This window comes from Anolis sagrei, chromosome 3, assembly GCF_037176765.1.
Source record: "Anolis sagrei isolate rAnoSag1 chromosome 3, rAnoSag1.mat, whole genome shotgun sequence".
Taxonomy (NCBI): domain Eukaryota; kingdom Metazoa; phylum Chordata; class Lepidosauria; order Squamata; family Dactyloidae; genus Anolis; species Anolis sagrei.
The window spans coordinates 21,063,235-21,193,660 of record NC_090023.1 but is presented as its reverse complement, the minus strand read 5'-3'; the positions used below and the strand labels follow the sequence as shown (position 1 = coordinate 21,193,660).

At 38.9% G+C, this 130,426-nt stretch overlaps 1 pseudogene; it reads left to right on the top strand.

Annotated features, from left to right (window-relative positions):
• Window positions 1-17,691: 17,691 nt before the first annotated feature.
• LOC137096550 (protein NDRG1-like) lies at window positions 17,692-112,278 on the top strand (annotated as a pseudogene).
• Window positions 112,279-130,426: the final 18,148 nt, after the last annotated feature.

Below are 130,426 nucleotides of genomic sequence, written 5' to 3'. Positions count from 1 at the left end.
AAATCTTCCCAGTGTCCCATCATACATTTTCCCAGTTAGGTAACCTCTGTTACTTAGGACTTCATCAGATGGACAGGAGGGGATCAGGGGAAAAATGGGGAAAGTATCTGGAAGAATTGGGAAAACATCTTACTCTCCTTTCTCCTTGCAGGGTCTGTTTTTAGGGATGGCCAGCCAAACCACAACCTTTCCCGCCAGCTTTTCACATTCCCTTCCCTGCCCCCATTGCGACTCATAGACAAAGTTCAGTCTAATGAATCAATCTTGTAAGTAGAAAAGAGCTGGGAACAGCAATATTTAAATCTAAACTTGCAATCTTTCCAGATATAGGATCTGAGCTACTGCAGTTAAAACTGAAAGAAAATAGAATGTGTTGTTTTCATTATCCAAAAGTTTCTATATATGACAGGACTTGCCAATTCATTGGTGCCATGTTGACTGCTTCTTGTGCAGGTCTACCTCTTTAAACTAAGAGATTGAGTGTCCTTTGCCACTTGTCAGCTAAACCGTTTCTTGTTAGAATTCCTTTATCATTTTCTGGATGCCTAATGACAGTGAAATACAGACTGGCAGAATTAACGTCAGCACTCCACATAGGCATTAATTATTGGAATCTCAGAATATTTATATGAGAATGTGAGAAAGCTCTCTGATAATCTTTAATGCTGTGTATTACAAAGTATTATGATTTCACATACAAACATATACACTCCACTTAGAGAAAGGCACAGGTGTGTTAGCATCTTGACACTTTGCCTTCATCACATTGCATCACATGTAAAACATTACATGTAAAGCAACATGGATTAATTACATTCCAGTATATGGCAGGTCCCACAGAGGCACTGCCTGAACTCTTTCTAAAAGCCAAAATGACTAAACTAAAACCATTGTAGTTTGAACAGATCATGAGAAGACATGACACATTAGAAAAGATAATACCACTTGGAAAGGTAGAAGGCAATAAGAAAAGAGGAAGACCACATTACAATTAAGGGAGCCAGGATTCTGGGTTTGCAAGATGTGAGCCGGGATAGGATGTCTTGGAGAACTGTCATTCATTACATCATCTCAATGGTGATTTAATGTGGCGGAGGCTCCTTCTTTGGAGGCATTTAAGCAGAGGCTGGATGGCCATCTGTCAGATGTGCTCTAAATACAATTTTCCTGCTTCTTGGCAGGGGGTTGGACTGGATGGCCTACGAGGTCTTGTCCAACTCTATGATTCTATGAGTCAAATTGATAACAGTTAAAAAACCAAACCATACAATGCAATTCCATTAGAACCCTTCTCCCTGTATTCTTTGATTGACTGATTGATTTATGGTATTTGTAGCCTGCCTTTCTCAGCCCTAAGGAGACTCAAGGCGCCTTACAGAATTGGCAGCAATTTGATGCCATACATGCATGAAAATACAATTAAAACATTCAGCATAATATTACAAAACCATATAAAAACCATTAAAAACGTATAATCACCAGTGTCGTACTGTTAAACTCATTGTCCAGTAGCATCGTCTAGCCATTTCATGTTCATTCTCCATAGTTTCATGTTTATCTCTTACACTGCATTTCCAAAAGCTTGTTCAAAGAGCCAAGTTTTTACTCTTTTCCAGAAAGTCAGGAGGGAGGGAGCTGATCTAATATCCCTAGGGAGGGCGTTCCACAGCCAAGGGGTCACCACTGAGAATGCCCTGTCTCTCGTCCCCACGAGATGCGCCAGCGAAGAAAGGATTGAGAGCAGGGCCTCCCCAGATGATCTTAAGTTCCTAGATAGTTCATAAGGAGAGATACATTCAGACAGATAAGCTGGGTCAGAACCGTTTAGGGTTTAGAAGGTTCTCTATCTATATAAATAAAAATGTAATGTTCGTTTGTGGGATTAACATAACTCAAAAACTATTGGACGAATTGACACCAAATTTGGACACAAGACACCTAACAACCCAATGTATGTCCTACAGTCAAAAATTGATTTTGTCATTTGAGAGTTGTAGTTGCTGGGATTTATAGTTCACCTACAATCAAAGAGCATTCTGAACCCCACCAACGATGGAATTGAACCAAACTTGGCACACAGTTCTCCCATGACCAACAGAAAATACTGGAAGGGTTTGGTGGGCAGTGTCCTTTGGTTTTGGAGTTGTAGTTCACATACATCCAGAGATCACTGTGGACTCAAACAATGATGGATCTGGACCACACTCTACACGAATACTCAATATGCCCAAATGTGAACACTGGTGGAGTTTGGGAAAAATAGAATCTTGACATTTGGGAGATGTAGTTCCTGGGACTTATAGTTCACCTACAATCACAGAGCATTCTGAACCCCACCAATGATAGAATTGGGCCAAACTTCCCATGCAGAACCCCCATCTGGGCCACAGCAACAAGTGACAGGGGATGGCTAGTAGTTAATATATAGGGGAACATTACCATCTTTAGTAATATATAACTCAGCCATTTATCTACTAATAAATGGCATCATTTATATTGAGGAAGTATACATTTCTAAACAGGCATATATAAATACACAAGCATACAAGTGGCTAATACACTTTGGCATTGCTAGATCCAGTAGCATCCATTACAATTACATTAAGAAATATATCAATTTAGCATAATCATTTGTTTCTATTATCTATCAGAGTGTCTGGTCAGTTTATCAGCTTGGAACAGTGCAGCTATGATCAAACAACCTTCTTCATACATTGAATGCTGCCAAAGCAGACTGACTTCTGTCTCCTTTTTGCTTATTTTATAGTCTTCTCAGCCTACAAATGACCTAAGCTGCTACAATGAGATAACAAACGCGTCAGTATGTTTTTTCCCCCCTTAACTTTCCCTGGAAATCTCTGATCCAAGTTCTAATCCAGTCTGAATCTGCTTCCAGTATCAGATATGACTGGATGTGTTTAGGTGGTATGGTGCTTTACATAAATTTAACAACCCTGATCATAATCTGATACCCTGCTTAAAGCAATTTGTGTTAACAATTATGGTATGGATGAATCACCTACATGTTTGTTAGGGTTTTTAAACAAACAAAAATAGGCCTCCTTCTTCCTTCCTTTTTTGTCTTTAATCATCTCCTTCCTTTTTTTCAACCTTCCAGCAAAATAAGAAAATACTTTTAAGCCCAAAGCAAACAAACTGTGAACCAAACAAAGAATACTAAGAAAAATAAAGCTGAGCTATTTAAAGTAGGCTTAATTGCAAATGTAAACTTCAACACTTGATGTTTCCACTCGCTGAAAGATTCCAATACATGTGTTAACAAAGATTTGCCAGGCGAATTGCTTGAAATGCACCAATAAGCTCATTAAGGTGAATCAAACACTTTTGACTCTGCCATCAGTCTTTATTAGTCACAGTTGCTGAGCTCTAATGCAAAATCATGGCAGATAAATTCAGCTCACGTTACACATATTTACATGCCTGAGCACTTAGTCATGTAGATAGATTAATCTGTTTGCAAGACTTTTTTTTAACCAAAAAGCATCTTGAAGAAATCCATGAGCAAGCCCTTGACATGAATTGCCTATCCAAATCAGTTTCTTTCTCAGCTTAGAAATTGCTGAAGACATAAAATATAACAGCATTCTAATTCTGTTTTCTGAGTAGAGTCATAGAGCTTTTTTAGAGTCATAGACCCACTTCTGCACCACATAGAATGTAAAAGATGAGTAGTACTCAGGGAAAAGATATATGGTGATTACAACTGAGGGAGAAATTATGACAAGTAGAAGAGCTGTTCATGACATTATGTAATAGCCTGCTATGGCTTAAGAGGGTTTTACTCACTAATAGAAGTAATATAATATCTGAGAGTTGAACTGAACCCTTCACCCCATATCTACACATATTCTAGAAATATCATGAAACCAGTTCCTAGGAAGTCAGGATGTTCTAGAGATTAGTTTTATGGTGTTGTGTTATTGTGATTGAGAAATTACACTGCTTAGCCAGTATTGCACCACCTGACATCCGCCGGTGGCAGCCAATAGTGAAAGGACCAAGGCAGAGACATCTCCAGCTCATCCCCTGTTTGGGTATCAGCCAGCACGTCAACGACTTAAATCTAGAAATAGTTTTCTAAGATCTACAGAGACACTCGCTGGAACACCTCAGCAAGCGAGAGTGCAAAAGTGGCAGGCTCAAACCCAGAACTTCAATCAATGGCTGATACCCAATGATAGACTCCCCCCTGGGCACACAGAAGACTGGGCGACTTGGAAGGCGCTGAACAGACTGCGCTTTGGCACCACGAGGTGCAGAGCCAATCTTAAGAAATGGGGCTACAAAGTGGAATCCACAACATGCGAGTGTGGAGAAGAGCAAACCACTGACCACCTGCTGCAATGCACCCTGAGCCCCTACTACATGGACAATGGAGGACCTCCTTGCGGCAACACCAGAAGCACTCCAACTGGCCAGATACTGGTCAAACGACATTTAATCAACTACCAAACTTGCAAATTTTGCATTCTATCTTTTTGTTTGTTTTGTTCTGTTAGAAATGTAATGCAATTAACTGGTTACCCTGACATGACAAATAAAAATCGTAATGTGTTTTGTTTTTTTTTCTGATATTTTGACTTTGTTTTTTATTTTACTTACTGCACTAAGTTTTAATCTGTGTTTTGGGCTTATCCCTTTGTAAACTGTCCCAACTCCCTTTGGGGAGATGGAGGTGAGGTATAAAAATAAAGTTGTTGTTGTTGTTTTTAATATTTCCTCTTTATCCCATTTCCAAGAAAAAAAGGAAGTGTTTGCCAGTGGTCATCGTGCTTAAAAACACATTTTTTCTATGTCACAATGGCTGTGTTATCCAGGGAGAACAATTGGAGGACCCTTCTACACAGGTCCAAAACATGTGATAGGTAACAGGTTTACCTGAGTAAATAAAGCAAACATTTATGAATGTATCACAGCTTTACTGTATTATAAAAACTGCTTTGTGAATACAATATGCAATTTTAGTTAATTTTATTCCAGTTGCTTGAGAGTTTTGGTTACTTGAGTTCTGATTAACTGTGATCCTACTGTATTTAAAAGACTGAAGATGGACAAGATGATTTACAGTTTTGAGCAGAAAAAAAGTGAATTTGAGGTACAATATATACTGATGAAGAACATTTGATTGTTAAAATATTTATCTTTTGTTAAAATGTGAAAAGCAAGTGGCATTGGTCAAGGGTTGCATGATAAAACGGGTACAGAATTTTAATATCCAGATGGAACAGTAGAAAAGGATGCCGTCAAGGTTGGAATTTTCTATGTCATGATCTTAAAATATTATAAAATGGTGTATTGACAATATATGATTCCTGAAAATTGTTGGATAGAATGCATGATGTTTAAATGTCTGTTAGAAATGTGGGGACATTTTATTACATGTGGGGGACATGCGATATAGCTAAGAAATTTTGGTTTTGCTATACATGTTAATACAGAGGATTTTAAAATTTAATGTCCTCTTTAAAGCAGATTTTTTTTCTTCTTCTGGGACTGATAGATGAGCAGTTGGGAAGGTACTATGGAAGAATATTGCAATATATATCAGCTGCAGTTTCATTGATCTATGCATAAAGATGAAAAACTGCAACAATACCCACAAAAAGTCCAGTTGCATAAAGTGATTTTTTTAAAAAAAAGTATTCTTTTTAAAAAGGATCCCAGTCAAAGTTTTGCCAGTAAATTTGAACAAAGGACAGGAAAGACGCTAGTATTCTAATATTATAATTGCAACGGAGTAATATTATTTCAGCCCAGGTCTCTAGTGGGCAAAGGTGACTATCAAGATCCAATGGCCTTCTTTTTAGGTGCTGAGGAATGTTTCTAGTGCGGTTTGTGTTGAATGAAAATCACAGTGAAATGCTTTTGCATCAGAACATATCACACTGGAGGGACTGGGGTTGCGGAGAATTGATTCTTATGAATTAAATATTAAAGTTGACTTTGATTGAATTGATTCCTGCAAAATTAGTTTTTAATGCATTATTCATTCTGCACAAAAGTGCAGATGACAATATATTATTTCCAGGTTTAGGCAGTCAATGTAGGTCACATGGAAGAGGCTTGCTGCTCTAAATGAGTTTTGCTGGGGTACAAATACTATAATTAAAGAAGTGCCAGGTTACAAAATTGGAAGACATTAGCTTGTGACATTTCATTTTAATCACAAAGAGTCTGTAGCTACAAAAACCCTCAAAAAAACCCAAGCCCAAGCTTTTAGCAGAGTTGATTAGCAACAAAAAGGTCCTCTGATTAAATCACATTTCTCTGATACAAGCTGGAAACTCAATATTCTTTCCTATGCTGGTAGTGATATCATAACAATGTATGGGAGGAGACGAGAAAGCAATCATCAGTTAGGGAAGCAATATCTTAACAAGGCAGGATATATTTTGGAAATGTCCAAATGAGTGGATGAGCAAAGGTGGACATCCAGACAGGGCCGTAGCCAGGATTTCGTTTCGGGGGGGGGGGGGGGGGTAAAAAATTTTCAGGGAGGGTTTCGGGGGGGGGGGCTGAGTTTGGGGGGGGGCTGAGTCTGAGTGAAAGAGGGTCTAGCCTAGCAAACCTTTTGTATCATTACCCCAATACCCCCATACATATGGGATATATTGAGAATGGTGATCAAATCATGATATTAATAAACATAACAGTTTAAATAATGCACCAGTAAGGCCTTTTCGCGAACCACCATGAGAATTTCGGGGGGGGGGGGCTGAAGCCCCCCGAGCCCCCCCCCCCCCCCCCCCCCCGGCTACATGCCTGCATCCAGATATTCCTGGGTGACACCTTTCACATGCCTCTCCATCCTATTCAATGGATAGGCATTATAGGAGTTGAAGACCAAGATCAGGAGGGTCCCAATTTTTCATTCCTGGTCTAGTTATAAAGGATGGGCAAATTGATTAATTTCAGCTCCCCCCCCCCCCCCCCATTTCTCTATGTAGTAATCTTAATCTTGGGTCCACAACTCTTTGTGACCGTAAAAAAATCAGTGTGGAAATTTTAATACATAGTTTGTGTATAAAATAAGTATTTCTTCACATTCAGTTTCACAAAATGCATTCATGTTTTGCATGCAATTGCCCTAATAATGGGGATGGGAAGGAATATGCTTATTTTACATTGTACAATTCCACATTATAGGAAATAAAGGGGGGAAAAGGTTAAGAAGCCGCACATTTTTGTGAGAAAATAAATGTCCCAGAAATCTGTTTGACAAAGAATGAAGGAGTGTTAAAATCTGGAGGTGGTACCAATTGTTGTCTTCAAAAGGAGCTACAAACAGGTTTCAATTCTTGTGATTTATATCGTCTATCCCAAAGCATTAGCAAAAGCACATCAACATGAAATTTGTCAATTTCTTTTTTTCTCAAAGGAAACATCTTAAAAATGTTTCTTTCTACTCAGAACAACAAGGGGCAAATCTTGCATTAAATATCCCTGAGTGTGAATGGCAGTTTTTGAAGACCATTCACACTCAGGGATATTTAATGCAAGATTTGCCCCTTGTTGTTCTGAGTAGAAAGAAACATTTTTAAACAGGAAATAGTATTTATGTGCTGGCAAGAAACAGCCTATTCTGTGCAGTATTCATACAGAGAAAGATTTTCTGCACAAAAAAGGGGGTTTTTTTGCAGTAAATTATGTTTTCTGCTGGAAAGAAAATACTTTAGGAGATTTTGCACAGTAGAAATTTCAAAGTGAAAATATTTATTATTTTATTTATTTCAGACATTTATATCTCATCCTTCTCACGGGGGGATTCAGGGTGGCTCACAACTGGCAACCATTAGATGCCAAACAAACAATAGTAATGAAATCACAATTAAAACATTAGGGACTGTGGCATAGCTGTCTGGGAGTCAGCTGCATTAAGATCACTACTGACCCAAAGGTCATGAGTTCAAAGCCAGCCCAAGTCAGAGTTAGTGTCCAACCAATTTGTGTAGTTTGCTGTCGACCTTTGCAGCCCGAAAGACAGTTGCATCTGTCAAGTAGGAAATTTAGGTACCGCCTATGCAGGGAAGCTAATTTAACTTATTTACAATGTCATAAAAATCTCCAGCAAGCCTGCAAAGGATGAGGAAGTACTTCATAAGTGTCACAAATGGACGGTGAAGCAAACGCTTCCCTGGTGGTCAGAATACCCTCATGAAAAGTTGGAATGTTAATTTGCCTCTGTGTCTGTCTATATATGTTGTGTGTCTATGGCACTGAATGTTTGCCATGTATATGCACATTGTAATCTGCCCTGAGTCCCCTGCGGGGTGAGAAGGGCGGAATATAAATACTGCAAATAAATAAATAAATAAACATCAAATTATAAACATCCATTTAAAAGTTTAACAAATCCAAAGTCATAATCCGAGGTCTGTCCATTGCCAGTCACATAAATCATTTGCATTATCAATACTGGATCCTCCTTAGCAAATCGTCTTTTCAACCCTGTATGAAATGAAGATAGATCACAGATATATATGGACCCCCCCCCGACACACACACACACACACACACACACACACACACACATATATATATATATATATATATATATATATATATATATATATATATATATATGTGTGTGTGTGTGTGTGTGTGTGTGTGTGAGGATTCAGGGTACCTGGTGCTCTGTGTAGTTTTTAATTTATTGATATTAATTTAATTTAATTTGTTCTCAAAAATTGTGGTAATCTGCCTGAAGTCACGTAGACCAACTGAGAATGAAGAGTCTCAGTCTGTGCTAAGTTATATATGAACTCTGTAAAACCCACTCTTATTGGAGAAAGTTGACCTATATGAAAGTCCAGCAAGAATGGTCCAAAACATTGATCCCTTATGAACACTTTGTTTTGTATTGCTTGAAATGGAGATCAGCTGCCCCAACTCATTTCTGTGCCTGCTGGGTGAAATGATTAATTTAGACAACATTTTCTTTTTCAGATGAGCACCTTCTAAAAAAAGATTAATGGTCACTGGGTCAAGGAAGAGAATCATTTCTCAACATTGCGAAGAGAAAGCACACCGCTATTTAATAGCATGCCAAACAGTGTGTGGCACTTTATAAGAGAACAGGAAGAAAGATCTCCTGTCTATTTGAAACCTCAGCAATACAAATTACATTGATTAAATACACGGAAAATAGGTTGCAATTACCCTGAATTAAATCGAATTGGGAGCCACATTATTTGACTCTAATCAGCAAAACAAACACAAGTTTTCTCAAACGCTTTTGGCCATGGAATGAAATCACTCTAGAATGAATTCATTGTTAGACTCTTTCATGCTGCACAGTTGTTTTCCTATTGAGGACTTCTTTTATCTCTCATATACAATACATTACGTTATTTTAGGTTTTACGACCATATTTGATCTGTTCTTCTATTCATGTATTTATTTATTGTCCTCTTTAAATGAAAATGATGCTTCCCACCTTCATTCTCTACCTTGGATACTGAACCAAACTAACATAGAGTCCACTTACACTTACACTACTTTAACTGCCAATGCTGTGAAATCTGGGGATTTGTAGTTTGGCGAGGCACCACCACTCTATAGAAGAGAAGGATAAAGAACTCCTATGATTACATAACACTGAGTTATAGTTCTTAAAGTGGTATTGAACTGCATTTATGTTGTTGTGTAGATGCATCCACAGTCATGTCTTTGAAAATACTAAGAACATGTATTTAATTGGTGAGTCAATGTGGTATATTTATTTATTATTTATTTATTTATTGCATTTATTGACCGCCCCTCTCAGCCCGGAGGCGACTCGGGGCGGTGAACAATAACAAAGAAGACAGTGTACAGCGAGTCTAGACATACAAACCAGACAGATACAACACAACATATACTTATACTAAAATCCGCTTCGTCAAGTCCTGGGGTCATAGCCAAAATTCGTAGTCCTAATTCATTCCGGTGTCAATTAACTATACTCAATTGAAGGCCTGCTCGAAGAGCCATGTTTTTAGGCCCCTACGGAAGGCCATCAAGGAGGGCGCCTGTCTAACTTCAGCAGGGAGAGTGTTCCACAGCCGGGGGGCCACCACCGAGAAGGCCCGCTCCCTCGTCCCCGCCAGACGTGCCTGTGAGGCGGGCGGGACCGAGAGAAGGGCCTCCCCGGATGATCTCAAGGCCCTCGTGGGCTCGTAGGCCGAGATGCGGTTTGCAAGGTATTTTGGGCCGGAACCGTTTAGGGCTTTGTAGGATAAAACCAGCACCTTAAATATAGTATAGTGAAGAGATTGTTGGATGGCAGACAAGCATTCAAATTACTGCTGAGCTATGGAAATTTACCGGGAGACTATGGGCAAGTGCCACTTTTTCAGTATCAGAAAAATACACATTTTGTCAAGAAAACCCCATAAGGGTCGCCATTAATTGAAAATGCTAAGGCACACAATAACAACATAAGTTTTTTACTTCTGAATGTTGAAATTTTTCAGTATTCAGGATTTTAAAAATCAAAAGTGCAAAAGATGCATTTTTAAAAAAATTGGGACAAATCCATCTATCCACATAATCTAATACCAATAGCACTGTATGCAGCACAGTGAACAGATTACATTTTATAAGGATATAGCAAAATGTGCACATTTCTTCATAATCAGGATGGCAATTAACCTTGGGTTTTTTTTAAAAAAAACATATAGGAGGAACTGAAACTGACAGGTCCATATTTCCAGGAGGAGGGCCTTGAGTGCTTAGTTCTTAAAATTTGGAGTTTCAGTATATAGTCTTCATAATGTTAAATTAGGTTCCTTATCTTGAAGCACTATATGGTATGAAGTGCAAGATAGCCCTTTTTGCCTTTTGAATTTTGCTTATGGAGACGGGCCCGTAGCCAGGATTTCGTTTCGGGGGGGGGGGGGGCTAAAAAAATTTCAGGGGGGGGGGTTCGGGGGGGCTGAGTTTCGGGGGGGCTGAGTCTGAATGAAAGAGGGTTTACCCTAGCAAACCTTTTGTATCATTACCCCAATACCCCCGTGTATATGGGATATATTGAGTATGGTGATCAGATCATGATATGAATAAACATAACAGTTTAAATAATGCACCAGTAAGGCCTTTTCAGGAACCACCATGAAAATTTCGGGGGGGGGGGGGGGTGAAGCCCCCCCCAAGCGCCCCCCCCCCCCCCCGCGTACATGGCCTGTATGGAGATAAGAGGAAATTTGGCCTTTGTTAAAAAGTTTAGAGAAAAATGGAACTGATAGGAATTTCTCATCTATACTTAGAAGATCCAGAACAGTGTCTTTAACAAATTATCTCTCTCGCTCATTAATTCTGTTCACCTATTTGTCTCCTTTTCTCTATTTCTCTTATTACAGTACAATCATTGTGATTAATACAACTGAACTATATATGTCTCATAGAAACTATAAAAAAACAAACAAAGCAGAAGTGTTAAAGTGGCCTAACAAACTTCTTAAACTGCTGAAGGCACAAAATGAAATAATGCTATATGAAAATGAAGATACTTTCTCTTCTTTGTCACTCTAAAAAATAAATATGGTGTGTAGAGTTATCTGAATCATTCTGTAGTCTAAAGAAAACACAAATGCATTTGATGTTTCAAAAAAACATATCTGTCCCGTGGCTCTTTCCTTCTATAGAAAAAGGTATAGATATGGATATATTTCAGGGGAAAATTGAGATTGCACTGGGATAAGGAAAATGTCACATAAAATAACAATTATTATTGTTATTATTAATTCTATATTGTTACAGATTCATTATCTAGAGCTATGGATCCATAACTGCTTCTTATTCAGTAAGTCTATATAATCTTAATGTTAGACAATGTAAATGCCCCACCAAAAAAACCAGAAAGTCATTTTGGTTAACAATTTGAGATCAAAGAGGATGACTTTTCAGTTCTTCTACCAGTGCATGAAGCCTCAACAATCAGAAGTAGGATCCATTGCAATCAATTATTGAATTCTTTATGCCAGCGGAAGAGGGCTGTAAACAGCACCTTCATTGTATGATTAGATGAACAGCCCTCTTTCACTCAATGGAGCTGCTGCTGTTAAGGTGGGACTGGGTGTTCAGTCTGGAAACATTACTTAGTTATAGACGTAGAGACATATGTCTAAGTTATAGACACATAACGAATTAGAAGTTCTAGGCATATTGACGGGACATTTCCTTTTACACTTACATCTGACATTTTCCTCCCAAGGCAGTTTAAGAAAGGTTAAAATAGAAACAGCTAAAAAAAATCCCATCATATTAAGTGTGTGTGTGAAACACACTCTCACACACATACATACTAGGAGAATGTGTTTAGCAACATTAGAGGCTTTAATATGAGAAATCGATAGATACTTTCTCCAAAGCTTTAACTATAACAATAGGTTTGTTTTAACATACTTTTCTGTGTGCCTTAAATAGTAAGTAGCATTCAACTTGGGGCTATAGACAGGCTCTGACTCTGAGATTTTTTGTTTGCTTCTTTCCTTAAGTGCTGCTCTTAGCTGAACTCTTTTGCTAGTTTCTTTCCAAGTTACAGACCCTTGGGATGCTCAAATGTGAAATAGGATGTGTAATAAAGAGAAATTGTACTGTGTCATAACAGGATGATTGAGGATAGCAAAAAAGGCATTTGTTCTCCTGCTGTAGGCTATTTCTATGAAAGGGTGGTATTTTCCACAGCTCCTGATTATGGGAGGGCATTCTCCACGATTGCCTTGACAGAGAAATCGTGACACGCTCTGGTATTTTACGTTTTAAGGATTATCTCAAATTACTCACCTCACAGACTTGCGTCATGTCATCTGTCCAAGTGAAAACTGAACATTTGTGAATTTTGCTTCTATCATGGAGCGTCAAGTAGAAAAGAGAAAAAACAAAACATTTTGCACCTAATGGTCAATATTTTGGATTAGATCAGCTATCTCCAGTTGCAAGTGTGAGATCATTTCCTGCTCTTGAATCGGAGGCTCTCAAATTCTATCAACTGTCTCTACCCACTAATATTCATTGGCGATACGAAATAGCTGAGTTTAATGTACCCTTTTTCCACTCTGCAAAGTCTTCCTCCTCTCTGGGAGATGAGGATCCTATATATGCGCACATATTCTTAGAAAAGGTATACATGGATGAGAATGGAGAAAAAGAGTTTTTTTTTAGAGAAAGTGATTTTATTCTAATCAAACTATCTTACATTAGCAAAATGACAAATTGTTCATTTGTGTGGATGTCATGTAGAAGTAAGTACAAGGGAAGTTACAAAAAGTCCCAAGTCATAATTAGTCAAAGTTAGATAAAACATAAGCTCTAATACAACTAACTAAATATCCTTACATCCTTATTATACTGCTAGCATTCTAGGTCCTTGGGATGTCCCTTGGAAGTTGAAAGCTTGGAGCTCTCATCCAGCCTACAACCAGTCTCCCTTAGGGATGGTGATACTGTCAACAACCCCTACCTTTTCATCAGTTTCAAAGTCATGGAATAATAGAAACATAGAGTTGGAAGGGCATTGGGTCTAAATCCCTGCTCAAGGTAGTATCTCCAACTAGAATATTCCAAGAAGCTAGTTGTCTAGCCTCTTTGAATTCCCACCCCAAAATAAAGAGACCAGACACAAAATATGCAGGTAATCAGTGGTAAACTGGCTTGGATTTCTGGGAGTTGTAGGCCAAAACACCTAGGGACCCACACACAGGTTGAGGACTACTGAGTTAAAGGGCAATTTTATTTTGACATATTTATTTACTATAACTTCTAGGGTACCTAGCAAAATGAGTTACCCTGCCAGGGAAAATAACTTGCTATCAATAAATACTGTGCTAGAAATCTGGTGGGGAAATGTCCTTCGACCAGGGATCACTTCTATTGACCACCCCCAGGTCCATCCTTGTACTAGCTCACCAAGATCCCAAGGGCTACCCAACCTCTTTGGCTGTGTCTCGGCCAATCTAAAGTGGAAGGCCATTTGAAGGTGTTCTCCCACCATATTTAAGATTTTTTTTTAAGAGTGAGGTTTTTAAGAGAAAGAAACCCACAATTTACGTTTCCCCCCCCACCCACCCCCTGAGCTACAGAATTTAGAAAGACTACTATGGGAGGCCACCTTTCGTCCCAAAAGGTGGCTGACATTATGCATACCAAGATATCAGAAACCATTTATCTGCCACCAAAAAGAGACAGGCATCTGTCTAATCCCTTTTCCCCACCCTGACTGGACATCATGTCCTTGGTTCCTTCCTTAAAAATGCTCCAAGAACAACAGCCCCCCCCCCCCCCCGACAGATATACCCTATGAGCCCTAAACAGTTCCGACTATCTGCAAATGATATTGAGATGTGAGATAACACCATCGCCTACCTGCAACATAGCTTTTGTCATTTCCTTATTAATCTTGTGCAAAGCCAAGTTCATCTTCTTTGGGTAACAATCCACAACCCACCTCAAATGTGGCAGCATGACTAGATCACAATTTTTGGTGAGTTCCCATGGTAGATCATATTTTGCCATTAATTCCCCATGGGTTCAAACTACAGGAAAGGAGATTCCACCTGAACATTAGGAAGAATTTCCTGACCATAAGACCTGTTCAACAGTGGAACTCTCTGCCTCAGAGTGTAGTGAAAACTCCTTCTTTGGGGGCTTTTATAAATGGCAATCTATTGAGGGTACTTTGTGGTTATGGTGCATGGCAGGTGGTTGGACTGGATGGCCCATCTGGTCTCTTCCAACTCTATGATTCTATGATCCCCCACGTTCTTATTTGCATGCTACCCTGGTGATAGAAATAATGGAATTAAATCTTTTTTTCTTTTCAGCAGCCTAATAAAATTGTGTGGGTCAGGTGGGGTAATTTTTGTTGTTGTTTGCCTTGAAGTCATTTCTGATTTATGGTGACTCTGTGGTGATCATGGCGTTGCTTGGCTTTTCTTGTTCAGAGGAAGTTTTCCTGAGGTGTAGAGAGTTTCCCAAAATCACCCAGTGGTATCCTTTACTGGAGACCAGGTATTCAAACTCTGGTCTTCAGAGTTGTAGACCAGTGTTCAAACTCTTATACCATGTTGGCTCTTGGATGGTACAATAGTTTTATTTATTTATTAACTTCATTGCTATGCCAGAATTACTACTCTATAAACTAGAAGTTAAAAATCTTAGCCACATTTCTAGTTCTGACAATGAGAATTAAACTTATTTGGATCACCTATATTCTATCTTCATGCTTTCAGATTTCTCTTTGTCTTCCACATGCTTTTTCTTTGGCATTTTCTTTACTGATAATATCTAGTTACAATATAACTGTCATTTAGCACCACACATTCAAGGTGTTTCGCTACAATAAAATAACATTTGGACATCAAAATTGACAAATGGAGTAAGTATAGAATCACAGTGTGATTTTCTAAAGCTAAATGCTTGTTCTGAAAATCCCAGAACAACAGATTTAGCTTGGGGAAAAACAAGTACCACCTGCTTGCAGTCACTAAATGGATTAATCTTTGCCCTACTATTTCGTGGCTGAAACAATTTTAAGTGCTGGAGTAAAACTTTGCACAGAAACAATATATGTTACATCAAGAATTACTTTTAATATGTCAGTTCTCTGGTCTAAAAATAATGTGTCAAACTTTTTTTCCTCTTTGTAGAATTTCAAAAGCAAAAGAAAGAAGATTATAATTTTATATAAAAGACAATGCCTTTCAACTGAAGAACTGCTTGCATTGTTTCCAAGAAACAACGTAGTCAGTTAATTTGATTATCTGCACTTCTAATTTTGGTCTTGATTAGTATAAATCATTCCCCCAAGTCATAAAAAATGACATGTAATAGTAATTATAGTAAGGAGCATAGAAGCAGTGTGTATTGTGGGGAAGGGCAGGGTGTGAAAGAGAGTTAATTTAATTTAGAAAGAAAGAAAGCTGCTGGGCTCCAAGTACCCACTTTCTACAATGCTGGGATTCTGGATGGGCCGTTGATACTAAAGGCACTCTGGAAAAGCTGACTTGGAGAGTTGTTTGGCTGGGGAAGGTGATTTTGTAACACAGTGTTTTCAGAGAATCTTTACCTGGGGTGTGAGGGCGATCTGGCCATGACATCTATCACCCCATTCCATGCTTGGTGGAAGAGGACAACCTCCCAGGTATAGAAGGAGTGTACCAGGGTCTCTAATCTTTGGTCTCAGGTGTCAGTGGTCTTTACCTTGAAGGACCTATTGTGAAAAGAGGCTTATTGAACCTGACAACTTTCTACTTGGCAATGGCTTTCTTTGCCTTCCCCTTAATGTCAGTATTACTGTACTGTATATATATATATGTGTGTGTGTGTGTGTGTGTGTGTGTGTATAGAGGGTGGGGGGGGGGGGGGAGAAAGTTTACCAGCATAGTACATTGGTCAAGAAAGAATTTCAGCTTGATTTTTATAATAATCCTGGAAAGCCTTTTTTAGAGCTTTTCCCTATGCTGGTGCAAGGGGGTGGAGTGGGGGTTGATGCAAACAGGAGGATTGAGGTGGTATTTTAGACCTTAAATGAACCATCCCATTTACTGAACCTTGAGTCCCCTTGAGGAGATATAGTGGAATATATATTATTATTATTTCCAAAATAGGTTCCACACCCTGGACCATACTTTAAAAACAAATTAACCTAAAATGGATTTACCAACCCAATGACATCAGTGTTACCAACCACCATTGAGATCCCTTTCACACAGCCATATAACCCAGAATATCAAGGAAGAAAATCCCATAATTTCTGCTTTGAACTGGGTTCTCTGAGCCCACACTGCCATATATTCCAGCTCAAAGCAGATAATGTGAGATTTTATTCAGCTGTGTGGAAGGGGCCTGAGTGGCAGACAGTAAAAGGAAAATAGACTTCTCCTCCATCTGGGGAATTCCAATCCAAAAGAGAAACCACTTGATTTTTTAAAATTTAGATAGTAGCTAGCAGGCTGTAGCCAGGATTTCGTTTCGGGGGGGGGGGGGGGGGGGCTGAGTTTCGGGGGGGGGGCTGAGTCTGAGTGAAAGAGGGTCTAGCCTAGCAAACCTTTTGTATCATTACCCCAATACCCCCATGCATTGAGTATGGTGATCAGATCATGATATGAATAAACATAACAGTTTAAATAATGCACCAGTAAGGCCTTATCGCGGACCACCATGAGAATTTTTTGGGGGGGGGGGGGGCTGAAGCCCCCCGAGCCCCCCCCCCTCCCCCCCGGCTACATGCCTGGTAGCTAGGACTTTTATTTGCAGTGATTCAGTCCTTAACTTGTTGGTTTTACTGCTTTTGTTCCTTTTTTTTAAAACAACTTTTGGGGCTTGTTTATACTACCAAAAAATGCACTCCCCTTGCAGGGAGTTTGCAGACATTGTGCAAACTTGATGTACAGTGTTCTTTCCAGTTTGTTTACAGTTTTGTTCTTTGGGCTTTAATGTTTTAATCTTGCCTTTTACTCAATAGTTTTGCAGAAAATTAGATATTTTGGCATATGGCCAGCCATCTGGGTGACATCATTTCAGACAGAGTTTAGGGAAGAAGTTAGTAGTGGGCAGAATGGTTGTTGGCAGTGATCATTCTGGGTTGAGATTACATTTTTTTTAATGAAGGTGCATGTGCATAGATATTTACATATCAGTACATCAATATTAGTGCATCTCTATTAGCAGAAAGTACATATATGATGCTCGATGGGGAAAAGAAAAGAGAGTGGCCATATCTATGTGGCTGAAAATAATGCAAAGATTGGAAAAGTAGTCCATCCCCCTAACAGTGAGTTGTATTCACAAGGGGAAAATGTGTAGCCAGTTATGGCAATCTCACCACAATGTAGGTTCTGTGTGTGGCATTAATGGGGCCACTGAAGGTTCAATGCAGACTGGGAAAATGCAGTGCCAAACAGATTCCTTTTTCCCATAAATGTAGACAAGCCCTTAATCTTTTAGCATTTTGATCCAATTCATGTTTAAGAAATGTCATAATTATAAACTGCTCTGAGGGAATTTTCCAGTTAAGTACTTGAGTGTATATATATGTATGTATATGTGTGTGTGTGTGTAATATTAATTTTAAAAAACTGTGTTGAGGTCCTTGTTGAAAGGACAGAACACACAAATGAAAAATAAATGTAATCACATTCTATTTTTATCCTGTCAACTTTCATACATTGTCACTAAGGAAAGGCAAACATTTGCTCAAGCATATCTGCCTATAAAAGTCATATAATGTCACCTCAGTGCTTTTATAATATTCATGTTCCATAGCAATGATTTCCAAACTGAGTTCTAAGGAACCCTGGAGTTGTTAATGATAAGGTGAGTCATGAAAGACAATCTCCTGTGAAGCATTCTGCCAAAACTGGCTGTGTCCTGCAGGACAGGACTTTCCTGAAGGAAGAATCAGTGTTTGTTCTCGGCTATTCTAGGGATCCACCATAGGACACAAATGCTTGAGAAGGGTCATTAACACATACACTGAAGACATATCTCATTAGGAAGAGCCATTGCATAGTCCAAGCTATTTGGCAGATTGCATCTCCCTATACGAGCCTACCCAAGCTCTGAGATCATCAGAAGAGGCCTTTCTTGGTTCCCCCAACAGTGTGAGCACAGTTGGTGGGGACACTAGAGAGGACCTTCTAGGTGGCTGCCCATTGACTCTGGAACTCCCTTCCCAGAAAGGCCAGAATGACTCCCTCCCAGATGTTCTTTCAGAAGCAGGATAAAAACATTTTATTCAAGTAGGAAGTTTTTAAAGAATGGGCCAGGGAGTGTTGTGCATTTTCAAGGATTTTTTAAAACATTTATTTATTTGAATGATATTTTAACTGAATAGTTTTAATAATTGTAGCATGTTTAATTCTATTCTAGTATTTACCTTTTCATATGACTCCAGTTGGAACTGACAAAATAATTTATGCCTTATATCACTACTTCTTAAATTGTGAGTTCTGACACCAAAAGAGGTCCCCTTAGCCCAGTGTTGGGGTCCCAAACATTTTTTGAACATCACCTACCTAGTGGTTGTTTCGACATTTCCAAGAATATTTTACAGTGGACTCTATAAAAATGCATAAAAAGGAAATTCAAGCAATTTAGCAAGCCTTGCAAATTGATTTGGTATCAGCGAATGTTTAGTTTTTATACCCGTTTTACATATCTATATACCAGGAGTCACATAAACATTTCTTGGGCTAAAAGAAGACACTAATGGAAAAGTTTAAGATGTCCTGCTCTATATCACTGATTCCTAATTATTATCCTCATGTTAACCATGTTGTTGCAGCAGCAGCAGTAGTTGTTGTTGTTGTATGCTTCAAATCATTTCCACCCTATGGCGACTCTACAATTGATAGACTGTGACTTGCCCAACATGGACTTCCATGGCTGAGCAGGGATTTAATCTCAAGAGTCGTACTCCAACTCTTAAACCACAACACCATGCTAGCTCTCTATGCAATCCTGTTCTGTATATGTAGGAAGGTGAAGCTAAACACAGTAAAAGAACAGGGAGAAAATGGGCTCACAAAATAGTTCACACTAATGCAAGGAGTTTTCCCTCTATGAACCACCAAGGATGTTAAAATCATCTGGGGAGGCCCTGTTCTTAGTCCCACCTCCTTCGCAAATGCGACTGGTGGGGACGAGAGACAGGGCCTTCTCTGTGGTGGCCCCTCGGTTGTGAAACTCTCCCCAATGATATTAGATCTGCCCCTCCCTCCTGACCTTTTGGAAAAAACTCAAATCAAGTGTTTGTGCAATAAATGGTTCAACTGGGAAGAGAATGTTTTAGTGGACCACAATTGACTGATTCAGATTATGTTTTGAACCAGCAAACTGTTTTAATTGAATGCTTATAATTGTTTTAATTGGGTTAATTGTAACTGTGTGTTTTAATGTATTGTTTTTTGGCATCTAATGGCTGCCTGCTTTAAGCCGTTCTGAGTCCCTGAGAAGGATGGGATAGAAATGCCAGGAAAATAAATAAATAAATAAATAATTTTCTTGGCAAGATTTCTTCTGAAGAGGTTTTCCATTGGCTTCCTCTGAGGCTGAGAGAGTGAGCCATGGCTGTTATGTATATGCACTGGGGCATCGTTCATAGGAAAAACATCTATATTTCCTGCCTAGTGGAGAGAATTAATGATTACTGCAATTGAAGGTAAGTGAGGGGAGGACAATCACTTATTGTCAAACACAGACTACATTGTTTGACTAAAATGAGTGCAATTTATCTTCCCCTTCTTAACAAGCCTTTTTCCTTTTAATACAAGGCAGTCATCACTCAGCATTCTTAAGTGGAATTGGTTTCTTCCCAAAGAGCCACTTCATTGTACAAGCCATTTCAGTTGTTCCATAAATGAAGATCTTTCCTTGCACTGCCACTGACACATTCATTATCCGCTCTCTGTTATCATTCTTCTCTGATGCTTTCCTGATATCTCACCAGCAGAAGAATCACAGAGAAAATCACTTTTGTGCCAGTCCTGCAACTAATCTAAAAGGCAATACTTTGCCATTCTTCAAGTCATTCTGCACCATTTACAAACAATCTCTTCCAAACTTGCCCTCTCCTGACTGCAGTTTTCTCTAATTTCATTTATAACATGGAATTGACTATATCCGCATACAGAAACGCACACATGTATGAACTTAGGTGCAGAAAACAAATTAACTGCCAATTCTGATTTAGCCATGTTTTCCACACTGACTTCTTGCTCCTCATTACAAGATATTGATGTTTCTTCTTTGATGTGTCTTGTTTCATTGTAAAAACTAAAACACTGCTTCGAGTTGGCATAGCTCAGGGAAATACCACCCAGTGCCTTCCAAATATTTCTGGATGGCAACACCCAGAATCCCTGATCATTGTTAGCTAGAGCTCACAGGAAATGTAGGCCAAAAATCTGGAGCAGACCAGCTTGCTTATCTCTATTGTGGCATCTAATTGTTCAAAAACAAAATTCTCTAATATAATTTTTTTACAGAAATAAGATGTGTCCCTTTTGCTAACTGGGATTTTTAAGGATATTCCTTCCCTTATAAAAATGAGGACATTGCATTTGCCAATAATAATTCTGCATGCTCACACATGTACACACACTTTCATGTGCTTTGGAAACTCTTCAGAAGCCAAGTATGTTGCTATGGGGAGAAGGTGATGGAATGAAGGCATTATGTCCCCAACTAAAAATTCTGCTCATCATGAAATATTCCTTATGTGCTCACATTTCCAGCCTTGCAGAAAGCACTGAAAAATAAGCCATGTTCACATTTCCTTTTGCTTATCTATTTTCTTTGTATATCTAAACTATACACTATACACTAAACTATCCACTAGGGTTTAGTTCCAGGATCCCTTGTGGAAACCACGGACATAGATGCTCAAGTGCCATTATATACAATTGTATAGTAAAATGATTTCCCATATAAAATGACAAAATTAAGGTTTTTCTCTTTGGAATTTGTTTTTTTTTTAATATTAGGAAGAACTTCTTGATGGAAAGAGCTGTTGAATGTTTATATTAGTTTATACTCGTTAATGTTTATACTAATGTTTATACTAGGTTGATTTTATGCTTTGTCTGAATGCTTAAATTTTATGTTTTAATTTATTTTAAGTTCATAGTTATATGTAGTAATTAGTTATTATGATTTTTATGTACTGTATGTTGGCATTGAATAGTTGCCATCAGGGGTGAGAATAGCAGCAGCAGCAACAACAACAACAACAACAACAACTTCATTTTTATACCCCACCTCCATCTCCCTGAAGGGACTCAGGCAACTTACATGGGGCAAAGCCCAGTCGATAGTTAAAACATAACATGTACAAAATGCAATAATCAATACAAAACAATTTAAGCAACATTATAAAAGCAGTATATCAATAAATAAATTGAACAGTGGAATACACTATTTCAGAGAGTGGTAGAGTCTCCTTCTCTGTAGGTTTTAAACAGTTGGTGAATGGCTATTTGTTGGGAGTATGGCAGAGAGCTGGATTGGGTGGCCCTTGTGATCACTTCCAACTATAAGATTATAAGAGAAAGAAAGTATGATAGCAGGAAAAATGTATGATCTTCAAAGTTTACATTTTTGTCAGTATTGAAAAGGAATTGCCATACTGAAGATATGTACATAGTTGTGTACACCTGCATGTTGCTAAAATTATTTTTTAAAAATGTGACAACATAAATTTTACTTTTTGCTCAAACTAACTCAACAGAAAGTAGGTGTACATTCTTCACAACTAGAAATGTATTTTCTATTAGGCAGGGGAAGGATATTACAAACTATTTGAAAAAAAATGTTTGAAAAAGGGGCCTTTCAAATGTCATGAAGCCCCAATAAAAAGAATCTGGAACAGACAAGAGCCATCTCATTTTGGGATATATTCCATGAAAAATTCACATGTGGTTGTTTTGCACAGAAAACATTTTCCATACAGAAAAAAAAGCTTTTTCTGCTATAATGAGCTTATTTGTCACAATATTTACATGTAGCATGTTTGCACAAAAAACAGTAATGTCTGCTGCAGAAAGTTCAGGTATTCTGCACCAATATTTATACATGCAAATTTTGTACAGAAAAAGTCCTAAACTGTGAACAATCTTTTGAAACTGTGCAGCTTTCAAAGTTTTCCTTTCAGCCAGAAGACAATGACTAAAATTAGTTGTTGCTTTCTTCTAGAAAAAAAAATATCAAAGTGAAAAGAAAAAATCAAAAATTACATCTATACATCATAAAGAACCTTTTAGAATTGGGTTGGGAGAGGCATATCTTCTGAATTTGTGACATATAATGAAAGCCTCCATTTAAATAATATCTTGTTTGAGGAACAAGAGCAATAAGGATATTAGAAAAATTGGTGAACAAAACATCAGGAAAACATGCATATATACCAGTCTGCTTGTTCAGAATTGTCCCTGACTGACAATAGATTTTTCCTAGCCATATGCATTCTCATGGTTTTATGGATAAAAGAAATAGTGTCTGTAATGGCATGGTACTCTCAGAGCTTTGTATTCTGAGAGCCAGCATGGCATAATGGTTCGAGTGTTGGAGTAACAACCCTGGAGAAAAGGATTCAAATCTGCACTTGGTCAGGAGAAAGCATTGGGGGACCTAGGGTAAGTTACACTCTCTCAACCTCAGACAAAACCAATCCCTCTCTTGAAAAAATCTTGTTAAGAAAACCTGAGATAAAGTCACCTTAAAGTCATCCTAAACACAACAACAGTTCAGAGCTAGAGGTTTATTCTTTCCTTTGCTTTTCTTTTCAGATTCAGTTTTATGTGTGTTCTCTACCCAGCTAGCAATAAAGTAGCATGTTTATTTGCCTGGAGCAAGAAATGTGAGTCTGTTTGTTCTGTAGTTATTATGATAAGTGGAGGTGGTTTGGGTGCTTATTTCTAAAGGCTGAAATAAAGAGTAACTCAGAGTGTTTTGTTTTTGTAGTGATGCAAAGAATACACATGCATTTTGTTTGTCCTCAGCATGAAAAAGTTCATTGACATTTTAAGGTGTGCAATTGAGAAAATGGTCAACTTCTGCAAGGTATTTTGTAATTAAGACTGCTTTTTTGCAGAGGGGGGAAACGTGTGCAAAAAATTTTTGGGGTAAAATTCCATTTAGTATAAGGTTCCACCTACACTACCATATAATCCAGTCTCTGAATCTAGATTATCGGTTTTGAATTGGATTATACAGCAGTGTAGTTCCATCCTAAGTCCCCACAAGTAGAGCTGCAGATTAACTGGGCCATTGTAACCCCTTATTCAGTTTCAAGAATGCACTACTGAATTAAGACAGCATGTGTATATAAATGTACAATGGGCATCCATGTGCAATAGCACCTCAGTTGCAACACTACTTCTGCATTTTTCTATTCAATGTGGACATTTTGTATGAGACAATAATGTGAAACCTTTTTACTAAGCCTTAAGCATTTGTAAGACAATAGCTGGATTGCAGACCGAGGTTTTGAGTGTGTTTTCCTTTACCTTTCTTCTGGTCTGGTCCTCACATACTCTCCACATGAGGAACAGAGGAAAGGGAATTCTTCCTATGACTTCCCTTCTGCCTCCTCATCACATCACCCCAGAGATGGCCCAAGAGGTCTCTTCCAACTCTATGATTCTATGATTCCTGGTTATTGAATGGTATCTTGATCTATCTCTATAGCTAATCAGCTATAGAGATAGCTGTACACAGAACCTGACTGGCTCCCATTGCAGGGCTGGAAAAAATAAAACAGACTTTAGCTTCTGGATCATCAGCAGTGGAACTCTCTGCCCCAGAGTGTGGTGGAGGCTCCTTCTTTGGAAGCTTTTAAACAGGGGCTGGATGGCCATTTGTCAGGGGTGATTTGAATGCAACATTCCTGCTTCTTGGCAGGGGGTTGGACTGGATGGCCCATGAGGTCTCTTCCAACTCTTTGATTCTATGATTCAATGCTGTTGGAGCGTTATGATCATCCAGCAGCTTAGTAGGAGCTTGGACCATGTGTGCAGAGGCCTTTCAGTAGAAATTGGCAATTGTGAGAGGTTAGGGGGCTGCAATACCCTCCTTTGAGTCCTCGAGGGGTCCACCCATTCTGCCAGGAAACAGGAAAATGGCATTCAAAGCATCCCCGACAGATGGCTATCGAGCCTCTGTTTAAAAGCTTCCAAGAAGGAGCCTCCACCACACTCCGGGGCAGAGAGTTCTATTTTTGAACAGCTTTCACAGTTAGGAAGTTCTTCCTAATGTTCAGGTGGAATCTTCTTTCCTGTAGTTTGAAGCTTTTATTCTGCATCCTAGTCTCCAGGGCAGCAGAAAACAAGCTTGCTCCCTCCTCCCTATGACTTCCCCTCACATATTTATACATTACTATCATGTCTCTTCTCGGTCTTCTCTTCTGCAGGCTAAACATGCCCAACTCTTTACAGTGCTTCTCATAGGGCTTGTTCTCCAGACCCTTGATCATTTCAATTGCCCTCTTCTGGACACATTCCAACTTGTCAACATCTTCCTTCAATTGTGGTGCCCAGAATTGGACACAGTATTCCAGGTGTGGTCTGACCAAGGCAGAATAGAGGGGTAGCATGACTTCACTGGAGTGGAAGGAGAACCAAGCTTTGCTCTCCAGACAGAACTGAGGGTCATTTCTCCTCCATCTGGGTGATGTCAGATGGACAGTGTCTAAACGCACCTCTACAGTCATAAAGTGATTCTGGGAAAGAATTGCACCTGTAAACCAGAGCAAAGACATTGTGCAAGGAGGAAAGAGATACCCCCATATGCAATTCACCCAAAGTACTTACACTAGCAAAAAGAGGAGTTACACCATTTTGTCCAAAGTCCTAACTTAATAGTTTAAGTTGTATCTCAATTTCTGAATCAGAAGGTTCATGCGGCAGAGGTTACTCAGCACTGCAGCTGAGACACATTGCTAAATGCAACTATACCTGTATGATGTCTCTTTCCATGGAAAAGTCAGAATATGTAACTATCCTTTCTAGTATAATATAACTTCCATTTCATTCCCTGCTTCTCTGCTGTGCCTCTTGGGTCATAAAACCATGTCATTACATGCAATCTCCAAATAGGATTGGAAAAGCACAAGAGACTTCCAGATAAAAGCATATAGTTTGAAAAGTGACTGAATAAAGTGATCTTATCTCCAGTGAGAAGGAAGCCCCAAGTGACCTGCTGAGACCCCCATTGATAACTAGTGAAGAGGTAAAACATTGGAGAGGGAGATGATGGAAAGGTAGCCATTATCTTGCACATTTTGCATCGAGTCATTTCATTATAATGTGTTCTTCCTCCTGATACTCTTAACTCAACAGGGAAATGCTTTGTGGTTTATTAGAATTGGGTCTCTCCTGTGAGACAGGAGATATTACAGGTCTTGCCTGTTTAATGCAGTTTCAATCTTTGCTCTCGGGAGTAGATACCATTTGCACACTCTCAAGTGAACAGAATTTGAAATTTGTTCTGATCAGTGCCCTCCTTTTCTCCTCCTGCTTCAATTAGCAGAAGATATTGAAGCTGTGAATAACCTGCCAGGCCATCCTTCCTGGGATGTTTGCAGAAGCAAGTGGACTATTTTATCAACATATTGCACATGGAAATGGATCATTTCTCAATAATTTTCTCAACAGTTCAGCAGGCATGCTAGCTAAGCAACAAGCAATTTCAGCTGCAGCTTTTTTCCTGTTTTTATTACCACAACCACTTCTTGAAATGAAAGACTCTTGCAACATGGAAGACATTTTTGATCTGAAGGCTAATTTGTTCTTCTCCATGGGAAATTAATATGTTCTTAATGCCCTCTAGATCAGGGCTTTTTTTATCTTTTTCTGTTCATGAGCTTTACCCGAGATTTTTTTTTTTATAACCCCTTTCCACTCAAGAAACGTTGATATGCCCCCAAGTATATAGTTAAATTCTCACCATTCCACCCAAGACATTTTTTCATGAACCTTTTCCACTCAATTTTTTATATGACCCTAAGTATATGCATATATAGTAAGTGTAAAAGTCAAACAGTTTTTGCAAGTCTTGCTAAACAGGCTGATTTTTCTTTTTATAGAGTACAGCTGAAGCTTTTTTTTTTTGCTGAGTTCACTGTAAACACTGCACTTGTTGCACCCACAGTTTTACTACCTCATCACAGAGTGTGATTTGCCAGTTATACACCGCTTGCTCTCTACTTTTAGCATGGAGCCCGTTACACAACACATAGGGACTTTCTGCAATGATGAAAGAAGAGGGGAAGTGGCACATGCCACCACTGTGGAGACAACACAGAAATCTTCCTGTGTTGCCTTACCAGCAATGGAGGGAAGCCAGATGGTGACACTTCCCCGCTTGGGATGAGGGGTATGGCAAGTCATGCAATGCTGATTGTGGAGCAATTGATTCCCCATGACCCCCACTGGAAGGCTATGAATTCACCACGATGCATGGAGATCAGGTTGTTAGCCATGATCTAGACCAACACAGTGAACTCTTACTAAAAGGAAAGGGTCAGCTGACTAAGCAGAATCACTACGGATTATGCTCTTGTGATTTAGTCCATGCCATACCTGCATGACAGATCCCCCAACCCCCACCACCCTCTTAGACCATTAGCATGCAGTGATGAGATGGGGTCCCAGTAGTATTAAATGTTCATTATAAGAGCCTAGTTCTAACACTGGAAATACGGGAGGATATCAAAACTAACAAAACACCAACTAGGAAATATCAGGAAAGCACTATTGTGTAGGACAAAACTGATTCCCACCACATTTCAGAATTTCATGTTGTAACTAGCACATACTGAGTGAAGATGTGAAAGAAGCCTTTGTTTTCCTTCCTCCAAAGTAGATTAATGTTTGTTTGGTTTATAAATATGTAGATTGAAAGTTAAGTAACTAGCCAGAGGAGTGATAGAATATTTAAGACATTTATTGCTATTATAGTTGTGATTTATTTCAGTAATAATGCATACATCCAGATGAAGAATGTAGGAAACCTTATTGTCTTCAAGGGAAAGCTGTTGCTCATCACCACTGATGGGTTATAATTTCCACCAACTGGAGAACAGCATATATTCTGTGAGATGATGATGAATATAAATATGATGATGGTTTGCAAGTCTATCATCTGTACCTAACTCAATCTCTCAATTAATAATCTTCACGGCCTGTATCCTATTGATAGTGCTTGCTGGAGCAGTTTAATTGAATCAGTGGCATTTGCCTACATGTTGAATCATTCTTCAACTAACCAATAGCATTCAGTGCAAAATCTGGCAGAAAGAATGAGCAAGAAACTATTTTAAAGTCTACAAGGAGCATTTTTAAAACCTAGAAAGAACTATTTTAATCCATTTGCTTTAAAGTAACAAGATCTGGAATATTTCTTTTCCCATTCGGAACCGAGTAAGTTAAGGTATAGTCATATTTTAACTCTTTATATACCTTGAAACCTTGACTTTCAAGTGAACCAACTTATGAGTTTTTTCAGATATGAACCATCATTTGTTCCAGTTTTTTTGCTTTGACATGTAAGCAGAGATTTGAGTAACAAGCTAGAACAAGAGCTAGCACTAGAGTCCGCCACCTGCCATCTTAAACAGGGCTTTAGGGAGCAGCCCTGAAGCTCCTTGCTCTTGTGAATTATTGCTCTTGTGAAGATTAAATGAAGTGTTATCTTGAAGAAGAAATACATACTCTACAGTTTATTTCTTTACATTCTCTTTTATTATGTATTATTATTTTATACATTATTTATAATGTATATTTTTCCTATTTAAAAACACATTAAAACATTGGTGTGGTTTTTGGAGGGACTGGAATGGATTAACTGCATTTTAATTCACTTCAATGGGAAAATTTGATTTAACATATGAGCAATTTCAGTTAAGAGCTCAGTCACAGATCAAATTGAACTTGTAAGTCAAGGTATCACTGTAATACATTTGACTCTGTACAAATCCATATTGCACTTTCATCAGCACTACTAAATTGTCTTCCCAATAATTACTGAATTGGCATATTTCATCATGAATGATTTAGACAGTGTCAGTTAGCAGAGTGGAATGGACAAAATGACAGACCACTGCACCAAGGAGCCAACAAATCATAACAATTAAAAGGCAACAGAGGAAAGATATGATGGAGATACAAAGACACCAAGAGATACATTTGATGAAGTGATTAAACGCTTTAGTGGGTTACACATTTAAACTGGGTGTTGAGGAAAGTGTAGTGACACCATACAAGTTGTAGTGTATTAGCTCTCTTGGCTTCACATGTATTACCCTGAATGGAATCCTGCCAGCTAAAATAGTTCCAATAGCAAGTTAGCACATAGGTAAATCCAGTACATTCAATGGGTCTACTAATAATATCATTTAGGCTTTTGTGTTGCATAGAATATTTTTATCTTCATTGTCCCCGGTGGCGCAGTGTCCCTTGTGCCGGCAGGACTGAAGATCGACAGGTCACAGGTTCAAATCCAGGGAGAGTGCAGATGAGCTCCCTCTGTCAGCTCCAGCTCCTCATGCAGGGACATGAGAGAAGCTTCCTACAAGGATGATAAAACATCAAAACATTCGGGCATCCCCTGGGCAATGTCCTTGCAGACGGCCAATTCTCTCATGACAGAAGTGACTTGCAGTCTCTCAAGTCGCTCCTGACATGACCAAAAATCTTCATTGTCAATAGGATGTGGCGTGGCGGGAAGGCCTTATAGCAGCTTTTCACAAAAAGAAGCCAAGAAGGACAGTAAATCTGGAACTCAGGGACAAAAGTTAGAAAATGTATATTTGGTACTAGGCATGTGCAAAAATTTGGAAGAATCAGAATTCGAAAGAAAATTGAAAGTTTTCTAAGTCTGAAGCCATATCCAAAGCATTTGTGTGGCCTACACCAAACATTTTAGAATTGAAACTTACTCCATACCTTTTCATTTCAGTTTTGTAAATCTCAGACAGTTTCAGTGCAAGGAAGGAAAGCCATTAAGTCAAAAAGGCTCCCTGCCTGCCTTAGTTCCTTGCCTTGCCATTCCTCCCCCTGGAATGAATGGAGTCTTGGCATTAGGAGTAATGAGCAGTGCAGTTTGGAAAAGGAAGGAGCCAAATGCCAAAGAATTCAAAAGGCTCTGCTTGGATGCTCACTGGAGGGAAGGATATTATAGGCAAAGATGAAGTACTTTGGCCACATCATGAGCAGACAGGAAAGCTTGGAGAAGAGAATGCTGCTGGGGAAAATGGAAGGAAAAAGGAAGAGAGGCTGACCAAGGGCAAGATGGATGGATGGTATCCTTGAAGTGACTGGCTTGACTTTGAAGGAGCTGGGGGCAGCTATGGCTGACAGGGAGCTCTGGCATGGGCTGGTCCATGAGGTCACAAAGAGTTAGAAGTGACTGAATGAATAAACATCAACAACAATCTTTTCCCTTATACTGTTATAATTTTATACTGTTTTAATTGTTTTTAAACTGTATTTTTAAAATGAGCTGCCTTGGGTTCCACTTAGTGAGAAAAGCAGCATATTAAACAAACAATGAAATAAATAACAGCAAAGTGAACACACAGGTAAACACAATTCTAATTAGGGCTAACAATGAGATTTGGGCTCAGGTGGAACAGTTGCACTTGTGGAACTTCACTAATACAAACACAATCTGATTACAGCTACTGCACATTAACCAAAAAAAGTACAGCCATATCTGTTAGGGAATTTACACAGGCATATGACCCCAAGAGATATGCTGGAACTTCTATCACAGATCTCATTTCTGCATTTTCTGGTAAAAAACAACAACATAAGTAACAGCTTTTAAAAATACATTTCAATCTGATCTGCAAACTAAAATCTAGTACATAGTGAGTTTGTTAAAAGGGCAGAGCAGAGTGCCTGACTTTTATATATTTGAGTTACAAACCCAGTAAAGGATGAAAAGAGTCAATGCAAAGCAACATCATATTATGATCCCCCGTTGTAGGCCACTGAAGAGAGGGAGGAACTGAGACCTTGGAAGATGCCTGTCTCCTGAAGCGAAGGTGTTATGACGATAATTGGTATCTTGGGTTTTTAAACTACAAATTATTTCCCCATTAACATCTCCCTTCCAGCTGACCTTTTATTGATTTTGACTGTAATTTTTACCTTCCTGGCAAACTGTGCTCTGTTTTTCTGTGAAACTTAGTTCCCTGACAAGGCAGAAACATTATTAGCATTTCTTATATTATGCATTTAATCAGCTCTTCCAATCTGCCTCCAAGGGTTGTGTTGGCAGATTTAAAAAGCAAAGCTCTTAAAAAAAGAATAATGTACTTTTGATACTCTTGTTGCACAGGCTTGGAAATTTCCAGAACTTCAAACTTTATTTTTAGTGGGAGCAACTTCTAGAATCCCCCATCACAATGCCATTGCAATGACATCAGCCGTACTGGTTGGTAGGACTCTTCTCAGCATTATATCCCCTTCATTTTTTTAAAAAAAACTTCAAAATACTCCAGTAGAGCATTTCACAGATGGGACAGTCAAAACTGGATTAAGGCATGTTGAGGGCTATCTAGGAGAAATGTTGATCATGAAAGGTTTATTCTTATGATGTCAAGCCATGGCACTCCCCCTCCACAATGATATATAGACCATAAAGAGATTCCTAGCAAGATATAGGATTTTTTCCTTTATTTTGTTTAACATTTCCTACAACTCCAAAGTTGTGAGATTTTGAAGGCACTAGAGGCTAGAGGATGGACAAAGCAGCAGCTGCACCCAAAAATCTAACCCTTCAATAAATGTATCAACTTGAGATTTTATGTGTAACTTGTATCATTCATAAAAGTATAAACTGTATCAACTGAATGAATCAAAATGTATCTAGTAGGCAGCTACCTCTCCATGTCCTCAGTTTGCATAATCCCTTGGGAAACGAGATCATGGCCAGCTATTTCCCAAGCCAGATAAATATCAAAACCTTAGTGTGTATATACAGTGAGATGATCCTCTTAGTCACCAAGATAAGCTCAAGATGTTTGTTCATTCAACTTGAGGCTGATAGTATGCCACTCCCGCAAAAGAGGGGGCTCTGCAAACATGAATTCATTAACTTTCTGAATGGGCAGCCAAGCCCCTGATTATCTGAAATGACCACCTTTGTCTTTTGGGTCTTGCACCCTCTTTTTCACATAGAACTGGACACTTGAGTTAATCAAAGATTAATCTGCATATCCATATCACCACTTCCTCCAAGTTGATGCCCTCATTGGAGGCATCTCTGCAATGGATTGATCTTTTAAACTGACCAACTACCACTTCTCTTTCTTCCCACCACAGGAATCTCCTTTTGTGAGCTGTGACATCAGAGGAACTTCCAGCCAATCCTGGCATGCATCCTAGCCTGTCTCTCTTTTCAGCCCGTCAGGGGAGGGAAAGGGAAGTCTGAATAGCTTTTAGAAATGTTTAAAATGTCATGTATTTTTCCTATGCTTGTACTATTCAAAGTGAATTGCTTGTACTTGCATCCCATTTGGCCAAATCATAAGAAAGGTCTGTAGCTTTGACTTTAACCTGGAGTGCTTGTTCTCAATCTGGGCTGATCTGGTTTAGCAGAAGCTTGCCAGGCACGAACCTCCTTATCTGAGATCCTAGTTGAAATCACAACACTTGCATGATAACAAGAGACTGCAAGTCAACCATTGTCATCATCATTGCCATCTTCATCTTCCTCTCCTAATTATCTCCATAGCCCAAGGAAGGGTATGTTAAGGTTACATCAGAGAGATCTGACATTTCCAAGACATTTGTGTATATTTCTATGTGATGCTACATCTAACATGTTGATACATTTTGCCTTGTTAAGTATGACTTGTTGCATCTTTCTTACCAGTCAGCTGTTCCTTTTGTACCTTCTCTATGAATGTGCTTAACCACAGAAAATTTTAAAAAAACTGAAATAAAGTTAATTTTAAAAAGCAGAAAATGGGCCATTAGTTCTATGCCTTTACATCCCCCCTCCTAAATTGAAGCAAATATTGCTGCCCCAAAAGTATATGCTTTGGGTTTTGTTTTTTTCCATAATGTGCCTTGGGAAATTCTCAACATGTCAGGGCTGTTGTTGCCAAAAGTGGGGAGCAGGCAGTGGAAGGAAGGCATTATTCCCTGAACTAAGAATTATATCCCCAATAAGCTTTTTCTTTTGTTTGAAATTTCTTGCCTTGCAAAGAGTGAGTCATTTGAAATTGTTCACACTCATATATGCTGCATTATTATTCCCATAGTCACTTTGCCTGTCCAATTTCTTTGGATACCTAAACTATTTCCAAACATTCAGATGCAAAACAGAATTCTTATTAAGGAGGCAATGCCTCCCACACCATAGCTACACTCTTTCAGCAGGCTGTGTCACCATGCAGAAGCATCCTGTCTAGACTAAAATCTCACTAACTATATGTGATTTTTTTTCTCCCAGGTCCCTATTTTGCCTGATTTCAATGGAATGCATGTTGTATTGTTTTGTTTTGGGGTTTTTTTTGGGGGGGAGGGGGGTGTTGTCTTTGTCATTGTTCAACATTGGCAAGGGATGACCAAGGGAAACATGATGTATTTGGAGCTGCTTTAAATACAGATCTATCTTTGGAGAGAAATGTGTGTCAGAGTGAGGTGGGAGAGACACAAATTAAGTTCAGCCTGACTTTATTAATACAGTCTATATCAGACATGGGCAAACTTCAGCCCTCCAGGTATTTTAGACTTCAACTCCCACAACTCCCATGGTAGATTGTTAGGAATTGTGAGAATTGAAATCCAAAACCCCTGCAGTTTGCCCATGCCTGATTTGTATACTATCAGCTAAGTCTGTGCTATAGAGGGGATAGCCTTACCATAGTTATACTGGAGGACCTACTGATTGCTAGAGGAGTATTCTCACATATTACGCACATACAAATACACACACACACACACAATGTTTTTACACTTTCAGAGACATTTGTCCCCCTAACCATATTCAGTGTGGGGGGTCCACTGTACTCTCTCTTGCAATAAAGCCTCTCCTTGTATAATACTTCACAATAACAAAAACTGGCTATTTACTGGAGGAGATTAATTCCGTTTCCTAGGGTTTTTCTATGGTAGAGACCATTCTCATGTGGGCTCAGCTAGTATTGAGAAACTGAGTAAGAAGATATCAAATGGTGATGAAAATATATCTCTGATCTAGTCCAGAATAGCTCTTAGGCATTCATACACAGTGATTCTCATCCTGACCATTCGGATTAGTAAAATACCCTTATGATTTATCTCTGTAACTGATTGGATATTTTCATAGATGATAGAATCTTTAGGAAAGGGACCATTTTTAGATAGGGAAATCCTATTTCTTAGATGAAATTATATGAAAGATATTCTTCCTTCAGGCTTTATACGAAGCACAAGGAAGTGATAGTGCTTTATTCTGCATGATGAACAAAGGCTACATCCCACAAAGGGAGAAGGAATATGAAGGAAGTTGGGAGTTTTCTAGAGCTCATAAACTTTTAAAGCATGGGTTACATTGAGAACATGAAATCAATCTCTGAATATAATAAAATGCTTTCTCAGCACATATTCCTGATGAGGGAAAGAAATCCTTGGTGATTTAATTTCTGATACAAGCAGTCCCCAAGTTACGAAAAATATAGGTCCTGTAGGTTTTTTCTTAAGTTGAATGTGTATGTAAGTTGGAACAAGTACTTTTAAAAATGTAACTCCAACTATACACACACACAAAACTCTCTATTTATATATATGTGTGTGTGTGTGTGTAGTGTATGTATGTGTGTATATATATATATATATATCAGTGGTTCCCAACCTGCAGACCACAAGACCTAAAATAAGGTCTGTGAGAGAGAGAGCAGGAAGAAAGGAAGGAGACACCAGCATGTAGCCCTCACCCTCACCAGTGTTTTCTCTGCTGGCCTAGAAGACTCACCTGGCAGCACTCATGAGGAGGCAAGAGAGAAGGAAAAGGAGAGAACTGCCCCATGATCACAGTGGAGACAAACATCAATAAAGAGCACGGGAGCCAGCGGGTTGGTCTGCACATGCGGAATAGGGCAGGCCACCCTCGGTTGCTAAGGTGACACCTCAGCTTGAGGTTTGGGCACAGGGCTGCTTGTGAGAATGAAGGGGCACCAATGCAGGAACATGGGCTCACCAGCACTCCAAATGTACAAGCTTAGGAGTCCCTTCAACAGCTCAATGTAGCTATGCAAGGAGGAAGCCATAAGTTGGATTCTTACTACAAAGGCTTTATTGCAGGGCCACAGCAATTTCAACAAACATGCATACAGGAATGGAATCAAAGAGTTTGTTGCAACCCCCAATGGGGCTGCAGAGCTTTCATCACTTTGGCAGTAAAATGAATATACATTTTCATTGATTTCCAAAGACAAATCTTTTCATTGAGAAAAAGGCTGAGAGGAAACATGATGCCATGTATAAATATGTGAAAGGGTATCATAAGGAAGAGGGAGCAAGCTTTTTTTTTTTTTTTTTTTTTTTTTTTTTTGCTGCCCTGGAGACTAGGACACGGAACAATGGCTTCAAACTACAAGAAAGGAGATTCCATCTGAACATTAGGAATAACTTCCTGTCTGTGAGAGCTGTTCAGCAGTGGAACTCTCTGCTCCGGAGTGTGGTGGAAGCTCCTTCTTTGGAAGCTTTTAAACAGAGGCTGGATGGCCATCTGTTGAGCATGCTTTAAATGCAATTTTCCTGCTTCTTGGCAGGGGGTTGAACTGGATAGCCCATGAAGTCTCTTCCAACTCTATGATTCTATTATTCATTGGTCTGAGCTAGCTATACAGATGCTTATTGGTTCTTTATGATTTTGACAGACATGATAGCACACGTGAGACTCTAACAATGGCACAACTATAGCACAACTATAATCTATTGTTCTCTGACCATGACTGTCTTAATGAATAAATCTTATCTGTTATTCTGTTGCAAGCATAACTCCGACTGGGAAACTTGGCAGTTCTAACTAGCCACTAGCTAGCTGGTTTTGACCTGATGTACTTTTATCCTTGAAAAGTAACTTCCTCTCTGCAGCAATGTTTTCTCAAACCATCAGTATTTTCTGTAACCAAAGGCCCTCGGCAGAAGCAGGCCAATATGGCAGTAAATCAGGACATACTGGCATTGGGAACACGATTGAAACTACATCTCACTCAAGGTGCCTCTTCCTTTTGCCATGGCTCCAAATCAGTCCAAGAGAGGAGGGGACAGGGGACCCCTGCGACTGATCTCAAAAACTGGGAAGCCAGGCTGGTAGCTGCCAGCTTGGAAGAGTTGCATCGGAGTCTGTTTTCTATAGGAACAGCTGCTAGATCCATTGGAAATGCAGGCCTTCCAATGAACTGCAGTCCTTGCTCAAGTGATGGTACAATGAGGCTTCCTGTGGCTCAGTCCACCTTTAAACCTCCTCCCTTTTCATTTTTGGCTGGAAGAAGGGCTTCCTCAGATGCTGTTTCCTGTTGTCTTTTCCTCTCCCCGTCACAGCAAGACCTTCAGGACATTTCCACACAGCCATATAACCCAAAATATCAAGGTAGATAATAAATGAATGAATGAATGAATTTAGTCCAAACTGCCATATAACCCAGTATTAACCAGATAATGTGGGATTTTATACAGCTATGTGGAAGGGGCCTCATTAGATCAGTGGTCCTCCAGGTGTTTTGGACTTCAGCTCCCAGCATTCCTGGCCATGGGCAAGCTGGCAAAGTCTTCTGGGAATTGGAGGCCCAAATTTATGGAGGTCCACAGGTTGTGCAAGCCTGATCTACAGTATAGTAATAATAATTATGATTATTAAAGACTCACTCGGCGGCATGAGTGAGGAAATTAGAGAGTTGTTAGCACCCATTGCACACATCAGTTGTAATGGAAAAGCAGCCCTTTGTAAGACTCTGTTTAGTTGCCCAAAGTAATTATTATTATTAATAATAATATTTGTTTTTATTTATTTATTGGCTTCATTTATTCCTCGTCTTTCTCACCCCCGCAGGGGAACTCAAGGCATTTTACAACTCCAGCAAGATTCAATGCTGTTTAAAACATATCCCATCAATTAAACAATTAAAAGACTAAAGCACAAGCTCCAGTAGATCTTCTGCACAAGTTCCAGTGGATTTCACCTCACTTTCTATCCCTGTGAAAATTAGATTTTGAAAAAAAATGGCTCCTTGTTGAAACAAGGATTGGTGATAAAGCCTCAGTCGAGACACCTTTTCTCTGTGATAATTCTTCCAGGAGTGGATTTCTCTTCCAAGGGGTAGATAGATTTCTCTCACTTGCTGTTGTCTCAATCTTGTTCTTAACTATGAGTCATTTGTAAGTTGGATGTTTGTAACTCAGAGGCTGTCTGTATTATTATTAGTTTTAAGGCGATAGGCTCAGCATATGATTAGACAGTTCAATTTGCTGGGGATTTTTTTATTTGTATGTGATATCAAAGTAGAGAATCCTCAGAGAAGAGTATTTGACTCAGTCGACTCCTCTATGTGGAAAAAACAAATAAAAGTAACATAAGGTTTTTCTTCTTCTATCATATATGAAAAAGGTCCAGTCTTCAATCAATGGCATCTCCAAGGACTATGGAAAAGGTTGCCTAAAACTACAACAGAATCAGTATTTTTAGATGATATAGTTCTAAGACTTATTCTTCCCGGTGAAGTAGGTCATCTGGATGATTTTCTCTATATATATAGGTCCCTTTATTTACTTAGTGGGAGAACATGCTTTATCACCAATTTTTCTTAAAAAATATTATTGTAGTGATAGAGGTGGAGGGAGGCTTGTATAACTCTCATGCACAGTCCCATGGAGGCTACATTGCCGTACATTCATTGGGCCATGTGTACCAGTGAGAGAAGAAACGAGAGAGATCAAGCAAAGGTGAAAAAACCCTAGTCACCCTCAAGGGAAAAAGTGACACATGAGGAAAAAAATGACAATCATCCAAATCTTATAGTAGATGACAATTGGTGATGATGTGAGCTTTCAAATAATTTGTGACTTGGAGTGAACATAAGCCAAACCTACCATAGTTTGGGGGCAGGGGCAAGGTATGTTTAAAGGGGATTGTCTTTTTGTCTTTCTCTGCAGCTGAGAGAGTATGACATGGCTAAGATCTCTCAGTGGGCCTTTATGGCCAAACAGGAATGTGAAATCTAGTTTCCAGAGTCTTGGTCCAATGCTCAAACCAGTGTACCACACTGGCTCTTTGAAATAGCATATGAAAATATATTTTAAAAGGGCAGTTAAATAAGGCAGTTTAAAAAATGCATTCTTCAGTAATCAGAATCAGAAAAAAGTATTTGACTTCTGGTGGAGGACAGCAAACAGGGACCACTCTTAGCCTTCTGATAATGCCCTATGACAGCCACCAAGAAAGCCTTATCCCATGTTCCCACCATCTGCAACCAGAAAGGCAATGGAAAGAGAGACACATAAAATTATCTTGCAGTTCAAGTTTGGCCCATGGCCTTGAGTTTGACACATGTGCCATAGAGTTACACTGAAGGATCCAGAAATTTCTAGAGGGAACATTTCGGTCAAATCCACAAATAATAAAATCCACAAAAGTGAGAAGAGCTGACTGTATTTTGAAAATAAAACATCAAATAAAACCTGAGGTTTCCTTGTTGGCACACGTAGAAGAAGCAGTAAGCTCAGAAATGGAAAGAAATTATTGTTCCATTGCAAGAAGACTGACTGATAAAACTCTATGACCTTGTAGAGATGGACAAGTTGACGAACTTGATTGAAGATAAATCATCGTCATTTTTATAAAGTCCAGGATGTAGCAATTGCTGATTTGGAACAATGCTAGAGGAGATTGGAAGCATTATTTTTGGAAGAATAGCATAATTTTCTATTACTGTAGACATTAATTAAGATAGGTACTTAGAGGAAATAGATATACCTGACAACCAAAATCACTAATTTGGAAGTTGGAAGTCATATGTTTATCTCCTGTATTGCTAACCTTAACTTTTGGGTTATAAAATCCTTCAAATTCTTTGAATGAAAAACAAAGTTTCAGCATATAATTAATTAAAGAGAAACGATCCAGGAGCTGAACTGTATATTTTACTACTCTCCTAATGCGCAAGTTTGCAGATAAGGGCTTTGCTGATATCAGGATGGATGATCCCTTTGCCATGCACATTCTGTACAACTGCAATGTCAATGGAGGCAGTAATTTGGGAGTTAGAAATTACGTGCCTACCTGGAAGGGTTGTTATGATAGCTGATGAAGCCAACCCACTCTGACAAGTACTTACTTATTTATTTACAGGATTTCTACCTCACCTTTCTCACCCCAGAGGAGACTAATGGCGGCTTTATATACAGAAAAAAATAGATGCCCTAAAACACAATGTACACTTAAATAAATATTAAAATAGAATGTAAGAGTACATTAAAACAATTAAAACATTTAAAAACAATATATTAAGAGTTAAACACATAATCCACATGCATACTCTGGGCCATTCCAATGGTCATTGCACATTATTCCAAGTTCTTTAAAGGCTTGGTCACAAAGCCATGTGACTCTCTTGTGGAAGGTCAGAAGGGAGGAGGATGATCCAGCATCACTGGGGAGGGAGTTCCACCATCGAGGGACCACCACTGAGAAGGACCTGTCTCTCGTCTCTGCCAATCGCACCTGCGAGGGAGGCAGGACCAAGAGCAGGGCCTCCCCAGATGATCTTAAACTCCACAGCGGTTCATAGAGGGAGATATGTTTGGACAAATAAGCTGGGCCAGAACCATTTAGAACTTTATAGGCTAAAGCCGGCACTTTGAATTGTGCTTGGTAGCAGATTGGCAGCCAGTGGAGCTGACATAACAGTGGGGTTGTACATTGCTCTGGTGAGCAATCTGGCTGCCACCCATTGGACCATTTGTAGCTTCCAAACAATCTTCAAAAGCAGCCCCACATAGAGCGTGTTGCAGTAGTCTATTTGGGATGTTACCAGAGCGTGGACTACTGTTGCCAAGTCAGACTTCCCAAGATATGGGCGCAACTGGTGCATAAATAATACACAGACACTAGGGCTGTGCGATCAATAAAAAAAATCTTTCAAAAGTCATTACAAAGTTAGGGAGCGCTGCCATTTCATTTTTAAAATGTTTCTAAACTATTTTTATTTTTAAAAAGTATTAAAAACTGCAAGAGCTATCTCCTTGAATTTTCTAGACAATGACACAAAATATGGGACCATTCCTTTCAACTTTCAGAAATATTCATACATCTACTAATTTTAAATATATATTTTTAACATTTTGACAAAAAATAAAGCCACAATAGCTAGCTCATTTAATGTCTCTCATATTAACCAAAAGAACTTCCATTTAAGGATTTCTTCCCAGCCCTTTACAGATTCAACAATTTATTTGAACTCTGACTGGCTTCTATGGAGGGACAAATCCCACCACTATTCTGATTGGGGCTTTCTGATGCTGAGGAGAATGCTGGAAAATGTAGTTTAGGCCAGGGCCTTTTGAATTCTCTAGCACAGAGTTCCTCACCTTCCCAAACTACATTTCCCAGAATTCTGTGCTTTCTCAGTTTCTTTCCCTGCAAAATCTGCTTTCTCCCTGCTGCTTCCCTCTACTAATGGTGAGAGGCCATTAATTTAAAGTGGAAAGGCAGCCTTTTTGGCTTTGCTTTGCTTGCTTGTGCTGAAAATGAAATTGATTTTGAGAGGCTTCTGAGGTTTACAAAATTTAAGCAAAAACAAATGGGTAAGTTTTGATTATTAATTTTTTGGTGCATGCCATGCCCATGCATTGGATATTGCATTGTAAGTCCAAATTTAACACATTTGATATGACTTATGATGACTAACAAAAAATAGCAGAACCCTAACAAACACATCTATGGAGAAATAATATTTAGGAGATGACCACAAAAACCAGACAGGCTCGTAACATGCTTTTTTACCTTTACTGAAATTTTTACAGACCATGTACATCAGAATGAAGTGAAGATGAGGATGAACGTGCACGCTAAGAGGATGGTGCAGCAGTTTGCTTGTGTCTATATCCAGAAGGAAAAGCAAGAATTTTCCATTTCTGCCCCCTCCCTCACTGAAATCAGTGCAAACTGTGACCAGCTGAAGTAAGCCAAGTATAAAGGGGGTGTTAGAGGAAAATAAAGGAATTACCGTATTTTCCAGCGTATTAGATTCTTACTGGAAAATCCTCACTGAACTTGGGGGTCATCTAGTACGCCGGATATAAAAATACCACTTCCTTTTTTGGGTCAAGGCGAGAGAGACGGGCAGCTGCCCTGTGCTGGAGCAGGGTGACTGAAGAAGCAGCAGCTGCTGTGCTTCTCCAGCACCATTCGGCTCCCAGTGCTGGGCTTCAGCCTCACTGGGGGGCTCTTCCATTCTATGCTCGCCTTGGCTGTCAGTGCAGTGGAGGAGGAGGAGGCGATATACTTGTCAGATGGCCACATCGCCTCCTCCTCCACCACCACCACACTGACAGCTGAGGCGGGCCTGGAATGGAGGAGCCCCTCAGGGAGGTTGAAGCTTAGCAGCGGGACTCATGTGGCACCTGCTACCGGGCTTCAGCCTCACCGAGGGGCTTTTCCACTCCAGGCTAACCTCAGCTATCATTACGGTCGCAGAGGAGGAGGAGGTGATATACTCGCCAGATGGCCATGTCGCCTCCTTCTCCTCTGTCGCCGCACTGACAGCTGAGATGGGCATGGAGTGGAAGAGCCCCTCGGGGAGGCTGAAGCTTGGCAGAGGGAGCCAAGCAGCACCGGAGGGTAGCCCTCAGGTGCCATTTGGCTCCTGCTGCCGAGCTTCAGCCTTACTGAGAGGCTCTTCCACTCCAGGACAACCTCAGCTGTTAGTGCAGCGGAGGAGGAGGAGGCGATACAGCTGTCCGGCAAATATATCGCCTCCTCCTCTGCCGCTGCATTGACAGCCAAGGTGGGCCTGGAGTGGAAAAGCCCCTTTGTGAGGCCCCCTGATCAGCCGGTAGAAGCCTCCTAAGGCCACCGGGCTCATCTAGGCCCCAGGAAGCCAATCAGGTGGCCTTGTTTCTTTCCTTTCTCTCCCAGCTGCCTGGAAATGGAAATGTTGGAAGAGTTGGCGAAGGGCTTTGAAAGTAGAGTGGGGAGAATGGGGGAGGCAGGCCAACGAGCCTGGCACTCCTTCCCATGCCCTCTCCCTGCCCTCCTCCTTCTTCTCCTCAGGCTGCACTGCTAAGGGACTTGTCTCCACCGCCACAGCCACTCTCCCTGTTCTACTTTCAAGGCCCTCCAAATCCTCCCACATCGCTATTTGCAGGCAGTCGGGAGAGAGAAAGGAAGCAAGGCCACCCGATCGACTGGCAGAAGCCTCCAAAGGCCATCGGGCTCACCTAGGCCCAAGGAAGCACCTCCAGATTATGACTCCCAGCAACCCCGGGTGACAGCATGCCTTGGATGTGCCTGCTGAGGCATTCTGGGAGTAGAATTACTGAATCAATAGAATTGTGTTGGAAGAGGGGACTTATATGGTGAGTATATCCCTAACTCTATATTTTAACATTAAAAGTTGGGGGTCGTCTTGTACGCCCAGTCATCTAGTACACCAGAAAATACGGTAAGTCATTTTTATAGTATCTGAAATATTTGGACAATTTAGGATTAATCAGAATTATTTATTTATTTATTTAGAACATTTATATCCCACCCTTCTCGACCTCCGAGAAGCGACTCAGAATGGCTCCCAACAGGCAATAATTCAATGCCAATGTAATGTAAACGCATAATAAAAACAACCATATACATAATAAAATTGTAATAAATATACATTCAAAGCCAGCTTGCCAAGTTAAAAAAATGTCATCCAACTCAGTCCAAATTGCAGTCAAATAAAATCTTGTCTTCACCAGTACAATGTCAGATAGGACAGTTGGAGAATATGTTATAGGGAAACAGATTGTCTAGACTTGAGTCTGGAAATAGACCTGGACCCTATGGAATTGTCATAGCAAGAGATCTGTATGGTGCTTCTTATGCAGGCTACCACTCCAAACTTTCATTTTTTAAAGACTTAATTAAAGACTTAATTATTCCAATAGTTCCTCTTGCCTATTTTGTATGTACAATCATTTGCAAGAACAAAGTATTTGACCCTTTGCATCTGGCAACAAGCTAAATAGATTGACTTGTGTGTAAAGAACATTGAGATGTAGTACACCTATGCCAGCAGCAATTACTCTTGTTCTCACTGTTAAAAGGAGCTGCCTTTGAACCTTTCATTCTATCTCTGTTCCAGAATCACCCATGATTAGAAACGAAATTGATGGGGAGCTGTGTTTCATCAAATGGAACAGAAGTGCATTTGAGAGAGCTGACCCAAATGAATGAAAACTAATTTTTGTCATGTGCGTAATCTTGCACTCTTTGCCACAATGCTGTTATGCTGTTAGGAGGCATGAGACCTCTTTCATTATGAAGTTGCCTAGTTACTGGTTTCAAGAGCTGCTGGAAATGCAGCAAGGAAAACACCTGCCATGGTCAATCTAATTGCTCTCAATAAACTTTCAGGGCAGTACATCAAGTTTGTGTTTCATTATCTCAGTCTTGTCCGACCGACTGGCTTGGATCTTATAGTATGACAGCAACATGGTGTGAAGCCTATGTAATGCTTAAGATAGTTAGATTTGCCTCTAGTTATTAAAGGGTGGAAGACTCATGGGAACTCCATGTATGCTACTTTGACATCTCTGGAAGACAGAACACAATTGCTATCACTGAGCCAAAAGTGCTTAAGACACAATTTTTATCCCCTAGGAAAATTACAATAAAATTCTATTGTCAATCTCATAGAAAAAAGAATGCTGTTTTTCAGAGGTGACTCTGAATTCATCATTATTTTTATGGTAGCCACAGAGCAGCCGGTAGATTCAGACTCAGTGGGAAAGTGAATCCATTCCAGATTTAATGCAAGACTTTAAAGGTGATCAGCTTGAGTATTTTTGTTAGGTTTAAAGTCTGGGTTACATCGACACTGGATAATTCATGCATTTTGACAACACTTTAACAGGCATTGTAAAACAAAAAATCCTGGGATTTTATAGCATTGAGTTAAAGGGGTGCCAAACTATACAAATTATACACTATAAGCTGGACCATAGAACCAGAGGAAATTCCTCACCACACTGGTATGAAAGCCCCCAACCTTTTCTGATCCCCATATCACAGTAATATCCTGGAATGATGACAGGTTTAGGTGGAGAATGCAACATGGTGGCCAAGATGGAATCATAAAACCATGGAAAAATGTTTGCGCAAAAAGAACTAGCTATTATGAATCAATGGCTTCCATTCTAAAGAAGTTAATTCAAAACTGCCAATACTAACTCACTTTATTCACTTCTTTGGAAGACCTCTGGTTCTACTTTAGGGTGGGGAAAAGAAACTCATCCTAAAGAAAAGACAATCTCAAATCCTTTTGTGCTCAGGCTCTAGAGAAGGTGGTGAAAGATCCCCTTTCAATGGCAACTGCCATTGATCTCTCCTCTGAGGGATGGTTGAGTAAATGGTAGGCTTAGATAAAAATCTGAACTCATATCTGATTCATTTAATTTGTTCACATGAAGCTATTTCTGAGGCATGTAGGAACTGCTTTTTTTGGGGGGGGGGGGGAGTTAGAACTTGAATCACTTACCCATTTTTTTTCTTAAATGTTCTGTAACATTTGGATATCTCTCAAAGTTACTATAATTTTCACTATAACCATGAAGCAACTTTGGTAAAGCCTAACTAAAGTGCTTTTAAAATCTCATTCTTTTGGCCCCATCTTCTCCAGTGCTGCCATAAGGAAGGGAGCTGTGGGCGTGACTAATCACAGTCATCCTAACTGTAGTTTGGGAAGGTCATGTCCCTAATGGTAGAGATTGCAAAAGGTTGTGCCATAAACTACATTTCCCAGAATGCAAAGCTGCTCAGGAGCCAAATGATGGCTGAAGGACCTCAATAGCTGGGTGCAGCAGACTAACCTTTGTTGCTTGCTCTGAGGGAAAAACTCCCTCTCACAAACCCAGTGTGGACTGAAGAGATTTAGGCTATTTAATTTTGGCCCCTTACTACTACCAAGTTGTGCAGGCCTGCTATAGAACTAATGCAATTTGAGACCACTTTAACTACTATGACTCAACGCTGTAGAATCATGAGACTTGTATTATTACAAGGTTTTTAGCTTTTTCCACTATAGACTGTTAGTGCCTCACCTGCCACATAGAGTTGTTATGAAGATACATCGTGGGTAGAAGATGAGCTGTGGATGCCACTTTCCACTGTCTGGAAGAAATGTTCACAATCAATGAATGGATGGATGGATGAATACTAAAATTAAGAGGAAAACCTTCTGTCTGCAGATCAAAAGGAAACATATCTGAGTGGAATTTCTGTGAAGTTTTGTGAGCCGCAATTAAATGCTAATATCCAAGGTTATTCTTGTAATAACAATATGTCCCTAGCTTCATACATTCATACATTCATGTACCTATTCACTTCAAAAATATTATTAAGTCAAGGTCTTCCTGTTTATGTTTTTTTTCTATTTTAAAAACAGTCAAATACAGTTTTGCATTAACCTGCTTGAACTTCATTTGGTGTGCAATAATCCTGGACTACAAAGGTGTTTTTTTTTTTGTTTTTGTTTTATCTATATGTGAAAAGATTAGAAATAGCATACTCATTTGGAACTTAAATGCCATTTAGCACTGTGTAGCTGTCTTGCCAGAGAGCTTTCATTTATGAAATGTTTTGCTGAATGTATTGTATATTGCTTTACTAGCATTCTGTTTTGTTTGCATATAAGCATTTCAATACCAAACTTTGTCCATTTGATTGCTCTTTGATTTGCAGACTTCAGAAACATAAATGGTAAAAGGCTAAGGCTGCAGTTCTCAACACAGTTACTAGATAAGTGTAGAGATGAAAATCAGGAGATGACTGTTAACCAGTTCCTATTCTACATAAATACCAAATTAATGTATGGATTCCAGTTAATTTATGATTGTTATGTGTCTTTGGACACATGTTGGGTCAGATCAGCCCAATGGTGACCAAAGGCTGTATGGAGCTGATTTGGTAAAGTGGGGCAAGGCTACTAGGATTGTGCGATTGATGAAAAAAGTGTTTCAAAAGTCATGCAAAATTAGGAGGCACCGGCATTTCATTTCTAAAGTTTTTCTAAAGTATAGTTAGTGAAAAATTTTGTTATTATAACAAGAGTAATGAAATTCTATTACTTTTTTGTTTTAGTAATTGTGCAAGTGAGGAAACTTCAGGGACTCCTTTCACCGTCATTTCTACTGCTATTGGGGTGAAACTCACTACAATGGTAGAACACACTTAGCCCAGCAAGATTCAGAATGTTTATCTTGTCCACAGATTTTTTGGGAACTTTCGGGTTTTATAAACAACATCTTTTATATAAAAAAAAACCTACAAGACTGATCTCTTTGAATTTTCAATATAATGACACAAGATAACAAGGGATCATTTCCTCCCAACATTCAGAAATATTCATATTTCTACTGATTTTAGGGATTTTAAAAAAATGTTTTGACAAAACATTTTTTTTTAAAAAAGCCATAACAGCTATCTCATATTAACCAATAGAACTTCCATTTAAGGATTTCTTCCCAGCCCAGCAGAGAGACAAGTCTCTCCCCTATTCTGATTGGGGCTTTCTGATACTGAGGAGAATTCTGGGAAATGTAGTTTAGGGCAGGGCCTTTTGAATTTTCTGGCAGAGGGCTCATCACTTTCCCAAACTACATTTTCCAGAAATCTGTGCTTTCTAAGTCTCTTTCTCAGCAAACTCTGCTTTCTCCCTGCTGATTCCCTCTCCTAATAGCAAGAATTCATTAATTCAAAGAGGAAAGACAGCCTTCTTGGCTTGGCTTTGCTTGCTAGAGCCAAAAATGAAACTGACTTTGGGAAGTTTCCAAGATTTACAAAATTAAAATGAAAAAGTGTTAGGTAAGTTTAGATTCTTAACTTTTTTTTGCACTGCCCACACCTACATTTTGGATATCATGTTGTAAGTCCAAATTTAATGAATTTGATACAACTTGCAATGACTAACGTAAAACTTGCGCACACCTAGAGGCCACCTTTACACAGCCTTGCCCATCATTAACCAAAGTTAGTTGATAATCTGAATTCTGAGCAATCTGAATAGTTGGGCTGGTTCTGGAATGGAACCAGCTGCAACTGTTCCTGTTGTCATACCATGGCACCATCCCCACCTATCCCTCTCATTATGACTTTAGAACTCCCTCCCCAGTGAGATTAGATCAGTGCCCTCCCTCTTGGCCTTCAGAAAGAAAGCAAAGACATGACTGTGAGAACAAGCTATGGTTAGTAAGTAGTACAAGAAATGAATAGGGAATAGGTGCAATTGACAATTGGAATGGCTTCGGATTATGATTTGGATTATGTGATTTTAATGTTGATATTAATATGTTTTAATTCTATGCTTCAACATCTCAATGTTGCTTATGTTTTATGGTTCAATATGGTTTTAATAGTTGTAATTTATAGTTATTAGTTCTTGTTTGATTGATACTTTGGATTTTACAGGTATGTTGGCATTAAATTTTTCCATGATGGTGTTGGAAACCACTTTGAACCCCCTTCCCAGGGGTGAGAAAATCAGTATATACATATAGTAAATAAATAAATAGTAAATGGTGATCTCCAACAATGACACAGGTCCTACCTGTCTGCTGCCACCTACAGTGATATCAGCCAGGACATAAGTCACTCTAGAAAGGGGGGGGGGGGTCTTTGTCTCCTCCTCCCTCTTTCCTAAGCTGCAACACAGAGGGTGGAAGTAAAGAGTTAGGGTGGCCATTAGAGGTCTGCAAAGATCAGTTTCATAATTTAGAAATTCAGATTCTTCATAAATATGAATCTCCAAATTACCAATTGGAAAGGACACCTCCAAAGCATTTACAAATCTAAACACAGGCTTCCAAAACGTTCAGAGAGATTCATAAAGATTTGGGTTTTTTCCCCCCAATATAATACCCTATCACTCGTAATTGTCTAGGATATTTTTATGTAAATTCCTTCAATGTCTAGAACCCTACCTGAAAAATCCTTAGTGCTAACTTTGGGAAATACAAAGCTATGAATCCATTAATCAACTTCCAGTAAGTTCTTGCTCATTATAAGCTTATACATGGTGCACATTGACAACCTTTGTTGCTTTTATGTACCACTGAATGCCTGCATTTGTAAGCCTCTGTCTGTTTTACAACTAACATATTTGGAATATGGATTCATAAACTATAACATCAAGACTATATATATATATATATATATATATATATATATATATATATATATATATATTATTAAGAAAAGCAAACAATATAATTTTCTTTAAAAACTTGTTGATTCTGTAAATGCCTGAAAAACCAATCGGAATGTGCAATTAAAACCACTCAGAGCAAGAATGCTTTCTGGGGGATCTAGCATAATCTCTGTATAATGATTTGAGAGAGTTTTTGTTTGTTTTTCTGAAAAATAATAGAGAGAAACAAAAGGGAATATCCCAGCATAGATAACAGAGCTGTTTTCCAGTACTATTATTATAACTTCTCAAGGTCACACACTTGTAAGAGACAATTATCATATCATTAGCCTTCTCCTATAAAACTAATTTCCTCTTTCAACATTCATGTGATTATCCTCCGCTGATTGAAAGGGATGGAGAAAATCCTAGCATAATTTTCTTTAGTGGGTTGAGTCTGGGGAGTTTACTTTTCATTTAAAAGGAAGAGAAGGAGGAGACAAGAAAGAGAGGCTGGGAGTAGAGTTTTACACTGAAACTATCTCTGCATGAACTGTGCAGCTTTTGAAAAGGACTTGTTCAGAGCTTCTGTTCTGTGTACATTGCCTCCTTTTCCCAGTCTCAGGATTTTTCTTACTTCTTTTTTCCTCCACTCACTTCCCTTATGTGCGCATTAACTTTTTAACCTGTAAACTTATTGAAAATACCCAACCCCTATGGATTTTTGCTTACTGATGTTAGCCATTTTGGAAGATAAAAAATGTATGAAAAATAAGGAGAAAATATCACGAACGAATTAATAGATATTTTAAATGGACAACAGTGTTTTTCCAAGTGTTCTTGGAAGGCAACTCCCGTTCATGTTAGTCAATATGCCATGCCCTCCAATATTTTATAGATCAAAACGGAGAGTCCATCTGCTCTGTAATATTAATTCAGGTTTAAGCTACTTTAACTGTTGTGGCACAATGATATGAAATTATAGAGTTTCTGGCAGGGATGGAGAAAATAGCTGCTCCGAGTCACTTTTTGGAAGATGGAGTGGGATATAAAGAAAGTTTTATTATTACTTTTTATTATAAATATTCAAAAATAATCAATATATATATATACATACTGAGAAACCTTGATGACAAAAACTGGAATAATGAGAATCTTCACAGTTCAAGACTTATTCAGCATGAAATTTGTAGGGGTTTTTTGTGCAGAAAAAAGTGTTTCTGTACAGTAAACAGAATTTCTACACAGTAGACAACGTTTCCTGCATGGAAAAGAATATTTCAATGCAGAAATGTTAACTCCTGTGCAGAAAATACTATGTAAAAGCTGCATGTGGGTGATTTGCATAGAAAACAGTATTGCCTGCTCAGGAATTAATATTTCTGTCTTGAAATATTTTTTTCCATTTAGATAATGCAGTCTGCTGGCCACAAAATGCTGTTTTCTGTATAAATTCACAAATTTTGCACAGAATAGATTCTGAGTTGCAAACAGACTGCAGAAACTGTATGACTGTTGAAGTCTCTCTCATAGAGGGAAGAAAGTTACTGAAATTACCCATTGCTACTTTTGGGAAGAATATAACATCCCTAGTTTCGGGTTTGTATTTCAAAGACCACAATTTTTGCTGTTGTACAGTACTGCCCTGAGCATGTCATAACACAGTGTGGAGAAAATGAAATATATCAAAAAGAAAAAGAAGAAGCAGGTTTTGCACAGCTCTAGTCAAAGGATACTTCCCAAATTATGTTTGATTTACATCTCTGTTATTACATTTGGAGTTTAATTAAACTGCTCTTGCTAATAGGAAGCAGTGCATACGCAAAAGGGCTTGGGAGGAAAAAAGTTGGATAGGGCTCCTCATGCAAATGAAGTGGCAACCATGCATCTTTTGAATGTTTCCCACATCGAGCAGCTGGCGCTATTTAGGCTGATAAATGAAACACTTCAGACAGTTTCTCAATCGTTGTAATTAAAAAACAGGAAATGGTAAGGTAAATAAAGTAATCATGGGATCAATAAAACATTATTATTTTAATGAAGATCTCACCAGCAGCCCGTGAGATTTCAAAGTGTTAGGCTCTGTATGTGTGTGTGTGTGAATGTAGCAGAGGCACATTAGGTCTCCAGAGACAGATTTCAGTGGTGAGCCAAGAAACAAATGACCAGAGGGACTCTCAATTGGAAGCAACCAGGAAGTGGATTTTATGGTCTTTCTAAGAATGGAGAAATGAATCCAGGAAATAGTTTGAAAATTATATTACTGTTCAGGGTTACTGTTCAGGGTTTCTATACGCTGCCCTCTCTGCAATAGCTTACATGTAGCTACTAGCTAGTATGAAATGTGTTGCCTGTGATCAGTATGAAAAACTGTCTAATGAAATTACTCCTCTTGCAAAATCCATGTGTGTTTAGATGCAATTATACCAATCTTTAAATATTGTGTTCTTCTGGGGAAATGAAGCTTTCTGCAGTGTTCAATTGCTTCTTCACATTGTGAGGAACTGTGTTGGAAAGATAACCAGTATCCTACACCATAAGGAGAAAATATAACTTTACATTCACATAAATTCATACAGTTTGGGACCACTTTAACTGCCACGGCTAAATGCTATGGAATTGTGGGAGTTATGGTTTGGTGGGACACCAGAACACATTCACAGAGAAGGCTATATGCATTGTAAAGCTACAACTCTCATGATTCCATAGCATTAAGTCATAGCAGTTAAAGTGATATCAAGCCGCATCAATTATATAGATGGATACAGAGTTATAGCATAAATGTGCATTAGTAAATGGCAACATTGTGAATCAGGATGTGCAAACAAATGTGAAATTAATGGTCGCAATGTGCCATGGACATCTGCATGTGAAATATACAATATGCAAAAGTATCACATGCAAAATGGCATTGAAAAAATATCAACTGGGGAATTTGAAAAATGGTAGCATATTGGACTGTGTGGTTTTAATATTTGATGTAATGTTTATATATTTTATTTTATTTTATTGGTTTTTAATGTAATTTTTTATTTAATTGCATATTGTTTTATGGCATTGAATTGTTGTCAATGTGTAAGCCTGCTCAGAGTCCTTCTTGGGGTTGAGAAGGGCAGGGAACAAATATGCTCAATAAATAAATATTAGACAAGCAGAGTAATTAGTGCTTAGAAGCAGAAGGTAAGCAACAAACAATCCCACATCACGACCACATATATGCAATATCTAGTAGACAAATAAAACAGCCTTAGTTTTCTTTTTAAACATGCCAATGAAGTAGGTTTATCTCCAAATACTGAGCCTATTTAATTATCATATCAGAAGCGAACCAAGGGTATAGTTGTAATGCATTTAAAATAACACAACGTTTAAAAATTGGCATTATATTAAATGTCCTTTGACCAGTATCTGACCACTTGGAGTGCTTCTGGTGTTGCTATAAGGAGGTCCTCCATTGTGCATGTGGCAGGACTCGGGTTGCATTGTCCTGTAGTAGGTGGTCTGTGGTTTGCGCTTCTGAGCCTATGATCTTCAAGTCATTTCTTACCTATGGGGGCACTAAAGTGAACATATAATGGAGTTTTCTTGGCAAGATATGTTCACAATGGGGTTTGACTTTGCTTTCCTCTGAGGCTAAGATAATGTTACTTGCCAAAGGTCACTCAATTGGCTTCAATAGTGAAATGGGATTTTCTTATCCCTGGTTTCCTTGACAAAGTATTCTGCTTTAGGGATTTCTAGGTTCTCCAGGCAATTCTATGGTATTTTTCCATTGGATGTTATACATAGAGCTGCACTGAAGGGCTTAACAATGCCTGAGAAGTGTAATTAGCTCTATAAATCATCTGTTCAATACGTTTTGGTAATATTTCATGGTTTCATGTATCTATGCAAAGTTCTGGAATGTATTCACTGTGAGTGCAGGGGCCATTCTGTTGTTATTTATTTCTATGTTTAATTTACTTTGCAGATTTCTTTTCTCATGGGACACAAGTTGGCTTATTGCAAATTAAAACAAAGTACAGATATATATGTACAAGTATAGGTACAGTATATAGATGTAGCTGTAGATGAGGATACATGTGAGATAAACTAGCAAACCCAGGGTTGCTAGTTTATCTAGTTGCTAGTTAAACTAATAATAGGGTTGCTAGTTTATCTCACATTCATCATAAGTCAAAGCTGACTTGTCAACAATAAACAATTAATAGTAACAACCTCAAGAAACCAACCCTGATCCAACAAACGGTTCTCAGGCAGATTTCTGGTATAGCTTGGATAATGTTCATGGTCCATTCCCAAATAAGTACTCTCTGGTATAAATAGGGTTTGTGAAATAAGGAATGAAGGATGAGAATCTGTGTTATTGTATTCCTTATACTCCTCTATTTGGGGTCTTCTTGATCTAACTGGCTTGGAACAGCTATTGCAAAGCATGCTACGTGGGAGAGAAGTAATCCTATAAGAATCATTAATCTTAATTAGATTTATTTTCCCAAAGAAAGTTGTTAAATGACCTTACTTATGCAAATTAGGTCTAATTACTGCCAGTAAAAGATCCAAGTGCAATTATATGGCATATTGGAATACAGCCAGTGAACACAATTTGCAGCATTTCAACCCTTCTGTAACTCCTGCTCTCTCCCTTTCCCTCCACTAAAACATGTTAATTAGAAATAGTCACCCCCAGTGGTGACAGTCTACCATGTAGGTTTCTGGCAGTCCCCCCTCTTTTCCTTCAAAATATAACTGTAAGTTATATTCATCCAGTCTTCTCCTCTATAAGAATATTTAGTAATTGAAAATGTGTCCTACAAATGGAACTATGAAAAACTAACTTTGGAGTGACCTAATGTATGTCAAGAGCCGATGTTCAAGTCAAGAGCCAATGTTCAAAATTGTAGCCATTCATATGATCCATGGATAAATAAATAATCTTTCCTCAGAGAGAGAACAATGTAAGTTTTATCTCAGGGGGCAGGTACCCAGGGATCACCATTTTCCCACCCAGGCATTCAATAAGGTCAAAAGTGTTCAACAGGAAAGACAACAGGGGAGACCGCTACTCTGTGCTTATCTGTATCAGCTTTGAAAGGGATCTTTAAGCACTTTTGTGATTAACAAAGAGAAATGTTTTTATGGTATAAGAGACATTTGAAGTGCAGGTTGGGCATCATTTATCCAAAATGCTTCAGAGAAGTGTTTTAGAGTTTGGATTTTTTAAAAAATGTAGAGATTCCTATATGTTAATGTATATACATAATGACATAGTTTGAAGATGAGATCCAAGTCTAAACATGAAAATAATGTATGATTCAAAAACAGCTTGTTATATATATATAGTCTGAAGCAAACTTCGTACACCATAATTTTAATATTTTTGTCCATGAAACAAAGTTTGCGTACATTGATCCATCAGAAAGCAAAGTTTTTTTTCTCTCAGCCACCTATGTGGATAATTTTGGAATATTTCAGAATTCGAGATAAGGGATGATGCCCAACCTGTATAAGATTTCATAGACTCTTCTAGTTTGTCTCAAAGAGGCTACAGGATTAGTTTGTTTGCTCATATCACCATTTCCTCAAAGCTCAAAAATGTAATGTCTTCAAGGTCTGGATTTTTTATATTATGACATTTTAAAAGCATCAGAATTGAAACTTAACTTAATTGAAACTTTTTCTGCCAAATAAGGATTATTAGTGAGTATGCACTAAACAAAGGATATTCCAACTCATTATGTACATGCAACTTCGTTTGTGGGATGAGAGAATGAACCTTAGTGGAATTCGTACCCCCACCCCAAGGGAACAAATGGCAGTTTCACAAAAACCAGAGTCCTGCATCTCAACATAGTAAGGTTATTCAAAATCACCATTAATCAATTAATATATTATGTAATACATTTTATGGTTGGTCCACATATTTTTCATTGATTTGTGCTAATGCAACTAATTAGAACATAATTAAAGTGAATTAACTTAAATAAGATCAGATCACTTACCCAAAGAGTTCCAGCAAGAAGATAATGTGAAAGTTGCCACAGTTCATGATTTCATATGTTCTGAATGACCTTTCATAATAATGAAGAGTTAGGCAGCATAATCATCTTCCTATTTAAACTGGTTAAGCGACTCATTAAGCTTTCCCTTTTATATTTTCTTTACACTATTAAAGGTTGAGTATCCCTTATCCAAAATGCTTGTGACCTGAAGTATTTTGGATTTTGGACTTTTTTAAGATTTTGGAATATGTGTGAAATTGAGGGAACTGAAGCACAGTGCTTTGTGCTCTGCCTCCTGCCATTTCACAATGGGTTGTGTTTGAGATTCGATGCTAGAGGGAGACTGAGGATATGAGAGATCAACAATGTAAGAGATTTAAAACTGCATTCAAGTGGGGGGGGGGCAGATAAGTTACATACATGTAAAGAAGACAATGAAGACATTGAAACAGTTCAAGATTATCCATAGCTTGGCTCAGTCACTAATCAGAATGGTGACGACAGTCAAGAAATCAAAAGATGGACCTCATCACTTTGAGGCTGAGAAGTGTCTTCTCTTTGCTTGTCTGCACTGCCAGCATGCTGCTGGCATGGTGTCCGCTGGAACCCAGGGTTACTTTTGGTGAGGCTCCATGCCAGCACCATATTGGCAGTGTAGAGGAATGGAGCTCAGAGGAATCAGGTGTTCACTTGACTCTTCATACTCAAAAGGCAGAGGATCTGAAGAGGAACCTGGGACGGATGAGGTAACCTAATGAGCACTGACAGGAGGTAACAGAGCCAGACAACTACTGCCAGTGCTCCATGATTGCCCCATAATTTTCCCCTCCGTTCCTCACTATACCTCTGCCCATTCAGGGTGTGTGACTTATTTATTTATTTATTTATTTATTTATTTTATTTATTATTCGAACTTATATGCCGCCACTCCCCTGGGGCTCGGAGCGGCTTACAAGAACAGGCTAAAATCTAACACAATTTAAAAACAATTTAAAACAATTTAAAAACAGCAATATCAAAGATCAAAGGCATGTAGAAACAAATATGTTTTACATGCCCTGCAGAAAGCTGATAAATCCCGCAAGGCATGGACTTCAGGTAGCAGAGTATTCCAGAGTGGTGGTGCCACTGCTGTAAAGGCTCTTCATCTGGTTGCTGTTAGATGCAAGGACTTGGCAAAAGCCCATGCCATTTTTGGTGCCATTTTCAGCTCCCCCTCCCCATTCTGTTTACTGGGGAGTTCCTAAAATCAGGAAGGGAGGGGGTCTGTTTTGTTCTAGAAAGATTTGATCCACTGGTGCCAGTAGGAAAATTTTAGGGGCTCATTTCTCAGTCATTTTTAGGCTAATAAGCATGAAACTCACCTCCTTTGTAGACCGCATTGCCAACTGCAAGGCTGCTGCATTTCAGAGCCTTTGACCAATCCAGTGATTTTTGGGAATTTTTAAAACACACACACACACAAGAGTGGTTTCTGGGTATTGCAATCCAAAGTACATGCCACAAGAGGGGAGGAGAATGAACGTAATCAACCAGGCCTCTGATCGGCTAAGAAAGAAAGTGACAAACGCATAGAGAGAAAAGCCTCCACTGCCATGATGCCTTAGGAGGGAGCATAGAGGCTCCTTCGATGTCCACACCATGCAAAGTGCAGCAAGTTCCCATTTGCCTCAAGTTGGCACTGTGGGGAGGACCTTCAGGAAAAGTTGGAAGAGGTTGCTGAGGAAGAAAGAAAAGAAAAAGCCACAGCTTGCCTGATGTGTGAGGCTCACCAGTCCACATGCCATCTCCTCATCAGGTAGAGTGCCTCTCGGCCCCATTAGCCCCTTTTAGCCCCCATTAGCAAAAAAGATCAGCTGCTGTGATGTGTATTGGCTAAGGCTTTGGCTTTCCTCACCCCACCCCCACCGCCCGCCAGGTTCATTTACATTGATTTGGCAACCAAAATCCTGTGAATCTTCAAACCTGGTACACAAAAATGAAATTGTGCACAAACCTACTGCCCATGTGATAAGGTCCAAAGGCAAGGACATAGAAGGGACTAGATAAGATCTTGAAGTGTTAAGACAAAATTACTTAATGCCTTCTTTGCCTCAGTCTTCTTCCAAAGAGTAAGTCATCCTCAACCTCAGTAACATGGAATGGATGAAGGATTAGGGGAAATTCAACCCCAAATAGGGAAACAAGTTGTCCAGGAATATCTGGCTGCTGTAAATCAATTCAAGTCCCCAGAGCCAGATCAACTACATCCAAGAGTATTGAAGGAACTAGCAGAAGTCATTTTTGGAACCACTGGCAATAATCTTTGAGAGTTCTTGGAGAACAGAAGAAGACCCAGAAGAGGGCAAATGTAGTCCCTATCTTCAAGAAGGGAAAAAAAGACAATGTAAACAATTACCATCTGGTCAGCCTCACGTCAATACCATGCAAGTGGTCTGCGAACACTTAGAAATGAATGCGGTCATTGCTAATAGTCAACACAGATTTATCAAAAACAAGTCATGCCAAACTAATCTGATCTTTTTTTAAAATAAGAGTTACAAGTTGGGTAGATGACCTTCTGACAAACAAACTAGTCAAATGTGGGCTAGGTGGATATGTAATAGGTTAAGTTGATGAACCCAGAGGGTGCTCACCCATGCTTCCACTTCATCCTGGAAAGAAGTGATGAGTGAAGTGCCACATGGTTCCATCCTGGGGCCGGTCCTGTTCAATATCTTTATAAATGACTTAGATAAAGGCTTAGAAAGCATGTTCATCAATGGGTTGTTGTAGGCTGTATGGCCATGGCCTAGAAGCATTCTCTCCTGGCGTTTCGCCTGCATCTATGGCAGGCATCCTCAGAGGTAATGAGGTGTTGTAAGGTTTTTTCGGGCTGTATGGCCATGGTCTAGAGGCATTCTCTCCTGACATTTCACCTGCATCTATGGCAAGCATCTTCAGAGGTAGTGAGGTGTTGTAGGTTTTTTTCGGGCTGTATGGCCATGGTCTAGAGGCATTCTCTCCTGATGTTTCGCCTGCATCTATGGCAAGCATCCTCAGAGCCCGAAAAAACCTACAACAACCCAGTGATTCTGGCCATGAAGGCCTTCGACAATGCAGGTTCATCAAGTTTGCAGATGACACCAAATTGGGAGGGATAGCCAAGACTCCAGAAGACAGGAGCAGAATTCAAAACAATCTTAACAGATTACAGAGATGAGCCAAAACTCACAAAATGAAGTTCAGCAGTGACAAATGCAAGAAACTCCACTTAGGTAGAAAATAATGAAATGCAAAGATGTAAAATTGGGAATGGCTGGCTCAATAGCAGTATGTTTGAAAAAGATCTTGGAGTCCTCATGAACGAGAAGTTAAACATCAGCCAACTATGTCATGTGGCAGCTGAAAAAGCCAATGGAATTTTGTCCTGCATAAACAGGAGTATAGTGTCTAGATACAGGGAAATAATGCTACCCCTCTATTCCGACTTGGTCAGGCCATATCTGGAATACTGTGTCCAATTCTGGGCACTGCAATTAAAGGGAGATTGACAAGCTGGAATGTGTCCAGAGGAGGGCAATGAAAATGATCATGAGTCTGGAGAACAAGTCCTATGAGAAACGACTGAAAGAGCTGGGCATGTTTAGCCTGCAGAAGGGAAGACTGAGAGGAGACATGTTGAAAGACATGTATAAATATGTGAGAGAAAGTCATTGGGAAGAGGGAGCAAGCTTGTTTTTTGCTGCCCTGGAGACTAGGATGTGGAACAATGGCTTCAAACTACAGGAAAGGAAATTCCACCTGAACAGTAGGAAGAACTTCCTAACTGTAAAAGCTCTTCAACAGTGGAACTCTCTGCCTCAGAGTGTGGTGGAGGCTCCTTCATTGGAGGTTTTTAAACAGAGGCTGGATGGTCATCTGTAGGGGGTGCTTTGAAAGTGATTTTCCTGCTTCTTGGAAGGCGGTTGGACTGGATTGCCCACGAGGTTTCTTCCAACTCTATAATTCTATGATTCAAGGTAAATTTTGAACTCAAAACTTACTGTCTCAGACATTTTAAATTTCCCCATCCCTGGCTCAACCAATTTCCAGCTTACTAAAATTTTGAGCACAGGGTGTGTTCTTTGATTGCATCTGTCCTATTTGTCTTTCTGTTTATCCAGATGTATACATGTGCACAAATATGAAAAAGCTTAAACATTTTTGTTCTTGCTAGATACATGTTTTGTTTCAATGATCAAAGTAAACGTAAGGTAATTAGAATAAACATAACAGCCCAACAAACAGCTGTGATAATATAAGATTTCTTTTAAAAAGCTTAAAGGTATATTTGACTAATGCTGCAGACTCAAGAATCAATTCCATTGTACAGTTCATCCCACCAAAATACAAAGAATAGATTGTGTGCATTTGAGTATTTGTTGCTTTGGGGATTTTGTTTTTCAGAATGGAGGGCAGGAATATTCTCTCCCCAACATTTAGGGAGACATCAAGCAGAAAGACATACAGACATTGCATAGCAAAACAACTTTTTTGGAAACTGCTTATTTATTGTGGCGGCATTAACTTCTTTTCAACTATATACAGAAGACGAGATTATATTTTACTGGGGGAGGGAGGGAGGGTGAAATGGTGTGTTTTCCTGATGCTTAGCTGAAATGCCACACAATGGAAGTATTATTAAGCTCTGAAAATCAACCTATCTAGAGATATTCATAAAGCCTGAGAAAATCTGAAAGTAAATAAACTGCAACAGATAAGCAAGCTATGCATCTAGAGCAGCTAGCAAATAGGCTCAGCCGGAAAGCTGCTATTCTTCCTGTCTTATGCTTCTTGCACACATATCAGTGGCACAGTTTCAAGTAATGTTTACTGACAGCCTGCAAAATGTTACCTAGAATGACATAGGCCTAAATCATGGGAGCTAGTTCCCCAGCTTGAGAAAAGTCACAGAAAATATGGTGCTCTCTTTCATTACAAGTGCAAAGGCTATCTAACTACTTGAATCTTTCTTCAGGAGTCCTTATGAGAGATCATCTTCTTCTACAGTTGCTGAACGTTAGGAAATGTTAAAACACCTTGCTACTGACTCCCAACATTTACTTCTGATACCTACTGCAAAAATGCCCAGTGGTTGTGCTAGTTCTTACACTGGTAAATTGTCAACTTTATGAGTTGTCTGTGGTACTGTTAGCTTTTTATACAGGGATATAAAAATACCAGTTTAGGTGGTAGGATGTCATAATTGACTGTGTCTAATTATGGCCAGGAAAACCTTAATTCAACAACCCAGTGATTCTGGCCATGAAAGCCTTCGACAATACAGATTATGAATGGTTTTGTGCACTTTTCTGTTTTGAAACTTTTTGCAAATTTATAATTATGACTGCAATGGTGTTTACTCTAATTAAAACAGTGTACATTCTCCCATTGTTTATCACACACACAAAAATTGAAAAAGAAAACAAAAACCCCTAAAACCCAGTGTAGACCTTTTGTTGTCTTCACACTTAGGGAAAATTCATCAAGTAAATCTTGCATGGTTTCTTTTGCAAAGTTGTAGGTTTTGTACAAATGATTTTTTTTTACAAATGTGAAAAATATTCTGGCCATTGATAATTACGAATTAAAAAATACTTCCCTACTTGCTAAACAGAAAAGCAAACAAAAAAACCTTCTGATACCTGAATGCTACAGTTAAAAGCCCTACCTTTTCCCGTGTCTCTAACTTTAGAGAAGCCTGTCTTGCTTCATTTGGTGGCCTCCTCTTTCATTGCCATGTCTGACTTCTTCTGTCATGTTTCATTACTCTATTGACGTCGCAGAACACAATATTATTGGGACAACTGGAAATGTCAGATCAAAAGTATGGTGCAGCATCTTTGGAAATGAAATCTAGTCTTTGCCATTTATTCCTCCTCCCTCTCCCTGCAAACCTTGGACCTTTATTTAATATTAGAGTGTAAAACCCATAAAGTACTGCTGTGATTTTTATACTTTTAAAATAATATTTTAAACAATGCATCTTGGTTTTGCAATCTTTCCAGTAGTCCTTTCCACTCCCCAAAAGATTTTTTAAAAGATGCTGCTTCTATCAAGGCAGATTAGTTCAGGAAACAGTTGAGGAAAGATATTGACAAGGTGGAATGTGGCCAGAGGAGGGCAACCAAAATGATCAAAGCTCTAGAAACTAAGCCCTATAAGGGAGCTGGGTTTTTTTTAGCCTAGAGAAATGAAGATTTAAAAGAGACATGATAGTCATATTTAAATACTCGAAATAATGCTCTATTGAAAATGAAGCAGGCTTGCTTTCTTCTGCTCCAGAGACCAGGTCACAAAGCAATCGATCCAAACTGCAGGAAAAGAGATCCCACCACCAAAAGAATTCAGTTTTACTTTTGTGGGTATGGCAGGAGCAGAAGTAGTACCTCTCTTTCTCCCTTTTGCTCCCCCTCTGAAACCCTAACCAGAGATAAACCCAGCAGCACCACCCTACCATGGCCATGCCTCATTATAATTAATATATCATATATACTGTAATTATAATAATAAAAAATAGATTCAGTGCTAGAAGTCAAACCAAGCCAAAAGATAAAGCTCCAAGTGGCAAGGTAAACAGACTTAAACAACTCTCTCTAGAGCCAGAATGCAACTGAGAAATGGAGGTGCTCACCCCGTTTATATAGACCTAGCTTGGGCAAGACACGCCATGGCTTTCTTCTATTCTGATTGGCTCATCAGACAGGGCTCACAGAGAACCCCCATGTGAGCACACGGCAGCCTCTTCATGCTCAGTCTGTTCCTGAAAAGTAACCAAAAGTAGTCATGATTGGCAACCACATGGTCTGTTTTGGGCAAAAATAAACATGGCTGCAAACCCCTTGCTGTTATGGGCATCCAGATAAGACTAATAAACCAAAGACCATTTTCTGAAGTGGACCCGGGCAGAACCCTAGTTAACATCCATTGCAATTGCTCAGTTGGCAATTGTGTAAGTGTTTTTGTTTTTGTTGTTCAACAATACATTGTTTTTGTTAAGGTTTGTTTCATACCTGTACATATTAGAGCAAAAAATCTCAACTTTGCATATGCACAGATGGGATCTGAGTTGGCAGAAAGTGACTAAGAAACCTATCTTGAGTTTATGTAGGACAGCTTGACTCTGTATGCAGCTTTATTAAAAGAGGGGTGGGAAACCCACTATATATATATATATATATATATATATATATATATATATATATAATGGGTGGCTAACAACTTGTCTGACATTTTTAAACATGCTATGCTATCTTATCTAGTTCTCTTCTTTTGTTGTAGCTTTTTTTTTTGTATATAATGTTGACTGCTGAGATCTGTAAACACATTTTCTTGTTAGTTCAATATCTTTTCTCCTTCATCCCCTTGCCTTGTGGCATCTTTTATTTCACTTCTTGAAGGATACCATAAAAATGCATCCAGACATTTCAACAGAGATTAAAAAAATATGACAACCATTTTGGAATAAATCACAAGACATGTGTGTGTTGTTATTAATTGTACAATTCCTTGAAAAACCAGAAACAAAACAGGGCTTCGGGCTGCATCTTGCAAAGTCTGTTCTCTAATGCTTGGGATTTTGCTTGCTTCCTGTTATTTTCTTTTGGACCATTAGTCATAAACAGCATCCTCATTTGAAGCATGTCAACTTGGCGAGTGTTTTATCTTCCTTCTACAGGACTCCTTTGAAACAGGAAAGAAAATAGAACTCTAACTCTTGTTTTAAAAAAACAAGGAGAAAAGCATAGCTCAACATATTTCAGACTTGTCAGAGAATGAAAAAAGAAAGTGAACAAAAAGCTTGAAAAGCTGAATGGCTGCAAAAGCTCATTGAAAAACTCTACAAATTGCCATAACCTAAGAGTCCAGGAGGCTCGTATGTTGAAGAACCAGTGGCCATCAGAGGAAATGCCAATTCTACACATCACTGAAAAACTCTAAGGGACCACACACTAGTACCTTTCAGCCTCTGGTCTCCATACCCATGTTTAAATTACAAGAAAACAGAATTCACATAACTATCATTAATAACTTATTATAGTAAGAGCTGTTCAACAATGAATATGATTTCCTAGAGTTATGGGCTATCTTTTTATGTAGGTCCTTAAGCAGAATTTGGATGGGCATCTTTTGAGAGTGCTTTATTGTGTGTTCCCAGAGGATTCTGCTATATATAGGCACTATAGATTGCAATGCAAAAAGTGGAGGGGGGGGGGGCAGCAGCACTGGCGTTTCATTTCTAACATGGTTCTAAAGTATAGTAATGACATTTTGTTACTATTTTGTTATAGTAATTACACATAATTGCTATAATCGGGGACACTTCAGGAGCTCCTTTCTCCCTAAATTTTATAGGGTAGAACTCATTACAGGGCAGAACACATTTACCACTCTTAGTCCACCAAATGTCAGACCATTTCACTTATCCATGAATTTTTGGGGAATTTTCATGGGTTTTATAAACAATTTTTTAAATAATAAAGAAATATGTTTCTAGTGTGAAAGTATTCTTTCCTGTTTAATTGTGTAGTCCTTATTAGGAAAGTAGTGAGTCTACACCACGAACTTTGTTTTTGTGCCAAAAACTTTGTTAAATGACAATATTAAATTGGTGGACTGGCTAGCAAAATGTGCTATAACACAATGTCCCTCATGCAAAGAGAAAGGTTTTGCAGTTTAACAAACTTTTGCCATGTTTTTATAATACAGCCAATTAGCAAATGACATTTATACCCTAGGAACAAAAACCATAGTGTAGAAACCATCAAAGCACCCCTCACAGGTGGCAATCCAGCCTCTGAATAACAACCACAACAACAACAACAATAAAGAAAACATGTTCCTAGTTTGAAAGTGTTATTTCCTGTTTAAATGTGTCGTCCTTACTTTGAAAGTAGTAGTACAACTCCAGGAACTTTGTTTTTTCACCAGAAGGTTTGTTAAATGGGTGGATGCCAATGTTAAGTTGGTGGACTGGATAGTATAATGCAGCAAAATGTGATATAACACAATGTCTCTCATGCAAAAACAATGTTTCTGCAGTTTAATAAACTTTCATCATGTTTTTATGATAGAACCAATTGAAAAATCATGTTTATAACTTTTATAACTCAAGAACAAAAATTATTGTGTAGAATATTAATAAATTTATTGGAACTCTGTCTATCTATGGAAGGGCAAATCTCTCTGATGCTGAGCAGTGCACTGCATTCTGGGAAATGTAGTTTAGGCAGGGCCTTTGAATTCTCTGGCATAGGGCTCCTCCCTTCCCAAATTACATTTTCAAGAGTTCTGTGCTGTTCCTAGCAAACACTGCTCCCTCTTTTCCCTGCTCCTAATGAAGAGACTCAATTAATTTACAGAGGAAAGGCAAGTCACTAAGGCAGCCTTTTTGGCTTTGCTTTCAGCTTTGCTCCCTTGAACTGAATATGAAACTGACTTTGAGAGCCTTCAGGATTTACAAACCAAAAACAAAAAAGTATGGGGTAAATTTTGATTCTTAAATTTTTGGCGTAGGCCATGTCCATGTATCAGATATTGCCTCCTAAATTTAACAAATTTGATGCAAATTATAAGGACAAATAAAAAATACCAACCTCTAATAGCCACAATGATCCCTCAGAAATCTATAATTTGAAATTCTATAATTCTTGGAACTGATTTTGTCAGGACTCATGAAGTGGATCTTCAAATAATCAAAAAGAATGTTCTATCAAAAAGTATGATATTTAATGTTTAAAAGGTTAGAGCAGGGGAAAACTATCACATTGGTCCAATTATCAGGAGAGTGAATATCACAATGAAATTATTCCCTTTCCTGATAGAGAGTTCTAGTGCCAGACTAATCAGCAAACTCCAGAATGTCATAGGATGTAGCCGTGATAGTTAAAGTCGAATCATAGTGTTATAAGTTTGCAAGATAGATCTCTTCATGCTTTGGGGTGTTTACTTTCCCTTGATATTTTCATCCCACTACCCCAAATGTATGTAATTTATGAGTTCATCTGAAGTGAAATTGAGAGATGTTCCCCTGTCTGTAGAACACATATTTCTACACAAATAGTTGGTATAACTGTGCAGAACCACCGGAGAATGTCTGGCTTCTATTATCCTGCACTGTCCCTGATATCCTCTGGTGTTTCCCCCGAGGAGAAGTCTTTGGATGTCCTTCCTGTTCACTGTAGGTATAATTAATTTTCCTCCTGGCTTTTATGTAGTCAAGTTCTCATATAACCCTGATTCCAAGGCTAATGCAGTATAAATGCCATTATAAGATTCTTCACTAACAAAACTCTCAAATACTCAGATGTTGTGCTATTTAAATATTTTGTGCAAACAAATTTTGCAAAAGCAGAACAATAACAAATAGTTTCTAAAGATCCCTGCAAAATCTCCAAACTATGGGTTAAAGCTCTAGGCAGTGTGGCATTTTGGCACATTAACACTGGAGGACATGGTGGAATTTCATTCCTTAATTTCTAGTCAGGGTTAATTAATTAAAGCTGCTGTTTACATCGCCTCCAGCTTTCTCTTTACACTCTCCAGCCTTAATTTTCATGAGTTTGAGGGAAATTGCTCGGCTTATTTCTGAAATAAACTAGACAGAAAGACCTTGATGATATTATTTCACAAAGAGAACTTCATCTTGGCTTCATTTTAAAAAATGTATTTACTTATCTTTTTTTCTTTTGTATTTTCTTTTGTTGGAATCTGATAATTGCTTAACAATATGAAGAATCCCTTGGAGAAAAGTCACCTGGTATAGTCAGTGCAGAATTTATCATTTGGTTTTCTACTGAAGGACATCACAACTCAACTCCACTTGCAGTTTTGAGTTCCTGCATGTACACATGTGTGAACAGCTTTTCTCTGCCTAAAAGGAACCATTATACCAACCATTTTAACAATAAAAAATGGAAATAAAATAATCATGATCAATCAATAAAAATATAATGACCTGATTAAAATCAGTATCAAGGAGTACAAATACAAATAACACTACATATTAGTGCATTCAGTCCAGCAACAACCACAAAAAAAAACACATTGAAAGCCTTGTTAAGAAGAAATGTCTTTCATTGGATAAAGTTACATAAGTAAAGGAAAAGATCTTATTCCATACGTCAAATGTCACTTACAAATGCAACTACAAAAAGTGCTTCCATGCATGGCAAAAAGCAATGCTCTCTGATGGCAATGGCACATATAGGAAGAATGAAACACTTGATCTAAAATTAGGGGAACTGCAATTCCCAATTATACCAAAAAAGGAGTAAAACTTCTCTTTAATTTGGCAGGATCCTCTTCTGTTGCTGTTCTACTGCATCTTCCAAGTGAGGAGAAAGCTGGACTGAGCCCTGAAACTGAGCAGAAAGTGCCCGCCCCGTTTCCACACACTTCTAAAACAGCTCATAGAAAAAGTACTATGGAGTCCATCCAGTAGACAGAATTTCAGCTGTCATCCTTGGTATATCATCAGTGAACTATGTCAGAACTGTGGCAAAACGGAAATCTGAAGCCAGGGAGAAATCATCCTCTGAGCACCTGATGTGCCTGGAAATGGGAGAAAGTTCTTAAAAACACATGGGATGGGATCTGTCAGATTCATTCATGTTGAATAGTTTCAGTGACGTGGAGGAATGGGTATCAAGAGTAACAGGGTTGAAAATGGATAATAAAGTATCTCAGAAGTGATGTCTATCATAACAACAATGTTTTGGGTCTCCTCTAAGTGGATGGTTCAGATAATCCTGTGTGATGGGGGGGGGGGGGTGTAAGTAAATTTTGGTGCAGATCCGATGCAAAGAAAACGATTCAACATGCATGAAGACAATTTCCCCTGCTATCCCTCGTTCTCTCAGTCTCCATCTGAAGTCCATAAATTTTATTCCAAGCATCAGTATTTTACAGAAAGTTGGTGTTACTCAAGCTGAATCTACACTGCCCTATATCTCAGGATCTGATCCCAGATTATCTGGCAGTTTAGACTCATATAATCCAGTTCAAAGCAGATAACCTAGGATCAGATCCTGGGATGTAGGGCAGTGTAGATCCAGCATCAGATAACAACAAGGTATACATGAGCAATATCTGATGCATACATGGTAATCCTTATCTAAGGCACAGGTTGTAATCTGAGCTTGTTCATTGGATGTTTTCAGAGGATGTTTTCAGGATCTGGTACTATGCATAACCATAACCTCTGATTGTACGCCCCAGACATGTACTGCAGTCACTGGGTCTCTAGTATAATACAAGTGAAAAACCCATCAAACGATACAGGCCATGGGGAGATGTCAATTATTGTCAATATGGTGTTAATTGGGTTAAGCAAATTAGATCAGCATACAATTGAATATTTAATTCTTATTTTATGCCAATAGTGTGTTTTGGGGTGGGGATGGGGGAAAATCATGCAGTCTGCAGATTTTGCTGGATACTAAATCCCATCTGTCAATGGTAAATAATCCAAAAGACTGCATTCTGCCATCATGTACTCTAAACAACAAATCTAAAATTCAGTAGGAAAATGTGTATTTTTGTCTGTTAAAATCTTCCTATAACCAACAGGTCTAGTTATAAATTCAACCAAAAGAACCTGATTTTTTTTTAAAAAAAAACAACCTGAATATAAGTGAAAATGAATCTGACAGATTTTCTCATACAAAAAAGGTTGTTGAGTAAAATATTTCCTTAAACCTCGTTATATTTAACACTTTCTGCTCCCGGAACCTCCAGTGGCTTCAATACTGCAGAACATTAAACGAATGGAAAATATTTTTAAAATAAAAAGGAAATCTTATATCTTGCTAGGAGTTTGTAGAACGTCCAGATTGGTTTGGAAAGAGAGGAGCTATAGCTTGACGACACTAGGAAGCTTAAAATGGCTTCTTGATGGCCAACTTTCTATTCTAGCATGTCTTTGATTGTTAACAAGAGAATGACACCATTCCTGTTCTGTGATTTCTGAGTATAGTTGGACATTTCATGTTCCTCAGAATGATAAAAAGTGAAACTGCAACAAAACAATTTCAGAAGACACTGTCAGCAAAAGCAATACTTTAAATGCCTTTTCTCTTTTTTCCAAATTGACATTTCCTATTAGCAAGCCTTTTTATCTATATATTTTTTCATTTATATTGAAGGTACAGTACATCTTTATGGGATGCATATTTATAATGCCCTTGCTTCATGAAATTATCTATTGATCTTTACCCCAAAATAGAGCAAAGTAATCTTACTTATTTGGCAATGCAAGTGTTTCGGCAAGTTTGTATGTAAGGGTTCATTTTTTTTAATGTGAATACATGGAAAGTGGGGGAATAATTGTGGAGGAGATAGGAAAATAGGAAATAATAATAAGCAAGAGATGGTCAGTGAAGGGGAAAGGGAGAGAAAGAGAAAAAAGGAAAAAATATCCAAAAAAAGGAGTCCAATTAAAAAGAAAAAAATCCAAAAAACAAAAAAACAAAAATCAAAATAATAGGTAAGGGTTCATTTTTTTAATAACCTCATATAGTCAGCATTCCTAGCTCTCTATCAATCTCTAGATCCTCCAGTGCAATCCAATGATCAATGTCTCCCTGTGATATTCCAGTGCGATCTCTGGCAAGGATATCATTGAGCAAACAGGTCAAGGGCTTTATGGACCTATGTGATGACACATAGGTTTAACACTGTTATAGAATGACCGACAATGAGATTACAGCTTTTATCTGACCACATGTTTATGTTTTCTATATCTACCCTCCCTTCCTTCTAGCAGATGTGATTCCTGCTACTGGGGCACAAATTTGTCAGTTCCCACTTTTTTTTCTTTTTTAGATGCTTTTAATCTTTAACAGCTTTAGAGCAGGGAGACACACAATGATCTTCTTCATATTGATGACTTTATCACTTGAAGCAATTATTCTGGACCTTTCATACTAGGCTTATGCAATTTGGCTGGAGGACAATTTGCCTATGGTATCTGAATTTCAATGGGTACCCAAATCCATTTTCAGGAGCCTCACAAAAATTGGCTAATATAAAAAATGTTTTTGGCTAGGCAGTCAAAAGATCCAGGAAGATTCAGCCCATTGGTAGGAATGGAGAACTTACAAGGCTCCCCTTCTCATTCCTAGGACCCTTTCCTATCTTCCTTTCAAGGAAGCCTGGGTTTGAAGAACCGGGTTAAGGAAGCACTCCTTCTGGGACCGTTTCCTAACTTTCTTTCAAATGAGTATGGGTTTGAAGAATCAGTGATGGTCCTACTTTTGTGCTGGTTTCTATCTCTGTGAAATAAAGTCCTTACAATAGTTTATCCTACAATATTTATCCAGTGTACATGGTTGACAATGTAATTCATTTTGGTTCTGTATTAATATTTTAAAAATTCAAATGTGAGAAAAAGAGGAACTGACACATTTGTCCATCCCTGTCTGAAGGCAAAACTAGAAATGAAAACCAAAAGGGATCTTTCATCTCCTCCAACTCTGTACATTCTTGACCTTTTATAATGTTTCCCCTGCCAATTTCTTGTGGTGATGGACCATTGTCTCTGCATTCATGTCATTTAAATCTCAGCCCAGTTAAACTGTCCTTCAGCTATGAATAGAGATCTGATTATAGATGAGATGAGCAGACAGTACTTCAGGCTGAAAATCTATTATGTGCAGTGGCTGTTTATTATTGCAGGTTAGCTATGATTTTCCCAGTTCACATACAGCGAAGTACCTACTTCTTTCTTTCATACTCTAGAGTTCACTTTCAACTGCACTTTATTTTTTCACCCCTGAATTTCTTCATCAGTCTCAAGAGATCATGAAAAGGAAAGAAGTTTTCAAGTAATTAGAGATTTTTGACCTACTTTGAAGCTTTCATTTATTGCCACCTGTTGCCTTCCAGAACTTGTTGGAATACAAGCCTAGCATAGCCAATAGTGATGGATGATGGGAATTATAATCCAACAAGATATGGAAGTTTATACATGCCTTATCTCTGTTGTAATGTCATATTTGCAAATCTCTCAACTACCCCAAATTGGCAGAAGCGGTCATGATTAGTCCTTTGTTATCCCACTTTTTTCAGCTGCTTTTAAAATGTCCCAGTTTTTCTCTCCTTGTCCTTTCCTCCTTTGTCCCTATCTTACTTCAATTGTTGCAAATTAAATTCAAAGTGAAAAAACTGCTGAAGCCATTCCTTGCCTGTGTATTCTTCTACATTAATAACTTTTGTCATATTGTTTCTTGGCTACATGTGTCCTGGTTTTCACCTGTGAAGAGCTGAAGGGCAAATTTTAACAATTGGCTATAAAGACCAGGTAAGATGTAAGTAGTAGTCCATTATTACCTATTAGGCTGGATTTATCCCATCTTAATAAAATAAATATAATCCTAAACTACAAAAAGATAAATCATCAACTGTATATTCTTCAAGGATGTTAAGTTTTGATTAGATGTTACTATCTCCTCCAACGGCCCTTTCTTCATCAATGTCTGTTTCTACCAAGTTGCCATCTTGTAAATATATGGGCAGGTAAGCAATTATCCAGGATCCCAAAAATTCAAAAATACTCAAACATTCTCTGGTTGGAGAACTACCTCACAAAACTATACAATCCAGGATTCAAGAGAATATAGGCATGACAGTTAAAGTAGAATTACTACAATGTGAAAAGACCTTAAATTTGACCAGACATCATGTTACAATCATGAATTAGTTATTGAATCAGGAATGGAAAGAATATTCCACCATATTTGAAGATGTGGTCAAAATATATTTCTCAAAGGCTGGGAAACTTTGGTGAGGAGAATTATGGACTGATTCAAACCTTCACTTAAGAGTTATTATGTTGGAAAATCCCACTTTTGGGGGCAGGCATTGAACTATTCCCAGTTATCTAAATATCGAGTTGGATAATTGGGAATATTTATGGAAAAGAGGATTTCAATTTTCAATAGTGGGATCTATTGGAGGGAATATATATGAAAATGTTTTATAGAAGTCATAGAACTTCTGAGGCAATAGCCAAAATAGATAAATCTCACTGGGGGGAATGTTGGAGATGTAAATTACAGAAAAGTACCTTCTTCCGTGCCTGGTAGACTTGTAAGTTGGTACAAACTTTTTGGGAAAATGTGATTAAAGAAACAAATAAAATGATCACTAAAAGGGTTAGGAAAAATCCAGAAATGTGTCTCTTAGGTTTATTTTATGAAAGAACTAGTAGAGAAGATGCAGAAATCTTTGAATACAGTTCCGGTGCTGTGAGAATAATAATAGTAAAATCTTGGAAAGGGGAAAAAGAGTTACTTCTAAAGGACTGGAGAGAAAAATTATTAGAGTATATCCAAATGGCCAAGCATTCAGGGAAGAAGTAATGAAGACTTTGCAAGGAAAATGGAGGCTTGCATTTGGATGTTTAGGAAGGAATAGACTTTAAAGTAGTTGCAAGGGGAATGTATTAATAGAAGGAAGTGTATTTTTTGAGATATTACTTTCATAATGAGTGATGTCAAACATCAAGGGTCGTAATTCACTGGTGGGAGGGATGGGTGTTTTGAGGATGGGTGTATTATGTGTATCTGAGTCATTTTTGATGTTTTTTCTTACATTCTCTATGTTATTAATACACTTAATAAAACTTAAAAATAAAAAAGGCTTTTCCTGTTTTCTGCACAGAAAATGCAAACAACAGCAGCAGCAGCAACAAGATGTGAATTATGTACAGAAGAAGTCCTGAACTGGACTGCAAATTGTCTTTTTTTTTCTTTCAACAGCTAAAATTCTTTATTGCTTTGAGAAAGAAATGAGCAAATAATGGCTTGCCTATTATTTATATTATATACATATACATATATATATATATATATATTAAAATTATTTGTCTGTAAATTCTAATTGGCTTTGAAATTGTAGTTAAAATTGATTACACTATATTAAAAGGAAGGGAAATTGATATATTTGCTATTAAGCAGGTCTGTCCTTGGAGTTTCTATTTACATTAATATGAAAACCAAGGCTAATTACTGCATTTTCCTACATGCAGTACATTGTGGGGAGCAACTGCATAAAAAACAGAATTGGTGATAATTGGGGTCATGAGCAAAATAGCTCTTTTCTACAGCTAATGATGCAGCAATGTAGTCAATAATCTCTTGTTTGACAAAATTTCTGAACTTCTAACCTTCAGTATAATCTCTTCTGCCCCACTGAGGGCCACTTTTCATATCACCTTTTGAAAGTTACTGAGGTCATACATATATCCATGTTTATAGAAATCTAGATGAAATACTCGATTTCATACTTAAACTTCAAAATAAGCGATATTTAAGTAAGTGTGTTTGTTCTACATTATTGGACTACAAGAACATAGGAAGAACATTACTGATCATAGAATCATAATGTTGGAATGGGCCCCATGAGCTATTATGTCCTGCCCCTCCACAATGGATGACCCCCACCTAAAGCATCTCTAACAAGTAGCTGTTCAACTTTTTAAAGAAATCTTGACAGTTTTTCTAGAGAACTGATGAAATTACCTTTCTAGATAAATCACCTTCTCTAGATAAGGTGACTCCATTAACTCTCTAGACCAGGGGTCCTCAAACTTTTTAAGAAGAAGGTTAGTTCATGGTCCCTCAGATTGTGGTGGGGTCAGATTATAGTTTGAAAAAAATGATCAAATTCCTATGCACACTGCACACATTATTTATTGTACAAAAATATGAAAGAACAATACAATATTTAAAATGAATAACAATTTTAACCAATATAATCTTACCAGTATTTCAATGGGATGTGGGGGTTTGCTTTGGGCTGATGAGATATTCAAGTTAATTAGGGTTGTTGTTGTTGTTGTGTGCCTTCAAGTAGCTGCAGATTTAGGGTAAGATTTAAGATTGATATTTCAATTGTAATTTCTGTAGTTTATTATACAAATTGTATGTCCAGGGGAAAGGGCGACGGGTGGGAGTGGGCTAAAACAATAAATAATAATAATATTATTTTAAAATAAAAATCACATTTACTGTCATGGGTTCCTTCCAGTGTAGGAATCCTGGGATTTGTCACAGTATGAAAAGAGGAAAGAAAAATTACACCTGGATTGACTCAGTCAAGAAAACCATGGCCTTGACTTTGCAAGACTTACATAGGGCTGTTGATGACCAGGCTTCTTGAAGGTCTTTCATTCATAGGGTCACCATAAATCAAAACTGACTTCATGTTAACAACAATAACACATATTAAGAACACTCTGGTCCATTTCCCTGTGCTCAAGTTCCCAAAGTATTCCAATATTTTGTGCAGGCCACAGAATCAACTCTTTAGACATCTCTTCTCAGGTACCTGAACCAAGATTCCTTAAGCTAACACAAAAATTAAAGTCAAGTGAAACTGCTAGAACTATGTGTATAGTGTGTGATTATTTTGTTCCTGGGTTGTTGTAGGTTTTTTCGGGCTATATGGCCATGGTCTAGAGGCATTCTCTCCTGACGTTTCGCCTGGATCTATGGCAAGCATACTCAGAGGTAGTGTGGTCCTACCTCACTACCTCTGTTTTGTTCCTGCTTTTAACTTGCTGAAAAATCTGTTCTTGTGGTTTGTTACATTTCTATATATTTTATATTCTGTAAGTCATTTTAATGACTTCTCTGGAGAGAAAAGGTGAGATAAAAGTTTTTGACAGGAAAACCACTACACTGGAAGGAAGTAATGTTTTATGTTAATTATTGATTGTATAAATAAGTGGTTTGGGTTTTTTTCTGTCCTGTTGGCCTGCGTTACTGGGCAAATCAAGCTGAATAGAACTGTTGCAGCATTTTGAGGGAAAGGTAGAGAAAGGTTCATGCCACAGTATTTTCATACCTATGAGTGTTTCATAAACTTCTGTTATAGGCTTCTCTTATTATCATTAGAAATCCACAACACTTCAATCTTTTTCTCTAAAAAGGAAATATTCCTAATCTCTCATTTTGCTTCTCTCTGTTATTTATGAGGATATCTATGTATGAAATCTCTATTATTCATGTATTTTTAACTCACTATTCTGAAACTGTAGGATTTATAGGAGCTTACCAAAATTAAGTGATATAGATGACAATAATAATTCTGGGACCCAAGTCAGCTCACCACAGTTTTGAGACACATCATTAAAATATACCAGTTACAATTTTTTTTAAAAAAATGATGTTATGCCATCAAAAAAATTAAAAACAGTTTTTAAGAAACTATTAAAATAAAAAAGACAAATCTACAAGACTCCATTCCTTTGAGAAGTCAGTCTTCAAATACCTGCTGAAACAAGGATCTTAACCTGCCTTCAGAAAGATGGCAAAGAGGGTGCAAGTTTAAATTCTCTTGGAAGGGAATTCCATGGCCTGGGAGCATACAAACTATAGAATTAATGCACCTTGGCACCACTTTAACTTCTATGGCCCAGTGCTATGAAATCCTGGGAGTTGTAGTTTGATGAGGCATCACCTTTCTTCAGAAGAGAAAGCTAAAAACCTTGTAAAGCCACAACTCCCATGATTCCAAAGCATTGAGCCATGGCTGTTAAAGTGGTGTCAAACTGCAACAATTTTACAGTGCAATATTGTTTTTGACCCAAACTGAACACAGTTGTCTTAATCCTGTTGTTTCACGATGCCAGGAGGCATCACAGGCAATTCTATTATCCCTCATGGTCGAGAATGATTGTCTTCCAAAAGTAGAGTCTTGGTGATAGGTCCGTCATTGACTATAGAGACTTGTTCTGGACCTGCATGGTCTTTTTACATTTCCAGATGGAAGGCTATCATGACAAGGGTTTGCTTAACGTGCCTTCCTCTTGGCATGTTTCTACCTTTTGCCCTCTATTCATGCCTCCTCAACATCCACAGCATTATTGGTAACAGTTTGCCTCCAGTTAGAATGCTGATGTGCCAGAACTTCCCAGTTTATTCCACATTTTTGAGGTTTGCTTTCAGCCCATTTTTAAATCTCTTCTTATGTCCATCAACATTACATTTTCCATTCTTTGGCTGAGAGTAATGAAACTGGGAAACAGTGATTTGGCATTCGAACAATGTGACCAGCTCAGAGAAGTTGATAGCAGAGCATCATCACTTCAGTGCTAGTGGTCTTCGCTTCTTCCAGAATGTTGACATTTGTCTGTCTGCTTTCCCAAGAGATTTGTAGGATTTTTTTGGAGGCAACACTAATGGAATCTTTCCAAAAGTTGAGAGAGACGTTTATAGACAGCCCATGTTTTGCAAGTGTACAGCAAAGTTGGAAGGAGAATAGCTTTGTAAACATGCATCTTTATATCCCTATGAATGTCCCATTCCTCAAACCCTCTCTGCTTCATTAAAGAAAATTCTGTACTCGCAGAGCTCAGATGGTGTTGTATTTCAGCGTTGATGCCATTGAGAGGATGCTCCTCAATGGATCATCATCTTGTCATTTTGAAGGGGACTTTCATGTGTCAATTAACCTACTAGCCAAGCCATCAGAAGTCATGTACTCCCAGAAGGATCTCCCTTGGTCACAGGGTCATAGGGGAGGAACCAGACCAAGTATGATCTGCAGAAATAAGACCTCAATGGCAAAGCAGGCAAGTGATAAAATTGTATCAACAGGCAAATGCTGCAACAGATAAGAGATCACCAGTTGTCGGGTAAACCATGCCACTGGATCAAAGCCTCTCTTTCTAAATATCAGCAATACCATACCAGCCAAGGTGGAAAAAAGCAAAACCGTTACAGGTATAATGGCTGTGAATAAAATATCGAGAACATTGGAGAAACAGGCTGCTGAGCTGGAAATTTGGTCTGTCTTCTCTTTCTCTCTCTTTTGAGAAATATGCAGTCCTTAAAAGAAGGGCTGCTACTAATGAAAAGTGCCAACACAGTTCCAGCAGGTATTACCATATATGATGCTACAAGCAATCTACATAAAGGTATAATGGTGCTTCTGATTTTATTGTCAATAATTTTCTAATACTCCCCCAAATTAAATTGAATGTTAATATAATCTAAAAATATCACACCCTCCTTCCCATTTTGCTGCAGGCCAATGAGTTGATGAGCATGCAGTTAAACACGTTAACTCTCGCTGATCCCAGTAGCATTTTAAATTCATTTAATTTTATCCGGACTGCAGCTATTGCACCCGCCCGGCATTTGTGAAAACTTTAGCCTGTATATCTGCCCCTTACCAAGTGTATTTTGAAATGTAATGGGCTCATTTTAATTAGCCTCTCATCAGTTTAATATTTTTCTCCATCCATTTAGATACTGTATAATAAGCACATCTGTGAGTCACTTTGCTTGCATGCCCCAATGCTTTCTTATTCAGAGAATGATCGCTTATATCCTGTAATGGTCCCGATGGCAAATTAACATCTTTGCATAAGGAGTATTTAGTTGGTACTTTAGTCTCTCTCAGATCTCACATTTATGTTCCCATTAAGTGGGCGCCTCTGTGTTGCATTGTTGCAATAAATAAATGGAAGCCTAAACAATTAAGAAACCAAACAAACAGCAATCTTCTTGCTTAGAACTCATTTAGCCAAAATAGTAAGAATTTCCACCTTCAAAAATCCTTTGCCATATCTAATAATCTGGCCAAGGAAAACCAATGTATATGAGCACAGAGCATTGCTAAAGGTTCCAGTTTGTTGTCACATTGCTTTCCAGCATGGTTAAAATGCAAGAGTCAACCCTAGAAGTAACCAGTATGTTGTTGATTTGAATTTTGGTTTATGTATGTAAGGAATTGAATTTTGCCATGATTTTTGTGTAAACTGCTTTGAATCCCCCTAGGGGTGAGAAAAGTGGTATATATATACTTTAAATAAAAATAAATAAATAAATAAGCATGTTAAAATGATAATAAATATCAAGTACAGGTAAAATCCTAAAACAGTAGCTACCGTAAAAAGTTAGCCAGAACATCTGAATGGGACTACTGAGCATGAACCCTCCACCTTGCCTACCCTAAAGCAAGGCAAGGTGCATGGTCAGCATGTCTTTCCACTCTATTTTTCAAATGTGTGTGCAATTTCCATTAGTACATCTGTCTTGTGCTAATGATCTAAGCTATTATGCATGCTTTCTAAACCAAACAAACCCTTGAAAGCTCATGATCTGGACATTATCATTCTAGTCACAACAATTAAGCATTTTAAATTAACGCCAAGATGTCTGCACTCCATTACTTCAGCACAATGTAAATCCTATTCCAAGAAGACTCTAATTCTTAATATTTCTTTGTGCTATTTGTTCCCTGCACTACTATAGTCTCTGCACTTCCCCACTATAGTCTCTGCAGTTAAATATGAAAGCTGAGAGTATTATGAAAGCTGAAAGCAAATCACCAAAGCAGCAATGATATGAAGTTGTTTTCATTTATATGAGAAGGGGGGGGGGAGAGCGTGGGGCCACAAAGAAGAAACATAGGATTTCCAGAGTTGTGTTGAATCCAGGGAGCGGGGTGAGCTCCCACTGTTAGCCTCAGCTTCTGCCAACCTAGCAGTTTAAAAACATGCAAATGTGAGTAGATCAATAGGTACCACTCCAGTGGAAAGGTAACAGTGCTCCATGAAGTCATGCTGGCCACATGATCTTGGAGGTGTCTATGGACAACACTGGCTCTTCAGCTTAGAAATGGAGATGAGCACCAGCCCCCAGAGTCGGACACAACTGGACTTAATGTCAGGGGAAAACCTTTACTTTTACCCGCGATCTACTTGAGTTTTTTAGCTAGAATCTTGAGGATCACCAAGCAGAGCCAAAGGCAACAATAGTCCAAAGGGAGCAGATACATAAGTGAAAGTAAGGCTCAGGGTACCATTAAGTGTTTGTTTAGTCCTGGATTCTGCTTTTGTATCTTTGCTATAGGAGTTTGTACCACCTTGCCTCATGATAACAACCCATAAGAGCATATTTTATCAGAAATTTAGGTTGTGCCAAGTAGGGAGGGAGGGAATTGGGTGACTGCTTGCTAGGGAGGGTTAGGGAGGAAGGCCTTTAGTTACTATATCATTCTAACCTAGGAGTCTGTATAACAACTATGGGAAAAGTATGAAGTTTGGAAATCATGACGAGGCACTTGCCGGCTTTTAAACTGTATTACTGTTTTAATTGTTTTATAATTTTATATGGTATCTTCATTGTTACGTGCACGATGCAGCATTGAATTTTTGCTGTAGTTTGTAAGTCACCCTGAGTCCCCTTCAGAGTGAGAAGGGCGGGGTATAAATATAGTTAATAATAAATTTTGTCTTTCCAGATAGACAGCTATTCTTTATTCTCCTCCTATCCCACTTCAACAAAGCTAGTGCAGAAGTGGCCAGTTTTACCCTTAGACTCCTCTCCAATTGGGCTGTGATCCTAAAAACATGGTTCAGTCCTCAGTACAATTCATTTTAGCTGCAGTGAAAAAGTATCTGGAATCTCAAAACCACAAATCAGACACCCTAAGCAAGACAAGGGCCCAAGCATTTATACATTTCTATATGGAAATGATCATGCAGACCTTAATATATCAGAGCTACATCAATTGGTAGAGCATGTTTCCCAGTTTGGCCCATCAGGGCTACAGCTTTAGCACAATAAGCTGAAATAACCTGGTTTGCCTCTGCACAGCTTCTCAATATGATGACAGTAAAGTATGGCATTTTGAGAGTGCCTGCAAAAAAAAGCAGATATATTTGGGGGGAAGCAAATAAATGGGGTATACTGCACAAACTTAATAATCTCAAAATTCCACAGAAAAGAGCTATAGCACCTATAGTGGTACAAATGCACTGTAATGAGAGAATTTAAGACATTGGTATTCACCTAAGCATCCTTTTGGTGTAATGTTCTAGAATTCCCTCTACAGGTTCTGGGACCTGCGGGGTTGGGAAGCTTCAGAAAGCCCCAATCAGAATAGGCATTAAAAAGCATTAAAAAATCCCTAAAATCAGTAGATGTATGAATATTTCTGAAAGTTAGGGAAAATGATCCCTGTTATCTTGTGTCATTGCAGAGAAAATTAAGGAGAAAACTCTTTCATTAACCGGGACTGTGGCACAGCTGGCTGGCAGTCAGCTGCATTAAGATCACTACTGATCGAAAGGTCATGAGTTCAAAGCCAGCCCAGGTCGGAGTGAGCTTCCAGTCAATTGTGTAGCTTGTTGTTGACCTTTGCAGCCCAAAAGACAGTTGCATCTGTCAAGTAGGAAATTAGGTACCACTTACATGTGGGGAGGCTAATTTAACTAATTTATGAGGCCATAAAAATCTCCAACAAGCATGCGGGGAATAAGTAAGTACTTCATCAGTGTCACAGATGGACGGTGAAGCGTTAGCTCCCCTGGTGGCCAGAAAAAGTTGGAATGTTAAATAGCCTCTGACTGTGTGTATGTGTTGTGTGTCTATGGCATTGAATGTTTGCCATGAATATGTACATTGTGATCCGCCCTGAGTCCCCTGTGGGGTGAGAAGGGTGGAATATAAATACTGCAAATAAATAAATAAATAAACTCTTGTAGTTGTATTTTTAAAAAATGTTGTTTATAAAACCTTTGAAAATTCCCCAAAAATCCATGCATAAGCGACACATTCTGAATGGGCTAACAGTGGTAAATGTATTCTACCATTGTAGCATGCTTCGCCCCAGTAGTTGTAAAAACGAGGGAGAAGGGATTCTCTGAAGGTTCCACATTTGTACAATTACTATAACGAAAAAGTAACAAAAATTATAGTAATGAAATTTTCACTAACTTTAGAAACGCTTTAGAAGTTAAACACCAGTGCCCCCCAATTTTTTAATGATTTTTGGAACTTTTTTTCATCAATTGCACATACCTAGTGACCATCAAAGGAGTGCCCTCCCCACAGTGCCTTTCCACTGCAGAGTCCTGTTCCGCATTGTGTGAAAGAGATCTCAGTATAAAGCAGCTTTCGAAATTGCCATGCTCCTTGTCTCATGGGTCTTTGCAGTATAAACCCTCCATCTACACATAACCTATCAATCAACATCAGAGAGTATTTTGATTGTAATAAATCATGTCAATTAGTATAACTCATTATTAAAAAGTTTTGAGATTAAATATCTGTACTAGTCAAGTAACTTTTTAAAGGGCCCCTTTGAGCAATATTGAAGTCACATTTCTTTCCCCAGCTGACTATGGCACACTAGGTTTGGAATCAATCTGGATTGACAGTTAGCATAAAGGTTCCTAATTATATCCCGGTGGTCGTTATCACTTGGAAAAGCAGAGTTACTGGTTATCTAAACCAATTGCCTGGAGGTACACTGTAATCAACACCGTTATTCATTCTACTTTTTTCCATCTAGAAAGAGAAGCATTAGAAGAGCTTATCAAAGCATACCAGTTCTTTAACACAGCTGCAATCCATCCAATTATTCAAATTTTAAGGAACACTTTATTTAGAGTGTTGTTTAGCAGATTAAATATTGCAACACTTTTCTCACATTGAAAGAGAGAGAGAGAGAGAGAGAGAGAGACAGAGAGAGAACTCTTAGCTCAAGATCTTTTTTTCCCTAAGAGAATCAAACCTAGGAAGAGTTATTCTTTTGAACTATGACATTAGCAATTGAGTATGCTGGCTGGGGGAGGCTTGCCTTTTCCAATATATATGTTGAGGTTTCTTTTTTGATGTCTCACTATCAATTAGTGCTTTATGGTGCACTTGCTTTCTCACATTTAGTTATTTTTCAAGTAACAGGTTAATCTAAACAAAACCTCAAATGGAGAAGGACAGCAAGCAGTACCCTGTCTGCTATTATTATTATTATTATTATTATTATTATTATTATTATTATTCTGACACAAAAACACAGTGTATCACAGCAAATCAGATCTATATGCTGGATTTCGTATCACAAAATCACAAGTGTCTAGGACCGTGTGATATATTTTCAAATGATGCATGCAGATCCAAGTAAGGTGGCCTTTTGCAGTTGAGAGATCATGATTTTGTCAATGTTTATTGTTTCCAAATGCCGGCTGAGATCTTTTGGCACGGCACTCAGTGTGCCGATGACCACAGGGACCACCTGTACTGATTTTATGCCAGAGCCTTTGCAGTTCAATTTTGAGGTCCAGATAATGGCTAAGTTTTTCCTGTTGTTTTTCCTCAATGCAACTGTCACCTGGTATGGAGACATCCAAACTTTTTTCTTTTCCACAATCATGATGTCTGGTGTATTGTGTTCCAAAACTTTATCAGTCTAGATTCTAAAGTCCCAGTTTGGTGTTTTTCAGCAAGGTGAATCTACTCTGAGGTGCGACAATAGGTTTTTATGGAGAATGTCATTGCTTTAACTATGCAGATCTTCATTACCAGTGTGATGTCTCTACTTTTCACTATTTTATCAAGATTGGTAATTGCTCTCCTCCCAAGAAGTAAAGTCTTCTGATTTCCTGGCTACAGTCTGCGTCTGCAGTAATCTTTGCGCCTAGAAATACAAAGTTGGTCACTGCCTCCATGTTTTCTCCCTCTATTTGCCAGTTATCAATCAGTCTGGTTGCCATCATCTTGGTTTTTTTAATGTTTAACTGAACCCAGCTTTTGCACTTTCTTCTTCTACCTTGGTTATAAGACTCCTCAGCTCCTCCTCTCTTTCAGCCATCAAAGTGGTATCATCTGCATATCTAAAGTTGTTAATGTTTCTTCCAGCAATTTTAACTCCAGCCTTGGGTTTGTCAAGCCTTGTACGTTGCATGATGTGTTCTGCATACAAGTTGGATAGGTTGGGTGAGAGTATACAGCCCTGCTGCACTCTGTACATTGTGCAGTACATTATGGAACATAAAATGGCAGTTTCCTCAATCTGTTTGGAGTTGAGAAACCCCTAGGTTTCCATTCAGTCTATTATAATGCTGCTACTGACACTACAAGAGAAGAAGAGAAAAACAAGAGATGGCTTTTTAAAAACAATTTGTTATTAATTGTTTTATTTACACCAAAACATAAACTACATTTTCCTCCTAAAAATATTCAGTGTATGGTATAGAAGTGCTATAGGGCCAGCATATTCATTTACCACAAAAAATTCATCTATATTATGTATTTTGTGCTGTAAGGTAACTTAGATTTAAATGACAAATGAGAATTAATGTAAGTGTAAATACATGTTCCCTGTTCAATGTGAAGCAGACATTTTAATTTGTGATGGTAAGGACTTGTAATTTTAGAAATATGCAAACCATTAGTTTAGATTTTAACTATTTATCTGTGACTTTGACTGTTTTTTTTATTTAAAAAGATGGATTTTAAGTCTCTCTGGGCTTTTATTAGGAGGTGGTGAGTATAAATTAGAGGAGGAAGAGGTGGAAAGGGAGGAGGAGATATATCATGTAAATAAATATATCATTAGTAAATGGCATTGAATTATGCATCAATTTCAATGCAAAAATATATTTCAAGTTCACATTCTGATGCAAAATAAAAACAGAAAGAAAACAGAGATTAGGAAATGCAGTGAAGGAAACTGAATCAGAGAAATTTTCACATCTTTGATTGCAGGATATATTTCCAGCATGATCCATCAGCAGAGAAATGCTATATAAGCTCAATATTCAACTTGTACCACTCAAGAAGATAAAATGCAAATGCATTTGTGTTTGGAAACTTCTAAGAGATGAAGCATCAAACACAAACGCAGACAGTTAGCAAGCAGAGTACTGGCATTATTTTCACATCCAGTCACAATGCCTTTCCAGTTTGAGAACTCTCAAGAATGGCAACAGAGAAAATTGAGCACTTCCTCTGCACTCTGCTTGTCTAGTTTGATCTAGTTTTGTAGATAAATTAAACTCCTGAGTGAAACCATTTCAAAATAAGTTTTTAGTGGGAAAGATTGCTTCTCTACACACACAATTGTGATGACTGATAGTTGCCCCCATCAGTTATTTCAAGTAGTCTTTCATTTTTCCCCCCTATGGCTTTTAAATGTGAGAAAATAATAAAAATAAAAAAATAAAGTAAATAAGCACATAATGCATAACTCTTTACAAAATAAAACAACAACAGCAACAAAAGTGCCCTGCCAAAGGCATGCAAAGGCTAAAATACACACTCAAGAAAGGAATAATAAACATATAAAACGAGTGAAGCACAACTGTAAAACAAATTATTCAGATGGAAATTCTAAAACCTATGCCATTTACCAGGTATGGGTAAACCCAGGTCCGGGGAGCAGATGTGGTCCTTGGGCTCTTTTCTCAGGCTCTCCTCTCTCTCACTATCCTATCCTTCCTTCCTTCTCTTTTCCCGCCTTCCTTCCCTTCTACCCTTTTGTCCTTCCTTCCTTCCCTCTTTCCTCCCTCCTTCCCTCTCTCTTTCTCCTTCCTTCCTTCCTTCCTTCCTTCCTTCCTTCCTTCCTTCCTTCCTTCCTTCCTTCCTTCCATCTCTCTTGCCCCCTTCCCTCCCTCCCTTCACTTCCTCTCCCCAATCTCTTCCACCATTCATTCCATCATTCACTTCCTTCTCTTTTTCCTTCCTTCTTTCCTCCCTGGGGATGTTTAGTTGGGAGAAGAGAAGGTAGAAGAGGGAACATGAGAAACATGTTTCAAGATGTAAAAGGGTGTCCCATTGAGGAGAGGGGGGGGGGAACTGACTTTCTGTTGCTCTAATGACCAGGGAACGTGGGAGTAATGGGTTCAAATGGCAGGGAAAGAAATTAGGAAGAACTTCCTGAGAGTAAGAGCTCTGGGAGAGTGTTGTTGGCTACCTGGGAGTGTGGTGGAGTCTTCTTCTCTGGTGGCTTTTCTGCAGAGGCTGTCTATCAGGAGTGCTTTACTGTGCCTTCTTGCATGGCAGGGGGTTGGACTGGATAGCCCTTGGGGGTCTCTTTTAGTTCTAGAATTCTAAGATTCTATACCAAAAGTAGGCAATATGGGATCTAATTGATACACTTTTTCTCTCCTATCCACTATCTCATCCTGACCAAGGCCAACCCTTTTGGCATCCAAACGTTTCCTGTCTTTCCTTCACTTTCTGCCTCCAAAAGAGAAGAGGAGGGGGAGAAAATGGCAGGAAGGGGGCTTGGGGAGAACCCCCTCCCTCCTGGCCCACCCACCGCACGCTGGCCCACCATGCAGCACCCAAATTCGAAAGTTTGCGCATGCCTGCCATATACTCATAATCTGAAACAGACAAATATATTTAATGAAAAGATACATTATGAAACAGAACTGTAGTTTGAAAAGCTCTGAAAAACAATGATGTTTTTAACTGAGGTTTAGATACATGCGTTCAAATATATACTTAATCTAACAGCTAAAGAACTGTTCTCCTCCATGTTGGGAAGAGCTATAGACTGATTACATTTGGCCAGGGCAGATGGTGAGAATTATGTTCACTTTGTTTTTTCAAAAGAAGGTGCTTAAATGTCCAAATGGATTGGAATCTGGTTTTTTAAAGTATAGGGAAACATGAAGCACATAGATCTGTCCATTTCTAGAACAGACCAGGTATTTATAATGGTGGGTTTGGTGGGAGCTGACAACATATGCTGAGCAAAGGCAAGCAGCTGCTTCCCATCCGGAGGAAAGTAGCACTGTATTGTGGTTCGAATGAAAATGTGAAGAGAGCAACATTGTACAGCAATTATCCATTCTGAATGCTAAATTCCTTAAAGAGGAGATTTCAGTGTCTCTGAGCAGATGGGGTGCTTTATGAAAAACACAAATTGATTCTACAGTTACTTTATTAATAGTGGATTCAAGGCAATGTTTTGTCAGCATAAACTGCAAAGGTCCCAGCCATGTGGCTATTTCTTGAGTGCCATACTATTGAGAATTAGGAGGAGATTTTCTGGGTTTGGGAGTGTATAACTTGCCCAAAGTCACCCAGTGGACTTCCATGGCCGAGTGGGGAATCAAAGCCTGGTCTTCAGAGTAATGGTCCAGTGTTCAAGCTACTAGAGCTCACTGGTTCTTGCATAATCTGGCAGTCAAAGCTAATTAAGTCTTTATGTTGTCTGAAATTTTGGGGACCATTCCAGCATGCCAGCACCAACATTTCCCAATATTCCCAAAACAGAGAGATGAGGGCAGAGGTTGATTGCTTCAATTGGCCAAGGAAAAATGTAATGGTACCAGTCCCTTTCCACCAGCAGGAGCTTCTTAGAAAAGCAAGTCACTCAGGGGGAACAATGGTTACTGATTGTTATCGAGTCTGGGAAGGGGTGAACTCCTTTACGAGGCAATAGATAACAGTCCTGGGATGATGGGTTTGGTATTTCATTTCGAGATAATTAATTATGTTCCCATAGGATCAGTATGCTTCCTGAGTGAATCTGCATTTCAATCTCAGTTCTGAGTCAGGGGCGAGGCTAAAGAGGAAATTTTGGTATAATTAGCCAGTTATGTGGAGGTGGGGGGAAAGTTGGATGAAAAAATGGGGGTATTTTTCTGCTTCTGAAGCTGAGCAGGGTAAGTAGAGGTCATCTACCTGAGCTTCCACTTTTGGGGGTCCTAATTTTGGATAACAAATATTTTAGGCCCCCTGGTGATGCAGCAAGTTAAACCACTAAGCTGCAAAACTTGCTGACGGACAGGTCGGCAGTTCAAATCTGGGGAGTGGGGTGAGCTCCCACTGTTAGCCCCAGCTTATGCCAACCTAGCAGTTCAAATGCATGAAAATGTGAGTAGATCAATAGGTACTGCTTCAATGAAAAGGTAACGGCATGTCATGCTGAGCACATGACCTTGGAGGTGTCTACAGACAACGCCAGCTCTTTGGTTTAGAAATGGAGATGAGCACGACACCCCAGAGTCGGATACGACTAGACTTAATGTCAGGGGAAATCTTTGCCTTTACCTTATTTTAGGCAACTGCTCAGCAAATTTGTGAACCACATGTGTGCTTAAGGACTTTGTGAATTCCTGACCCTTTAGACCAATTAAAAGTTGTAGAAATTGTTTTTCCTTCTTATTTGACTTCTTAGTGACTGCCTGTGACCAGATATTCAGAATGCTTAACACCTTGCTACTAATGCTACTACTACATAGAATCATAGGTTTGGCCGACTGAGAGAATCTCACAGAGGAGGGAGAGAGAGAAATTGTTGGAAAATGAAAGCATTGGCAAAGACAATGAAAGTCTGTATCCCACTCCAAGTCTCTCAGAAAAGAGAAGCTTCCCTTGAAGGTGATGCCAGAACCTCCACCTAAAGAAATGCCTGGGTGAAATATCGCAGCAACTCATACCCAACACGCTCACGGAGCTTTGACTCAGACCAGCATTCTCCACAAGTGGCAGCCAGACAGTGCCACCCCTTTCACTGGAAGATGGAGTGCTTCCTAAGAATACCCCAAAGAAAGGAACTGAAAACAGACCCGATGGTTGACAGAGGAGTGTTCCTAAAACCCGAAGTGGGAACTCTAGCCATTCTCCTGGAGATGGAGGTAGCAGCGATCATTGCCAAGACTAAGATAGGAAAGAAATGAAGAAAGAGCTTGAGTCAAGATCTGCATCTGAGCCAAAGACATTTGAAGAGAACTCTACCCTAAATTCAGCTATGCTACCAAGTATACTTCTTTGTCAGTGGATGGTAACACTGAAGCTGAGGGAGATGAGCATGCCGACTCAATCCCCCAGTCCCTCTGTGTCATCCCCTAACCAGTTGCCACCCAGGAACATTTGGAGAGCAAAACCAAACCTTTATTCAGACAAAACAGGAAAAAAAGCCTACAAGCAATATATATATATATATATATATATATATATATATATATATATACACACACACACACACACACACACATATATATATACATACATACATACATACATACACACACTACTACTACTACTACTACTACTACTACATAGAATCATAAAGTTTGAGGAGACTCCAAGGGCCATCTAGTCCAACTTTATTCTTTATGCACAATAAAAGCATTCCCAACAAGCAGCTTTGCAGCCTGTGTTTTTTTTTTTTAAAAAAAAAACATACAGGGAAGGGGACTCCTCCACATTACAAGGCAGCATATACATTGGTGAACAGCTCTTATCCTCAGGAAGTTTTTTCCTAATGTTTAGATGAAATCTCTTCCTGGAGTTTGGATCTGTTGCACTATGAATTATTCCGTGAAGAAGCATAAAACCAAGCTTGCTCACCCTTTCAAATATTTAATCATGGCTACCATGTCATTTTTTAATCTAAGCATACCCACTCCTTAATTTGCTCGCCACTGGGTTTGGATTCCAGAATTTTTACCATTTTGATCCCCTCCTCTGGACACCTTCCAGCTTGTCAATATCTTTTTTCAGTTAATGAGCCCAGATCTGCACAAAATATTCCAAGTGAGATCTGACCAAAGTGGAGCAGAGTTGAACTATTACTTCTGTCTATACACTGTAAATTCCTAATGATGTAACCTAGAATCATATTTACTTTTTTAGTTGCCACATCGCACTGTTAATTCACTTATAATATCTGGACTGATCTCACTCTGCTATGGCTTCTTAACCCTTACTTACTTACTTAAGCGATCCCTCATAGTCTGAGGATGATGGTCCTCTAAGAGTGGTAACCTGGGGGTGGATCCGTAGATGACTGTGGAGCCCTATTCTTGATCTGCATCTTCTCCCGCAGTGAGGGCATTGGTTTCCAGTTGGGAGGCAGTCCCAGTCAGGGTTGGCTTGACACGCCTTCCTCTTGGCACGTTTCTCTCTTTCGCCCTCCATTCATGCCTCTTCAAATTCTGCAGCACTGCTGGTCACAGCTGACCACCAACTGGAGCTCTCAAGGGCCAGGGCTTCCCAGTTCTCAGTGTCTATGCCAGAGTTTTTAAGGTTGGCTTAACCCTATTAGAGCCCTGACTTCTCCTGCAATGGCTGCTTCTATGTTTAGGGCAGATATGGTGAGGGCATGCCATAGACACTTTTAGGGAAGGCTGTGAACCAGTAACAACAGATGGCTTCTGGAATTTAGTCTGAATGTTATGGGAATTATCTGGGTGCCTAGCATTTTGTGGGGAGAGTTTAGCTCCTTTAAAGTTTAGGGCAAAACATACAGCCCGGAAAATGTGCAACAACCCATGGAGCAGATTCACTGCCACACTAAGCCCCAAATCACCAGTGCTGTGGATCCTTAATCTCCAACACCCCCATTCCCTGATACACCCAAAACTGTATTATCCATGGAGCTGGAGGCATTTCTTTCACTCCCAATGGGAGGAAAGGAAGGGGCAAATACTGGGAGGGATATCACATCCCCCAATTTCTGTGAACAAATAGGGTGCATATGGAAAGCCAATTGTTTTGCCTAATTTTCTCTCTCCCAAACCCCAAAGGATTGCTCTTCAAACTAGGTGTTTGCTGAGAAAAATCAATTGTTTTCATTGCAGTTTTTTTCATTAGAGCTTCGCTTGGAAGTTCCAGAGCTGAAACCTTCTGTATTGATAACCCTGTGAGTCTTGAGTTTGAAAACTTTTGCTTTCAAGCATCCAAAATGATGATCTAATAAGGTGAATGAATATGAGAAGAATTAATATATGTGTATGTGAAGGAATTATATTGAATTTTTGTTAAGGAAAGGTATTGTTTACAGAAAGCTTTCTGGGGTCCCCCCCCCCCTTTAATTAAAAGCCTTCTTTTACCTCCTGAAACATGGTAGTGTGGTTTCTGAAAGATGCCTGAGAGGGCCTCTCAGCAGGTAAGCCAGGGGTGAAGCTGGCAAACGAGAGCTCTCCCCCACAACTGATAGCTTTGCACTGACTACCTATAGCTTTCTGACCCTGTTTCCACAGAAACCATAGGCTTTTCTTCGCTATAAGCTATGCTCTTCTGAATAATGCAGTGTGTTCTACTTAAACAATATACCCTCGGTAAAGAAGCTGCTGGCATGTTTAATTATACCTCTGAATGTTCTGCCCTCAGTCTTGTTTTAGATGGCAACATTTTTATGTGGCATGTTAAAGCTAATTAGATAGTGTTATATGAAGCCTTTGCAGGTACTAGTGCTGAAAGTTCTCCAAAGATGTGAGTTAACTTTCAAAAGATATTTGCAAGTCACTAGGCCTGATTCCAGAGTTTTCTCAGTGAGTGACTACATCTACAAAATGAAGGGCTAGGAAGGCAAGTTTTGCATCAGATGTGTGAGTAATCAAAGGTTTATGGGACTTGTTTATAGTTCACACTTCCCACACTATCTACAGACTGGGTGTAGTTTACTCACTGGAGTACTTACGCTGACAGGTGGCTCTAAAGAAAATGCACAGACTTGAAAAGCATGCATAGAAAAAGCTAAATATTTCATGTATATACATAACACAGTGCTAAAATATGATTTAGTAATGGAATATTTATACAATTTGTATAGTTCTTAGGAATGTATGCCAAATTCAACCAAGAGAATACACAACCCTCTTGGATTTTGCCCTGTAAAAATGGGTGGAACCAATGAAACCAGGAGTAGAACAGCTCTGGGTGTATTTAAGGGAAGATACTATAGATTCAGGCTTTACATAGCCATTCAGATCTCTGTTTGTAAAATACATTGTCCCATAAGGATGCTGAGAAGAACTCATCTTTCATATTCAAGAAGTTCAGGTCAATGGGAAACCGCAGTTAACATGATCTATGCACCCAATTAATTCATAAGTTGCACGTTTTTCTTTGGGTGTGATCCACTGCCATTGCTATTCCACAAATCAGTAGCATCTGAAATTTCCTAATCTTGTCATGTTTTATTTCATATCTTCACCCACTATGATCCACACCAATCAACCAATCAAACAAACATATAGAGATGGTTGCCAGTCAGAAAAAGAAGAAAACATTGTATTGTTGTTGCCTTCAGATCAATTTCAACTTATGGCAATTGCATCATATGCTGTTATTAGTAAGATATAGTATTCAGAGGAACTTCCCTCTGATGCTGAGACAGTGTCACTTGCACAAGGTCATCTGTTGGATTTCCATTTCTGAATGGGGATTCAAACTTTGGTCTCCCAGAGTCAGCTTGGCAGTCTAAAGCTGATTATAATGATAAAAGTCTTCGATTGAAAGAAGGAGGACTTCAAAGATGGGAGTCCTGGGTCTCATCTTTATAGCTTGGATGCCATTACAACTAAGATAGTTACAGAAGAACAAGTCAAGAGGTATTCATGATTCAGGAAAAAAATAATAAGAATAAATAATAAAAGATACTGAAGTTTTCAAGAAACCTGATCTGAAACCAGTTAGGACTTCACATTTCCTAAAGAAATTCAAATTTTTGCCTTCAAACAAAGAAAGCAAGAGATAGAATGATAACATCAGCACTGGGGAAATGCCAAACTTTTCTTAAGCTTCATTTTCTTAAAATGACATGGCATCAGCCTTTGTGTTCAAAGCACAAAATATTAAAGAAAATAGAAAAAAACACACCCTGAAGATATCCACCATTTTTAATTTCATAAAATCATACAAATCCTAAATTTAATTTTTGGAGAAGGAAGAAATTATTAGACTTTATTCATTAGTCTACAGCGAGTTACCCATGGGTATTTTGCACACACCCAGCTCCTTCCAGTTACTACATCTTTAATGAGTTGTGTCTTGTTATAGGAAACCCAGGAGCAATGATACGCTTGCAAGTGAATTCTTTCAATCAAATAATTTCCTTTCTCAATTAATCTTCTAGCCAGACCCACATTTTTCATTACTTTCCCTTGATATCATTTTCTTCTCAGACACTATGTCTTTTCAATAGGCTCAACAGGACAAGAACCCCATTAATAATAAGTGATGTGTAGTGAACACAAAAGTAATAGCCTGTATCAGAGGAGGCTATGTTTCAGTTGGCTGGTTTGCAAATAAAATGCATATGTCAGCTCAGAACTGTATGTAATTTGTATTTCCTAGAATCATATCTTCCATATTATTCCAATACATGCACCAGTTAAACTGTCATCAACAGCAGTAGTAACAGAAATGTGCGGTTCTGTGTCATTTCAAATGGGCCCTAAAACTGTAAAGAAAACAAGCACATGAAAATCCTGACAGCATTGAAATCTATGTGCAAAAGCATCTAAATCCCATACAAGTGTATTCAGTCAGAGTAAACAGGTGCACTAGTTTACCCAAACTGGTTATTAAGTCTCAATGGGCCCTCACCGTCAGGTTTCTTTGATCCATTCCTAGTTGCCCTGAATGGCAAAATCAGGAAGCCAAAAGCTGTCCCAACCAGCCACAGCTCTGTCATAGTGCTTCATCTTCAATATGACATCCTTTCAAGCATGGCTACAGAGTCCCCTTTTAACCCTCTCTTTTCCAAGAAAAACATACTGAACTCCCTATCTACTAGGCCTGGGTAACAACGGAAAAATTTGTTTCTAAAATCGATTTGTATTTGGGGTTTTTTTTTGTTTCGATATTTAAAATAATTACAAAATTTTCCTTTTAAAAAGTTCGATATTTACGAAATTTCGTAAATGGTAAAAAATTAATGAATCGATTTCCGAAACAATAACGAATCGATTCGTTAATGGCGGACGCGACCGCGAAATACGCTAAAAAACCTCCAAAACCTTCTGAAGCTTCCCTCTCCCTCTGTTGTTGACTGTTGGTGTGATATTATAATTTTTTTTCACTAATTAAACCATAAAACTGGCCCAGACATGCGGAAATAATAACGAAACGACCTCAAAACAATAACGAAACGAATACAATATCAAAATACGAAGCATTTACAAAACGTTTTTGAAAATTCGTTTTTTTAATAATTACTCCAGAATGGTTCGTTATCATTTTGTAATTGAAAAAATTAACGAATTATTAACGAATTACGAATTAACGAAACGAAACCGCCCAGCCCTACTATCTACCTTATCATAAAGGGCAGGTGAAGCAACCCGATTTGCCTAGCTTCCGCCGAGGAAAGAGGGAGCAGTGGGGTGAATCTATCACCCCACGCACAGCTTCTTCTTGTGACATTTTCCTGATCACATGAGGAAAGTTTTGCCCCCACAGGAAGGCCCAGTGCTGGCTTCATTAGAGTCAGCACAATACCAGAAGCCTCCCGTGTTGCCGGAGAAAGCATCTGAAGATGCTTTTAAAGCAGTTGGGGGCAGAGTCATAGGCAATGTCACCTGATGTCACTGTGGGCCTCCATTCCTAAAACTGGCTCTAAGAATCCTAGGACACTTACTTCGATGCAAGTTACGAGGTCATAAACAACCCCTTATTGGTTTGGCTTTCAGATGGTTACCCTCCTCTGGACATGTTCCAACTTGTCGATATTCTTCTTGAATTGTGGTACCTAAAATGGGCCAAAGTATTCTAGGTGAGGCTTGACCAAGGCAGGATCATGTGACATTATTACCCCCCTGATCTAGACACTATAGTCCTATATATTTTATGAACATTGACTTGATCATAAAATCAATAAGTCATTAAAAACCTTTGTTTGAAAGTGGTCAAAATGATCCCAAAATTATCTCAAACAAAATGAATTGTTCTTATAAGAAATGTTACTTATCACTCAAAAACATATTGTTGTCATTCACTGACCAAAATAATGAATTTATTATTTATGAAATAATTTTAACAAGTTTTTTCAAGCTCGAGAGCAGATGTCTAGCCAGTGGGACAATGAGTAGACATGAGCTTTTAGTTTGAACTTTAAAGAATCTTTCCAAGGTGCTGAACCCATCCAGACAATCCTGTTGGGCCAAATCTGGTTCAGCTGTACTGGATAGGCATCCTTTTCTGTCTTTTGTTGCTGTGGCATCTGGCCACATCACTCCAGAAAGCTTGTGGCCATAGACAAGCACCTTTGCTATATCTAATAAAAGGAGGGGGGATTTCTCAGATCACTCAAGCAATTTTGCTAATGTCAGCAATGCTCAGCAATGGCCACAAATTCTTCAAACTTCTGTGGACATCTGTCAACAGCAACAAAAGACAGCAAATATGTCAATCAGCTTTTCTATATGTCATAGAGTAGATGATGGACTGCATCAAATTAGAAACAAACCAGGTGTCCGTACTAAATCCAAAGAGTGGTGTTGCTGCAGTGTTTTGCCAAAACTTTGGTGCATTCCCCAACTTCTGCTAACATGGGGTTAAACCGGGTTAACCTGTTTCCCCCCTTTCTACAGACTGGAACTCTCCAGACAACATGTGGATGTTCAGGAGGGACGTCTTGCCCAATTTGTGATTTCAGACCCATGCAAACAAGATCATCATTCACCATAGTAGTCCCCTAACTTGCTTCAAATTGATTTCATTGAGATGTGGACAGAGCCCCTGACGGAATTTTAAAAAAATAAGTCAGGACAGAAAGAACTGAACACATACTAATGATTCTGTAGTACAACGAGTCTTCCCCTTCCAACTTCCTAACAAGAGATCCATTAGCATGTCATATAGAGAAAATCTGCCAAAATTGCCACCAGGGCTTAATTATATTTTGTGGAGTCACTCCATATTGCTGCATACAACAAGCACTGAGCACTTTTAGCACTTAATGGGGAAATAGGAATGATTTTTTTTCCTGTTGCAGCCAGACAGAGACAGCTCTGGTTTAATTAGTCTATGATGTTTGGAAGTCAGGCTCCCCATGCATGGAATGTAGCCTAGATGTAATCCCTGGTGATAGTAAAGAAGTATACAAAACAAATCACGAAGTCCCCAATTAAAACTTCACCTCTTGTCATGAACTCAGTAGGAGACCATACGCAAGCAATGTTTCTGCTCTGCAGATGAATTTTGAGCTAATACTCACAGTGTCTTCACGGGATGCTGGAAACAGAAAGTTCATCATGCCTGACTTTTCAGATGTAAAGATATATCAGTAAATACCAAAGTCAGAATCTTTCATATGTACAGTTGTGAAAGCTGAACAGTGAAGACATCTGACAGGGAGAAAACCTTCTTATTTGAAATGTGATGGTGGAGGAAAGTTCTATAGGCACCATGGACTTCAAAAAGACAAATAAATGCATCCAAGTTCACATCGGGCATGAATTCTCCGTAGATGACAGGATGACTAAACTGAGACTGTTGTACCTGCTTTGGGAGTATTATGAGGAAAAGACAATATTTGGTTAAGTGGAAGGCAGCTAAAAAAGGAAAAATAAAAGAATACAATCCAGGAATCCACAGCTTTGAGTTTTCAGAATTCAAAGAAGGCAGTGGATGATCGAAAAATATGAAACTCCAGTTACTTTCGTTAATATAGCATAATATAGCATAAAGCTATTTCTGATCTATGTTCCATACTCAGTCTTTGCTTTTTAAAAAATGCAGTGTTGCACATCCAAATACATATTTCTTTTTGTATGTAGGGTTCTAACATCTATGTGTTGTAGGAAATTCCATACAATCCACCCATTTTCCTAACTCACTTCCCTCATATCTCTAACGCAAAGATCTTGTAAGCAATGTTTGAGCCCAGAACCATACCAAAAATTCAGAAAAAGGAATAATGCAAAGATAATAGTCTGAAGCTATATCCACACAGAAGAATTATGCCAGTTTGACATCACATTAACGGTCATGGCTCAATGCTATGGCATTCCGTGATTTGTACTGTTGGTGAGATATTTACCCTTCTCTGAAAGAGAGTTCTGGTGCCACAACAAACTACAAATCCCAGAATTCCATGGGATCAAGCTATGGCAGTTAAAGTGGTGTTGAACTGTTATAACAATTCTGCAGTGTGGATAGGAGTATAGTCTAAGACACATATGTCAAATGCAAGGCCAGCGAGCTGTGTTTGGCCCACTATGTCATTTTATGTGACCCACAAGGATTTCAATGTCATGGCAACATAGTTAATCATAGAATCATAGAGTTGGAAGAGACTTCATGGGCCATCCAGGCCAACCCCCTGCCAAGATGCAGGAAATCGCATTCAAAGCATCCCCGACAGATGGTAATTCAGCCTCTGTTAAAAAGCCTCCATAGAAGGAGCCTCCACCACACTTTGGGGTAGAGAGAGAGTTCCACTGCTGAACAGCTCTCAAAGTCAGAAAGTTAACATTTATACTATCTTACAATTACACACCTTTGAAGACAACTATAAGGCTGGTGTGGCCCTCAGTGAAAATGAGTTTGATACTCCTTGTCTAAGAGAAATGCATTAGTTTGATGTGATGCTTCATCTCTAATATTTCTTGCTATCACTTTGCTAACACTACATTGGAAAACATCCTAATCAAATTTCAGCTTCATGAAGGGCTGCAAAAAATGTGAAAAACGGATTTCATGATGATTCTTTATCTTTCGTTTTGATTATTTCCATATTTTGATAGACCAAACAGATGAAGCATCTGGAGAAGGAATCATTTTCTTTTATACATTCTCATTTCTTTCTTTTTTTCCAGGACAGCTGTTTTTAGTAATACATTGCACAATTTGAAAGTTTTGGTGCTGTTCACACAACATAACTTTTTCTATTGCATATGTCATCTCCCTTTCTGAATTTTACGTTTCTGCTATTTATGACCGAATGGCTTCTCCTCAGCATCCACAAGCAGTGAGATGTGGAGCACTAAAATGTAATGAGGGAAATGCAAAGTATTTAGTGCATGGAGAGGCAAGAAAGAAAAGGAATGTCACATCTTCTCCATTTTGTCCTTGGTTATTATCCAATTGAAGGGGGATTGCTTTCCTCTGTAACCCCAGGAAAAATTAGAAAGCCATTCTGGTGAATCAAACATTCAGCTTTATTGAAAGAAATTCATTTCTTTGCCACATCATAACAGACCAAAATCTGAACAAGATGGGGACCTTGTGTTCAATGTATGTAATCTCCTGTGTGTCTCTGTGTATGCCTTCCTGTTGTCTGTCAACTTATGATGACTCCACATGCGTCATAGGGCTTTTTGTTTATTTATTTTATTAATTTGAAACATTTATATTCCACCCTTCTCACCTCAAAGGCGACTCAGGGTGGAGCACAGCATATATACAGCATTCATTCACTGCCAGAACAAAACAAAACAAAACAAAAAACAATAAATATACATCTACTTTAAAATCAATTGTTTAAAATCATCTCAAAACACATGCTGGTTCCAGTCAGCCAAGTGGGTTTCCTATTCCTTTGCACTGTCCCAAAGGCTTGGTCCCACAGTCAGGTTTCTACCATCTTTCTGAAGGACAGGAGAGATGGGGTGATCTAATATAACCAGGAAAGGAGTTCTACAGCCAAGGGGTCAAGCAATGAGATGATCCCCACCGAATGTGCCTGTGACAGTGGTGGGATTGAGGGCAGGGCCTTCCCAGAAGATCTTAGTCTTCATGGTGGTTTGTAAAGGGAGATATGTTCAGACAGGTAAACTGGGCTGGGGCTGTTTAGGAATTTATAGGTCAAAGCCAGCACTTTGAATTGTGTCCAGTAATAAACAGACAGCTAGTGGAACTGACATAACATGGGAGTTGTGTGCTCCCTGTATGCCACCCCACTTATTAGCCTGGCTGCCTCTCATTGGACTATTTGAAGCTTCTGAACAGTTTTCAAAGGCAACTCCACATAGAGCATGTTGCAGTAGTCTATCCTGGATGTAATGAGAGCATGGACCACCACTCAGAGTATCCATTGAGACAACTGATATTCTGAGATGGTTTTGTCAGTTTCTTGCTTTGAAATGCCATCTGCAGTATCAGGTATTTGTTGACAGTCTTGTATTTAGAGCAGTAGCCAGGGCGGATTCTGCATAGCTTTCAAGATCAGCCAGGATCTGGTGTCTTTAGGTCAATTAGGTCTTAATTCTAATATAGTAAAGGTAAAAGTTTTCCCCTAACATTAAGTCCAGTCACATCTGACTCTGGGGGTTGGTGCTGATCTCCATTTCTAAGCCGAAGAGATGGCATTGTCTGTAGACACCTCCAAAGTCATGTGGCCAGTATGACTGCATGGAGTGCCATTACCTTCCCAGCTTTACTTTTCACCCAACTTCAAGGATGCGTGCTGAAAAGAACACACACAATGAAATAACCTTACAGTTGTCACAGGATTTAGCCTTAAGTAATAATTTAGAAATTTCACTTCAGGCATTTTTTTGAAAAAAAAAATGAATCAATAAATTGTTAGGGAATCTAAAGAGTGTTAATGACCTTAAAACAAACTCAGGATCTCTGTATCATGAGCTTGCAATCTAGGTTCACTTAATACTGTGGTTCAAAAATCCCTAACTCATCTTTAAGCACCTGGACTAGTGCTAGTGCTGGTATTCAGAAAACCACATGCACAACAGAGGTAGGGAAACATTGACCTTCCAGTTGTTTGGGGCTATAGCCTCCCCAATCCCTTAGCACTGCCCATGTTGATTGGATCGGATGAGAGTCAAAGGCCAAAACATCTGAAAGATCAAAAGTGTCATATACAAGCCTCAGGTCAATTGACAGTACTGTACCAGAAATAATATATATAATCATAGATCTTCACAATGGTTTCACAAATTGCTTAGTTAAGTGCTAGATTCTTTTTTCTCTGTTGTGATAGAAGTGATCATGAGTTGTGATAGAAGTGATCACGTAGGAATTCTTCCAGGAGACATCTCTTGTTACAAAGGAACACTTGTGCCCTGTGTCATTTTTATTGCCTTGCTTTTTCAGAATGCATCAAACAAGTTGAAAACATCCTTTAATCTTAAGAGAGATAAAGGGTGGAGAAGGAGGAAAGATGAAGGCTTGGACTAATAAGACATCAGAAGAGCCTGGGGGAGACTGCAAATGTAAGAGAGAACAGTAAGTTTGACAAAGAAAGGGTTATAAAAAGGGATATAAAGCTATAAAGTGAAATTAACAAAGTCAGGAGACCACTGAAGAACAGGCATTAAAAGACCCAACTTGAAACAGGATGAGAGCTGTCAGTAAGTATCAGTCTCCAGAGCATGAATTTGTGCCAGAAAACAGAGGAAAACATTGAAAAGAGCCGTTTAAAAATATATATAACACTTCTAAAACTGATATTTACTATAATCTCCTTAAAGTGGCTGTCAGTTATGAAAGGGCAGACCAGGAGCCTTGCCTTTAAATTAAATTGTGATTAATTTATTGACCTGTTACTGTGTAAACCAGCAGGATAAACTTCTCGCCCTTCCCAACAGCAGGCAAGAAACAGAGGCCAGTTGCAGCCAGTCTTCTATTGGCATTGCAGGGAGTAAGCAGAATTTGGAATGGATTATTCTTTAGTACAACGGGTTACATTCACAATATATCCCAACACGCATCTTGAAATTATTAGACTAGTAGCTTTTACCATTCTTGGTCCCCTGAACATGGTTGGGCTAAAATTTCCCACAACCCCTGATCATTACTCTGCTGGAGGGAATTGCTGATCCAAGCCTGGGAAATCATATTAATGTAGTAATTCATTAACTGTATGTTGGGATATGCTTTAAAACCAGTTAAATATATAGCCTGCATCCACATATTCTACATGGCCATATTGGGGGTAGGAGTTTGTGGAAGTACAATGAAGATTGCCATTGGTGGCTGTTGAGTGGGAAGAGGGAAGTTGTGTGATGAACTTCAGATTTATTTTTTATTTTTTTAATTTATGCCATTTCTACCCCGCCCATATCAGCCCGAAGGCAACTCAGGACAGCAAACAAGTCAGCACAATTCGATGCCATATAAAAATACATACATCAATAACAATAGACAAAAATGTCACAATGTATTTAAAACAATAAAAACAGTGAACAATAAAAAAATTTAAAACTATGTCATCATGTTTAATCCTCATCCGTTCCGTTGTCTTAGCTGGTCCTAGGTCATTTTCCGATTCAAGTTTGTCTGCTTATGATGCGGTGCCAAAAGCTTGCTCAAAGAGCCAAGTTTTTTTTTTTGAAAGATCAGGAGGGAGGGGGCTGATCTAATATCCCTAGGCAGGGAGTTTCCCAGCCAAGGGATCACCACATAGAAGGCCCTGTCTCTCGTCCCTGCCAAACGTGCTTGTGAAGCAGGCGGGATTGAGAGCAGGGTCTCCTCCAAGGATCTCAATTTCCTAGTGGGTTCATAGGGAGAGATGCGTTCTAATAGATAAGCTGGTTTATCCTCTCCCACAACCTGACTAGGTAATGGATGATGGAAAGGATTGGGCAAAATCCCTATGAGGATCACTGTGGAGAGATTGCCTGGAAATATGAGGGTTGAATGAAAAGTAATGCCTTCACCTTTGTAACTCCTCAACATATGTGGCAGGTACTGGCTTGTCCAGTAGACCCTCCTCTACAGTTCCATTTTGGTGAGAAGCCTTAGCATTGAACAGTTGTGTTGTTAAAGTGCGAAGTATGGAACCTTGCACAGACAGTCGGTCAATGTGACTTAAGCAACGTGCAGTCATTGAATTCTTGACAGCAGAAGGTGTCACCCCAAAGGCGATTCATCAGAGAATGCAAGCTGTTTATGGTAATTGTGTTGATGTGAGTACTGTGCGTCGTTGGGCAAGTAAGTTTAAAGATGTTGAGGTGGGAACAACTGACTTGCATAATAAACAAAGAGTTGGACATCCTGTGACAGCAACCACCTAGTTTCACAAGCAAAAGGTTGACAGATTGATTCGGAACAATTGTCGTATCACTCAGAGAGAAAATTCAAGTGTAATCAGCATTTAACAAAAACGGATGGGTTACATTATTGATTTGCTTGGCTATCGGAAGAGGGAGGAGGGAGCAAGCTTGTTTTCTGCTTTCCTGGAGACTAGGACATGAAACAATGGCTTCAAACTACAAGAAAGCAGATTCCATCTGAACATGAGGAAGAACTTCCTGACTGTGAGAGCCGTTCAGCAGTGGAACTATCTGCCCCAGAGTGTGGTGGAGGCTCCTTCTTTGGAAGCTTTTAAACCGAGGCAGAATGGCCATCTGTCAGGGGTGATTTGAATGCAATATTCCTGCTTCTTGGCAGAATAGGGTTGGACTGGATGGCCCATGAGGTCTCTTCCAACTCTTTGATTCTATGATTCCATGATCTGTGCATGATGGGTACCCAGGGTGCTGACACCTGGAATGAAAGCACACAGACTTGAGACTGGATCTCACGATCATAAGACATCCTCTATACAGTCCAGATATAGCTCCGTCTGACTTCCATCTGTTCCCAATAATGAAAGATCTGCAGGGACATCATTATGCTTCTGATGAAGATGTTGAGAGAACTGTGAGATGCTGGTTGTGGAAAAAGAGTGTCAACTTCTTCCATGACAACTTGTTCATCATTGGCAGAAATGTATCCAATTGTCTGGTGATTATGTGGGAAAGTGAATAGTGGTAGTTAAAGAGCACATTCTAAGGATTATTTCTGCGTTTGATTTATTAAAATATTCCCATCCAAACCCAAGGAATGAAGGTGGAGGCATTACTTTTCATTCAACCCTCGTATGAGAGTCTTCACATGTGTTCTCACTTGTGTCCTTCTTAATGTATTTTTAAAAACTGCTTGACTCAGTAGAGAGAATATTTAATGCCTACTAAAACAAGGCAAAATTCTAGTTTACATTCAAATGGCTGTTATGAAAATAGTCCTTTAAAAAAGCCCTTTCTGGATTCCACAATTCTGGCTAATTGTCAGCCAGTCTCTAACCACTCTATTTTAGGTAAGGTTCACAGGACCTAGAAGATACCTACAGAGAACAGATGTGGACAATTTAAATTGCTGTTACTGTTCCCATGGATACAATGGTTATACTGTAATTTCAATTTACAATTACCATTTTGGATGGCAAGACAAACAACTGCATTTTTGTAGTGAGAAAACTTGACTTAGAATCATAGAATCATAGAATCAAAGAGTTGGAAGAGACCTCATGGGCCATCCAGTCCAACCCCCTGCCAAGAAGCAGGAATATTGCATTCAAATCACCCCTGACAGATGGCCATCCAGCCTCTGCTTAAAAGCTTCCAAAGAAGGAGCCTCCACCACACTCCAGGGCAGAGAGTTCCACTGCTGAACGGCTCTCACAGTCAGAAGAGAACAAGAACAAAGAAAGGAAAAGGAAATGAATGTTCCTGACTCCCTCCACGCACTTCTCTCAGTATTTTCACCTTCTTAAGATAAGAAAAGAACCCCAAATCCCCAAGAACCTACAGCCCATACTACTTAAAATTTTATATGTGCTGCAAAGAATTCTTCTTGCAAGTGTAGCAAAACTTCACAAGGTACTGAAGGCCCACAAACAGAGAAGTCCTGTTGAAATTTAATGTGTAGTGTCTGAAGTTTAGTATATACAGCATTCTGAAAAGAGACAAGAGGTACAACCCAAACTTTTATGATGGAGGCAAATGATATTTATGATTGTACTGCACAGAATGTTAAAAATAGGCAGCCAACTGGAGGCTACAATTAAATATAATTCAGTAGTTGGCTGGCTGCTACATGCACTTGGTATTTCTACTGAAATGTGGCTAACTAACTTTATAATCCCACAAGGTGGTATTATGTGTGAAGAGAAAAGCTATTACCTACTCTAGGCTTCATTTATGGCATTCTTTCCGTTCACAGTAAGTGCTATGCTGTGACTCTTATCTGTTTCTAAATCAAGATTGAAATTGTACGTTTTCAAGACTTTGCTTCCATCATTCAAATGAGCTGAAAAGGCAGTTATTTTGTTCTGGTAGCAAGCTATTGTCCTAGCATCTTTTAATGCCTCCTATTTCGAAAGTGCTTTGTGATGCAATCGTTGGAAGGGGAAAGTCTTTTAGAACCAACACAAAATGTATTTCCATTAATGCATGTCACTGGATGATGACAGTTTTAATATACAGAAGAGGTTGCCTTGCCATTTATAGTTGCTAGATATTTTCAGCCTCACCCTCTCAAATAGCAAAAGTCAGGCAGTGAGGGCTGATAAGATTGAAAACAAAATAAATCAAGCAAGCGAGCAAGCAAGGTCAGATGACCCTGAGGAAAATTAGGTTCTTTTTAAGCATCTCTGCTGCAACCAGTTCAGTAAGAGGTTCTAGCTCAGCAGCGATGGAATAAAAAATTAAACAAATATAACAAAATTGCTTGAGAAGAAGAGATGGTTGCCAGTTGGTTCAATCATGAGGAGTAATCCTAATGGAAATGAAGTCCAGTATTTCCAGTCCTGAGAGTTCTATACTTGTTATCTAATAGGTAAAAAGCCAATTTGCAAAAGTTATTTTGGATGTATGACCCGACACAGTTCAGTATCAGTTTATGAGGGATGACTTTCTCAAATATGGGGCCCCTTGGTCCTTTCATTGTATGTGGGTAGGTAAGACTGGGAATTACAGGTCTCAGCTTATTGAATCCTTGTCCAAATAGGCTCATTTGGCTCTTGCACTGGGGAGGGCTTTCTATGTTTTGGAGAACACCATGAAAAATGGTACGATCCACTTCATACCCAGAAAACTGATATCTATTATTTCACCTACTCCATATGTCAAAATATGTTCCCTTAAGGTACACCAGATGATTCTATGGTATGGTATCCATTGAAAATTACCATAGTGCCTCCCTGGAGTACTGAGAAAATTCCTAGAAAAAAATGTCTCTCTTGGATTTTTTTTTAGTTTACCAGTGTGTATTGTACATTTCTATATGCCTCATTTTTATCCATGTTTTCCTTTTTCCACAGTATGTTCAGGAATGCATCCCGGGAATTTGTGTGGGTCATACTGTAGTCTCTATGATGGAATCAGGTGGCCACCAATGTGAGATACCTTTATCATCAATAGAATATCTGCCACATTTTGGGGTCATTTTCCTAATTGTATCCCTCATTATATTAGCTCAAATGGGATGCACATGTCTACAACTGCAGTGAATCATAAATAATTCTGAATCTATATTTATATGAACATGACTCTGACTAATATCTTCACTTCCTCCTAAAGTGCTTGGGTATACCATTGCAATAGTCCTGCCTATATATCCTTAAAGGGCACAGAGAAACATTTCCTTGCAATGTAGTAACTAACTTTTCTCCAACCATAAGAGAAATCATGTTTGATTTAAACATGTAATAGGAATCTTGCAAGCTGTAATGAAAGGAAATGTAATGGCTAGATGGAATGTATAGCACAATAAATGAAAGGTCTCCAACCAATCAAATGTCTCACAAACTCATTCCCAAGTTTCTGATAATTTTTTTACTTTTTTTATAAAGTAAGGTTCTTAACAAACTAAGCAGGCATCACAGAGGTTTCCTTAATGCTTTCAGAAAGGGCACTTAACTTTTCCACAATAAGAGACTGCACTTCTGAGACATGCCTTTAATGGGTTCTATGACCACTGGACAGTCCTTAATAAATCGATCTAAGCTTTGTTTGGAAAATGCATCACATTAAATAGACATGGATCAGACAGATTCTCTCATGTCTGTCCATGCCAGACAGTTGTGAACAACTTCCAAAGATGTTTTTGTTGTTCTTAATGAGTTGTAAAGCAAGCCTTCACTTTAAAATGGAAGTCAGCTGTGATTGGGGTGGTGCTTGTAACTTTGTACTTTGGAAGCTAGCTAGAATACAGACAATGTCCTTTAATGTGGCTGGAATGGCATAAATTGAGAAAGCAACCTAAATTATTCCTAATATATGAGCTGTGTTCAAAAAGTATCACCAAAGGCCTGTTGAATCTTGTGGATCATCTCCACTTGGGAATCACCAAGCTTTACACAAAATTGAATGCAGTAGCATTGCTCAAGTTTTTCTGTCATTTTGTCAAAATTAAAAAGCACAAAGTGAAGAGGCAGAAGCATGATTTTCTTCATACTGTACTCATTCCAGCCTCCCTCCCTGCCTCTCTTGCTCTCTCTGTGTCTTCCTCTTCATGAATCTAAACATACCAGAAATAAAAACACACACAACATTACCTAACCCAGACAAGAGAAAAGCAGACAGCAATCTCACAGTTGACAAGAGTACAAGGATTCTGGCCAAAGATTCTGGCCATGAATGCCTTCGACAACACATGAGTTCATAAGTTGTTCCCAAAATGAAGAGGGGACGATGGCAAGCCAAACAATGGGTCTTGGATACCAAATATGGGGGGAAATGTCTGAATATTAGGTGAGCCCTGTACCCTCACACTACTGCTTCCTCTCACACCAGCACTCTCTCTGATGCTAGCTGTCGATTCATAATGCTGTTTGTATGTCAAAGCAAAATTATGCCCAAATGATAGCTCTTAACTCAAATGGCTCGTAAGTTGGGATGCTCTTAAGTTGAGGCTCCACTGTACAAATATTTTTTTATGAATGAAGGTTTGATACTTTGAACACACTTCATAATGACCTCTTTCAAGATATGCATTTCTTACAAAACAACCCGCTTTTGAGTTTGAATTTGACTCATGCTTTTGTCTATCAAAACTGGATTGCATATGTATGCTGTTCTATTCGTTGACTGATGCCATAATGCAGACCTGCCTGATTTGACCATAATGGTAGGCTGCGTGAATATACAACAGCCCACTCCAAATTCAATAAATCTTCCTTGTATGGCTGTTCTTGTGGGACTACTTAAAACAAGTAGGGGGTCATCTAATCCCTGCTGGGTCACAATACATGTGCAATCTGCTGTGCTGGCTTGGTAAGTGACCAGTTGCCCATGTCTGTTATGAGGCATAGTTTAAAAAATGATTGTTATTTTTTCCAGGAGGAAGAAAGAAAGAAAAAGAAAACAAATTGGATAAACTCAGAGTTATTACAGGTTACATTTTGTGGACAGGTTGACCACTTTTCAAGGAAATTGGAAAATGTTGGTATATGCTACTTGTCATTTGCTCTGCTTGCTATACTGTTGTCAGCTGAATGTGCCTCCTGCTGATGCTGTATTATAGGGGGTTAGTTCTACATGGTTTGTCTTTAAGGTAACAAAATATATCACATGATTTTGACCCATAACTTGCAAATGATTATAGCAGTGATGGAAATAAAAAGGCAGGAAAAGGTTTTCCGGGTGACTTAAATTATTTTGAAAGAACTTACATCTCTTAGTAGTAGTTTTTTCCAGCATTAAGGGATGGAAAGCATTTCTATTGAATACATCTTTTCTTTTACCTCTCCCCAACAAATCCTTTTAGAACTTCTGCTGTTTGACTACTTGTCCAGTCATTTCAACCCTTCCTCAATTATGTTTGCTCCAGACATAGTGGTGGAAAATCCACATGTAGCCATACTTAGAATAGACCCACTAAAGCATACTAACATAAACCAGACAGACTTAAAAACTGATTTCAGGGGGCAATTCAGATCCAAGACTGGCCTGTCACAAGGTCTAAGTTCATGGAAGGTACATTTGCCTGATTTTTTGTGGGAATTTAATTTGTTCTGTACCACAATTCATAATCTCAGTTCACATTTATGGCAAATAAAAGACTGAGGGGTGACATGATTGCCCTCTTTAAGTATCTAAAGGACTGTGACAAAGTGGAGAGTGCAGGTCTATTCTCTGCAGTCCCAGGTGATAGGGTCAGATTAATGGTTTTAACTCACAAAAGGGTAGGTGAATGATCATTAGAAGGAACATCTTGGTGATAATAAAGGTTCAATAAGGGAGCCAATTACCCAGAGGTCTTTTACTGTGTATGTCTTTAGAAAATAGGTTGGGCAGCAACCTACTAAGGATGCTCTAACTGAGATTCCTGAATTGAGTAGGAATTGGTCTAAGGGGCCTATGAGATCCCTTCAAATTCTATAATTCTATTTCCCTCTGGGCTTTATTTTCAGGCAGTTGGAGGAACTGTTCTAAAGAGGAAATAATAACTCCACTTTTACCAGTCTTTTAGTTCATCTAAATTGCAATCTAACACAACGTATTTATGTTTTCACAATGGTATGCTGGTGTCTACTTTCAGTCTATTTTATTTATTCAAAACATTGCTAATTTTTCAGCCTATTAAAAATCAGTTGCTCAAGTTAGGCATTACTAAATAAAGTCTCACTGATATAAATGAGTCTATGATAAACACAAAAGTTAAGACTGAATCCAAAAATCCACTAAACATGAAACCATCCCAGCAACCAAATTGCAAATTTTTATCTCCTCTGAGACATCCAGGACCCATTGCAGTGTACTGGTTTGAGTATCAGCCCAGTTAGACCAGGTTCAACAGTGGAAGTCCAATGGCTGACTTTGAACAAATCTTGACCTCAGAGAAAAGCAAAGATGATGCTCCTTTGAAAAAATCTTGCCAAGAAAACCCCATGATAAGTTTGCCTTAAGGTCATCATAAGTTGAAAATGACTTCTATTCATGCTACAACAATATCATAAATGAAAAACTACACCAAACAGGACTTTCTTGGTCCTGTGAGTTGACCCTATAATTGAGTTTCTACTAGTTGGCCAATATTGCATTGTTCCCTGAGCCTTTGGCCTTTGAAACCAGTTGTTAAACAGTTTTATGAGTCTGTTCTCAAAGTTGATTATTTTTTAAAGAAAAGTGGTATTAAAAAATTTTGAGCTGTCTTAAAGCATATTTTTTGTGTTTTGTGCATCACCTGTGGATCTCAGGGGACAGGGGCAAGAGATGATAAATAATTTCTTTCAACGAATAACTTAACAGGGAGATGTTGTGCTTCTTAAAGACTCATGGATTTATTTCAGAATAATCTTCCAAGCACATGAAGTGGCCTCCAATGAATATATAGAAGAGGAGATATGATTTTCAACAAAGAGAGGCCAAGAGTTCAAGTAGCTAAGAAACTCGGAGTAATATATATGAGAAAAAAAGATATGGGAGTATTTTTCAAAGGCCTGAAGAGTCTTATGTTCTCACACAAAAGAGAATGATGACTTGATCTCTGGCACTTTAGAAGGAAAAGCTGCATCAGATGGTCATGCCTTGCTTGATGATGTATTTCAATTGAATAATTTGAAATAATGGGGTGATACTATTTTTTTAAAAAAAAAATGGGATGGCCACCAATAGGAAATAATCTTATATTGAATGGAACATGGCTGTACTAGGTAGATAATAAGGTAGTCTTTAAATACAGTTGGTCCTCCACATATGTAAGTTTTTTGTGGATTTGATTATTTATAGATTTGTTACTGTGCTAGGAACCTCTAGGTTCTCTGGTGCAACTGTATGCCTAACTTCTGGTAGAAGTTATGCTGTAGGACTGAATGATTCCTAGAGATATGTTCTTCAGATAAAAATGATATCATTTTAGTTCCTCATTTTCCCACTAGGGAGATTCTGCCTCTATTGTATGTAATATTTCATTCCATTATCTTTTGTCAATGATATGGAAGATCTGAACTCTCTCTCTCACACACATACACACACACACACACACACACACACTCTCTCTCTCTCACACACACACACACACAAACACAAACACACACACCCTTTTGCCATGACCCATGTTAGTTTCACACTGGTTTTTATTTAACCAGCTAGCAGTTATTCATTCTTGGTCATCATGAATTGATATCACTAGACTCACATCCTCATCAATGCATGAGATCAATGCACAGATAATTTGGATTTCAGTTCTTAGAATTCCTAACAGTTGGCCAACCCATGCTGACTAAGACATTTGGGAGTTGAAGTCCAAAACACCTGAAGGGCTAAAGTTTGGGAACCAGTGCACTAGCCCAGGAAGTTCCTCCACTGTTTTGCTTATCTGTTCATATGTATGTAAAGCTTGTATGTAAAACCTATCTCTCACCTTTAACTAATTTTACAACAGATGTTGAGATGTAACATGTCACTCCACCACCATATCCGCATGTTTTCCATTTTTAAACCTACTTCCCCATTGGTATATGTTTCTCTTCACAGATGTGCATTCCATGAATCTGATAAAGTGAACTGGATCCTACAAAACCCTATGCTAGAAATGTTTTCTCAGTCTCAGAGGTGTAACGGGATTCCCTTATATACATTCTTCACTGTGAAGAGATGTGAATAGAAATTTGGGTATGATGTTTGTATCATACCTAAAATACTGGAAAAAAAAGTATATCAGTGAAGGAAAAATGAAAAAGAGAAAAGCAATAATATGTTCTAAAACTTCTGTAGATATTTTCTACAGACTAAAATCTCTTCCAGTCACTGGAACATATTACATAAGTCTACTTTGATCCCTTTGGTATAGGTATTCTATTCTGATTGCAAGTTATGATTCTTCTTCATTATCATCATAGGCTATCCCTCGTGGCCAAGTATGATTCTTTCCAAGTGTAGGGCCTTGAAGGTGGGTCCGTAGGTGACTGTAGAGACCTATTCTTGATCTGCATGTTCCCTTGCCCCCTGGGAGCGCATGACTCCAATGGCTTCACCTGCAGGTTCACTGAACACACAAGCCCTCTCACCATGACAAGGTGAGGGGAAGATTATGAATATGAAGGAAACAAATACAGGAGAAAGAAAAAAGACATTAAAATATTTAGATTCAATATTTTATTTATATAATAGATTGCAAGACATTGCACACACACAAAAAGAATAAGGTTAGCAGAACCAATATTTTTCAATAGCAAACTGCATTAAAACTCCTCAGGAGCCCAACAATAACAAGATCCATACATTACTTAATTACTCCTTTTCATTACTTATTAATTTCCAGCTATGTTTATTTGCATTTCTTAATTATGTGATTAGAGATTTGCTTAGAGAATGTTAAGTAGAATTTACTGGGTACTTGAAAATTATACTTACAATTTTCAGTTGTAAATTCAATTAAGATCATAAAGATAATTTTGGGATACCCTTTCCTTACATTAAAACAAAGTTATGGAATATATGGCTCTCCAGACTGTAATGCCTGTTAGCCAGAGTCAGCATAACCATCTTGCAGTCCAACATCATCTGGCCATGCAACCACATATTTTCCACCTCTCCCTTAAAAGCTAGCTGTTCTGTTTCTCTATCCATTTTTGAAAGTTTTATCTCAAAATTTGGATATTGAAGTTTAACTCATAGACTGCTGTGAAGGGTTGTGGACCAAAAAAGGTGGGATTGTCAGCTCTCAAGAATGCTTTAGCTGTGGAAGTGGCTCTTGAGGCCACTTCCAACTCTATAATTTTAACCTAAAGTCTGCATAATTAGGAAAAAATATAGCTAAAAATCCCATGTCTCCAAAGTACCTTCATTTGGCTGGAATCTAAGGACATGTTTACACTTACCAAATTAATCTGGGTTAAAGTGTTCCAGAGCTGCTCTGGTGCAGCCCAGAAGCATCCCTGAGTGAGCTCTATGGCTCTCCACAAGGCTGCCTGGGCCAAAGGTGCATCGGGACTACTGCTGAGGGAAACATAGTTTTAAAAAGCAATTTTCATTGATGTTTCCAATGATTGAAAATCCTATGTGCCTGCTTTTGCAGAGGGCCTTTGTTTGCAAAAATGTTGATGTGTAGCTACCAAGGATGAATTCACCAGAGTAAAATTGGACAGATGTTACTCCCTTAATTTCTCACCCACTTGAAGTATCAACCTATAGATACTTTCCAACTGAGTGTTCATGGCCAGAGAACTATAATTGTGCCATTGTTAAGATCCCACGTGTGCCTTCTGTTGGAATTACAGACACCTTAAAGGGCTAGACTCAAAAGTGGCTTCAAAACAGAGTTTATTAAAACAAAAGAAAAAGGACGCAAAGATACTTAAATGCAGTGCCACTGGTCAAAAATCAAGAAACAAACCAAACCTGGTCCAAAAAGGTTAACACAAATATAATCCAGGTTAACTGGATGCAAAAGAAACGAATCAAGCAAAGTGCTCTGAGGCAAAACAAAAGCACAGTACACAAATAGTTAACAAAAAGGAGGGGTAGCAGGAAGAGAAGCATCGTCAGCCGAAGTCCAGGGTTGAAGCGGGAGAAATCCGAAACAGCACTGCTCCAGTGTCCGCAGAAGCTGCGTCTTTAGCCAAACCGGTCCAGGTCCAGGAAGGGAGAAGTCCACATTCACAAGAAGCCAATCCGGGTCAGTAACATGCAAACAATCAGGAAATCGAAACTGCAGATGCCAAACCAACGCCGAGCATGAAACAGGCAGCAACAAGTCCACAAGAATCTTTTTCAACACACGAACGCTCATCAACACCTTGCCTTCTGCAAGGACCCATCACCCCTGAACCCACTTTTATTTACACATCATCATCAGAAGATGAACTGACCACCGTCCCATCAGAATCCTGCTCACCGCACTTGCCCTAGTAGCCTCATATATACCACCTGTCACATCTGCACTTTTAATCTTGTACCCATTACTCTGGCCCAGCCCAGTTTTATTGTGCTTTAGTGTATTGTTTATTGCCTGTTGTTCATTTTTGTTTTATTTTGTTTTAATTGTTTTGATTTGCTTAGATTGTATTGTTATATTGTGTGTTGAGGCCTTGGCCTGTGTAAGCCGCATCGAGTCCTTCGGGAGATGCTAGCGAGGTACAAATAAAGTTTAATAATAATAATAATAATAATAATAATCCCCCACAGCTGCTCCCAGCTCCCCCTCGATGGACTGTTACCTTGTCGTGGTGAGGGGGCTTGCGTGTTCCGATGAACCTGTAGGCACAACAACTGGAGTCGTGCACTCCCAGGAGTGGCTGCGGGGGAGGTCCCAGACCAAGCACAGTCCGAAGACCCAAAGACCTCAACGGCGGAGCAGGCGGAGGATAACATGGTACATGTTACAACGGCTGCGAAGGCGGAAGAAGGCTGCAACAGACTGAGAAGCCACGGTCATTGTGTTAAACTACATCACCAGTGGAACCTCACTCTGTGAAGTCTGTGTGTTGATCAGTTGTGCACTGACCTCCACACATTAAAAAAAATCCACGCACAGGCGTCTTCCACAGAAAATAAAAACCAACCAACCAAAGTCCCATGGCGATCAGCGAGTGGCGACGGGGGCAGGACTGTGAAATCTGGAAGCCCCTAGTCACAGACTGGCACATGGGCGGTGGGTACGGACTCAGTCGTTCTACCTCAAGGTCCGAGGCAGTTGAGTAGTTCGGCAGCTGTATCCACGACTGAGCAGCCCTATTGAGGACCCACTCTGCTCACCCCACATGGGGAGGGGGCTAGAAAAGGTGCCCCAAACATAGTCTGCCTCACTCATCCCTGACTGGACTGCCGCGTCCAGTGGGGTCACCACCCTGCGGCCAAAAAAGAAAAATGAACTTCGGTACGTGGAACGTACGGACTCTGATGGACAACAGTGGCAGTGAACGCCCCGAACGCTCCCAGCTCTTCATGTGAATTCCCTTGTCCTTCCCTCCAAGTCCTCCATCTCCTGTTAAGACTTAGTTCACCCAAGACTCAGTTGGATCCCCTGATTGCCAGTCTTCACCCCCAGAGAACCACATAAAGGTATCACTAGTTGTTGGCTCCTCACCAATAGATTGCGCTTCTCTTATCTTAGTCCAATCCATAGTATCTCCTTTTTCTCCTTCACTCATTGACCTATCATCCCCAGAGAATCCCTCAAATGACTCCTCATCTGTAGGTGTCAGGACTCGGTTTCCTGGCCTTGGATGGTGGCGCAAAAAACCAGATTCCTGACATGGAGAACCGATAAGGATTTGCAGCTGGTGGCCTTGGGAAGGGCAGTTGGTGGTTTGGCGGGGAATATTGAGCGGGATCCTCAGTCGGCGGGAAGAGGGGATTCAAATGTGGGGGAGGGTATATAAGGGTTGACTTGCGTCTGTATGCCAATCCTGGCTTTCATTGTGTATTTGTATCCAGTAGTAAAAGTTCCTGATTGATTACGGATTGGCGTCCTGTGTCTTTTCTGGGAGCGGCTGCTGTGAACTTACATGTAGGTGTTGTAAATATGTCCCGAATCCTCTTTCTCTGCTGCTCATCATCAGATTCCTGCTCCTGAGTAACCCTTTCCCCCCTTCTGAGTAACCCTTTCCCCCCATACTACTGTTTGTAACGTTACTCACAGGCTCTACTACAACAGCCTTCTGCCTGTTAGAGTTATAGAGAGCTCATTTTAGACCAATGAGATAATAGATTGCAGTATATCAATGAGAATGAGTCTTTAATTCTCTGTCAAAGTGATACAAGCCTTGCAGCCCCATTTGGGAGTGCAACAGACCTTTTAATGCTCCATGCATTCTGTCCCTATTGTTTGGCCTGCAATATACAGCTTCTGCAGTTGGAATTCAACTTGTGGTGTGTCTTCTGTTACGTCACCCTCTTGGGCACAGGGGACTCCTGACAACATGCAGAGAGCTGAAGGAGTGTCAGTGAGCCTGTCAGAGACTTGATGGTGATGTTGCATTTCTGGACACCTTTGTGTGACATCACCAGAAGTGACATCGCCTGCAAGCCTCTAGCAGAGAGTTGCTTGTTGGTGGTAAGACAGTGGTGGTCCATTGGAAGTGTGAGCGGTGGATTGGGCTGGATTCCTGGAAGTTCCAGAATAAATACCATGTTCCATTAACCTACATTAACAGCTGATAGCAATTCTTTGGTTGTGAATCCAGTTATACATCATATGGGCTCCCAGCGACAACTGAATTGTGAGTCCATTTTATTTTGGCCATGTCAGCACAATCTAAGTGTTCTAATGTTGAAAGATAAAACTCTTATAGTATTTTGTGATTTCTTAGGATAGTGGCAGCGTGCCAACTCTCCTTACCTACCAATGTCCTGCTCAGTCTGAGGATAATAAGAAGTTATTAGGGTAGCAAATAATTGTTTTAGGTAAGTTGTTCAACACTTGCTGATGTCTTCCCTGCTCTTCATGCCTCTATCTTTTTGCATATCTCGCTACAGTGTCAGCTAGTTTGGGATTTGTGGCTATCACTCTCATAGTTGATTTACCATAATGATACACAAAGTAGTTGAATTCAGAGGTCTATGGGTGTGTTCTCTTTAAGACACATCTGCACATCTCTTTGTCAACTCCTACAACAGCCGACGAGACCTAGATATTGAGCGTCCTATGCCTGGAACAACTGTTGTTACCCTACAGTGCCCTTCACTGTTGGTGGTTGGAGGCAGTTGATGCTGTGGTTGACTGCAATGCTAAACTTGACCCAACAAAGATTACACTTTTGAAGATGGCTGACTGTGGTGGTCTTCCCCAAGTTTCTCAGCTTGCAAAACTTGCTGAAGCTTTCAAATACTTTATCCAAGGAATGGGTTACATGCCTTCTGCCAGCATGACCAGACTAATGAGATCCCACACAGCATCCGGCTCTAGTGTTTCTTCCCTTGGTGCTGGCAGGACCAGATCCCACACTGGTGAGGGATCCTGGAGCAGATCCCACACTGGCGAGGCTGTCCGGAATCGATCTCACACAGATACGCACATTGAGCTCACTCCCAATTCTGCAAACAACAACAAGCAGTCAAGCCCCAAGTCAATGGAAGTTTCCTGTTAGATTGGCTTGAGATGGAAGCAAGATGTAACAGCCACCCACTGTGTATCATAATATTTAACCTAAAATGTTTTCTGTAACACATGGCATTGTCCCTCACCTAGAGTTCATCGGGGACCAATAAAGCAGACATCTCAATTGCTCTGTTCCCCTAAAACAAAAACAAAAAAACACATCTGCTTAGATTTCCTTCATCACTTTCCCTCTGCAGTTTACTGTATGCTGCTCTGTCAGCTCTGCTGTGTCCCTAACCCGTCTCCCAAACCTCTGTAAGAAGGAGAACATTGGCAAACATGTCCCACAGTGGGGTACGTTCCAGAAAGCTTTTACTCAAAGAAGTGGAAGAGTAGCTGATTTTTGCTGATTTCCTCTCTCCCTGCTGTCCCGAAAATATGTTTCAAAGAGCTGAAGGATGAGAGATATGAAAGAGTAAGGTGGAAAAAAATAATCTAATATAACTTTTGTTTTTGAAGACATCATCTGCCAGGAAAGGGAAATCTTTTTTTATATTTAAAGTCATATTCCAATGGAAGAAGTGACTAGAATAAAAATTGTGTGAGCTCACCCTCCCCTTTTTCTGCCATCTCCTCCTCCTCCTCCTCCTCCTCCTCATCTTTCTATTTATCTAAATGCCAACACTCGCAGCAGATTGCTAAGGATGGGTCAATTACTGGTGCATAAAATAGTTACAGAAAAAAATATTTGAAAATTAGTTGAAATTGTGTTTTTTCAGTGTCATGATATCCTGATAAGAAGAATCCTGGGCATATAGAAATCTCTGCAGTTCAGGATTTATTTTACATAAAATACACACATTGGTTTGGTTGTGTTTTTTTGTTTGTTCATTTGTTTATTAAGTATTTTGTGAATTTTTCACAGAAAAGTCTCAAATAGCAAATACACTTTTTCTCAATAGAAAAATGACTAAAATCGTATTTATGATTCCTTTGATAATGAACTTAAGTAAAAAGTTGCATCCCATTTTCGGAAGTCTTCTGTAATTTAGTCAAGGGTGAAATGAAACAAGTTGATGGCGACATGTGACCCAAAGGAAAAAGGTTTCCTGTTCCTGTTTCTTACAATTACAAAACTCTTATTCTCCTGTTTTCTGAAGATTTTCTCTGAACTGAGAAAAAAGAGCCATTTTTTCTTCTGAGAACAGAGGAACTTCATACAGTGGTAACAAAGGGTGATACCAGACAGGAAAGAAGTCCGTGCCAACCCAGATTTAAGAAACCCAGATCAGGGCTGCCTTCTGTTCCCAGCCCGAAATCTCACACTTTTAGAGCTGGGTGTCCAGATGCTCTCACAGAACCTTCCAGGAGAACACCCAAACACCTAACCCCTTCCCCAAAACCACTTTAAACCCTTTTAAAAATAAAAGAATTTATGGGGCCGGCATTTCTCTGTTACCGGTCCTCTCCTGGTGCTTAGGAATGCCCAGGATGGCAGCCAAGTAAGTTCTTTTATTTTAAAAAAGTTTTGAGGGTGATTGGGGAGGGGATTAGAGCCCTCTCACATTTTCCACACTGATTCAGCCCGGAAAATGCGAGACGATTGCTCAGATAGTACAGATTCTGTACACAGCAGGAAAGACACAAGTCTTTCAAGAAGACCCACTTCTTTTCCACTAACAACAACAAATCTCAACTCCAAAGCAGAGCTTTCCTGCTTTGTGCCAAATGCACTTGCTTTTCTGCAGGGTGTCATGTAGACCACCCATTTGAAGAAGCAGGAAGGCCTGTATTTTAGAGCCTGTCTGGAGGGGCCCAAAGAAGAGGATACATGTCACCAATGTCAATACAGGTGTTTTTCATCCATATGTTTAGCTAGTATTGTCTATAATAGTTATTGTTTGATATTAATGCAACCCCCATTTCATAACAGAAGAATCATTCACAACATTAATGTGCCTCATTGCAAAGCATCTTTTTTGAACAGTTTTATTTTGCATCTTTCAATAAAACACTCAGATTTCATTCACCTGCCACCTGTGTCACAAGCCCTCAGCTGCAAAGTTTTTTTCTCTGAGAATTAATCACATCCAGCCAATAACATGAGACATAATAAACAGACTAACATCTTTTCCTGGATTTTAAAGAGAGAAAGAGGCAGAGAGAAAGAGTCAGAAAGAAATGCTGCAGGATATATTTATTTTATTTCATCTCTTGTTTAATCTTGTTAGCTTTTTTACTATTTATTTTTATGGAGTTGGAATTTTGCCATTTCTATATTATTTTAAGCTGTTTTGGTATATTTATGGAATGTGTGGATGGGGGATGTATACAATATCTATAGACATAGGAGTCTAAATTCAGTTGTTGGTTTCAGTTACGCTTGTCTCAATCAACCAATAGAAATGTAACTGCGCCTTGACTTACAATAATTCTATTAATTCAGTGGAGCTACTCTAAGGCAAAAAATGAATTAATTCAGGATTTTTTAATGATTGGCTTGTTGTACAAATCTGATGGTATCATTTTATTCATTTATTATTAAATTTACATCCCACTGTTTTAATTAAACTTATGCTCAAGTTTGGTATGCACCTTATTTCTTCATTGTACCCTGTACCTCAGGAGTGGAAGGAATATTCATTGTTATTTTTTTCTCTGCTGAAAAATGGATTTCATCACCTTGAGGTATGGTGATGTTGTTGTTGATGATGATAATGATGTTTTATATAGTACCGTGACTGTAAATTTATTTGTTTACTTACAACTTTTATACCCCACTTTTCTCCACCTCGGAGGGGACTCAAGGCGGCTTCCATATAGGCAATTATTCGATGCCATAAAAATGTACAATTAAAATAAACATTTAAATAGAATTATAAAATGCATCAAAACAAGTTAAGACTATCTTCACAATTAATCATGCAATCCCCACACATTATCCAGGCTGTTCCAATAGTCATTGCCCATCATTCCATATCTATCTATTTCACAATTTCTCCAAAGGCTTGGTCACAAAGATGGTTTACAAGTAAAATTGTTCATTGACTTTAAATTTACAACCTGAATAAAGCATGAGTTATAAAGAAAGGGGAATGGCAGGGGAGAGTATCCAATAGGAATGCTGTGACAGTGAGTCTAATACAAAATTGTGAAAACCTTCATATGTTCATTCATTACCATTTCCCCTAGATGGAGAATGCATGTTCGTTTCAATCATCCAGAACTCAGCTAACAACTGTTACCCAGAAGACCTTTTCATCAGCCACTTCTAGAATGATCTGCTGGAAGGAATTCATCTGCATAATTGGCTATCAGAATTTACAACAGATTTAAAGACAAGTCTCTTCTGATAGGCCTATGTAATCAATTTCAAACTATAAATTTTAAATTGACATTTTAATGAGTTAAATTATTTTAATGCGTGTTTTAATCTTATATCTATTTGTTTTTAATGGTTTTGTGGCCTTTAACACTCTAACTGGAGGTCAGTTGTGACCAGAAGTACTGCAGAATTTGAAGAGGCACAAATGGAGGGCAAAAGCGAGAAATGTGCCAAGAGGAAGGCGTGTCAAGCCAACCCTGGCCAGGACCGCCTTCCACCTGGAAACCAATGTTCTCACTATGGGAGAACATGCGGATCAAGAATAGGGCTGCACAGCCACCTATGGACCCACCACCAAGACACTAGACTTGGAGGACCATCATCCTTGGGCTACGAGGGATTGCCTAAGTAAGTAAAGCCTTTTTATTATATTTTAATCATGTTGTGACCCACCTTGGGGAGAAATTGGTAAGAAATTATTATTATTATTATTATTATTATTATTATTAGAAACACAACAATATGAGTCCATAGAAGAAAGATCACTCTACTGGCTGTTGTATTGGATCACATGTCGGAAACTTCCCATGTATAGGCGAATAATGCGTGCAGATCCTAGTAAGGTAGCCTTCCCCAGCTGGCAGCTGGTAATTTTGTCAGTTCTGATTGTGTTTAAGTGCAGGCCAAGGTCTTTAGGCACTGCACCCAGTGTGCCGATCACCACTGGGACCACCTTAATTGGCTTGTGCCAGAGTCTTTGCAGTTTGGTCTTTAAATCCTCATATTGCTTCAGCTTTTCCAGTTGTTCCTCTTCAATCCTGCTGTCACCTGGGATGGCAACATTACCTATTATTATTATTATTATTATTATTATTATTATTATTATTATTATTATTATTAACCTGGTGTGGCCTAATGAGAGTTGTACTCCATCAACCTCAGGAGCATTTTGCACATCCAATGAACAAACGGATACAAGATACAAGACACTGTTTCTATCTATCTGTAGCACAAAATGGTATATCTTGAAGAGTGCACATATGGAGGGATTTAGGAAACTTAATCAGTTTAAGTGTGTGTGTATGCGTGTGTGTATTTCTACCAGTATTGTCGTGGTATCCAATTAAGGAGGCATACTAAATTGGAGGCATTAGCATGCTGCAATCTCTTACTAATTCAACTTTTTATGGGCACTATCAAAAAGTTTTATTTCTAACAGGTGGCATATATAAATTACCGATAAATGAAAATGACCTTACGTACTCATTTTTTAAATAGAGCCTTTAAGAAGGCTGAAATCAAGGCTTGGGAGAGAGAAAATGCTCTTAATTTTCAGCAAGTGTCTTTTATGGCTGTTCATTTCCATTTCTAGACATGAGAATAGATTAAATTGGTGGGAAGTTCTGTTTTCATGATGAGCAACCATACTTTAAAGAATGAAAGTGAGCTGGTGAATATTGCAGGGAAGTAGATTTTGGCTGAATATTAGAGAAATTTCCCAGTGGTCAGCTATGGCTACAATGGAACAATCTACTGTCAGAGGCTCATTTGCTATAGGAATTTAAGTAGCAGATGGTTGAGTATATTTCAGGGAAACTGGGGATGCACCATGATATGCGGTTACTGCACTGAACCAAAGATTTGGCTAGATAACTCCCACAGTCCATACAAACTGTGTAATTCTATGAACTCTATTGGTAATTTGCTTTGCATCTCAATTTTTAATCATTTGCCTCCCCCTGCTTAAGAAAACAGGAGTGTCAGAGCTATTCTGACTTGTTTAATACTATTTGTGTGGATTTTTTTTAAAAAGTATATAGACCATTAAAAATTATAAGCTGGCTAGGATCCTGTTTTAGGTGAAAGACAGAATATTCATTAAATAAATACATGCATAATAAAATTCAATGACACGTACAGAGAGAGAAAACAATTTGAACAGTAAATGCTAATTTAAACAGGCTAAAATAGTATTAAACAACTGAACAAGTTGAAATAAAATAGAGCTGTTTAAAAACCATGCATGTATTGGATGAAATTATTACTCATTAGACAGTTAGAGGCTTTAATAAAAAAGCCACAGCCCAGAATACTACATCAGTTGCTTTGTTAAGCGTACTTAACTAAAACTCAGTATTGTCTATTGGTACAACCTTCAGACCTGACAGATACGCCACCAATTCAATTTCCAATTGTTGGCAAAATAGACTTAGAATCATAGAATCAAAGAGTTGGAAAAGACCTTATGGGCCATCCAGTCCAACCCCCTGCCAAGAAGCAGGAATAGTGCATTCAAATCACCCCTGACAGATGGCAATTCAGACTCTGTTTAAAAGCTTCCAAAGAAGGAGCCTCCACCACATTCCAGGGCAGAGAGTTTCACTGCTGAACGGCTCTCACAGTCAGGAAGTTCTTCCTCGTGTTCAGATGGAATCTCCTTTCTTGTAGTTTGAAGTCATTGTTTCGTGTCCTAGTTTCCAGGGAAGCAGAAAACAAGCTTGCTCCCTCCTCCTCCCTGTGGCTTCCTCTCACATATTTATACATGGCTATCATATCTCCTCTCAGCCTTCTCTTCGTCAGGCTAAACATGCCCAGCTCCTTAAGCCAGTCCTCATAGGGCTTGTTCTCCAGACCCTTGATCATTTTAGTCGCCCCCCTCTGGACACATTCCAGCTTGTTAATATCTCTCTTGAATTGTGGTGCCCTGAATTGGACACAATATTCCAGGTGTGGTCTAACTTCTTTCTTCCTATGCAGCTAATGCCTGGTAAAGTAGGTTTGAGGGGGATAACTTACAATCTTGGCTATACTCTCATAATCCTAACCAAATAGTAATCATGAATACATAACCGATACCTAGATTTAGTCATCCTTAATGGTTTTATAGTCATGATCACTATTTAGTCACAATTGTGATGCTATTACCATAATCATATCCCCTCCCCTAATGTACTAAATTGGATAACAAGGTGCATAGGATGAAGGAGAGCTGTCATGATGGCAATTAGAGTTTAGGAAAATGTCATTTTATCAGGTTTATGGTGTGGTAAGGATAGGTTACTAAAGGTACATCAATGCTGTAGAAAGAATAGACATGCGTAGAATCATAGAGTTGGAAGAGGCCACATGAGCCATCTCATTCAGTCCTCTGCCATGCGGGAAAAGCACAATCATTAACTATGATGGCTATGTGAAAACTTCATGTTCAGAGGCAATACATCTCAGAGTGGGATAAGAGAAAACTGGAGACCTGGTTCATGTAATACTCATGCATCAAGTCTTCCTTTCAGATATGTTGTATCATTAGAAGAACTACAAAAATCTGGTGGATGTCTAAAGCAGAGTTTGCACATTAATCCAACAGGTGCATCCTGGGTCATCTGGTGTAAGATGATGTGATGATCAAATATTTCATGCATTCTAGTGTCTTCACTGTTACTCCATGTTAATTGTGCATTCCACAAAGGCTGAGTTGAGGAAATCCAAGTTCTTTTTTATTGTGTGATGAACTGAGACTATTTAAAGCACCACGGGCAACAATGTACTATAATTATGTGGTCAAGGTTTATGTTTTGGTAATTAGCTCATTTTTAATTGCAAAACAATTCCCTCCAATATTTTTTTCTTCTAAAAATAAACCTCAGAAAAATGAGGATCATGATAGTTCATGAAGATTGTTAATTACCATGACCTTGCACTGGTACTTTGGGGCTAAAAATTAGGTAGCAACTGAATTATAAGATCACCATCATAAGAAAAGTCTTGCTTCATCAAATCGAAGGCTTACCTTGTCATGCATTCTGTTCCCACAGGGGCCAACCAGATGCCTATCAGAAGCACACAAGCAGGACATGAATCTAGTAATATACTCATGAATGCGTTTGCCTCGGTTGATAGTTGCTAAAAGGAACTGATGGTCTTATTTCCTAGGAATTTGACTGATTCTTTTTTAAAGCTTTTCAGTGGATAGTCATCAGCAGAGCAATAAGATATTTCATTCAAAATTGCTTGGAAAATTATGTAGACAAAAATAAATCCTACCACAGACATTACCCATGAAAACGTGATATTCAGAGGGAATTCATCTCTGAGTAGCATAAAGTGGGATTAAATCCAGCACATATAATTACAATCTGTCAAGAACAACAAAATTATCCTGCTACATGAGACACCAGTCCATCTAGACTTTCAGGGATGGGGTTAAGCCCCATCTACACTCCTTTTGCAGTTCAGTGCAAAAATCATATAATGCAGTTCAGCAGTTACTTGAGTCTACACTGACTACACTGGCTGCATTATATGGCAGTGTTGATGGGACCTTAGAGTGAGGGCAAATTATTATTATTATTATTATTATTATTATTATTATTATTAAACTTTTTTTGTACCCCGCTAGCATCTCCCGAAAGACTCGATGCGGCTTAAAAAGGCCAAGGCCTCAATACACAACATAACAATACACCTAAATCAGTGGTGTATAGGAGCAATTCAAGAATAATTGGCTCACTCAGAATGGACTTTGTTTATACTAAGTGGCGTGATTACTTTCTCCACAATTACATTGCAGATGTTACATATTTTGGTCAAGATATAATGCAATATAATGCCCTTGTCTCCCTGCCTCCTTCCTTCCCCTTGGTCTTTTCTGTTGACTTTCTGTTTCCTGGGCAGGAGGTGTTATTACTTTCAAGATGGATGCTGGGTATCTTCCAAGATAGGAACTTGAGATTGAGCCCTCTGGCTGATTGTTATTACTAGATAATTTCTGAGGTGATATTTATTTTAGTTCAGATTTATTCAAAGTCCTCTGCCCATAATTGTGAATCATTTTCATATATATATATATATATATAGAGAGAGAGAGAGAGAGAGAGAGTTAGTTCTGCAACAGAAACTACAGCTGATGTGGTCTATCCAATGCAATTGTCTGAATCAGCACCTCAAATAACCACACTGAATCTAAAGTTGACCAAAAACTGATTTGTAACCCTTTTGGTACTAATGTTGGAGAGTGGTCCCAGGTCAAAGTTGTCCCTGTTCAAGTGGTTCCTGGTCAAATGGTTCATGTCAACAAAAGGTTGGGAACCACTGCTCTATAAGTACCCCCTATTATGCTTGGGAATAATGGTTAGGGTAATACGTCTTGAAAAAACCCGTATTATTTGAAAGTTGGGCAAAAAAGGCTTAATTTTCAGCAATTTAGGTGAGATTGTACACTGTTCACATGTTATCACTATTCTCTTATGAGCAGATAAACTAGGAACCCTTTCTACAGCAAGCATATCAAAGCCGTATTAGGTAGGGATATATGTAAAAGTTGTTACAGAGGAAAAGTGATAGCACTATATAATCTCCATCTACCATCATTTATTCCATTATAGGCAACTTGTAAAGCTCTGTTACAGTTTCTTTTTCCCCTGTCTTTTGGGGTTACTCTAGAATCATTAGAATAATTTATTGTGTTTCTTTTACTGACCAGTTTTTCCTCTTTTCTGAATCCTGAAGTATTAAAGTCAAGCTCTCTTTTAAAGCTGTGTTTCTTTATAAATATATCAAAAGAGGGTTTAAAAAGTTCAAGTTGTTTACCATTTTTTCTAATTGTTCATAGATTGAAATAACAATGTTATCGGTTAAAAGGTACTGTTTTGTAACAAGTTATGGGGATACATTTGTTGTTCAACATGTTCAATGTGTTGATGTTACTTCTCAGGTCTATCTAAACCTCTTAGGTTCAAGGACTTAATTGTCAGGCATTTCCAAGAATTGGAGAAACACTCATTGTCTATATTCAAACTTGAGAAATTGTTAGCAATTGAAAATGCAAACATTGAATTCAAGTCAGAGATACTCACAGTTTCTGCATCAGCAAACAATTTGTCAGTTTCGAGCTGTTTAGAAGGCTTGTTTTGTCTGGCTGTTCCTGGGCTTGTTCTAGAACATTTGTATTCCTTATTTAAAGATTATCAGCCATTGTCACAAGGGGGAAAATGCAAATTCACATCAGTGAAGTATTGTATCTTGGCATGGCTGATCGAGGTCAAAAGATTACTCCTTTGATTTGTTAGCAATATTATATGTTTTGTAAGTAAGGTTCTCTATTTTAAGTACATCTATGAATTTTACAATTTTAACAAGTTAAATTACTAATTTTGAAGAATGATTATTATTCTTTCAGTTAAGTTTTATTATATGCTTTGATCTAAAGACTAAAGCAATGAGAAAAAAATAATAACATGATAAGTAAAGACATTAAGAGTTCTGAGTCCCCAAAAGCAGTCAATAAAAGAATTGCAAAGGTTTATTGCCTGGAATCAGGTGTTGCATCTTTACATACCTGATCATAGGTGATCATTTGTTAATCGATATGTGTACAGCTTAGAATTTGCTCCATGTTTCATCTATTTGAATCCTCTAATACAGTTGGCCCTCTGTATTCACAGATTAAGATTCCAAGATTCAACCATCCACAATTGAAAAAGCAAAGCTAGATTTTGCCATTTTATATAAGGCACACCATTTCATTACCCGTTGTATATAGCTGGACTTGAGCATCCATGGAATTGTATATCCATGGATGGTTTAATGTGTATGAACCGGTTAAAGCATTCAGATTGGCTAGGAAGGCCCTGCTCTTAATCCCACCCCTCTCGAAGGCAAGATTGGTGAGAATGAGAGAGGCCCTTCTCAGTGGTGGCCCCTCGATTATGGAGCTCCCTCCACAGTGACATTAGACTGGCCCCCTCTCTCCTCACATTAAGGAAAAAGCTGAAGACCTGGCTGTGGCACCAGGCTTTTGGGAAATAGTGCAACATAGAATGTAGCACTAACCATGACTACAGGTCTAGGCACAATATTTTTAATCTTTTATTTTTAAATATTTTAATTATTATTATTATTATTATTATTATTAAACTTTATTTGTACCCCGCTAGCATCTCCCACAGGACTCAATGCGGCTTACAAAGGCCAATGCCTCAACACAACAACAGCAAAACAATAACTATACAATTTAAGCAAATTAAAACATAAGCAATAACATCATTACGCAATAAAACCAGGGCTGGGCCAGTGATGGGTACAGGTTAAAAAGTGCTGGGTGTGGCAGGAGGTATGTTGGATTTCCTGGCAAGTGAAATGTGCAGAGAGTCTTAAACTCTAATAAAGTGCTTCTGGGACGTAGTGCTGGAGATTATCCTATTCCGGAAAGGCACATTGGAATAGCCAGGTCTTCAGATTCTTCCTGAAGACTGCCAACGTGGGTGCTAGTCTAATGTCTTTGGGGAGGGTGTTCCAGAGTCGGGGGGCAACCACAGAGAAGGCCCTGTCCCTCGCCCCCACCAAACACGCCTGTGACGCAGGTGGGATCGCGAGCAGGGCCTCTCCGGATGAATGAAGGGAGCGCGTGGGTTCATACACAGAGATGCGGTCACGCAGGTAGGCAGGTCCCAAACGGTTTAGGGCTTTGTAGTTAAGCACCTGCACCTTGAATTGGGTTCGGTAGGTAAACAGCAGCCAATTGAGCTCCTTAAACAGGAGGGTTGACCTCTCTCTGTAAGGAGCGGCAGTTAACATCCTGGCCGCCGCCCGTTGGACCAGTTGGAATTTCCGAGCTGTTTTCAAGGGCAGCCCCACATAGAGCGCATTGCAGTAATCCAATCTAGAGGTGACCTAGGCATGGACCACCCCGGCCAAATCAACCTTTGCGAGGTACGGTGGCAGGTGGCGCAGCTGGCGTTTGTTATTTATATTCATATTGCGGCATTGCACCTTGCCATACCTGTAAGCTGCTCTGAGTCCCCTTCAGGGTGAGAAGAGTGGGGTAGAAATATAGAAAATGAAGAAATGAGTAAATTTATTTATTTATTTTATTTATTTCAAGGTTTTATATACCGACCCTCTCACCTTCAAAGAGGGATTCGGACCGGTTCACAACATGTGTTAACATACAAAGAATATACAATAACAACACAATGCCACTTCATTACACGATTAAAATATCAGCACCATACACATTAAAACATTATCATCACAGTTAAAAGAGCCAAATCGCCAGACACCATCATAATCCCATTCATCCTCCTCCTTTCATGTGGGCAAAGAATTAAATCAGTTGTCAAATGCCGCGTTCCACAACCAGGTCTTTGTTAGTTTCCTGAACGTCATGAGGGAGGGGGCAGTTCTGATCTCTAATGGCAGGGAGTTCCAAAGTCGAGGGGCCACCATCGAGAAGGCCCTGTCCCTCGTCCCCACCAGCCGTGCTTGTGCAGGCAGTGGGACTGAGAGCAGGGCCCCTCCAGATGATCTTTGTGGTCTTGATGGTTCGTAGGGGAATATTCTCAGCTTAACGAAATATTTCTCAGGATTCCAACTACAGGATATAAAATAACTTGGGTTTCTAACTTTCTAGGACCCCCTCGCCTGAGTCTGATTTCAAACATGGGTATTCTAAAAACACTTTTCAATTCCATAATTGCTAGAAAATGGTTGAAAAATATCATGTAATTTCCTCCAGGAAGGTGAGGCATGCTGTAGTCTCCCCTTGCATATAACCTAATTTTTAAAAGCCTTCAGAAGCATCCTGAGCACAATGGACAAATAACTGTCTATTAGGTTTATGTATCTTCAGCTTCACTTTAAAAGCAATATTCTGCATCCAATGTTTCAGTAGCAACTGTGTATAAATATTTTATTCATTGGTTTCTTGGATTCTTGTATATTCTTGGCGACATTTTTCTCCCCCTAGAAAATCTGTGCATTAACATTTAACAGTCTTTCCCCCCCTTTCAGCTGAAAGCTCTTGAAATATCCCCACATGGCCAGCCTTTGCTTAGATACTAAACTTTATGTCTCTTTTTTCTCCATCCCTCACAGCACTGTTGACAAGTTTGGCTTCTTTGTGTTCATGACTACTGTGCTGATGGGACAACGGCATGCCCAACTTAATCTACTCTACCATTGCTGAGTCATTAGTCTGATTCTTCCACAATGTTCAGTCAGCACCTCTGGAATCAGAGCACCAAGAGAGTTCTTCAGAGTTGCTGATTTAGTGCAGTGGAAGGAGCTGAAGCAAGTGAATGGCAGCAAACAGATCAGCACAGCAAATTAACAAAGGCTTTAAACCCATTAAGTCCTGCAAGTCAGAAGGATAATCACTCTAATCCATAGCAATTATGGGGCCCACGCTTGCAAAAGGCTAAACATTTCCAATAAGGTATTAAGACTTTATTGCACAGGTGGCAAACAAACCAGCATGGAAGCAGAGGCATCACCTTTAACAACTGTCTCTATCAAATAAGGAAATATGTAATCCATTGCCAGCCCACAACCTCCACACAATAAACCTGCCCCCTGTTTATTAATATAGCTTATTAATAGTACCCAATCATGCCATGGTCCCATCACTTACCTCATGTGTTGAGTCCATTTAATTTCTATGCTGGTAATGTCAGATTGTGGTATTGTCCTCCTCTCCAACCCTCCCTCTACCAAGTAAAGGATTATTTTAATTTCCAGCCTATGTGTTTTAATATATGTATTTTAATAGAATTGTGTTTTGATTGTGTTGTATCCTGTCTTGAGCCAAAAGGAGAGGCAGGTAACAATTAAAATTTAGAAGAAAATGGAAAAGGAGAAAAAGTTGTAATTTTTCTTATACTAACTTTCATTGGATATTGAAGTTGTTTTTACAAACATTTTTTTAAAAAATAATAGAATCATAGAATCATAAAATTAATTGTATAAGAAACTTAAAAACCTTAATTCTATTTGTAGCTATTTTGAAAGGCTACTTCCAGAACCTCACTTGCATTATAGATGGATCAGGCTTAGAATCATAGAATCCTAGAATCATAGAGTTGGAAGAGACCTCATGGGCCATCCAGTCCAACCCCATTCTGCCAAGAAGCAGGAATATTGCATTCAAATCACCCCTGACAGATGGCCATCCAGCCTCTGTTTAAAAGCTTCCAAAGAAGGAGCCTCAACCACACTCCGGGGCAGAGAGTTCCACTGCTAAACAGCTCTCACAGTCAGGAAGTTCTTCCTGGTGTTCAGATGGAATCTCCTCTCTTGTAGTTTGAAGCCATTGTTCCACGTCCTAGTCTCCAAGGAAGCAGAAAACAAGCTTACTCCCTCCTCCCTGTGGCTTCCTCTCACATATCTATACATGGCTATCATATCTCCTCTCAGCCTTCTCTTCTTCAGGCTAAACATGCCCAGCTCCTTAAGCCGCTCCTCATAAAGCAGTGTAACTGTGAGAGTATGGAGTTACACTGCAAACTGGAAGCATGGCTACAGGACCACAGATAGTGTCAACTGCATGACTATGGAGAGGTACAATTGTGGGGGTGGACATCCTAGTAAGCTGTAGCTATCCATGACTATATTAATACTATGAGATAGCAGCTTTTGGGCAATAAAGTCCTTAGGCTGAAAGGGCAAAAGAGGTGGGAAATATACAAACATATTTTGAAAATAGTTGAAAATGGGTTTATCACAGGTTAGAAAATGTTGAGGAGAAGAATTCTGGAGTTATGAGAAACTTCAAGGTTTGGGATGCATTTTCTTGCAGGAAACAAGAAGTTATGTTTGCTGTGAATAAAATGCTATTTTCTGTGCAAAGAAAATGCTACATGCAAATTTTGTGCAGCATAATCTTTGAAATGTAAGCAGTCCTCAAAACTTGTGCAATTTTCAAATTTTCCTTACAGCTAGAAGAAATGTATCAAAATTACTCATTGCTTCCTTTGAGTAAGAAATGAGGAAAAGAATTACATCCCTACTGCACAGTTTTCTACTGAAGTCTTATTTGGAAATTATAAATGTAAAGGTAAAGGTTTTCCCCTGACATTAAGTCCAATTGTGTCTGACTCTGGGATGTGGTGCTCATCTCCATTTCTAAGCCGAAGAGCTGGCATTATCCATAGACATCTCCAAGGTCATGTGGTTGGCATGACTCCATGGAGCGCCATTACCTTACCGCTGGAACGGTACCTATTGATCTACTCACATTTGCATGTTTTCGAACTGATAGGTTGGAAGAAGCTGGGGCTTACAGTGAAAGTTCATGCCACTCCCTGGATTCTAACCTGTGACCTTTCGGTCAACAAACTCAGCAGGTCAGTGGTTTAACCCACTGCACCACCGGGGGGGGGGGGGGGGGATGGGGACGGGACTCCAATTAAATATTTTAATTGGAGCATTACAATAGGAGGTTCATAGATGTTGCGGAAATGCTAGTCACAAACCTCATTGTAGACATTATCTGCCCAAATAGTTGAAAAGGGCAGAGCTACTCTGGCCTGAGCTTTCTCTTTATACCCTTATTGTTCCATGGGAGTAACGACACCAGAGGCTCTCCAAGTGGCTTCTGGTCAAAGGATATATTTAGTATAATGCCAAGTTTTTAAACTTTGTGTTTTTAAATGCATTTTAACTGTACCCTCTACTTGCTTCTGACACGACAAATAAATAAAAATATCAGAAAGGAAATCATAAAAGTTATGTAAGTATTCACCCATGCAGCCATTTTAGAACCAAGACAATGGATTAACTATGAATTCAGTCTGGTATTTATTGTCCCTACTTTTTCAATTTGCCTTTTCTTTAAAAAAAAAAAGGCAGGATAAAATATAACAAATATTATTGGTTCTACAATGCCATGGCAACACTACATTCAAATTATGACCCCTGATTGGCTAGGAGTTCATAGTAAATAACAAAAATATTCAAAAACAAAAGAGGAAGAATGGTTCTGAAACAGCATCAGCAAACCAGGTTATAAAGAAGAAAAGTCTGTTCAAAAACATAGCATTTTGGTTAGGGGCATTGTGCCTAAGACATTTTTTGTTCATGATGAAAAGTGAATATTTGGAGAATGGCTGCTCAAGATCAAAGAAGGGAAGTGGAGTTAATTCAGCAAAGACAAAGAAGAAAGCAAATAATAAAATGGGGAAACAAAAAAGGTTAGAAAGAAGCAGTATATTGCATCAAATAAAAAACAGTCACCTGAATGATTGGGCTATAATTCCATCTTGAGCCCTAGATGAATACATAAAGCACCAAGCTTTGCCCTTGTGGTTTATAATGTTAATGATACCTATCTAGAGAATTATAACCTACAATTTATGCTTTGATAAGACTTCCCCTTCGTCTTTTTGCTCCTTGCACATTCAAAAGGCTTTCATTCTAATGAACAACTTGCCTAGCACTCTTAAGCAAATTCTGTACATTGCATATTCCACTTTTTTAAAAGTTGTATTATTGTTCCTATTCAAGAATGACATCCAACCTGGTGATATTTAATGTTCACAAGCAGCTTCAAGGTTCATTAACTTAGACCCCATCGTAAACTGCCTGATCCTTAAGAATTAACATCCCAAACTGTACATTACTTTGCCAATAAACCCTTTAAAGGAAAGGTCGGGTCAGGTAAAGTTAATGCCTTTTATAGTATTAGCCTTTCTGCTATAGGTTAAAAATCCTAAAAAGGGAACTTTCTTAAGAAAAAGTCATTAGAAATAATCCTGTGACAAAATACTTTCTATTAAAATAGTATATGAGCATGTCAAGAGGATTATTATTACAGATCTTGCATGTACTATGGGTCACTGTTCACTATGTACAGGACAGAGATATGTTGTTTAATCCAACAAATCCTTTTCAATGAACACCAAGCCATAATATCTCATGGATAGAAGGCATAATTTTCCTTCCAGGTAATAGTGTCTCTCATCAAGGACTTCACCACATTGCCTTATACTCTGTTCCTGAGCCCCTCCAGACTAACTTTGATTAAATATAAATTCTGTGGTTTGTTTGTTTTGTGGGTGTTGATATTTGAATCCTAGAAAGACACTGCATGGTTCATCCTGATTTTTTTTAAAAAAGGGATTTGCAGAACCTCAATGAGAAAGTCCACTAGTTTCCACTAGTTTTGCCAATTATCTTGGCAGTTAATACATGTATGCAGTACAGTGGATTTCTGTAGTTGTTTATTTATTCAGTCATTTCTGACTCTTTGTGAGCTCCTGGACCAGCTCACGCCAGAGCTTCCTGTCGGTGGTCACCACCCCTAACACCTTCAACCGCATTGAGTCGCCTAAACCGCATTGAGTCGCCTGTTTGGGCTGAGAAATGCGGTATAGAAATAAAGCAAATAAATAAATAAATAAGGTCAAGCCAGTCACTTCAAGGATACCATCCATCCATCTTGCCCTTGGTCAGCCCCTCTTCCTTTTTCCTTCCATTTTCCCTAGCATCATTATCTTCTCCTAGCTTTCCTGTCTTCTCATTATGTGGCCAAAGTACTTCATCTTTGCCTCTAATATCCTTCCCTCCAATGGATTTCTACCCAGTGTCAGATTGGAGTAACTTCAGGTTCTCACACCCTAAACTTTTGAAATATTACATAACGAGAAGTGGCTCATACTGTTACAAGAACTGGAGAATGCACAGGAAGAAAATGAAAGGAAAAGGGGACTAAGACTTGTTTCCAATCTCCACTATATATACCAATTGCCAGGCATGTAGCCGGGGGGGGGGGGGGGCGCTCGAAATTCTCATGGTGGTTCGTGAAAAGGCCTTACTGGTGCATTACTTAAACTGTTATGTTTATTCATATCATGATCTGATCACCATACTCAATATATCCCATATGCATGGGGGTATTGGGGTAATGATACAAAAGGTTTGCTAGGGTAGACCCTCTTTCACTCAGACTCAGCCCCCCTGAAACTCACCCCCCCCCCCGAAACCCCCCCCCCTGAAAAAAAATCACACACCCCCAAACGAAATCCTGGCTACGGGCCTGCCAATTGCTCTGTTTAAAAGGACAAGCTTTTCTCTGTTTTTATTCAGCGCAATCTCTGATGTGCATTTGAATTTGGAGAATTAAGGATGCATCTGCTCTGTAGGATTAATGCATTTTGACATCACTTTAACAGCCATGGCTCAATGCAATAGAGTCAGGGAGGTTGCGGTTTTACACAGTGTTGAGCCTTCTCAAGACTGTATAAAATGTAGAAATCAAGTAGGAATGAAGCAAATAAATAAAATAATAATTATCTGCCAAAGAGAGTTGATTCCTCATCACACTATAAATTCCAGGTTACGATAGCATTGAACCATGAGAGTTAAGCCAGTGTCCAGACAGTATTACATCTACAGTGTAGGCCAGGCATGGGCAAACAACTGCCCTCCAGGGGTTTCAGACTTGAACTCCCAGAAATCTCAACCAGCTTACCAGCTGTTAGGAATTGTGAGAGTTGAAGTTCAAAACACCCGGAGGTCCAAAGTTTGTCCATGTCTGGTATAGACACACTCAGAGTCTGGTTTCTCTCAAACATTTGCACCTGAGAAGCAAAGTCCTAAATTCCTTTCAAAGTTCACATCAGTTGCCAGCATTCTGGCAACACCACCAAATGAAACTGTCATGTTAGTGTTATAGTACACCAAAGTAATATGCCTTTCCCCCTTTTCTTTTGCATTTCATTTTACCATCTAATCATTTTATGTATAACAACCATCGACCAGTGTGCAGGCCTTCCTTTGCCGCTTGCTGACTTCAGTAGCTTTTGTTTATAGTCTAATTTACAGACCTCAGGAGAGAGAAGAACATTTGTGCCAAGAACCCTTTTAATAGCTGCAATATATATTTTTCCCACAGCATATTTATATGCAGAGCACTAGCACCATTTACTAGATCTTGAATATAAGTACAAAAAAGTTTTCTTATAATATAAATGTTAAAAGAAGAGAAATAAGGATGCTGAGATATATATTAGTTCCTGTGTTGGGTTGTTTATTGCAATTTAGTATGAGAATATTTGGGTAATTATGCCACCAAATAAAGGGATAAGAATTGGTGAGATTATAAATCAATATGATCACAAAAGTAAACAGTTTTATTGCAAATGAGAAGGAAAATGACTGCAGGATATACATTTTGTCGCAATTATTTTAATAGACCAGATTATCAGGGAGGTCATGAGTGTGCAGTAAATATTTCATA